Source organism: Capsella rubella, unplaced genomic scaffold, assembly GCF_000375325.1.
Source record: "Capsella rubella cultivar Monte Gargano unplaced genomic scaffold, Caprub1_0 scaffold_5, whole genome shotgun sequence".
Classification (NCBI taxonomy): domain Eukaryota; kingdom Viridiplantae; phylum Streptophyta; class Magnoliopsida; order Brassicales; family Brassicaceae; genus Capsella; species Capsella rubella.
Window position 1 is genome coordinate 1,691,739 of NW_006238919.1, and position 133,821 is coordinate 1,825,559.

At 34.3% G+C, this 133,821-nt stretch overlaps 32 protein-coding genes, 1 long non-coding RNA gene and 2 pseudogenes across 41 annotated transcripts; 15 read left to right on the forward strand and 20 right to left on the reverse strand.

Moving 5' to 3' along the window:
• Window positions 1-3,500: 3,500 nt before the first annotated feature.
• On the reverse strand, window positions 3,501-5,245 carry LOC17886934 (cytochrome P450 71B37). Its single transcript, XM_006290891.2, has 3 exons — window positions 4,936-5,245; window positions 4,268-4,848; window positions 3,501-4,196 (listed from the first exon to the last, which is right to left on the reverse strand). Exons 1-3 carry the CDS (start codon window positions 5,243-5,245, stop codon window positions 3,582-3,584), a joined length of 1,506 nt encoding a protein of 501 aa, XP_006290953.1. The 3' UTR covers window positions 3,501-3,581.
• A 2,637-nt stretch (window positions 5,246-7,882) lies between these two features.
• LOC17887079 (UDP-glycosyltransferase 91A1) lies at window positions 7,883-9,643 on the reverse strand. The gene has a single exon (XM_006292786.2). It carries the CDS (start codon window positions 9,566-9,568, stop codon window positions 8,150-8,152), a length of 1,419 nt encoding a protein of 472 aa, XP_006292848.1. The 5' UTR covers window positions 9,569-9,643; the 3' UTR covers window positions 7,883-8,149.
• Window positions 9,644-11,667: 2,024 nt separating this feature from the next.
• Window positions 11,668-13,442, reverse strand: LOC17886855 (cytochrome P450 71B9). Its single transcript, XM_006292213.2, has 3 exons — window positions 13,139-13,442; window positions 12,454-13,034; window positions 11,668-12,355 (listed from the first exon to the last, which is right to left on the reverse strand). Exons 1-3 carry the CDS (start codon window positions 13,440-13,442, stop codon window positions 11,741-11,743), a joined length of 1,500 nt encoding a protein of 499 aa, XP_006292275.1. The 3' UTR covers window positions 11,668-11,740.
• Window positions 13,443-15,669: 2,227 nt separating this feature from the next.
• On the reverse strand, window positions 15,670-18,198 carry LOC17885505 (proteasome subunit beta type-5-B). The gene is made up of 8 exons (XM_006291608.2): window positions 18,090-18,198; window positions 17,743-17,872; window positions 17,510-17,639; window positions 17,142-17,248; window positions 16,617-16,751; window positions 16,404-16,507; window positions 16,196-16,296; window positions 15,670-16,109 (listed from the first exon to the last, which is right to left on the reverse strand). Exons 2-8 carry the CDS (start codon window positions 17,860-17,862, stop codon window positions 15,988-15,990), a joined length of 819 nt encoding a protein of 272 aa, XP_006291670.1. The 5' UTR covers window positions 17,863-17,872; window positions 18,090-18,198; the 3' UTR covers window positions 15,670-15,987.
• Window positions 18,199-18,437: 239 nt separating this feature from the next.
• Window positions 18,438-21,504, reverse strand: LOC17887360. Its single transcript, XM_006292548.2, has 3 exons — window positions 21,407-21,504; window positions 20,090-21,316; window positions 18,438-19,694 (listed from the first exon to the last, which is right to left on the reverse strand). Exon 3 carries the CDS (start codon window positions 19,679-19,681, stop codon window positions 18,569-18,571), a length of 1,113 nt encoding a protein of 370 aa, XP_006292610.1. The 5' UTR covers window positions 19,682-19,694; window positions 20,090-21,316; window positions 21,407-21,504; the 3' UTR covers window positions 18,438-18,568.
• Window positions 21,403-21,914, reverse strand: LOC17887041. The gene is made up of 2 exons (XM_023782344.1): window positions 21,804-21,914; window positions 21,403-21,716 (listed from the first exon to the last, which is right to left on the reverse strand). Exon 2 carries the CDS (start codon window positions 21,700-21,702, stop codon window positions 21,403-21,405), a length of 300 nt encoding a protein of 99 aa, XP_023638112.1. The 5' UTR covers window positions 21,703-21,716; window positions 21,804-21,914.
• A 998-nt stretch (window positions 21,915-22,912) lies between these two features.
• Window positions 22,913-26,088, forward strand: LOC17885661 (protein PECTIC ARABINOGALACTAN SYNTHESIS-RELATED). Its single transcript, XM_006290776.2, has 11 exons — window positions 22,913-23,410; window positions 23,570-23,620; window positions 23,698-23,788; window positions 23,913-23,989; window positions 24,126-24,214; window positions 24,307-24,426; window positions 24,585-24,701; window positions 24,801-24,944; window positions 25,032-25,155; window positions 25,246-25,437; window positions 25,526-26,088. The coding sequence occupies exons 1-11, from the start codon at window positions 23,102-23,104 to the stop codon at window positions 25,883-25,885; spliced, it is 1,674 nt and encodes a 557-aa protein (XP_006290838.1). The 5' UTR covers window positions 22,913-23,101; the 3' UTR covers window positions 25,886-26,088.
• Window positions 26,089-26,222: 134 nt separating this feature from the next.
• On the forward strand, window positions 26,223-29,742 carry LOC17886425 (probable alpha-galactosidase B). Its single transcript, XM_006290663.2, has 13 exons — window positions 26,223-26,417; window positions 26,527-26,683; window positions 27,006-27,263; window positions 27,344-27,518; window positions 27,608-27,669; window positions 27,750-27,913; window positions 27,993-28,090; window positions 28,169-28,227; window positions 28,324-28,458; window positions 28,549-28,787; window positions 28,878-29,037; window positions 29,133-29,208; window positions 29,304-29,742. Exons 1-13 carry the CDS (start codon window positions 26,344-26,346, stop codon window positions 29,582-29,584), a joined length of 1,938 nt encoding a protein of 645 aa, XP_006290725.1. The 5' UTR covers window positions 26,223-26,343; the 3' UTR covers window positions 29,585-29,742.
• Window positions 29,743-29,833: 91 nt separating this feature from the next.
• LOC17885439 lies at window positions 29,834-30,394 on the reverse strand. The gene has a single exon (XM_006292506.2). It carries the CDS (start codon window positions 30,392-30,394, stop codon window positions 29,834-29,836), a length of 561 nt encoding a protein of 186 aa, XP_006292568.2.
• A 415-nt stretch (window positions 30,395-30,809) lies between these two features.
• Window positions 30,810-34,655, forward strand: LOC17885228 (putative F-box protein At2g16220). Its single transcript, XM_006293172.2, has 2 exons — window positions 30,810-31,008; window positions 33,615-34,655. Exons 1-2 carry the CDS (start codon window positions 30,810-30,812, stop codon window positions 34,646-34,648), a joined length of 1,233 nt encoding a protein of 410 aa, XP_006293234.2. The 3' UTR covers window positions 34,649-34,655.
• Window positions 34,656-35,517: 862 nt separating this feature from the next.
• LOC111830746 lies at window positions 35,518-36,515 on the forward strand (annotated as a pseudogene).
• On the reverse strand, window positions 36,511-38,404 carry LOC17887517 (indole glucosinolate O-methyltransferase 1). The gene is made up of 4 exons (XM_006291224.2): window positions 37,870-38,404; window positions 37,410-37,720; window positions 37,220-37,284; window positions 36,511-37,116 (listed from the first exon to the last, which is right to left on the reverse strand). Exons 1-4 carry the CDS (start codon window positions 38,322-38,324, stop codon window positions 36,790-36,792), a joined length of 1,158 nt encoding a protein of 385 aa, XP_006291286.1. The 5' UTR covers window positions 38,325-38,404; the 3' UTR covers window positions 36,511-36,789.
• A 6,109-nt stretch (window positions 38,405-44,513) lies between these two features.
• Window positions 44,514-46,498, forward strand: LOC17885427. Of its 2 annotated transcripts, none has more exons than XR_002834075.1 (3): window positions 44,514-44,593; window positions 44,699-46,027; window positions 46,131-46,498. It is a non-coding gene; the product is annotated as an uncharacterized LOC17885427 (long non-coding RNA). The 2 variants fall into 2 exon arrangements; XR_002834074.1 differs by having other exon boundaries at window positions 44,699-45,561; window positions 45,756-46,498.
• Window positions 46,499-49,006: 2,508 nt separating this feature from the next.
• Window positions 49,007-50,630, forward strand: LOC17887211 (UDP-glycosyltransferase 71B7). The gene has a single exon (XM_023782609.1). The coding sequence runs from the start codon at window positions 49,083-49,085 to the stop codon at window positions 50,550-50,552; it is 1,470 nt and encodes a 489-aa protein (XP_023638377.1). The 5' UTR covers window positions 49,007-49,082; the 3' UTR covers window positions 50,553-50,630.
• A 654-nt stretch (window positions 50,631-51,284) lies between these two features.
• LOC111830440 (F-box protein At2g16450-like) lies at window positions 51,285-52,451 on the forward strand. Its single transcript, XM_023782284.1, has one exon. It carries the CDS (start codon window positions 51,285-51,287, stop codon window positions 52,449-52,451), a length of 1,167 nt encoding a protein of 388 aa, XP_023638052.1.
• A 1,923-nt stretch (window positions 52,452-54,374) lies between these two features.
• LOC17886366 (eukaryotic translation initiation factor 4B1) lies at window positions 54,375-57,189 on the forward strand. The gene is made up of 3 exons (XM_006290780.2): window positions 54,375-55,768; window positions 56,296-56,721; window positions 56,873-57,189. Exons 1-3 carry the CDS (start codon window positions 54,552-54,554, stop codon window positions 56,895-56,897), a joined length of 1,668 nt encoding a protein of 555 aa, XP_006290842.1. The 5' UTR covers window positions 54,375-54,551; the 3' UTR covers window positions 56,898-57,189.
• Window positions 57,179-59,200, reverse strand: LOC17886537 (tRNA (guanine(10)-N2)-methyltransferase homolog). The gene is made up of 5 exons (XM_006290956.2): window positions 58,723-59,200; window positions 58,284-58,601; window positions 58,127-58,201; window positions 57,969-58,043; window positions 57,179-57,874 (listed from the first exon to the last, which is right to left on the reverse strand). Exons 1-5 carry the CDS (start codon window positions 59,134-59,136, stop codon window positions 57,323-57,325), a joined length of 1,434 nt encoding a protein of 477 aa, XP_006291018.1. The 5' UTR covers window positions 59,137-59,200; the 3' UTR covers window positions 57,179-57,322.
• Window positions 59,201-59,354: 154 nt separating this feature from the next.
• On the forward strand, window positions 59,355-61,207 carry LOC17886429 (glycine-rich RNA-binding protein RZ1A). Of its 2 annotated transcripts, none has more exons than XM_023782268.1 (4): window positions 59,355-59,449; window positions 59,791-59,904; window positions 60,183-60,813; window positions 60,915-61,207. In XM_023782268.1, the coding sequence occupies exons 2-3, from the start codon at window positions 59,794-59,796 to the stop codon at window positions 60,795-60,797; spliced, it is 726 nt and encodes a 241-aa protein (XP_023638036.1). In that variant the 5' UTR covers window positions 59,355-59,449; window positions 59,791-59,793; the 3' UTR covers window positions 60,798-60,813; window positions 60,915-61,207. The 2 variants fall into 2 exon arrangements, with proteins under 2 accessions (XP_023638036.1, XP_023638037.1); XM_023782269.1 differs by having other exon boundaries at window positions 59,363-59,449; window positions 59,794-59,904.
• Window positions 61,208-61,842: 635 nt separating this feature from the next.
• LOC17885127 (GDSL esterase/lipase At3g26430) lies at window positions 61,843-64,002 on the forward strand. The gene is made up of 5 exons (XM_006291172.2): window positions 61,843-62,443; window positions 62,551-62,760; window positions 62,963-63,132; window positions 63,223-63,493; window positions 63,607-64,002. The coding sequence occupies exons 1-5, from the start codon at window positions 62,206-62,208 to the stop codon at window positions 63,861-63,863; spliced, it is 1,146 nt and encodes a 381-aa protein (XP_006291234.2). The 5' UTR covers window positions 61,843-62,205; the 3' UTR covers window positions 63,864-64,002.
• A 548-nt stretch (window positions 64,003-64,550) lies between these two features.
• On the forward strand, window positions 64,551-67,985 carry LOC17886531. 3 transcript variants are annotated; one of them, XM_006291078.2, is made up of 14 exons: window positions 64,551-64,856; window positions 65,441-65,537; window positions 65,625-65,736; window positions 65,808-65,933; window positions 66,011-66,115; window positions 66,207-66,293; window positions 66,394-66,509; window positions 66,594-66,695; window positions 66,771-66,884; window positions 66,978-67,034; window positions 67,124-67,244; window positions 67,350-67,424; window positions 67,531-67,566; window positions 67,687-67,985. In XM_006291078.2, exons 2-14 carry the CDS (start codon window positions 65,506-65,508, stop codon window positions 67,798-67,800), a joined length of 1,197 nt encoding a protein of 398 aa, XP_006291140.2. In that variant the 5' UTR covers window positions 64,551-64,856; window positions 65,441-65,505; the 3' UTR covers window positions 67,801-67,985. The 3 variants fall into 3 exon arrangements, with proteins under 3 accessions (XP_006291140.2, XP_023638419.1, XP_023638420.1); XM_023782651.1 differs by lacking the exon at window positions 64,551-64,856 and adding an exon at window positions 64,913-65,139; XM_023782652.1 differs by lacking the exon at window positions 64,551-64,856 and adding an exon at window positions 65,244-65,261.
• A 2,695-nt stretch (window positions 67,986-70,680) lies between these two features.
• LOC111830441 lies at window positions 70,681-72,482 on the reverse strand (annotated as a pseudogene).
• A 452-nt stretch (window positions 72,483-72,934) lies between these two features.
• On the reverse strand, window positions 72,935-73,702 carry LOC111828538 (MLP-like protein 328). The gene is made up of 2 exons (XM_006291935.2): window positions 73,475-73,702; window positions 72,935-73,372 (listed from the first exon to the last, which is right to left on the reverse strand). The coding sequence occupies exons 1-2, from the start codon at window positions 73,659-73,661 to the stop codon at window positions 73,104-73,106; spliced, it is 456 nt and encodes a 151-aa protein (XP_006291997.1). The 5' UTR covers window positions 73,662-73,702; the 3' UTR covers window positions 72,935-73,103.
• Window positions 73,703-74,754: 1,052 nt separating this feature from the next.
• Window positions 74,755-75,626, reverse strand: LOC17885334 (MLP-like protein 328). Its single transcript, XM_006291937.2, has 2 exons — window positions 75,386-75,626; window positions 74,755-75,204 (listed from the first exon to the last, which is right to left on the reverse strand). The coding sequence occupies exons 1-2, from the start codon at window positions 75,570-75,572 to the stop codon at window positions 74,936-74,938; spliced, it is 456 nt and encodes a 151-aa protein (XP_006291999.1). The 5' UTR covers window positions 75,573-75,626; the 3' UTR covers window positions 74,755-74,935.
• A 5,634-nt stretch (window positions 75,627-81,260) lies between these two features.
• Window positions 81,261-82,082, reverse strand: LOC17885839 (MLP-like protein 328). Its single transcript, XM_023782910.1, has 2 exons — window positions 81,841-82,082; window positions 81,261-81,677 (listed from the first exon to the last, which is right to left on the reverse strand). The coding sequence occupies exons 1-2, from the start codon at window positions 82,025-82,027 to the stop codon at window positions 81,409-81,411; spliced, it is 456 nt and encodes a 151-aa protein (XP_023638678.1). The 5' UTR covers window positions 82,028-82,082; the 3' UTR covers window positions 81,261-81,408.
• A 1,753-nt stretch (window positions 82,083-83,835) lies between these two features.
• LOC111830677 (MLP-like protein 328) lies at window positions 83,836-84,629 on the reverse strand. The gene is made up of 2 exons (XM_023783222.1): window positions 84,416-84,629; window positions 83,836-84,232 (listed from the first exon to the last, which is right to left on the reverse strand). Exons 1-2 carry the CDS (start codon window positions 84,600-84,602, stop codon window positions 83,964-83,966), a joined length of 456 nt encoding a protein of 151 aa, XP_023638990.1. The 5' UTR covers window positions 84,603-84,629; the 3' UTR covers window positions 83,836-83,963.
• A 6,338-nt stretch (window positions 84,630-90,967) lies between these two features.
• Window positions 90,968-93,379, forward strand: LOC17885836 (BTB/POZ domain-containing protein At3g26490). 2 transcript variants are annotated; one of them, XM_006290738.2, is made up of 4 exons: window positions 90,968-91,305; window positions 91,394-91,463; window positions 91,549-92,793; window positions 92,872-93,379. In XM_006290738.2, exons 1-4 carry the CDS (start codon window positions 91,247-91,249, stop codon window positions 93,268-93,270), a joined length of 1,773 nt encoding a protein of 590 aa, XP_006290800.1. In that variant the 5' UTR covers window positions 90,968-91,246; the 3' UTR covers window positions 93,271-93,379. The 2 variants fall into 2 exon arrangements, with proteins under 2 accessions (XP_006290800.1, XP_023638544.1); XM_023782776.1 differs by lacking the exon at window positions 91,394-91,463.
• A 1,077-nt stretch (window positions 93,380-94,456) lies between these two features.
• On the forward strand, window positions 94,457-95,670 carry LOC17887439 (cytosolic sulfotransferase 18). Of its 2 annotated transcripts, XM_023782911.1 has the most exons (2): window positions 94,457-94,759; window positions 94,901-95,670. In XM_023782911.1, exons 1-2 carry the CDS (start codon window positions 94,501-94,503, stop codon window positions 95,539-95,541), a joined length of 900 nt encoding a protein of 299 aa, XP_023638679.1. In that variant the 5' UTR covers window positions 94,457-94,500; the 3' UTR covers window positions 95,542-95,670. The 2 variants fall into 2 exon arrangements, with proteins under 2 accessions (XP_023638679.1, XP_006291424.1); XM_006291362.2 differs by having other exon boundaries at window positions 94,457-95,670.
• Window positions 95,671-95,861: 191 nt separating this feature from the next.
• On the reverse strand, window positions 95,862-98,343 carry LOC17885998 (plant intracellular Ras-group-related LRR protein 2). Its single transcript, XM_006292725.2, has 3 exons — window positions 97,211-98,343; window positions 96,788-96,954; window positions 95,862-96,701 (listed from the first exon to the last, which is right to left on the reverse strand). Exons 1-3 carry the CDS (start codon window positions 97,874-97,876, stop codon window positions 96,041-96,043), a joined length of 1,494 nt encoding a protein of 497 aa, XP_006292787.2. The 5' UTR covers window positions 97,877-98,343; the 3' UTR covers window positions 95,862-96,040.
• Window positions 98,344-98,443: 100 nt separating this feature from the next.
• LOC17885835 lies at window positions 98,444-100,131 on the reverse strand. Its single transcript, XM_006292689.2, has 4 exons — window positions 99,844-100,131; window positions 99,043-99,712; window positions 98,729-98,792; window positions 98,444-98,640 (listed from the first exon to the last, which is right to left on the reverse strand). Exons 1-2 carry the CDS (start codon window positions 100,091-100,093, stop codon window positions 99,261-99,263), a joined length of 702 nt encoding a protein of 233 aa, XP_006292751.2. The 5' UTR covers window positions 100,094-100,131; the 3' UTR covers window positions 98,444-98,640; window positions 98,729-98,792; window positions 99,043-99,260.
• A 13,834-nt stretch (window positions 100,132-113,965) lies between these two features.
• On the reverse strand, window positions 113,966-115,311 carry LOC17886135 (aquaporin TIP1-2). Its single transcript, XM_006291515.2, has 2 exons — window positions 114,847-115,311; window positions 113,966-114,501 (listed from the first exon to the last, which is right to left on the reverse strand). Exons 1-2 carry the CDS (start codon window positions 115,231-115,233, stop codon window positions 114,127-114,129), a joined length of 762 nt encoding a protein of 253 aa, XP_006291577.2. The 5' UTR covers window positions 115,234-115,311; the 3' UTR covers window positions 113,966-114,126.
• Window positions 115,312-118,084: 2,773 nt separating this feature from the next.
• LOC17886261 (pentatricopeptide repeat-containing protein At3g26540) lies at window positions 118,085-121,735 on the reverse strand. 2 transcript variants are annotated; one of them, XM_023782773.1, is made up of 5 exons: window positions 121,673-121,735; window positions 119,156-121,458; window positions 118,513-118,602; window positions 118,346-118,411; window positions 118,085-118,225 (listed from the first exon to the last, which is right to left on the reverse strand). In XM_023782773.1, exon 2 carries the CDS (start codon window positions 121,445-121,447, stop codon window positions 119,366-119,368), a length of 2,082 nt encoding a protein of 693 aa, XP_023638541.1. In that variant the 5' UTR covers window positions 121,448-121,458; window positions 121,673-121,735; the 3' UTR covers window positions 118,085-118,225; window positions 118,346-118,411; window positions 118,513-118,602; window positions 119,156-119,365. The 2 variants fall into 2 exon arrangements, with proteins under 2 accessions (XP_023638541.1, XP_006290673.1); XM_006290611.2 differs by having other exon boundaries at window positions 118,144-118,411.
• A 258-nt stretch (window positions 121,736-121,993) lies between these two features.
• On the reverse strand, window positions 121,994-124,115 carry LOC17885145. Its single transcript, XM_006292381.2, has one exon. The coding sequence runs from the start codon at window positions 124,109-124,111 to the stop codon at window positions 122,006-122,008; it is 2,106 nt and encodes a 701-aa protein (XP_006292443.2). The 5' UTR covers window positions 124,112-124,115; the 3' UTR covers window positions 121,994-122,005.
• A 335-nt stretch (window positions 124,116-124,450) lies between these two features.
• Window positions 124,451-128,433, reverse strand: LOC17887139 (probable pre-mRNA-splicing factor ATP-dependent RNA helicase DEAH5). The gene is made up of 2 exons (XM_006290192.2): window positions 125,194-128,433; window positions 124,451-125,098 (listed from the first exon to the last, which is right to left on the reverse strand). The coding sequence occupies exons 1-2, from the start codon at window positions 128,322-128,324 to the stop codon at window positions 124,705-124,707; spliced, it is 3,525 nt and encodes a 1,174-aa protein (XP_006290254.1). The 5' UTR covers window positions 128,325-128,433; the 3' UTR covers window positions 124,451-124,704.
• A 519-nt stretch (window positions 128,434-128,952) lies between these two features.
• Window positions 128,953-131,510, forward strand: LOC17887400 (inorganic phosphate transporter 2-1, chloroplastic). Of its 2 annotated transcripts, XM_023782457.1 has the most exons (4): window positions 128,953-129,293; window positions 129,376-130,127; window positions 130,263-130,454; window positions 130,534-131,510. In XM_023782457.1, exons 1-4 carry the CDS (start codon window positions 129,218-129,220, stop codon window positions 131,350-131,352), a joined length of 1,839 nt encoding a protein of 612 aa, XP_023638225.1. In that variant the 5' UTR covers window positions 128,953-129,217; the 3' UTR covers window positions 131,353-131,510. The 2 variants fall into 2 exon arrangements, with proteins under 2 accessions (XP_023638225.1, XP_006290778.1); XM_006290716.2 differs by having other exon boundaries at window positions 128,954-130,127.
• A 393-nt stretch (window positions 131,511-131,903) lies between these two features.
• LOC17886533 (MAP7 domain-containing protein 2) lies at window positions 131,904-133,596 on the forward strand. Its single transcript, XM_006291354.2, has 4 exons — window positions 131,904-132,420; window positions 132,615-132,767; window positions 132,856-133,061; window positions 133,178-133,596. Exons 1-4 carry the CDS (start codon window positions 131,938-131,940, stop codon window positions 133,383-133,385), a joined length of 1,050 nt encoding a protein of 349 aa, XP_006291416.1. The 5' UTR covers window positions 131,904-131,937; the 3' UTR covers window positions 133,386-133,596.
• The last annotated feature ends 225 nt before the right edge of the window (window positions 133,597-133,821 follow it).

Sequence of the window (133,821 nt, forward strand, 5' to 3'; positions counted from 1 at the left end):
TTTGTCCCTCGTCGTGTTTCAAGAGGGTTCACGACATCACGTTGTTCACGTTGTTTTGATTTATGAGAGAGAGCCCAACACAGACCTACACTCTCTCAAGAGTTATAGAGTAATTATATAGGCTGGTAGAGCTGTCAATTAGGGCTAAAGACCACGGGGTAGAGTCCAATCCGTGTTAGAATATAGCAGTCTAGAGTTTTAGTTTTGGTGTTCGCGGTTAAGCGGGCTGAGTCCGCTGCGATCTAAAATCATTGGCGGACTAATTGTTACGGTCAGCAGGCTAAACCGCAGGCTAAGTAAAACCTAATTGTCTATTTAAGTTTTTAACATCATTTTTTTAAAGACGGTTCTACATACCTATGACTCCATGTCTCTACTAAGTTTATTTGTGTTTTATCGAGACATTAGAGGATCTTTAAAAAGTTGGCTTTGATCTAGAAGATATACAAAAGAATTTCTCTAAATGCTTATTAATTTTATTATTATGCTTATTTTCTGTATATGGTAGAATTATGATTTGTGTCATATACTATATATTAGGCTTGATATTTTTTTCTTTGTCATGAAATGTTGAATGGGTCCGTAGTGTGGTAATTTACAATTAGTGACACTTGTGACTAGTAACTTGTTTAATTATTAATATAAGTTTTATAACCCTAATAATCAACCTAAAAAAATCTTTTAAACGCAATAACAATAACAACTAATTAGAAAAAGTATATTTTACTACTTATAGATTTAACTAAACTAATTTTAAATTGTTTTGTTTTTATTAAATAAAAGACTGCAGGCTGAACCGCATATCCACATATATGAAGCGGTTGGACTAGGATTTTGAATTTTATGACCGCGGATCAAAGCGCCAAAACCCGCATTAAAAAAAGTCTGCCGCGGTTAGGACTGAAAATCCGCGGTGTAGCCTTAATTGACAGCTCTACCGGCCGGGTAGAGATCCAACGGAGGTTATTAGAGAGAGTTTATAAGTATTAAGAAAAATAAAATTTATAATATACCAAGAAAAGAACAAAGAACGTGGTTTTTTAAAATAACATACTTCTGAAACTCTTCTTATTACATGTAATAGGGCTGTCAACCCGTGCGTTGCCGCACGGGGAAATGAAAACTTAAAGTAATTAACATTGTTAAATAACGGTTTTGAGTGGAAGATTGATTATAATCTTCTAATTGTATATTTTTTTAATTTAATTTACGAATTTATTTTCTTTACTTTTTCTATATTATATTATGATATATTAGATTTGTGAGACTGAGAAAGCTTTCTTACTATTTTATCTTTATCCTTCAAATGATATTTTTCTGTTGGTATCGCTGCATTTTAATACTGATGATCCTAGAGAGTCAAAAGAGTTCAACATTTATGAACGGCCATTTTTTCTCTTAATGTGCCCCTTCTTTTGCTTTATTTAAAAAAACAAAGATGTCAACGCAATTATGAAATGAACTTATAACTACTGCCCTTAAAAGAGTATTAAAGATTCATGACTTTTCCTTTCACAAAATCTAAGAAGCTTTTTGGATACAAAGTTCAACTATTTCTATCATAATACATGTTTCAAACACCAACGAATCATTAGTCCCATAAAACTAATGAGACAACTCTACAGATTCAACTAAATTTAACATAACATTATAGGAACATAAACAATGCCTAAAGAAACATCAATGAGAAAGAATATGCTTGAACATGAGTCAGTCAACGCCGATTAGTAAATAGAAAAATAATACTTAGATTTTTTTAAACTCAGAGGTGTGTAACAATACTCAGAAAAACAAAAACTCTTTTCAAGTTCCATAGAAATCTATATATATAAACAAAGAGGTGTGAAAACAAAAAGATGTGAAAAATATCAGGTGTGAACATTTAAAGCTAGGGGTACGACGAATAAACACAATTGTTAGATATAAAACCTGAGGGTACGACGAATAAACACAATTGTTGGATATAAAACCTTGCAACTTTTGACATCATTAACAAATATAAATCGTTAGATGAGATAACAAAAACAATCTCATACGTTAGATTAAAACGATGACATCAGCAATCATAAAAAGTGAAATATGCTTGAACATGAGTCGGTCAACGCCGATTAGTAAATAGAAAAATAATACTTAGAGTTTTTTAAACTCAGAGGTGTGCAACAATACTCAGAAAAACAAAAACTCTTTTTAAGGTCCACATAAATCTATATATATATATATATAAACAAAGAGGTGTAAAAACAAAAAGATGTGAAAAATAACAGGTGTGAACATTTAAAGCTAGAGATACGACGAATAAACACAATTGTTATATATAAAACCTGGGGGTACGACGAATAAACACAATTGTTGGATATAAAACCTTCCAACTTTTGACATCATTAACAAATACAAATCGTTAGATGAGATAATCAAAACAATCTCATCCGTTAGATTAAAACGATGATATCAGCAATCATAAAAAGTGGGTTTGCTATTATATATAGATTAGTAAGAATCTTTCCTTACATGTGTTTTACTTTTATTGGTCAACTTTATTTTTATATTAAAATATTAATTTTTTAAATTTAAAGAAGAGGTTCACCACTTCAAAAATTATATATTTGGTATAGAAGACAATCATCACTTCTTCGAGAAACTAGTTTTCTAAGGGCATATTTAATGCAAGGATCTTGTATCATACCCAAAGATTTGGAAAGGAGTATCTTATATAAGATTGATAACTCGATTTTTTAAACTTTTCATTGTTAAATAAGTATAATCACACATATATATATATATATATATAAAGAATTTGCTAATCAAGTTATGAATTTGGATGAATACAATAGAAATAATGTTGACAGTCTCAAAGCAAGATAGTTATGCTCTTAAAGAGCTAATTATAATATTAAAACAAGACATGACGAGAAGTAGCTCATTGAGGAGCTTTATTTTTTATTTTTTGCATGAATGTGAAAAAATATTTTTCTTGAAAGTCCTTTTTACAATAAATGCATCCTTGAAATTTTTTTTTTCTTTTTTGAATACCAAATGCATCCTTGAACCAAACCTTAATTGAAAAGAGCAACAAAAAATTAGAAAATTTAGAAGGGGATTAGCTAAACCTGTAGACATTTTTGAGATCTCTGATGGGTAATTAAGAAATGTTGATAATTAAGAAATGTTGTCTGTTAGGTAAGATGAGTGTGGTTGTAAATGGATATATTAATATATATTGGTCCCTTGTCGTCTTTGAAGAGGATCTCTCGTTCGTACGGATCTACACTCTCGGAGCTACGTACGGAGTAGGGAAAAAAATAGATTTTTGATTATATGAAGTAGCTCATTGATGAGCTCAAGAGGTTACATTAATCAATGTCGTACGTACACAGTTACACAACATATGCGTGCGTATATGACAAAACCTAATAACATGGGCTTAGATGGCTTTTATAATAATATTCTCTTGGACTTTGTCTTTGTGGACTCTAATAAATACTTCTACGGTTTCTCCAAACTTGAAATAACAAGCGAGACTGAACCAGAAACACACAATTTAGTTTTATTAACTACAACCAAGAAAAGCTTATTTTACTTGATCAGTGATTTAAAAACTTTACAGGTTGAAGTGAAAGCTCGTTTTTCTTGCTCGCATTGAGTCCAGGGGATTCGTCCATGTCGATATCTTCGACCACCATGCCTTCTGGTAGTTGCCAGTCAAACTGATACAACATATTTGCAAGACCAAACTCCACCATTGTTGTCCCCATGTACATGGCAGGACACATTCTCCTACCACTTCCAAATGGTAACAGCTCAAAGTTCTGTCCCTTTGCATCAATGTTACTATTAATAAACCTCTCTGGAAGAAACTCCTCTGGATCTTTCCAAGTATCTGGATCACGCCCGATAGCCCAAACATTCACATAAAGTCGTGTCTTGGCTGGAATCGTGTAACCGTTGATCTCAAAGTCAGACATTACTTCTCTTGGAACCAGAAGAGGTGCTGGAGGATGTAGCCTCCATGTTTCATTGATCACCATTTTCATGTAATGGAGCTGATCTATGTCTTCCAAGCTGATCATTGACTTGTTCCCAATTTGATTTCTGATTTCGGATTGCACTTTCTTCATTACTCGCGGGTTTCTCATCAGTTCTGTCATTGCCCATGTCATTGTTATTGCAGAAGTGCCGATGCCTCCAAGAAGAACATTCTGTAATAAGACCATCAACATTTTATAATCACTAAGTATTATAATCATACAACTGAATTGTGTATAATTACCATTAAGACTGCTTTGATATGGTTTCTTGTGAGCTTGCCACATCCAAGAACTGTCTCTTCTTTTTCCAACTTCAAGAGTAAATCCACAAAGTCTTCAACTCCTTCTTTGTTCCCCTGTTTATGTAGATCAAACATTTGTTCATAGAATGCGTCAAGACCTCTCACGCTTCTCTCTCTCTGCCTTTGTAAACCCGTGAGCCAGTCCACGATCCAGCCGCCACTTGGAAAATAATCGGAGGCAGAGAAGCTCCCCAAAAACAGAAACGCATCATGGATTAACTTGTCGAAATTGTCACTGTTAAGCACAGTTCCTTGGAAGCTCACACCAAAAGCTGCCTTGCATATCACGCCTACAGTTAAAGAAGCTAGCTTCTCGCTCAAGTTAATCGGAGTTTTCTGAGCAGCTGATTCCGAGAACGAATCCATCAGTTTCTTGACTTCCTCGTCTTTGATGGGTTGAATCAAGTGAACTCTGTTAACACTGAAGAGTTCTTGAACACAAATCCTCCTTAACTCTTTCCAATAATCATTAAAAGGAGAGAAAACTATGTCCAGGTAGTTGTATGAGAGCGCTCTTGATCCTAAAGAATATTGTGTTTTGCTCAATCCTATGAACACAAAAGCAAAGACTAAAACTTAAGTATGTATTGAGTGAGAACTAACAGTACCTGCTAAGCTAGGACGGCTACAACAATGGAGGTCATGTATTTTCAAAGCTTGCTTTGCTGTTTCAGAGGAAGAAACTACGACCGTTGGGATACTTCCAAACTTCAAAAGCATCACAGGACCATACTCTTTAGAGAGTCTCCATAGAGATTGATGTGGTAACTCTCCGAGCTGATGCAAGTTTCCGATGATCGGAAAGCCAGGAGGAGACGGTGGTTTCCGTTGATGTTGCCGCCGCTTCTTGAGTTTAGAAGCGGCGAGAAGAAGAATACAAGAGAGAAAGAGAAGAGAGAGTAACCAAATTGTAGCCATTTGTTTGATTTGATGGCTGATCAAGGAAAAGACATATGTATAGTAGCAACATTGGTGCTGTCTTCAATTATTTTCTGACATACTCATCATATTAACTTTTAAAAGAAATAATATTTAACTCGATTTGCATGTATAAACTATTATTTAAAAATGTACATATAACTCGATTTGCATGTATAAACTATTATTTAAAAATGTACATATATATGGGTCATGGTCTTTTGGTTATTTGTATATATATATATTTTTTTAAGTATTGATTTATTATTTATTGAAAATTATGAGAACGGTTAACCACACATTTTTCTTGACGAACGGTTCTAATTGTGTATTGTTGTAGATTTTTCTGTAAACTTGTCTCTTTAATTTGCAGATTGATAAATCGCATTATCTCGGCGCCCTAGACCTCTTGGTGTAGAAGATTTAAACAATCATTGCCCAACCACGAGACCAAACGAGTTTCCATAGTTGTATTTTTTTTAAGAAATATTAATTTTCTGTAATTATTTATTTATATTCTTTCTAAGAAATATTAATTTTCTGTAATTATTTATGTATAAATTTTATAAGTTTAATTTTGGTTACAAAAAAATTCAGGTGAAAGAAATGTGAACTGAGGAAGAAAAAAATATGATCTTTCAAACTACCCTAGTTTTCATTTTTATACGTCCTTGATTAAAATCTTCTACCAACAATTCTAAATCATTTTAATTAATTTATATATTTGATAATAAAGAATAAAAATTTTAATCGTTAAAGTATATTAGAAGAAAAAAAAAGAAAAAGAAAAGGATGAATAATTGGTTTGGTTAGGTCCAAAGATATTCCGACAATAACAGAAATCACATGAATCACAAGAATTTGTTTTGTTGCCATATTTTATTTCATCTGCCACCCAAATTTTTATTATATTATATACATAAAAATAATAATAACTTATAATTGAAAATTACGTCATTTTATTGTTTTCTAGTTTTGCTTTTTAATGCTCCAGAGTACTTATTATGCATTTTATAATATATATAATAATCTAACAAAAAAACACTCATTTCTAATTCTCTGTTGTGTGTTTTCTTAACTTCCACACGTTAAGAAAATACATACGTGTGTATCTTATGTCAATAACTGGCCCCGTTAAGTCTTGATTTTGTCAAACCCAACAACATCAAATCAAATTACTAAGATTAATAACTAAAGTCTAATTAGTTCACTAATCATTGTAGCATAATTAACAACCACTAGAGTTAGGAAACGGAACGGTATTTTAAGTTGTATTTTCTGTTGGTAATTAAAATTATATTACTATATTTAACCGGTAGAATAATGCATGAAATTTTGTCTTTATATATAATCATAATTTAATCAACTTAATTAATTAACTATAATATTTAAAATAATAAAGATGTTGGCTTAACATCTTTCGTTTAAATATTCTATTCAGAATAATATATTTTTGAGTTTTACTAAAGTAGACAACCTGTAAAACTATATAATCATATTTATGTAAATTCTAACACGGTCCATCACAGAACCCGTGGTACACTATTATCAAAAATACTTTAGTTTTAATTTTCTATAGAGTTAAAATATTAATAACACTTAAACTTTTGATAGAGTTTAAATTTTTATAATATTTTAAACTTTTTAGAGTTAAAATACTAATAATACGTAAATTTTTTATACAGAGTATTTGGAATATTTTAAACATTCGATAAAGGTTAAATAAATATTTATAATATTTGAACCTTAAAACATTCAATATTTATAATATTTAAACTTTTAGTTTAAAAATTATGATATTTTAATTTTTAAACTTTATATAAGCTCAAATAGAGAACTGGAAAAAACAAATAATATTTTTAGATTTGGACACCTAAGAAATCAAGTTTTATACTCATTCATAGTTGGAAGTATATTAGTTTTATTTATAGTGATTCTGAACCATTGTAAAAAATTTTCTAGCCAATGTGGGACATCGTAACATATATATATTTTGTATCGATTAAGTAATGTACCGTCCGTTTAAAAAAATTCAAACTGCAATATATGCGGAAATTTTTTATTATATATATTTTTATGTAATAAAAGTAATTAAAAAAAGATCATTTATAGATATTGGACATATTGTTTTATGAAGTTTTGATATAAAGATAACATGTATATGTTTTATACCAAATCCGTAGAGATAATTTATGAAACTAATTGGTTGTTTGATTTTTTAAGTATATTTTGATTTTCTGTATTGAATTTATTGATTTTTTGTGGAATTTTTGAGGGATTAAATTTGTAAATAACTTTTTCAATAAGCATAACTTGAAGGGTAGAACACCAAATGTACATCAAAATTAATAATATAGATTGGTTAAAAAGGAAAAACTTATCAAAGGTTTCATCAAAACATTTATTCGAGATGAGAAATGTTCAAGTCCTAAAGTTGAGTGATAATCGTTTTATTCTATACCGGGTGTTATTGGTTTTGTATTTTTTTTAAAGTAAATAAAAAACTTTTAATTTTTTCTTTTTTGATTTTTTTCTTGTAAAATTAATTAAAAATCAATTCTATTAAAATCATTTGTTATTTAATGACGCAAAGTCAGGGATCATAAAAACGGATTGATACGTTACGAAAAGTAAAGCCAAATTGAAAAGATGATGGAAACAAAAGAACATTTTTGGATACGCTTTTATTAAGATAGAATCGATGCTACATTTTATTTTGAAATCTCATGAAAGTACTTTTAGTTTAAGCGATCAATGATCAAGAAGTTCAATTTTTGAAAAGAAAAAAAAAAAAAAAGATTAAGCTGCAAGCAACAACAGAAACAAACACGTTTGATCAGAGACTCTTCCATGTCAATATCTTCCAGTCGAATTGATCGGTCCATTTAAAGGATCAAAGACAGCTCAATGCTTACGATGAGCAACGAGATAGTCCAAGAAAGAATCGACATAACGATCTTGTTGTTCCATATCTCCAAACACTTTCTTCATGTCCTTGACGTTTTCTCTATAAACCTTACCTTCTTCTTCATCCATTACCAATCTTAGCGATTTCGTAACATCTTCTTTGGTAAAAGAACCTGTTGTGTCGTCCCTAAGGATCATACGCCCAATTTTTTTTTCCTCGACTACTCTCAGATTAAACCCTTGGTCGTACACAAAAGACAACATCACCATCGGTTTAGCAAACCGTACAGCTTCAATTATTGTACTCCAACCGGAATGACTCAGAACCAAACCGATCGAATCGTGGCTCAGTGTTCTCAACTGTTCAACCCAACCTCTCCACACCATCCCTCTATCAGCTGTACGCTCTTCAAATCCTTCCGGAAGCTCAAGCGGCTCGGTGTCCCACGGACCGCGCTGAGTCCTCAACACCCAAAAAAATGGTAAACCGGAAAGCTCTAAACCAAGAGCGATCGCATTTAACTCGGTTTGACTCGGTTTAGCTTCTGTACCGAAACTTACGTAAACCACAGAGTTGGTTTCCCGGGAGTCTAACCACTTTTTAGTAGCCAACCATGTGTCGGTATCTTTAAACTTTTCTTCCGGTTTAGGAGGCAAAACTCCCACCGGTATAACCGGTTTACCATAAAGTTGTTGTACAAGTGTAAACCACTCTGCTTCGTACTCGTTAGAGCTCCGTACGACGAAGATATCACAGCCGTTGAGTACGCCGGCGATACGGTCCACGTCGGCGATATCCCCTTCGGAGGATTCAAGCATAAATCCATTGAAAATGAACTTGCTTTCGAATTGCTGGCAAAAAGCCGGGGTTTCGAATGGAACCCATTTAGGGCTTGTCAGAAAATCCTCCGGCGATGTACGGTACTCCTCGAACCCCGGCGGTTTATGAATTGCGAAACAGGCACAGTTGTAAGCACTGAAATACGCGTTTTTTATTCCGAGGCGGCTAGCTATTGGAGGAAGCCAGTAAGGTGCGAAATCTTGGAGAAGCCAATCAGGTTTAGAAGATTCAAGAAACTCCGTCAATGGAACCTGTAAGCCGTCGAAAGCGATTTTCAAATATGAACCGAGATGCAAAGGTACGTCGATGGTGGCTTCGGCGTCCTCCGGGAGCTTGTTGTGGCCGGGAAATGGGAGCTTGACGAAATTAATGGCAGAGGAGACATCTTCAGGCAAACGTGGCAGGAGGCGGTCGATGTTACGAGGAGTGGAGATGAATGATACGGTGTGACCCTTTTGAACCATGAGCTTTGAGAGTTCCAAGTATGGAACAAAATGGCCAAAGGCTAACCATGGAAACATTGCTACGTGGATCTTGGTTCCATCTTCTCCATTCTTTTCTTTAGTGTTTGCCATTTTGTTATGTTTTAGTTTTGGACTATAGATACGACTCTCTTCTCTACTTACTTTTATAGAGGAAGAGAAAAATAGCATAAAGATATTTTCAAGTGTACAAGGGTTTTTTCATTTATGGTATTGTCTCTCTTAGGTAGAATGTGTGGTTGTAAATGAAAAAAAATAAATTAATATTAGATTGGCCCATATCTTCGTTCTTGAAGATCCCCATTGAGACGACACTCTCTCTGAAGAGAATACACATGGTTCGTTAGGTAAGACGTGTGGTTGTAAATGGAAATACTAGATTGATCCATTGTAACGGTGGCCCCGGATCTACGTGGAAACATTGCTCCATGGAGATTGGTTCCATCTTCAATATTCTCTAATGTTTCCTATTAACACTTTAGTGATGTTAACTGATTTTCTCTTTAGGTTGTAAATGTGACTGGTACCAAAGTAATATATACAAGTATAGTAAAGTGGAATAAACAAAAGGTAACTTAATCCTACTCAACGAAGTATATACTAACTTACTAACTATAAGCATGAATAACTTTTGATTTTTTTTTATATACTAAACTAATCTACCAATGTCGTTAAAATATTGTCTAAACGATCTAAACGAAGTAGATGGAGGAGGAGCTTGTTGGTTTTTGTTGTTCATCATTCCGCCTCAAAATATCCACGAACATTTGAATGTAGGGTATTCAAGTCACAAAATAAAATTTCGTTTTCTTCCTTCTTCTCTTTCAAAGCATAATTTTTTTACTTTGAATCTACAATTGCTGTTGTCTTTGTTCACAATTGCCATCTTCAGTTAATAGAGATAAAAAAAATAGTGTGAAGATATTTTGAGATCTCTAACGAGCCAAGAGTTATACATTTGATTGTGAAACACAACACATGTTGTCCGTTAGGTAAGATGTGTGATTGTAAAATGGAAATATTAATATCGGCCATCGGCTCAAGACCTCACGTTTTTTTAATTTATGAGAGAGAGCCCAACACAGACCTACACTCTCTGAAGAGTTACAGAGGGTAATTAATTAATAAACCCGGCTGGTAGCATAGAGAACACACATGGTTCGTTAGGTAAGATGTGTGGTTGTAAATAGAAACTTAATACTAGATTGATCCATCGCAGCGATGGCACCGGATCATTTTAGGAACACAGTTATAAGAATACATAAAACAAGCTAGTTTAAGTCCTAGAGTTGACGATGGAAAATGTCTATAAAAACTAATATTAGAATGACTTATGTAACATAATAAGAAATGTTTTAGTCATATAGTTGAGTGATAAGTGTTTTCTGCTTTAGTGAGTGTTATTGATTTTGAGTTATACGTTTCAAAAGTTTATTGTTAGTAAACTAGATTTTAAACCGGGGTATTCCGCATTACTATATTATTATTTTTAAATTATAATTTATTTGTGTAGTAGATTAACTCTATATATTACATAATGTTTTGTGTGTGTTTTTTTTTAATATAATACTTTTTATATCTTTCTTAGCGTATACAACACTAATTTTTGGTTGTGGTTGGAAAACCATTGTGGTTGGAACATAATTTTTGGTTTTTATTATAGGTAAATGTTTGAATCGATATTATCTTGTTAATTTGATTAAAAAACAATAAATGTCAGTAGCATTGGTTTTTAAATATGTTCCAACCACAATGGTTTTCTAAATCTGCTGTTAAAACTGTGAAATTTTGTTTTGGGATTTATTGGATTATTTAATTGATGAAGATATCATTCAAAAGCGACAATGTTGGGTAGGTGTTGCACAATCGGGCTTAGCGAACTGGGCCATAACCTTTTTTTTGGTAGGGCTTCGTATAATCGTAAAAAAAAAAAATAGAACAATTAGTGCCAGTGTCATAAGAATGTAAATAAGTATGCAATATAGATTTTTAATATATATTTTAAATTATAAAGACTCTACTAAAATAAAATAATGTGTTATTTGATCACAACCTAAAACGGCTATAATTACTAGAAACAAAACTAATAATCATCATTTTTGTTTTTTAAAAAAGATCACTACATTTGGAAATGGAAAACTATGCCAAATTTAACTATGAAAGAACAAAGGAAAAAGGAAATAATGATTTAGTATTATTTAGGTAGAATCGGATGGCTACACAATTTATTTTGTAACCTCATGAAGTACTTAGTTTAAGTGATGATCAATGATCAAAATATTTCACAGGAACAAGTAGAAGATCATTTTTCTTTCCCACAGCCAGTCCAGGAGACTCTTCCATGTCAATATCTTCAACCACCATGCTTTCTTGTAATTGCCAGTCGAATTGGTACAACATATTAGCCAAACCAAACTCCACCATTGTTGTCCCCATGTACATTCCAGGACAGATTCTCCTGCCACTTCCAAAGGGTAACAACTCAAAGTTCTGTCCTTTAGCATCAATGTTGTTATCCATAAACCTTTCTGGGAGAAACGTCTCTGCATCTTTCCAAGTATCGGGGTCACGCCCGATAGCCCAAACATTCACATAAAGCAATGTCTTGGGTTGTATCTTGTAGCCGTTGATCTCAAATTCAGACATAACTTCTCTTGGAACCAGAAGAGGTGCTGGAGGATGTAGCCTCCATGTTTCTTTGATGACCATGTTCAAGTAAGGTAGATGATCTATATCATCTAAGGTTATCACTGACTTGTTTCTCATTTGGTTTCTGATTTCGGATTGTACTTTCTTCATCACTCGCGGGTTTCTTATAAGTTCTGTCATGGCCCATGTCATTGTTATTGCAGAAGTATTGATGGCACCAAGAAGAACGTTCTGTGATAAGATCATGAAACATAATGTTAGAAACATTTAGGTATTATTGTTTGACTATATCTTACAATTAGATCGGGAATCTTTGTATAACTAATTACCATCAAGATTGCTTTGATATGGTTTCTTGTGAGTTTGCCATATCCAAGAACAGTTTCATCCTTCTCTAACCTCAAGAGCAAGTCCACGAAATCTTCAACTCCTTTTTTGTTTTCCTGTTTATGCAAATCAAACATTTGTTCATAGAAAGCATCAAGATCACTCACGCTTTTCTCTCTCCGTCCTTGTAGACCCGAGAGCCAGTCGATGATCCAGCCACCAGTTGGGAAAAAATCCGAGGCAGAGAAGCTACCCAAAAACAAAAACGCCTCGCGTATTAACTTGTCGAATCCGTCATTGTTGAGAATTGTACCATGGAAGCTCAGACCAAATGCTGCCTTGCATATCACGCTTACAGTTAAATCAAGAAACTTCTCGCTCAAGTTAACCTCTGTTTTCTGAGAAGCTGATTCCGAGACTGAATTGATCAGTTTCTTGACTTCCTCTTCCTTGATGGGTTGAATCAAGTGAACTCGTTTAGCACTGAAGAGTTCTTGCATACACATCCTCCTTAATTCTTTCCAGTAATCATTAAAAGGAGAGAAAGCAATGTCCAGATAATTGTAAGAGAGCTCTCTTGGCCCTAACGCAATGATAAAAAAGCATGGGTTAAGTTTTTCAAGTTCTATGAGCAAAGGAACATATATAAAAACAAAAATTGTATGTCTTGCGTAAGAATTACGGTACCTGCTAAGCTAGGACGGCTACAACAATGGAGATCATGGATTTTGAGAGCCTGTTGTGCTGTATCAGAAGAAGAAACTACAACCGTTGGGACACTTCCAAGCTTCAAAAGCATGACAGGACCATACTTCTTTGAGAGACTCCATAGAGACTGATGTGGTAATTCTCCGAGCTGATGTAAGTTTCCGATGATCGGAAAGCCAGGAGGAGACGGTGGTTGCTGATTTTTCTGCCTCTTCTTGTGTTTGAAGACGGCTAGGAGAATACAGCAGAGAAAGAGAAGTGAAAGAAACGAAAACGCAACCATTTTATGTATACCGTACGTCTCAAGTTTCTTTGTTGATAATGAAGCAAGTTCATGCTTTTATATATATAAACTTTTCTTATATCTTTGTTAATTGTCACTTCCCTTTCAATATTTCCTTAAGAAAATGCTAAACAGAGTCAAGAAGGAGTCTAGTTGAAGAAGACAACGCCAAAGATATCGTGTTGGCTCTCTTATTATATACATATTTATCTTTCCAATAACGAACAAACTTTAATTTTACAGCCAAATTAAAAAAGGATACTAGATAATAATATTATAGACTTTTTTGTGATTTTTTTTTTTTTTTTGGGGTCATCTAATAGAACCCACAAATAGTTTGAAGCAAAATTACAACAAGTAGAAGAAAATAACAGTAAAAAATAATGAATTAGTGCCTTAGTGGGAAGAAATAATATATCCACCACTTGGTATTAGAGTATTTCAACTAAGCAAGCCAATTAAGTCGTGTCCTTTAACTCATTATCACATAAATAGTATTCTAAAGCTTCATTAGAGAAATCCAATTTAAGGCCTAATTGGTTACGTAGTTTTGGATTTTTGGCTGTAAATTTTGAACTGTATAATTTTTGGTTATGGCTGTAAATTTTATTATTGTAGTATTTTTGCTGTAGAAAATAAAATTTTAGAAAACTTAAAATTATTGACTTTAGGAAAATGAGAATTAAGAAAATATTTTGGCTATGAGAAAAAAAAAAAGAAATCCAAAGCATCCAAAGCTTGATTTGATCCATTGTATATCTTTAAAAATTATTTTGCTTTGTAAAGCACTTGCCAATCAAAACCTAAATGGTTAATTAGTATACGGCAAATCCATATCGATCTTTTAAAAAATGCAATAACTAAACGACGTGCGACAAACACAACCGATCTAATAAGTCTAACAACAAAAACAATTATTTTCTTGTTACTACTAGATTTGGCTACTTCATAAGCAAATTCGTTTCAATAATTACATAATAGTGTACTAGGCGAATATATATATTTGCGATATGCCTTAAACTTAATATTATGGATAGATTTGGGGATGTTTGAGTTAGACTTTTTACAAATGTAGCAGTCAATGATCACTCTAGCTGCCTGATGGCCAATTATGGAAAGGTGGAGTTGAGTAACTTGAATTGGAACCACTTCCCCGAATGTGAGAAATTGATGGAAACACTTCCGCGATCCAAAAATGTTTTTTTTTTTTTTTTTTTTTTTTTTTTTTTTTAAACACTAATAAAAGTAACATAAATAAAATTTGCAAATAGTTCCATATCTCAATTCTTTTTAAAATACTATTAGTTTAATTTATTTTTCGTTTTTTCACAAATTTATAAACTATATTCACCTTTCATTTTCCACATATTATATATTTTCGTAATACTTTGTTCTAACTAAACTATATAAATGTTAAAAAAAGAGTAAGTGGGTTAATAATTCTCATTTATGTTACCTTTTTACCAAATTTAGAATCGAGCCCGGTTTCTTTCAAATAAAAACGTATAATTTATAATGATGTAAAAAAAAATATAAATGTTAAGACTTTATTCTATTTAAAAATTATATCCACCAAGAAATAAAGAGATTTGTATATATGCTCATAATACATGACTCTTACTCGGATTAGCAACACCATAGATAGGTTCAAATTTTTATGTTTCTTTATAGTTGGGTTACTTTTTTGTTTTTGTTTTAATAAAGTCTTAACCATGGTTACTTACTGATGATTGTTCAAGTAATCATATTTTAAGATAATAAGTTCAGCCAAAAACGGCACGTAATATATAACTAAATTTTCCAAAAAAAACTCTCCAACTCTCTACATATCTTAATGAACTTTTCAATATATAAAAAAAAGAGATTGACAAAGAAAAAACCTAAATACAAAACCAACATAATGCATTACTAAACTTTTTTTTTTGTCGCAAGCTTAAATAATTGAATCAAGTGCATTTTTACAATTAAAGTCAATCTAGTGATTTAACGCTAGCGTAATGATTTCACAATGAATTAATTTCTTATCTCATGGTCATACTTTAAACGCTAGTTGGCTATCGTTAGGTCTTATATAAAATTAGCCTACTCAGTGATATAATAGAGAGACCCAATCATATAATATTAGCTTACTCATTTTCCTTAAGCTGAACATACAAACCAAAGATAACCAAGTTTTCAATCTTATTTTGTTTGCTAAAATCAATAACATATTCTTGTTTAGCTGAAATAGAGACACAAATTATTCCATACAACTTTTATTACACAAATTTTCTAGATACTCAAGCATTAAGGAACAGAGTTTGGATACTTGGATCAACAACATAGTAGAACAAACACCAATTATACCAAACAGCATTTGTCCGCATGCAATCGCCCATATAAATAGGGTCATGGAAAAATGTGGCAACACTAAAGTCTACATCATTCGCATTTCGCAATACGAAAGAAACATGAATCTATGGTTCTGTTCTTAGCATAAAACAAAGAAAACTAGTAGATGTGATGTTATAAAACTCTTAGCAAGATAAGAGAATCACGGTATTTACTAGGTGGCTTCTGCCATCTCATGTTCCGCGGTGGTTGGAGCCACAGGGTAATAATGGTAATGTAGCTCGCCAACGTCATCTCCAGAGAGTTTCTTCCATCCTTGAGGCCCAACGTGGTACACTGATCATAGAGATTAGGGAACGTTTTAATATGAAGTTAGAATTACAAGAATGATCTATTGGCAGAAGAAAGGACTTTTCTTTTACCGCTAGCAACTCCCCCACTAGCTCCATCACGGAATGTAGCATGGTAGATGGATCTCCTTGCTAACTCCGAGGCTTCTTCAACTGACATATCGAATCTGTATCTGTTGACCAAAATGTACCATAAGGTTGAGCGGTTATGATAACAGTAGATAAAAATCAGGTTTGGGATTGGACTAAAAGAGAAGTAGGGTTGAAAATAGAGAAATACCCGCTGTCGAGAACACCATAAGCGTATGGTGAACCGGAACCGACAGAGAATCTGTCTCCCTTAAGCCGTCCTCCTTCGTTGTCCACATAGTACAATCCAGGGCCCTATTCCAAGAAAGATTACAATTTCAGCATCTCAACATTTCGCTTTGCTGAGTGAAACTATAGACCGCGAAGGAAATAGCGGTTGGGATATTAAGTTTGGGGTACTGACTGTTTCATCCCATCCAGCAATCATTGTGCCAACAGAAAGTCCCATTCCACGGTATGAATAGAGCATGTTAGCAAGAAGCTTTGAAGCTCCCGAAACAGAGATTCTCCTTTTGTTTGCCAGCTCATGTAGACGGCACTACGATGAACAAATAAACCACACTCTCTATTAGAGAAATAGGAGTCCAGATTAGTTATACAAGTTAAAAACAAAATATTAAGATAAACTGGGACAAGATTTTAGATACAAGAAATCAAAGAAACCATATGTATGGAAGCCTTGCATACATCAACTCCATGACAAAAAGATTCATGCACAAAATGCTGTAGAAATGTTTAGTTCACAGTACATAGGAGCTAAAGCCACCATACCAAACAGAAAGTTTCCAACAAATGACCCAACAGCTTTCAGATATCAATTCATTAGCTATATGAACAATGGACAGGTAAGACGTAACACATCAAGGAAGACAACTGATAGACACAATCATCAATTCAGGAAGCTAACAAAAAAACTATCGTTTGGTACCTTAATTCCCAGATTTCTATGCCAGAATTGGCAATCAGCAGCTCCACCAGCCATCGTACCAAGCATATAAGGATTAATTTCAATAATCTTCTTCACAGACTGCGACGCTGGATTGGAAAAAGTAAAACACACAAAGAAAACATCAGCAATCACACAAATGCCTAAGTTCTATTGTACAATATCACTGGCAAACATAATAAAGATAAGAATTTCTTTTGACAATCCAACACGATTTAAAGCCGACTAAAATCTAATTCGAACGCCATTTTCAGGATCCTCATGCTCATTTGTGAAGATTATCTTTAGAGAATAAATCTGAAATCTGAACTTTACTGGGAACATAAAAACATATCGAAAGAGAAACATACAGATATATCCTCCCATGCTTGCTCGAGAATCAGCAGCTACCATAACACCTTCTTTAAAGATAAACGCAAGTGTGGTTGTACCCTTTGCAGGCTTCACCATCTCTACAGATTTCTTCTGAAACCCATCAAACTAAAAAAACCAACACAAACAAAAGCAAAATCCAAAATCAAACAAAACCAAAATCAAAAGCATTAGAATCCGAAAGAAACTGAATTCCGAAACCAAAACTCACATCAGTCGTACGAGGAAGATCAAACGAAGGCACAGACGAAAACCCATCAAGCATCTCGCTGCTTGATCCAAAGCCAATCACAGGCATAGTTGTCTCAAATCCACTAGTGTCAAGCTTCATTGTCAAATTCCTACAGAATCGTCGAATAACCAAACCATTATGCAAAAGCATGAAGCTTTAGAGATACCCAAATTAGGGCATTAACAAAAGAGCTTCCTTTCATAGTTTAAATCGGATCTAGCACGAGATTACTTTCGTATGTGTGTATGATAAAACCATAAACCCTAATACCTCATCGTAAAGCCAAATTGACGACGGTAGATCACAATTAGGGGACTGAGACGTACCTGAAGAGCGAATTCGAGTAGCAAAATCAACGAACCGTGTGAGAGAAACTGGAGAATGGAGAAGAAAATTATGGAGGGATGTTTCTTGAGCTCCGGGCAAACTGAACGGGAACAGATATGGGCGATCGGGTCGGGTTTAGTCATCTCGGGTCATACCGCCTAAGTTTAACGACAATGTTCACTAAGTTGGGTTTCATGGGCCATTACTGGGCCTATTTTGCCTTGAGTATTATTCTTTTCTTTTCGTGTAACAACATTTTTAAAAGTGAAAATAAATTTTAAAGAAGACTTAAAACAGCCTCTTAAGTTTAGGACATTCTTCTTTACAAAAACTAATGACGCGATTAATTTCAAACAATTAAGAATTAACGATTCTTGTAGTACCAATGAATACAGAGTAATTGAGTAATAATTTTATTTCTAAAGGTGGCAAAAAAAAAAAGAAAAAAAAAAGAAAGAGCAAACGCAATCGCAAAAAGCTAGCGTCTGGTAGTGCATCTTCTAGCTCGCATAGCTCCTGAAGGAGGACTATTAAACGAAACGCTGCAATGCGTATGCAACCAATAAGAGTACCTAAACAATGGTCCTAAGTAAGAACGTGCTCGAAACGTTCCTCTCAGGTTCAACAAAACCGGACCGGTTTCAATCTGACGCTGTAGCTCCCGGCTCTGTGTTGGTTGAAGCTGAACCTGACTGCTCACAAGATGAACATTCGCAAATATCGACATTTTCTTAGGAACCTTGAACGGTTCAATGTATTGAGTAGCTATGAGTTTGTTGTAATAGTAAAGGTCGAACGTGACAGAGCTAAATTCCACACTGCTTTTCTTGCTTGGGTTTGTGACGTTTGCTAAAATGGTTAGATCACCGTTTAGAAGGAAACCCATGTCGAGATAAGCAGCGTTTAGGTTAGCTGCTGAGATGTCGATGTATGGAGAGCGAGGACGGTACACGAGGTAGATGATTAGGACGATTAGACCACCGAGAATTAGAAGGACCCAGAATATTGCACAGCAAAATGCAGCTGACCATGTCATTGTGCTTGTTTCTCTTGAAGGAGGCGGTAACCGTGGTCCACCACGGCGATGCGGTGATGGTGTTGGAGCAGTTCTCCATGGACTTGGTTTTGGTATTGGAGGTAATGTTGATCCATAACCGCCTCCACTGCGTTGTGGTGGTTGTGATGGCGGAGGTCGTTGTTGTTGTTGATTTTGACGATGATGATCTTCTGGGCTTAATAGCAATGGTCTTTTTGCAGAGTTTGGAGTTTTTCGTGGTGGCAGTTTCTCTTCTGGGCTTAGTGGTAAAGGTATAATAGAATGTGCCGGTTCTTGGACTGGATTATCACGGTGGCGATCACGAGACTTGATTAGGATTCCCGGTGGAGCGACTGGGTGAGGTTTAGAGGTTTTCTGTTGAGGGGTTTTGTGTTTTGGGGTCTTGTGTTGAGGGGTTTTGTGGTGCGGAATAGGCGGGATGAGCGGTTGATGCGGAGATGTTTGTGAGGTAGAAGCACCATCTCTGAGATGTGGATTCTGCTGCGGAATTCGCGCGAAATGAGGGTTTGTTTCATAGTGATGATGATGAGACATTTAGAGGACGAAGCTAAAAAAACATCAAAGGAAATTGAGTTAAGACTTGAGATGAAAGAATGAGAAGGAAGAGAGATTTGAACTGTTTCAAATTTCTATATGAGATAGAGAGAGAGAGAGAGAATAACTTGGTGACAAGTTCAAGTAAGGATTCTTGCTGTTGAAAACAAAATAAAGAAGGAAAGTGATAGAACGAAGCAAGTAATCTTTTTGTAGATTCTTTGCACTAATTCAAAATCAGTCTTTAATCTCTAAAGATAAACCAAAAAGAAAGCAAAACTATAAAACCATTCTCTCTTTCTTTTCTCATTCAAAAGTCTATTAAGAAAAATTGTAGTTACTCAGTCCAATTTCTCTAAAATCCCAATAAAGATCTCGATTCTAGGAGAGGCAGGGTTAAGAACTTACAGTAACAGATCACTGGAGTATATGTAAATCAGTCTCTCTTTTGCTCATTCTGGAGGAAAGATGTTGATTCTCAGATCACTTGGGCTTTTCTGACGAATATATCTGAGAACATGAGCTGAACTTTTAACAAACAATGGTAGCATTTTAGAAAAAAATAAACCTAAATGCAATACAAGCAAACTCAAATGCTGCCAATGTCTTCACAATCAGCAGCTCAGAAGCCTCAATCCTTAATTTCTAAAATGATACAGAGAAGGAGTTAGGCCTTCTCTTGAAATGGTTTGATTAGTACTCTTTGCTTTGAAGAAGCTAAACCCTTTGCAATATTATTCTTCTAGTAGGTGAGAAAGGTTAACCTATTTATCCTCTTCAAGAATAGAAAAGACGGAAAAGGATGAGTCTTTGATGCAAGGTGATACATCATTAAGCTACGAACATGTTCAGATATGTCTTCTATCAAACATGGTTAGTGCAAATCTGATGCGAAACACTTTCCTTCTCCAGATAGATATTTAGTTCTCTGATCGATTTCTGCAGCATCAGACATGAAACCTAAGACTCTGCAATGCCAGTTACTGCAAAGTTTGACAAAGATACCTGCCAAGCCTAACCAAACAAATACCAGTTAAAAGCTGGAGGCAAACAAGCAACTAAACCAAAAGGTACTTTCCACCAATATTCCGTGCAATCACAAATCCGTATTTGCTCTTACTTCATCTCTCATCCCCTATTGTCATGACAAGGAACACAGTAACACTAACACGTACTTGCAGAAAATAGAACCACAAACGCCTGGAAAGAATTAACCTAAGCTTTAAAAGCGACAAAAGCAGAAACATCTCAGGGTAATAAACTAATAATGGCTGGAACAGGAAAGACAATTCAACCATAGAAGCAGCGCTCTCAGCTCTGTATCCTGTCATGAACTATCTAAGAACCCAGAAACAACTTTGAGTACATGTCCTTCCCTAACAATTATGGTAAACGTAGGAAAAGAGACGCCTTTCTTATTCATTGAGCAATCAACTAAATAGTAATCCAAGATTATACCAATTCCACATTTGATTCCATTCATCAAAAGCTTAAAGTGAACAAAAAAAACTGAAACCAGAACTGTGTAATGTTATGACACACACATACTAACACTGATCAACATTAATTCCCAGAAAATAAGATGATGAATGGTAATAGCAGCACTGTTGCTTCAAGCTCAGCTCTCATAAACCTCTGCAAAGAAGAAAAACAAGATCTTTACTAACAAAACAACACCATTGAAACCTCTAAAATGTGAAGATTTTGGGGGAATCTGAAAATTACCTGACTTTCTTGATGAGGATTGATTGTAGTTTACGAGCAAAGTCAATGGATTTGATTCTGCGTTCGAGATTCTTCCTAGCAAGAACCTTCTTCTCCGAATTCTTAATGTGATGAGTCTGAGTTGCTTTGATAAGCCTCTCCATACCACTTGATTGCATCTTCTTCTGCAAAATCGTCAGCGCCTTGTCCAGATTACCGGAGAAAACCTTCACTCGTATCCCTCGCTCTTGCTGCAACTGGTGGTTATGACTCGTCCGAGTCACGAACCCCGTAACTCGCTTCGCCATCGTGTTCATCTTTTACTTGGTTTCTGCAAGCAAATTCAGGTTACGAAATGATGGAAGAGAAAGTAGATAGAAATGGGGAGATAGAGTAACCGGATCTGAATTCGACTTACAAGTCGGAATCTCGCCGGAGAGTATCAAAGAGCCGATTTGACTGGTGAAGGAGAACGTCTAGGTTAAAAACGAGGCAATGGAGGAAATGAGATTACATCAGAGAATTTAGGGGTGATTATATAATTTTGATAAAATATAGGGATGCGTTTGTAAACTCCTGATATCTTAATCCTCTTATTAATTAGAGAGTCACCATGTTTAGAGTAGTTTTTCACCAATTAATTTGCCACTGACATTTAACAAGTTTCAATGTGCATAACTCATGGAATAGCCCATTTTGGAAGGATGTAACAATTATAATTCGTAGACAGACATGACCGTAATCCGCATACCAAATAGATCGAGTCCGCGTAACCTGGATTTTTAGGCTCTGAAATCAAGACATATATCAGTCCCATTATGCTATTTATTGGGCTATATCCGCAGACTAAAAACTTTATTGACATCTCTAGATGTAACTTTGATCATTAGTTGAAATTGTCGATATTGATCATTAGTTGAAATTTTCGATATTGATCATTTCCAAATTACTAGCGAACCTTGTAAAATCAGTGTGATTTTTGTTTCTCGTTGGAAACACACAACCAGAGGCGGAGGCAATGATCAAGCACATGGGTCACTCATGAAATTCCAAAATTAGTTGATTTTTGCTTAGCAAATTGGCTCCTGCTAAATTATTAAATTGACCCCTATAAATTTTATATTTTACATTTTGACTCCATAAGTGTATATTCTAGTTTGCATTCGAACTTTAATATGTACAAAGTAAGATTACCCGACCCAAAAGTATTATCAATGAGAGACTTTGATATGGGTTATTTGTATCTATATAAACAAGTACGTATTACAAATACTTCTCTCACTCTCATGGCTCAAAAACTTGAAACCCCAAGGTCCCCAACCCAAGCGTGAGATAGCAAGCTTGTATTTTTTGGTCCCAAACTGTCACACACCAATACACTTTTAGAAAGGAGCAATTTTGCAAGATTACGAATTTATAGGTAGGCGTGTGTAAATCTCCTTAAATCAAATCCTCTGTTTGATATAGAGAGTATTGACTTTGAAAATTCAACTCTTTCAAAAAGCGAAAAAAATTATTTTATTTCTCTCTCTCTCTCTGTTTGAGTGTTCGAATCTCCAAGCTCCTCTCACATGGCAGCGTCCGCATAGTACACAGCTGAAGAACTGTTTTGCTATCCACATAGAACCTAGAGAAGAGGAAGAAGAAGAAGAAGAAGACAAGGGAAAGAGACAATAGAGATATATAAAGCTGGCGACTTTTAGTCCGAGGCGAGCAATGGCTGAGTTACGGCACTCGAGCTCTCTCGGGAGCCGATCTTCTTCTTCTCCGTTACGTGCCGGCGGAGATGAGGACTCGTCATCGCCTCACGTACACGATCACTCACCTAACGGCGGAGACGACGAAGATGGTCGCCCACGTCATCCTTCTAGGGATCGAGACCGTCCGATCTGGTTTCACTCTTTGTTTCCTTTCTTCGGTGACGATCCTAGGGTTTCTCCTCAGAAGAATAAAATCTCGCTTCTATTGATTTTGATTCTCGCTATTGCAAGCTTGATCTCAGTTTATGGGATTGTTAATCACTTGGTAAAGTCTCTTCTTTCGATCTGAAAAATTTGAGATCTTTCTGGCTCTATGTTCATATTGTTGAATCGATTTGGGAAAGTGTTAGCTTTTTCTTATTAATTGGATTGACATTGTCCTCAAACTAAGATTGGTTCAATCTATTATCTTTGTTTTCTACAGAACGCACCATATTTATGTAAAAAAGATGGGATTGTACTGAACTGTCCACACGTAAGTGTTTTAAACTTTGGTTTGTATAAGCTTTGAATTCTATCTAAATTGAATTGTGTATTGGTTTGCATTTGTAGGTAAAAGAGTCACCTTCTCCATGGGAGAATCCTTTGTCTGCTACAACTTCTTGGAAGCCTTGCGCTGAGCGGCGGATTGGTGGAGTCTCAGGTACTAAGGGAAAGAGTATTGTCATTGTCATTGTCATGTGCTCTTGATCTGTCTTTCTTTGAAAGTTTATTTTTCCTTGATTGGTCAGCTTATTAGAGATCATCAACTGTTTTTTTTCCTTCAGATCTACCTCCTGAGAACGAAACAACTGGCTATGTTTTCATTCATGCTGAGGGTGGTTTGAATCAGCAGCGAATTGCTGTATGTATCTTCCATGCTATTATCTCCTTTTCTTCTTGCTATTCTCCGATCCTTGAATAAATGTCCAAATGGCTACTGTTTTCTTTTTTAGGATTTTGAAAGATTGAGTTATGCTCTTTATGGTTTTTGTTTCCAGATCTGTAATGCAGTAGCTGTTGCTAAGATTATGAATGCAACTTTGATTCTACCGGTACTGAAGCAGGACCAAATTTGGAAAGACACAACGTAATGTCTTATTAAAAAATTGATCATTTTCTCTTGAGTTACTCTCTCGATGTTCTTTAAATTTTACTGATTCTGATAACTTTCTTGTGCAGAAAATTTGAAGATATTTTTGATGTAGATCATTTCATTGATTACTTGAAGGATGATGTCCGAATTGTGCGAGACATACCTGACTGGTTCACTGACAAAGCAGAGCTATTCTCTAGTATAAGGTGTGCTTATCAAAGTCTTTCTATATTTGTTGATGATGTACTTGTTTGAAGATTTCAATAGTTAGCTTGTGGGTTTATGGTTATCTGATTTAAAAATTGATCAATAATTTTTTTAATCAGATATGATGTTGACCGAGTTATTTATTTATCTTTTGCAGAAGAACAGTCAAAAACATTCCCAAATATGCATCAGCCCAGTTTTATATAGACAATGTTTTACCACGGATAAAGGAGAAGAAGATTATGGCCTTGAAGCCTTTTGTTGATCGACTTGGGTATGCTCTATATATTATAGTTTATGGCTCAGGCTTTCAGAATTTTTTTTCTTGATGAATGATGGATGATATATCCTTGTGGTTCTTGAAAATTTGCAGGTACGACAATGTACCTCAAGAAATCAATAGATTACGATGCCGTGTAAATTATCATGCTCTCAAATTTCTCCCAGAGATAGAGCAGATGGCTGATTCACTTGTTTCTAGAATGAGAAATCGCACTGGCAATCCGAATCCGTATATGTATGTAGATATCAAACATTGAGAACTTTGTTTTAACTTGGGATCTTATGCATTCTTTCGACTCAAATCTATATCTGTCTTGTATAGGGCGCTTCATCTTAGATTCGAAAAAGGAATGGTTGGTCTGTCGTTCTGTGATTTCGTTGGGACAAGAGAAGAGAAAGTTAAAATGGCAGAATACAGACAAAAGGAATGGCCTCGGCGTTTCAAGGTGACATTTATAAGTAGTTGATAACTTCTATTTGGCGGCTAAACAACCTCGACCGCTGCCTTAATGAATTTTGTTTGACATGTATTGCAGAATGGTTCCCATCTTTGGCAGCTCGCCTTGCAGAAACGCAAAGAAGGCCGATGCCCTCTTGAGCCAGGAGAAGTTGCTGTGATCTTACGGGCAATGGGTTATCCAAAAGAAACACAAATTTATGTAGCATCTGGTCAAGTCTATGGCGGCCAAAACCGTATGGCTCCACTAAGAAACATGTTCCCAAATTTGGTAAGCACAACAGTGAGCTCTCTCTCATCAAATTTTATGATCAGTCAACATGCTTGTCTCTCACAAACAACGTTCCTTTTTAAACCAGGTAACCAAGGAGGATTTAGCAGGCAAAGAGGAACTAACAACCTTTAGAAAGCACGTAACAAGCCTCGCAGCTCTAGATTTCTTGGTCTGCTTGAAATCAGATGTATTTGTTATGACACACGGTGGAAACTTTGCAAAACTGATCATCGGAGCACGGAGATATATGGGTCATCGCCAGAAATCAATCAAACCAGACAAAGGGTTGATGTCGAAATCATTTGGGGATCCTTACATGGGGTGGGCAACTTTTGTGGAAGATGTAGTTGTAACACATCAAACACGAACCGGTTTGCCAGAAGAAACTTTCCCTAACTATGATCTTTGGGAAAATCCTCTCACTCCATGCATGTGTAAAGCTTGATGATGCTTTTGTTTGATTTGAAAATGAGATGAGTTTGGTCTGGATTTTGTCTGATGAGGAGGAGCAAACTATAGGAATCGGTAGTTTCTTTCTTTCTATTTTTTTTTCTTTTAACCTTTCAAATCTTTGAAGTCTTCACTTATGTAATCATTTTGATATTATGTAAAGTTCCAGGTGATGAAAAAAAAAAAGTTGCAAAGATACTCTTTTTACCAAAATTGATTGTTGCTTAAACAAAATACTAATCACAATTAGGCTCAACGGTTACTAATCTAACTCTACGTAATCCTCGTCGCACACTCTTTATAGTTAATATAGTACCCGCCACTAAACACAACAACAATTGCGTGTTGTCTTCTCTCTCCCATCCCAATCTCAGGTTCTCTCAAGAACATAAGAGGAAACAAAATCGAGAAAGAAAGAAAGATAAAGAATCATCGTAATCAGGTGTCATCACTATGACCGGACCGTCCGTAGAGATAACTGGATCGAACCGGTTCATTGTCTTCTTCATCGTCGTCCTCAATCTTTGGTACTACACATTTTTCTCCTCCCTTCACTGTAACTTGAAAATTGGTTTTGATTGTGAAGAGGGTGTTATTTGTGTGATCGATCAATCGCAAAAATTTCGTCTTTTTCAGTTTATCGATTGAAGCAAGGTCGAGCGAACAGCAACATGCTAGCTTTCCTCCAAGAGGATGGAACTCGTATGATTCCTTTTGTTGGACTATCTCTGAAGCTGAGTTCTTGCAGAGCGCTGAAATTATATCTAAGCGTCTTCTTCCTCATGGTTATCAGGTATATTGCATAGTGTCCACAGTTGATTTTGTTGTTTCTGGAGTATAATTTGATGGTATGTAAAGGAAATTAGCCATTTATGGACATGTAATTGAAATTCTTCTACATTTGGATTGTGAAAGTTTGAGTCTTTAGTCTCTGGACTTGAAATTGAGTTTTCTTCATCATTTGGAATGTGAAAGTTTGGGTTTAAATTTCCCGTTAGGCTGTTACACGTTTCTGGACTTAAAATTGAGTTTTCTTATTCACTTGGAATGTGAAAGTTTGAGTTTTTAATTGCCTGTGTTTATGTTTGTGTGTGTGTGTGGATTTGGATATGCAGTATGTTGTGGTGGATTACCTTTGGTATAGAAAGAAAGTTGAAGGAGCTTATGTGGATTCTCTTGGGTTTGATGTGATTGATAAATGGGGAAGGATGCATCCTGATCCAGCTCGATGGCCATCTTCTAAAGGCGGTAAAGGTTTCACGGAAGTCGCAGAGAAAGTTCATAGAATGGGTTTGAAGTTTGGGATTCATGTTATGGGAGGAATAAGCACACAAGCATATAACGCTAATACCCTCGTTTTGGATAGTGCTAAGGTATTTGATTTTTGATATATTTTCGTAATGTTTTTATGGAAATGGAAGTGACGATTGACTTTACCTCTTTTTGGTTAAAGGGAGGTGCTTATGAAGAATCAGGTAGACAGTGGCGATCGAAAGATATTGGCATCAAGGAGAAGGCTTGTGTATGGATGCCACATGGGTTCATGAGTGTGAATACCAAGCTAGGTGCAGGAAAAGCTTTCTTAAGGTCTCTTTATCGACAATATGCAGAATGGGGCGTTGATTTCAGTAAGAGAATCAGCTTTATATCCATAACGGTCTTTATCTCAATTCAATATATGGATATCTCAATCTTGTCTCACTTTCTTGGCCTTTAGTAAAACATGATTGCGTATTTGGCACTGACTTCAATATAGAGGAGATAACTTATGTGTCAGAGGTACATATATGTAGTAACAAGCAATCTTGTGGTTAAAGTCAGAGGTACATGGAGATGAAATATTGTTCTTATTTGTGCAGGTTCTAAAGGAGCTTGATCGGCCTGTTTTGTACTCCATATCTCCAGGGACGAGTGTGACACCTAGACTGGCTAAAGAAGTTAGCCAATTAGTTAACATGTACAGAATAACAGGTGATGATTGGGACACATGGAAAGATGTGGCGGCACATTTTGATATCTCGAGGTCAAGTTTCAAGCTGAAAAACAATCTTGACAAGTTTCTACCTGTCTTTAATGTCATATAACTTTCTATTCTTTTCCAGAGATTTATCTGCTTCTAGTATGATCGGTGCACAAGGGTTACAAGGGAAATCATGGCCCGACCTAGATATGTTACCTCTTGGATGGCTTACCGACCCAGGTTTGACTCGAAAACTTATAATCCGAAACTCTGTAGATTGTTCCAACTAATGTTCTCTTGTCTTAATGTTTGGTAAAGGTTCGAATTTTGGACCTCATCGAGCGTGTAATCTTAATCTTGAAGAGCAAAAGACACAGGTGTAGCTCTAGCTTCAAAACTCATAGTTTATTAGAAACCATATAATTGTCTAAACCACAAGTTTCAGATTTCTTAGGTTTGTTTTACTTATTCAGATGACGTTGTGGTCGATGGCGAAGTCCCCTCTCATGTTTGGAGGTGATGTGAGAAAGCTCGATGATGCTACTTATAATCTGATCACAAATCCTACACTACTGGAAATAAATTCTTATAGCTCTAATAATAAAGAGGTCTGTAGAATCATAACTTCAAATTCTCATCTCTCTGTTTCCAAATTACAAACTTCTGTCATCAAACTCTGTCTGTTTCATTATTTACAGTTTCCTTACCTCATCGCGAGAAGAGTATCTAGGAATAAGCACAAAGGCCATCCTCATCATTCAACGGGCAAGAACATTTCAACTAAGCATGCTTTTGGTCTCACTAGCTGCAGAGAAGCAAAAGCCAACACTTGGTCCATCGTAAACAAGAACAGTGGGCAAATCTGTTGGAACCAGTACTCTAGTGAAAAACTAGAGAAGCCCTTTTGCTTATACAATAGAAAAGCTCTTCTATCTTCGTATGATTTTGTTATATTAACTGTTTCTTTCACTCACTTTACATTTCACAAACCACCCGTAGCCTATTAATATGCTACATTTTGGTGCAGCGATGAGGAGTTAAAACGCAACCAGTTTTACCAAGGTAAGCTTCATTTGCAAACAAAAGATAAAGAAGAGTCTTGTTTAGGAGCTTCCTCGCAGCAAAAGCTCACTTCGAAAGATTATAGTCGAGGTGCTTTATCACCTTGCAAACTAGATGCAAACCAGGTATCATGAGTGATCTTCGATCTCTCTTGCTTATAACCTTAGTAAGTTAGCTTGGATTTCATACTTTTACTGAATTTTACACGCTCTATCTTTAGATGTGGGAGCTCCACGGTAATGGAACACTAGAAAACAGTTATTCTGGTCTTTGTGCCGTGTTAAATCCAGTGAAAGGTTTGTTCCTTTCAGATCACTAAAAGTATTCTCTCTCGTTTCTTTGAGATATCTTTTTTCGAATTCTTTTGACATTATCACCCATCCTGCTGCAGCTGAAGCCAGCTCCAGCGGCACTCGTTCTTGGATTGCCACGGGAAGAAAAGGAGAAGTATACATTGCATTTTTCAACTTAAACCAGGTGAAGACAACGATATCAGCCAAGATATCAGACATTGCCAAAGCTCTTCCGAACAAGAGGAATCTTGAAGGAGCTTCGTGTAAGAGCCATGAGCTATGGAGCGGCAAAGATTTCGGACCAACAAAAGATTCAGTGTCGATTCAAGTCGAACCCCATGGTCCTGCTCTGTTCGTTCTTCATTGTAGCCATGCCTGACTATATCAGATCAACAGGCATCTCATTTACCTTCTCCATACAACGTCCTTTTCAATCGTAGTAATGTTTCATCTTTAGTCTATAAAAACAGTCTTGTGTAAATCAATAAATACAAAACATCAAAGTATGAAATAAATAAATAAAACGCAAGATCAAAACTTAGATTTATTAAAATAAATGTCTTAACTTTCAACTAATAAAATAATATAAAAACCCGACTCATGAGTCATGTCCTAAGATTAAGAATTTTCATGGCCTAACAACGTATCTATCGAGTTTCATTGAAACTTTTAGGGTTCCCTTTTCCTCAACACATCGATCACTGGTCAAAGCAACGATGCTGGCTTTATGTTTGATCGCCTTACAGCTAGCCGGCAACTTAATCTTTGCCCGACCCATCACAAAAGTTCCACTGGAGGTTCCAGGATCGTTCTGCGGCGAAACCCTAAGCAACTCCATGTAAAGGTAACGTGCAGGAGAATCTAAAGGAACACTTAGTTCTTTATTAAACTCCAACTTCTCTCCTTCGAAAACCTTTACCACTCTTGTTACGTATGGATCTCCTTGGTCTGTATGGACCACAACTTGGTAGCTATGAAAGCCATAGTAAGGTTTCAAAGGAGCTTTGTCTTCTCTTGTTGTGACGAATGCTCCGAGCTTCACGATCAAATCTGTGTTCACTTCATCATCATCATCTATGATTTTGCTTTTTCCCTTACGAATCATCATTCTCTGTTTCTCTTTCTCTCCTTGATCCACTCTTCTCCGTTTCTTTTTCTTATTATGCTTCACCAAGTTCATCATCATCATCATCGACAGAAAAAAGAAGAAGGTGATTTTAAGATTTGGTATCCCTAGCTAGGGTTCAAATTTTACACATATATATATAGTGGGAATATTTCCCTTTTTTAATGGAAAATTATAAAAAGAAAATTTCCATATATAGGAACGATTTGGAGAAATAAAGAAGTTTTTTTCTTTTGTTCCTTTTTTTTTTTTTGCAAAGGAGTGAGTATATGACAATGAAAACAGAACTGATATTAGTTAGTACATGTGTGATTTGGTTTTTGTTATTGAATAAACCTCGAACCAAACCGGGTTGGAGCTCAATTTATTATTAAATCGATGTTGAGTTTTGTAAAAACATAAACCCTTTAAAGACAAACAAGCAAAGCACATATTGATTTTTTTTCTCATATCTCTTTCTTCGTTTGATTCTTAAAGCATGAATTCATCATCTCCGATATTGATTAATGATCTCATCATGGAGATCTTATCTAGAGTGCCTTCGAAGTCAGTCGCTAGGTTTCGTTGCGTGTCGAAGTTATGGACATCAATGCTTAGTAGTCCATATTTCAAGAAGTTGTTTTTGATCAGATCATCGGCTAAGCCGCGCCTCTTGTTCGCCATACTAGACGAAGACGGTGTTTGGAGCTTCTTCTGGTTGCCTCAGCTTGAGAATCCGCATGAGCAGTCGACTCTTGTAGTAGCGTCCGAATTTCATGTGAAGCTCTATCATCAAGACAACATAAGATATGCTTCATGTGGCTACGCCTCTGGCTTGTTCTATATTCATGGTTGTCAATACAAAAATTACCAGGCTAGAACTCTGATATGTAACCCCATCACAGGACGGTATGCGATCACACCTTCTTTGTCTGCTCACAGTAGGACATATAGCTTTCTAGGGTTTGACCCGAGTGACAAGAAATACAAAGTATTTTCCATGGCTTATTGGAGGAAAACGCCATTACAGAGTTGCATCTGTGGGTTCTAGATGATGTTGAGAAACAGGATTGGTCCAAATATGCCTACACTTGGACCGATTTTGATCAAATATTATACGTTGCTGGAGTGACCATTTCGGGTGAAATTGTGTTTACAAAGCACATATATATACCTAAACAACCATTTTATGTTGTCTATTTCAATCCCATAAGGAACACCCTCCAACGTGTTGAAGTCAAAGGTTTTGGTGACGCGGCTAAGTCTAAGTGTACTATTCGTACCTTTGTAAACCACGTAGAGGATCTTGATGTTAATGATTTAAAACTACTCAATTCAGTCCATCATCCTCCATTGGTGGAGCCAGAATATGTAGCAGAATGAGATTCAGAATCATACTTAAAAGGAACAAGGAGAAGAAGATATGAATGATGATTGGGCATGTTATATTGTGCTCTCTGTCTCTTATCTATGTTTTTTTTTTTTTTTGCTTTCTGTCAACTATAGTTACTATCTATTCGTTTAACCCTTCTGATATGTACCCTTTTCATTTTTGATTAAGTTTTTTTTTCTTTTTCAAATCAGTTCGTCATTGAAACCAATGCTTGGAGATCCAATCTAATGTTTGGGGATTGGTTTACCTCCTTGCTAATGTTTGAATCAAAACTACCATGTCAAAAGAACAACACTAGAACGTGAGATGGCTCTTAAAAGATATTTGAGCTAACCATAATAGCCAAAAACAATAAAGCAAAAGTAGCCGTACCTTCTTCAGCCGAGGCGGATGGTTCTCAGTCTCATTACACAAAGGTGAAAGCTGTACTTGGTGTTCGTCTTTCACTAACGTACTAAACACGTCAGGATGGGCTGTCACTTTAATCACGATGAGATTCAACCTGGTATATGGTAATTAATCTTTCGATAACTCGAGTATCCACTTCACAAACAGACACAAATTGGGGATATTCACCTATTCCCCTTGACATCTCGTACAGATCATACTTGACATTGCAGCAAGGCGACCTATGATGTTGAGTATAAAATTTAACCTAATAATAATAGAAATATTTTGTTATTCATTGTGGAGATGAAACATGATGTCGAATTTCATTTAATTGTATATATCAAATAGGCCCGTTATTATATTTCTTAACCGACTAAATTCGGGGATAATAAATAGGGTGAGTTGGAGAAGTAGTACATTTTTCAAACATAATTATAAAAGTAGTACAATTACTATTTACAATTAGGAAACTAATACATTTTCACTATTTGCTACTATTTCAATAACATTTAAGTCCTTAGATAAACAAAATATTTACGAGTATGCCACTGAATACGTATCTGTACAGTTTACTAAGTGTACGGTTATACAAAAATATTTTTTTGTACAATAATAAAAATACCACTTAATATCATCCGTACAGCGTATTACTGTACAAATATACGTAAATATGCAAATTTTGGTATACTATAATAGCTGTACGAATAAAAATGTGTAATTTTTTATACAACCGTACACTTAGTAAACTGTACGGATACATCTGTACATCCAATTAAATGTACAAATACGTCTGTACATATACTAAATTGTACAAAATACGTTTGTACACATACTAAACTGTACGAATAAATATATTCATATGAAATAAATTTAAAATTTATTAAGCAAAATTCATATTAAATTGTAGAGAAAAAAACATAGATTTTTGTGTATCATAAAAGTTTTACAAAAATAATAGTACAAAACTGAATATGTAAGTTATTAGATTCATGGGGTAAACTTATTCAAATAAATAAAATAAATAAAAAACCAAAAAACAAAAAAAAAACCAAACCAATAAAAATTGCCCTCCTTTGTCATTTTTTTTTCCCTTTCATTTTCTATCTCACACTTTCTCTATTTCACACTGTAGGGACCACCGTTTATTTTCCTAATAATAAATAGTAAATGTACTAGTTTACATATTACTTTTCAAAAACGTACTAATTTTCCAATTAATCCTAATAAATAAATGGTAGCTAGGTCTCTTCTTTATATAGTCGTGTATAACAAGGTTTATCTAGCTAGGTTACTTCATATATAAGTTTATTTATATATTTTGATCGTAATTAAGCATGAACTCATCATCTCCCATATTGATCAATGATATCATCATTGAGATCTTATCAAGAGTGCCTTCGAAGTCAGTCGCTAGGTATCGTTGCTTGTCGAAGCTATGAACATCAATGCTTAGTAGTCCATATTTCAAGAAGTTGTTCCTGACTAGATCATCGGCTAAGCCGCGCCTCTTATTCGCCATAGAAGAAGGCGGTGTTTGGAGAATTTTCACGTTGCCACAGCTTGAGAATCCATATGAGGAATCAACTTCTGTAGCGGCCGCCGAGTTTCATGTGAAGTTCTCTCCAAACTATATAGATATCTATCATGATCATGATCATGATGCCATGAGAAGAAATTTTTCATGTGGCTACGCTGCTGGCTTGTTCTATATACATGGTACGCTTCCATATCAGGGTAGACCTATGATTTGTAACCCCATCACAGGACGGTATGCGATCTTACCTTATCTGTATTATTACAGCATGACGCCTATCTTTTTCGGGTTTGACCCAATTGAAAAGCAATACAAAGCATTGGCCACAAATCCTTTTAGGCCTGCTCGTCATAAATTTCAGACAATTGGAGCTGGAGATATGACGTGGAGAGAGGTAAAGTGTTCCTTGCCACATGATACTCATCATAGTAAAGAGATATGTATCGATGGGGTTTTATATTACTTAGGTGACAGGATAAATTTTATTGATGACCATGTTGTAACGTCAGAATTTATGATAGTTTGCTTTGATCTTAGGTCTGAGAGATTCACTTTTATTGGCGTAGAATGGGTTGGTGAATTGATAAACTACAAGGGAAAATTAGCTATGATTTGTTTGGGGGATGAATATCATGCCATGGATGAGTTGCACATGTGGGTTCTAGATGATGTTGAGAAACATGAATGGTCCAAATATGTCTACACTTTCACAGATGATCTATTATTTCGTGGTTACTTTTGCGTCGTTGGAGCGACCACTTCGGGTGAAGTTGTGTTTTCATCAATTCTTAATTATAAACCTAAACAAGAACCGTTTTATGTTTTCTACTTCAATCCCGAAAGGAACACTCTACGGCGCGTTGAGATCAAAGGTTTAGGTGAAGCAGTTGAGAATAGTTGTACAGTTTTTACCTTTGTAAACCATGTAGAGGATCTTGATGTTAATGAGTTGCTCAAGTCAGTCCATCCTCCATTGACGAAGCCAGAATATGTAGAAGAATCAGGTTCAGAATCTGACTGAGACGAAGATAGGGATGATGATTGTTGTCAGAATTAGAAAGCAATATACGTTTTTTTTTTTGTCAACCTTAATTATCTATCTTCACTTAATGCTGTTTTGATATGTATGTACTCTTTTAATAAAGTTAAGTTGTATGAAATCTATGCTTTATGGAGATTCAAAGTTTTATGAACTTGTTTGATCTTGATATTTACGGTGTTTATGTTATTTTTTCTTTCTATAAATTTATTAATTTGCTTTTTCATAATTTCTCAAATTCTTACAAACAATCTCTTGATATACTTTTTATAATTCTATTTTGTGAAAATAAATGTATAAAGTAATGAACCAATAACATAATTATTTAATTCATTAAAAATTAATGATTCTTTTTAATTAAATAACACCAAAAATTATTGACTGTATAAATTTTTTAACGATTTATGAAGATTTTAGAGGAATTTTTTACAAATCAAATATTAATAATACAAAATTTAAATGATTTAAATAAAATCTTGATTGAATAACAATATTCTACATAATATTTAAAGTCATTAAAACATTATTTAAATCACAAACCAATAGCACTCCCTTAATTAAATTGGTTATTTCTAACAAATCCTCTAATTAAAAATATACCGATTTTCTTTCCTTTAATCAGTGTTACTTTCATATTTAATTTTGATTTACTTTAAATACATATTACATGGCATATATCTCTATTTTCATTAGCTAAACTAATATAGATGAACGCAAAGTATTTATTCGGTATAAAATGGTACTAGCTAGGTAATAAGGTTTCTCTAGGTCTTTGATTTTATTTATCATTTGCTTGATATTGTATATAAGTTTTTTATAATCATCTCTCTTGCTTCGTTTGATCATAAAAAATGAATTCATCATCCCCCATATTGATTAATGATCTCATCATGGAGATCTTATTGAGATTTCCTTCGAAGTCAATCGCAAGGTTTCGTGGTGTGTCGAAGCTATGAGCATCAAATTTTGGTAGTCCATATTTCAAGGAGTTGTTTTTGACCATATCCTTTTTGCTTTAGAAGAAGACGGTGTTTGGAGATTCTTTTCGTTGCCTCAGCTGGAGAATCCATATGAAGAATCGGCTCTTGTAGCAACCGCCAAATTTCATGTGAAGTTCTCTTTAGACGATATAGATATATATTATCATAGTGAAGTAAGACATTTTTCATGTGGATATGCTTCTGGCTTGTTATATGTCTATGGTTGTCGATACCAGGCTACCCCTTGATATGTAACCTCGTCACATGACGGTATGCAATGTTTATCCGAAAGGAATATAACCTTTTCGGGTTTGAGCCTATTGACAAGCAATACAAGGCATTGTCCATGGCTTATCCATTTGGTCCTAGTGATCATAAAACTCTTACATTTAAAGATGGAGATATGAAGTGGAGAAAGGTAAAATCTTGTTGGCGACATGATATTAAGAGTGGTGGGGTATGCATCAATGGGTTTTTGTATCAATTCATAAACCATTTAAGTCTAAATGTGATCCAAACCCAAACCAACTCATTAACTCATTTAACCCATTAATCCGTTAATACCCAAAATTCCAACTCATTAGGTTCATGGATTGGATTGGTTTGAGTTAAGCCATTAAATTCAACCCATTTTGACACCCCTAACGATATCCAAACAAATTGATCTAGAGAAAGAAAACAGGAGTAGGGTGTTACAAAAACTGAAAAAAACATAGGAAGGTGAGATACGATGTAAAATAGTAGTTTCTTTTGATGAAACAAGGTATATATTGACGACTTTACAGACACATAAAGGATACAATCATGTAAGAGCTTTAACATGATCAAGATATAGAAGACTAATATATAGAAAGTGTTTAAGTGTTTTTCAAAACAAAACAAAATTTTTATTATTAAAAAACACTCAAAAGATTACAAACACCTTTTAGAATTTTAGACACTCAAGCTTCCGATGATATCTCCTCGCCAAGCTTGGTGTATAATACATGTCTCAAATAATATTACATAGCATATTATTTTTAACTTATTTTACACATATTTTATTCTTACTTCCCACATCATACATCATACGCTACTGCAATCAGACATCGTACTTTATCAGACATCACTCCATTTACTTCACCTCATGCTTTATGATGAATCTTACTTCTCGTTGGAGAAATCTGGAACCTCTTTGTGTAATTCGAGAACACAATATGAATAGGAATGACAAATGATTTTACAACGAATAAAACCCGAATCTAAGGCAAGAGTCTCGACCTGTGGAAATGACCTCTCCTTACCATTTGAGCATTGTGTTAACATGAATATGTCCATACCAAATGCAATGTTAGAAGGAGTATCGTTCATCTTTGGTTCCACCGGCATAATAAGCTCGACTAGTATCACTTTTCCTTTGTTCGGAAGACTTCTCCAGCAATTTCTTAGAATCTTTACACAATCTTCGTCGCTCCAATCATGTAGTATCGACTGTCATTAATTTACGTAGTTAATATATTGTGGTTGACCAATACGAAATTTTATATATCTTTAATGTTTCCATTAAAAATTGATTATATATATATGAACATACTTTCAGGAAGATGGCATCTCCTTTTGGAATTTCTTTGAACATATCTCCTGAAACATGCTCCACTCCTACATATATAATGCAATTTACGAAAGATAAAATATAATATTCATTATAAAATTTTGAAGGATTACCAAAATTAGCAATTTCAAGAACAACTTGTTGACTTAATCAGTTATACTGTATAGTGTACCTGGATAAAGAGGAGCATTGGTTATGACCTTGGCTAGGTCGAAGTTGATGCCCTTAATATGAGGATACTTGGAAGTCACTAAACCTATGACTTGTCCATATCCTCCTCCCACATCCACTAAAGTGTTTACATCTTCGAATCCCTTGTATACTTGTAGAATTCTATTCATGGTCATGGTAGAAACTTCTAACATTGACCGGTTAAACATCTCACCGAACCGTTTGTTTGAACCAATGTATTCAAAAAGTTTCATGCCATGCGAAGCGGTGAATGCATCCGTTCCTTCTAATATCATATCTTTGAGATGCGGCCTAGAGGAAAAAAAATAAATAATCAGTTATTTTCTTTGCAAACTGGTTTTATTATAAGGTTTGGGTTAAAACGGGGATAATGAATGTTAATGTAATTCATAATCTAAGTATATAAGTTATTTGGCTTGTATAAGTATTGTAGTACGTACCAAGTCTTGAGAAAGTCTTCGCTTAGGCCAACCATCAACATAGTCGCAAGAGAACCGGAGCCGCCGCCACGGTTCAAGAAAAACATGCAAACCGGTTCAGCTGCATAAACTCTCTCGGATTTTCTGGTTTGACCGTTGTTTCCCGTTTCAACCGTACGGCACTTTAAGACTGAGTGAGTAACAAGTAATGAGAGCATCCGGTCCAACATAGTCGCTGCGTGCGGGTTCTTGGGTTTGGTTGGGAGACGAAGTGTAATCTCATAAGACGAGAGCCACACGCCTTCGTCTACAGCAGCAAGTGTGTCGATGACGCCAAGTTCCAAGGCCGTTTTGAAAACCATAGGGAAGCCAGTAGTGTACAAGATCTTCTCCGCTTGCAAGCTCACTGTTTCTTCGTCGAAATGTTGCTCTTCCTTGGGGGAAGTGGTTAAGGGATCTTGGAGATGGTTTGCCATTGTTGTTGCTTGTTACCAAATACGATGATATAGATACCAAATATATAGAGATGGTAAGACTAAGTGGGAGCTGATGAACTTTGTAGTCCACATTTGCTGCCACTTTATAGGGCGAAGCCTCGGAAGCCGTGTTCACAACCTAAATATTTCCCGGATTAACGAAAGCATCACCCAAATTAAACTAATGTCTAGGTTTTGTTTGCATTTTATCCCAATAATTATGTTTGAAACATAAGAATAATGTCCGAAACATTTTACAAAACCAAAAAAAGAAAAAAAAAAAAAATATCTACCTCAACAAGTTTTCGCATTGTGGTGGAGCCAACGTACATTGACACCCGTGATTTTTCAAAAAGTAGCTTAGGTTTTAATATTTCTTTAAAAAAATTGACCCTCTTCTTAATATATTTTTACCCCCATCAAATATTTATCCAAATATAACCCAATAAAAATTAAATTATATAAAATTGTATGTTATTCGATCGGTTTGGTTGTCGATCAACTTTTTCGGTTTTACGATATAATAGATTTAACCAAACCAAACCAACAATCGAAAACGTAATAAAAAAAATAGCAACCAAATGGGTATTTAAATTAAGAGAATTTTTGAGAAATACCCTTGTGGTTTACCTTTTTTTTAAAATACCCTTCTTTTCTATTCATTTTCAAAAATACCCATTTTCAAATATGAAAAATTATAAACTTTTATATGGTTAATAAAGTATATCGAGATCATCATTACTACTGGGAGACTAAATTCAAATATTTATAAGGTTTTAAAAGATTTTAAACGGTATTTATAATGTTTTTATAAGGTTTTTAAACGGTTTACACAGTTTTTATAATGTTTTTAAATGATTTTTAAAAGATATTTATACGGTATTTATGAAACATATATATAAATTTACACACATATAAAGATAATTTGTGTCTATAAATATAAGTTTATACATACGTTTTTGATAAATTTCAAATTATATAGTTACTTTTTGATAAATTTAGAAAGTGTGGTATTTTTAAAAAGTGGTATTGGAAAAGAGGTATTTTTAAAATTCCCCCTTAAATTAACCACAAAATAAATTTATTTATTATTTTGATTCGGTTTAGTTTTTCGGGTTGTATTTTTTTGGTCCACTATTTTTTTCTTTTATCTTGTTTTTATGATATTACTAGCAGTTGACCCGCGCTCCGCGCGGGAGGTTTATAGTTTTGTTTCGTTGATTTTTTATTCATATTGTGATATTTTATTATTATTTTAATTGATTTTCAAAAAATATTATAATTATTTTCTCTTTAATTATTATTTTTCAATACTCAAATTTGGATTAAAAGCACTTGATTCAATTTATGAAATATCATTTTTTTCTTTTTGATCATGTTATAAACTAATATTTCACTTTCATTTTTTCCTCTTTATAATTTTATATATACAATTACATAAATTTTGTTTTAGTCTACCATAAATTTAAATTTTACTTCCATTCTAAAAATCAGTAACATATTTAAAATATTAAATTATGATCAATTTAAAGTGAAAGTTGAATTATATTATTACCATTAATAAAAAATTAAAGTATTGTTTTTCTTATTTTAACATTTCATTTTTTACATAATTTATTTTTATTTATATAAACTTTCTATTAATTAAATAAGTAACATAAATATGTATTAAATGAATGTTTTTAATTTATTTTAATGTTTAAACAAAAATGTGGCTTATGTGAATGCTTAGGTGGCATCATGAGAAGAGAGAAAAAACTAACTTTATATATATAGATAATTGATTTTTTTGTATTTTTTTGTATTTTTCTTACAAATAATTTATGACATCTATTACAAAATTTTCTGGCTCTGCCAGTGATTCAGTCATCTATCTCTTTTTTTTTTTTTTTTTTTCTGGAACCAGACATAAATTTGGTCGACCCAGTCATTTATGTCTCTGCGAGAAGTTGGCGTTCCATTCGATCTAATATGGTCCTCACAAATATTTATCACGTGGATAGAATTATACAAAGCGTTTTGTTATCTTTACCGACAAAAAATCATACTATTTCGAATACGAAATCTAAACTTAGGCTGCTATATATTTTTGGAATTTTCATCCAAATGCATGGCAGGATATATATGTATACTATTCCGTATTCGTGAAACTTGTTCAGAACATCAAACACTAGATTGACCCATACACTTTTGCAAGACCCATTAGAAACGATTTTGTTAATTATGACCATTATTTATGAAAGATTTGTGATCTCAGCATGACAGCATGCATCGATCTGGTAACAACATTATGTAATACAAATCTACTTGGAAAGTTTATCGTTTTGGTGGATATGAATTCCTTTACTCCTGGGTATAAAACTGAGTTAATATACTCTTTAAGTTGTTTGTGGTATACGGTTTAATTAATGAGATACCGTATATAATCATATCCCATATGTTTAGGGAAATCATATTGTATATACTAATTCATGACAAATATCTTTGTATTTATGTCTTATGATTCTCTATAAGCTTATATAAGCTATGTTTATGTAATTTTGTGTCATGAATTAGTATATACGATATGATTGCCCTAAACATATAGGATATGATTATATAAAGGTATCTCATTAGGGTTCCTAGGAAGTTGATGGTCGAGTCAAATTTTCTAATGCATATTTTCTTGAGGTGACAAGCACTCTCAGGCAAAAGTACGTGTGTGAGACAGTGAGAGTATATATCGACGGTTAAGCAGATTAATGTCCTAAACGAGGAGAAAATAACGAGACCATTAACCATAGACCATAGTAAAGTAAAACCTCTATAAATTAATACTCGATAAATTAATAATCTCTATAAATTAATAAATTTCTCCGGTCACAAGTTGGTACCAGTGTAATTTTAGACATATTTCGATAAAATAATAAGATAATAATTTTTTTGAAAATCCTTTGTAAATATATGGTCCCAATAATATTATAAATTAATAATTAGGTAAAATTTTCAAAATATATGTATATATAGACACATTAGTTTTTGTTAGAGTTTATTTCTAATATTTTACTATATCAAAAATTGTTAGCATTCTCTTTCAAGACATAATAATTATTATTTTCTTTGTGATTGATTAAATAAAATACTAATTATCATGATTAAATCTCATTTTTAAATATTTTTCTGAAAAAACTTTCAAATTAGGAAAATCTCTCTATAAATTAATAATTATTAATTTATCGATAAATTAATACCTCTATAAATTAATAGATTTTCATGGTCCCAACATTATTAATTTATAGAGGTTTTACTGTATATATGTGCTTTTGACAGCTGGTTTTCAAATGCTATCCCTTCGATGCTATACTAGTAAAAAAAATCTCTACGGCCACTTGACTATTCGTGGCTGTGCCTTAAAATTCATGGTTGTTCCTTAAAATTCGTGGCTATAGCATCGTAGCTTAAAAAATTCGTGGCTGTTTTTAAAAAAATTACCTTATAACCACGAATTTTCGCGGCTGCCAAGTGGCTATATGTATTTTTTTTACTAGTATATATGTTTCTTTCTCAGAAATTTATCAGAAAACTATGGATTATATATAAATTTTTGGAAAATCAATTTGATTGGATTAAAAAAATTTAATGTATAGTAACTCACAAATTAAAGAATTTTATTCACATGTTTATGTGGATAATCTTATAAATCTAAAATGCCATAAGCGAATGCGAAACTGTTTAATATAATTTCGTATCTTGTTTTAGTAGCTAGCCATAAAAGTGAGGCTTTGTTTACAACGAATGATTCTAGGTAAGGGTCAAACCCTCAAAGGCTTTCCATTAAAATTAGGTTCTGTGCTATATAACATGTTTTAGTAAGATGTTAAAATTTACATTACTACATACATGCGTAATCTTCGCGGCCTAATCTAATTTTGGAGAAAGCTTGAGAAGCTCAAACCATACATTAATATATTAAAGCTTTTGTACAAAATCTAAAAATATATAATATTAATTATTACTCTCAAGGCAATTAAAAAAACTACATAATAACAAAGAATGTCATTTTGACACATTTCACAAAAATTAATAAAGCGTTCAAATATGCATATATGCCCCTATTTAATAAGTGATTTATGGGTTTACATTTAAACCCTTAAAATGCTTCAGGGTCGGTAATCTTGGAATTAAAAAAATTACAAAGATTTTAAAGAGTGTTTTTACAGAATTTACAAGGATTTTTAAAAAAAGATTTACAAAGGTTTTTAAATGGTTTTCAAGAGATTTGTAATGGTTTTTTAAAACTTTTAATGGTTTTCAAAGGGTTTAAAAGGATTTACGATGGCTTTATTAAAGGGTTTACAAGGGTTTTTTAAAGATTTTCAAAGGGTTTTTAAAAATTTACTAAAATTTTTAAAGAGTTTTAAAAGACATTTACAAGGGTTAAAAAGGAACTTACAAGGGTTTTCAAATATTTTTTAAAGAATTTACTAGGGTTTTAGAAGTTTATAGGATTTATAAAGAATTACAAGAGTTTTTAACGTATTTACAAGAGTTTTAATAAATTACAAAGAGTTTGGATTTACAAGAATTAAAAGGACTTACAAAGGTTATAAAAGTTTTGAAATGATTTACCACGATCATAAATTTTTTAAGGGTTATAAAAAGATTTACAACAATTTTACAATAATTTTACAAGGTTTACTAGGGTTTTAAAATGTTTTGAATTACTTTAAAAGTATTTAGAAGATATTTTAAAGGATTTTATAAGAGTTTTTAAAATATTTACAAGGTTTCAAGAAATCGCGGAAAATTTTCTGGTAGGAAAAATAATTTTGGCGAGAAGTTTTTAGATTGATATTATTTTATTTATCATTAATTCTACTAAAAGAGAGTAAACTAGTCATTTTGTACTTAGAAGTGGATATTTTTTTAAGAAGATAACAAATAGAGGTATTAATGGTTATTTTTTACAAATGTGGAAGAAAATCTTAGGGGGTGTTATTGGTTTGTGAGTTATATGGAGTTTTAATGACTTTATATGTTAGGTAGAATCTGTCGTTATTCAATCAAGATTTTACAAAACTCTTTTAAAGTTTGGTGTTATTAGTTATTGATTTGTAAAGAGTCATTCGAAATCTTCATAAATATGGGGTTATTGGATACAGAGTTTTACAAAGTCATTAAAAGTTCTGTGTTATTCAATTAAAACAAAAGAATCTCTGATTGTTAATGAATTAAAATTTTATGTTATTGGTTTATGATTTTAAACACTCTTCTTTACAAAGTAAAGTCATGAAAAGTATCTTAGAAATACAGAGATTGTTTGAGATACTTTACAAGACTTTAAAAAAACTAATCAACAAGATTATATAAAACTCTTAAAAAATCTTTTAAAATCATACAATATATGATTTTAGCAGAGTCATCTAAATTCTTTATAAGTTAGAATCCAATAACACCCCCTTAGTTGTTGATTAGTTATTTTAAAGTCTTGTAAAGTCTCTCAAACAATCTCTATATTTATAAGATACTTTTCATGACTTTATTTTGTAAAGAAGAGTGTTTAAAATCATAAACCAATAACATAAAATTTTAATTCATTAACAATCAGAGATTCTTTTGTTTTAATTGAATAACACAGAACTTTTAATGACTTTGTAAAACTCTGTATCCAATAACTCTATATTTATTAAGATTTTGAATGACTCTTTACAAATCAATAACTAATAACACCAAATTTGTAAAGAGTTTTGTAAAATCTTGATTAAATAACAACAGATTCTACCTAACATATAAAGTCATTAAAACTCCATATAACTCACAAACTAATAATAGCCCCTAATTTTGAATTTATTCCTCACGACATTTTTATAGAGTTAGAAGCCCATGACCACTCATATGGTATCAAGAGCCATGGAGGGTTTTCTTGAGTCTTATCCGCCGGCGGCTTACTCAAGCAGGGGCGGACCCACATATCATATGGTGGGGGCAGCTGCCACCAGCAAAAAAAAAAAAAAATTAACATTAAAAAATATTAAAAATTGAAAAAAAAAAATCTGACCCCACTAAAATTGTTTTTCCTTCTTTTTTTGTTCCCACCGAACAAAAGCCCAATATCAAATTATCAACCCATATAGCAAACAAAAATATTAATATATAAACCTAAAATAACTAACTTAATAAATTAAAGATCTAAACCTAGTTTGTTGTTATTTTTTCTCCTATTCTTTTCTCCTCTGGTTTTTTTTGCTGTACACGACGATTAACAAGTGCAAGTCAACAAATATCAATTGGTGAGTCTTTTTCCTGCTTTTTGATAGAAATTATTATAGTGTGATGTGACATTATTACTGTAGGTTTTCTAAATTTTTAACTAATAACATGTTTTTGTTTTATAGCTAAATCACCAATATGAAAAAATTTTACAAACCAATTCCTAAACCAACGCCACACTCCAATATCGATGATCAACCACGGGATCCAGCTAACACCAATGTTGATGATCAACCACTGGATCCAGCTAACACCAATGTCGATGATCAACCATTGGATCCAGATAACACCAATGTCGATGATCTGCCTTGGGATCCAGCTAAGAGAAAAGAGATAGTGAGTTATCATCCGAATCAAAGAGACGAGGTAAGACGCAAATATCTTGTTAGAGGTCCATGTCAACCTTCTGGTCATTCTTTTAAAAGAACAAAGATGAGTAATGCAACAAGACGATTTAATCCAGCTTGGTTTGAAAAATACGGTACTTGGCTAGAGTATAGTGTATCAACAGACAGAGCTTTTTGTTTGTGTTGCTACTTATTTAAAGGTGACGGACGGAACCAAGGTGAGAGTGATGCATTTGTGAAAGAAGGGTTTTGTCTCTGGAATAAGCCTGAAAGGTTAGAAACTCACATAGGCGGAAACTCAATATGAAAGGTGAATTTAATGGCTTGAGAGCATTGGTTGTTAGAGAAAACAATGCAGCATATTATGTTCATTGTTTTGCTCATCAACTTCAGTTGGTGGTGGTGGCAATCGCAAAAAAACACTTTGAGGTTGGTGATTTTTTTGATATGATTTCTACATTGGTGAATGTGGTTGGAGCTTCTTGTAAAAGACAAGACATGATTCGAGAAACTTATCGAAAAAAGGTGCAGGAAGGAATTAGTAGTGGTGAGATTAACACGGGTACTGGATTAAATCAAGAAATTTCGCTACAAAGACCTGGAAATACTCGTTGGGGTTCTCATCAGAGAACATTGCAAAGGTTAGTTGAGTTGTTTTCTTCTATCATTGAAGTTCTTGAGTATATCCAAAATGAAGGCGTCGAAGACTCTAAAAAACGTCAAGCATATGGTCTTCTCAAGTACTTTCACACTTTTGATTGTGTGTTCTATATGCAACTTATGCTACTTATTTTGGGATTAACTGAGAATTTGTCAATGGCTTTGCAAAGGAAAGACCAAGATATTTTGAATGCCATGTCATTGGTGGAATCTACTAAGAGAGAATTACAGAAGCTTAGAGATGATGGATGGGATTCACTTATGAATAAAGTTTCATCTTTTTGTGAGAAACATAATGCTGAACTGCTTGTCATGTAAGACGTTTTTGTAGATCCAAGGAAACCAAGAAGAAAAACCAATATAACCAACCTACATCATTATAAGGTTAACTGCTTCTACACTATTATAGATTTACAGCTTCAGGAGTTCAATGATCGTTTTACGGAGGTAAACACTGATCTACTTATTTGTATGGCTTCTTTAAGTCCTCTTGATTCATTCCAAGAATTTAACAGAGAAAAATTGGTGAGGTTGGCTAAGTTTTATCCAGATGACTTCAGCTATGGGGAGGTTTTGTCTCTTGAGCAGCATCTTGATATCTACATTGACAATGTGAGCAGAGATGAACGATTTAAGAGTCTGAAAAGTCTTGGAGAGCTTTCCCGTTTGATGGTGAAAACCCAAAAACATCTTGCACATCCCTTGGTTTATAGGCTTTTGAAATTAGTTCTAACTTTACCAGTTGCTACAGCAAGTGTTGAGAGATGTTTTTCTGCAATGAAATTGGTGAATACAGCTGCACGGAATAGAATTGGAGACCAATTTCTAAGTGATTGTCTTGTTTGCTATATTGAAAAAGAATTATTTGAAGCGGTCACAAATGAAAATGTGATAAAAAGGTTTCAATTGTTAAATGAGCGTCGGGTAGTTTTGTAAGATGTTTTAAAAGTTTTATATGACAATTTTATGTTTTTCAATAATTTAGTATTTGATGGTTTTTACTATTTTTTTTCCCCCGTTGAATAAATTTTCTAGATCCGCCCCTGTACTCAAGTACCCCCTGAACCACGCGAAATAGTGTCTAATTGAATCAGAGTCCGCAAGATAAACATCCGAACGAGCAGAGCAATATAAGAATATATATATGTATATACCACTATAAATATTACGCAAAATATGATTTGGATATAATTGACACTTTAATGTTATTTGTTTTTTTGTTTCTCCTACCTACTCTAGTACTCTACAACTGTCACAAATTCATAGATTATATTCAATTACAAAATTTAGATAATAAAAGTTTGAGGTCAAAGTTTGATGGTGGGAAGTAGGTTTGATATGTGGTTATTCCTACACCAAATTAATAGTTCAGAAACATAAATAAAACATCTACTTATTCGTACACCATGAGCCACACCCATCATTTCTATGGACCACTCACATGTGGTTTTGCTTGAGGCAACATTTATGTGTGGTTAAAAAAAACATTTATGTGTGGTAGTTTATTTTCATTAGCAATAAATATTTCAACAAATAAATAGCTGTTTTATTTATCCTTTTTATTTTAACTAGATAAATGATTTTGATAAGCAACTAACTAATGTTTTCATAATTCTTTAGTTTATAGTATTTAGGTGAAAGATGTTTTACTTTTGTATGTTATAGAGCGAGAAATTTGTTCAAATATCTATTTGCTCACTTTTGTTTTTAATAAAATACTTAACTTACATTTAATTAAATTTGATTATAAAATTCATTTGATATATAGTTATTAAACATATTTATTATCAAAAATATACAGTTTAATCTCTAGGGTGAGTTAAGTTTGTGACAGCAGAAGACTTAAATTAATGTATATAAGATTTTTTTAAAAGAAAACATGAATATGCCTTCAAAGCTATAGAATATATGATGTTATTGGATATTTGACTTTTATAAAGTCTAATTCTAATTAACCCAAATAAAGTGTTATTAATTATTTATATTTGTAAAATCTTCATTTGAAGAGTTCAAAATCAAGTGTTATTGGTTCTCATATAGATAAAATCTTTATTAAAAAAAGTTTTAAATCAAACGTTATTGGTTCTCATACTTATAATTAATTATTAACTAAAATCTTATGTTATCCAAGTTTGGTGAACTTTGACAAACAATTTTATTTGAAAATATTTGAATGAATCAGAAAATGATTTCATGAATAAACTATATCAATCCAAAAACCAAACTTCTAACATGAGATTTCATTATCAAATAAACAAAATTTCACCCTACCACCCACGTAAATACACGTACGTTATTTAGTAAATCATTCACCCAACACATTTTATGTTTCTTCCTCAAAAACCAGATATCAAAGCTGCTTCTCAGACAATGTGCACAAAAGAATCTCCGGTTAATATTTGGGTGTGTTCTTTTGTTAGTCGCACGATTAGCTTCAGCGGCAGAAAATATACACAGCAAAGAAACTTCAGTTTTAACAGTTACGATGGAGAAGAAAGCATTTAGACCTTTAATTTTTGTTGTCGCAGACTCTGATCGTGCGACTAATAAAAGAACACAAGGAGTAGTTTTGTACCATCCGGTTTACAATCCCTACTACATCTATCCGTCTTCAAAATCTAAAGATAAACGGGCAAGTAAATATATTATTTTTAAAAATATGTTTCAAATTGTAATATTTTGTATATAAACTCAAAAATATTAAACTAAAAATAAAATAAAAATAGCAAAGTGGAATGCGCTCGTGACCAAGCACATGTGGTCTGTGTGAGGGCAGCGGAGTCCCAGGCAGTGTCCCACACCATTTTTATCTAAAAATAAATTTGAAAAAAACAATAAGTAACGTTTCTAATATTGCGATGTCCTTTACTTTTTATTTTCATTATTCGTGTGCCCCACTGACACGTAACGGTACGCGATTAGTTACGTTTTTCTTTTTTTTTTTTAATCTAAAAAATATTTCCTGGAACAATTTTTGTCCCTACCGCTGCCTATTATCTGAGCCAACATTTATGTCTCGTAGTTATTACCCAAAAGAACTAATATAGTTACAAATTTAGAAAATAGTCACGAGTCTAGAAGATCGAATCCGTTATGGTTCCAAATCCCAAAAGATTTTTCAAACTTTGAGAATCCCTTTGGAAAATTCATGGAATTCCTATCTATGTTTTTCTTGTTTTATTTTAGTTCCATGTTGTATTAACTTACTTCTTTTGAGGCTTTAGAATGAATGAAAGTTCTGACCAAAAAAAAAAAAAAAAAGTCACGAATCTAGAAGTTAGGTAGTATTTTCTTTTATTTTCAAGTTTCTTTTTTTATTTAATGTGAGTTTTAATATTCTATAATATTTTCTTTTATTGGTTGAGTTATTTTTACGTAAATATAGATAGAGGATGCTCTTAAACTTAATGCACAAAAAAAAAACCAAGTATTGCGTTATAAAGTGGAACGGAGGGATTGTAACAGCACCGACAAGAAAAAGAGAGAAGAAGAAGGACAAAACATGAAATTTGAGCTTGTCTTCATCCCTTCTCCTGGAGTCGGTCATCTCCGATCAATGGTGGAGATGGCGAAGCTACTAGTGAGCCGTGAAACCAGCCTTTCTATCTCCGTCATCATCGTTCCTTTCATTTCCGGAGGGCAAGCCGGTGCTTCAGATTACGTTGCATCGCTCTCCGCTGCATCCAACAGCCGCCTACGCTACAAAGTGATCATCTCCGCCGAAGACGAACCAATATCGGAGCTGACAACTTTCGAAAACCATATCGAGAACCAGGTGCCCAAGGCTAAAAGCGCCGTCGCGAAACTCGTCGAAGACTACACGGCGGTACCGGACTCGCCGAGGATTGTTGGGATCGTCCTAGACATATTCTCCACGTCGATGATGGATGTGGCGAAAGAGTTTGGTGTTCCGAGTTATGTATTTTGTGCGACAAATGCAGGAATGTTCCCACTTACATATCATATTCAGATGCAGTTCGATGAGAACAAGTACGATGTTAGTGAAAGTGATCACGTAGACTCGGAAGCTGTGTTGAACGTTCCAGGTTTGAGTCGTCCTTATCCGGTGAAGTGTCTTCCTGACATTTTCGCATCTAAAGTGACGCTCCCAATGTTTGTAAATCAAGCGAGAAAATTTAGAGAAATGAAGGGTATTTTGATAAATACTGTTGCTGAGCTTGAACCTTATGTGTTGAAGTTTCTTTCAAGTGGTGATTGTGATACTCCTCCTGTTTATCCTGTTGGACCATTGTTGAAACTCGAGAGCCAAGTTGGTGGTTCCAAGGACGAGAAACCATCTGATATTTTACGGTGGTTAGACGAGCAACCACCCAGTTCGGTTGTGTTCCTCTGCTTTGGGAGCTTGGGAGGCTTCAGTGAGGAACAAGCAAGAGAAATCGCCCTAGCGCTGGAACGAAGTGGCCACCGGTTTATCTGGTCTCTCCGTCGTGCATCCCCTAATATATTTAGGGAACCTCCTAAAGAGTTTACGAACCTAGAAGAAGTTCTTCCTGAAGGATTTTTGGATCGGACCAAAGATATAGGAAGAGTGATCGGATGGGCTCCGCAGACGGCCGTGCTTGCGAATCCGGCTATTGGAGGATTCGTCACTCATTGCGGGTGGAACTCAATGCTAGAGAGCCTTTGGTTCGGTGTCCCCATGGCTGCATGGCCGTTATACGCAGAGCAGAAGTTTAACGCCTTTATGATGGTGGAGGAGCTTGGATTGGCGGTGGAGATAAAGAAATACTGGCGAGAGAATCATTTAACGGGAACGTCGACGGTCATCGTGACAGCAGAGGAGATAGAGACATCATTCAAGTGTCTCATGGACAAGGATAGTGACGTGAGGAAAAAAGTTAAGGAAATGAGCAAGAAATGTCACGTTGCCCTAACGGACGGTGGGTCGTCGAGGATTGCGTTGGATAAGTTTTTTGAAGACGTTACCAAGAATTATCGTTTCAAAGATTAAAGAATATGAGTGTGTACCCAAATAAGGCATAATTGAGTTTAAACTATCATATATATTAGTCAATGCCATCTTTAACTCGTTTTATCTATAACATAAATTTTTTTTAAAAAAGTTTTATGTTATAAATTGTACATAATCAAAAGGAGATCAAGAGGACGGAGTGAAAAGCAAACACAACACAACGTACATGTTTTCACAACGAGTACGTACATCAGTACATGATGAGGAAAGTGAAAGGAATAAAAACCAAGCTCGATACTTTTTACGTACCCATGATTCTATGAATGAGATTGTGAATATTTTATTGTTTCCATTGAAAATGCAGCTAATTCTATGAGAAGTTATGATAATGATCACGACTTTTGGTGAGATTCATAATGTCAATCCAAACGAAAAAGATTTCATAAAGGTCCTCAAGATCAAGTTATACAACAATGTTTTTCATCAAGGTCGTCAAGATCAAGTTATACAATGTCATTCTCTTGAAAAACTTGTTTTTTAAACAGTCTAAAACGTGTTCAGACTTCAGACATAGAATGTCTTACCCTTAATGGCGGCCCATTTTGACGTTAAAGAAGCCCATTATTATTTTCTTAACCGACTAAACAAATTCGGGAATATAAATAAGTTGGTAGCAAGGTTTTTCTAGCTAGGTCTTTTTTACAATTTACTTCACATCTATATAAGTTTTTTTTTTTTCTCATCTCTTTTTCTTCGTTTGATTCGTAAAACATGAATTCATCATCTCCGATATTGATTAATGATCTGATTATGGAGATCTTATCAAGACTGCCTTCGAAGTCAGTCGCGAGGTTTCGTTGCGTGTCGAAGCCATGGGCATCAATGCTTAGTAGTCCATATTTCAAGAACTTGTTTTCTATCAGATCATCGGCTAAGCCGCGCCTCTTGTTCGCCATAGAAAATAACGGTTGGAACTTTTTCTCATTGGCAATGCTTGAGAATCCATATGATCAGGAGTCGAATCTTGTAGCAGCTGCCGAATTTCATGTGAATATCTCTCCAGATATCGAACCTTGTGATTTCATAAGACATTGTTCATGTGCCTATGCTTCTGGCTTGTTCTATATCCATTATTGTGGATTCCAGGGTAGACCTTTGATTTTTAACCCTGTCACTGGACGGTATGCGATCTTACCTTACATTTGCAGAGAGGCTGATAGCTTTTTCGGGTTTGACCCGGTTGATAAGCAATACAAGGCATTGTTCATGGATTTTTCATTTTCTCCTAGTACTAATAAATCTCTTACATTTGGAGACGGAGATATCAAGTACAGTAAGGTAACTTCTTCCTTGCGACATGATATTGCGAGTGGAGGGATATGCATCAACGGGGTTGTGTATTATTTTGGTGACACGACGGATTGTATTAATGATGATCATGTTGTAACACCTGAGTTAGTGATAGTTTGTTTTGATGTTAGGTCTGAGAAAATCACGTTTATTGAATTTGAAAAGATTGGTGAATTGATAGACTACAAGGGGAAATTAGCTCTGATTTATTGGGGGGATGATTATGCCATTAAAGAGTTGCATATGTGGGTTCTAGATGATGTTGAGAAAAAGGAATGGTCCAAATATGCCTACACTTTGACGACTGATGATAAATGTTTCTGTCGTTACGTCGTTGGAGCGACCGCTTCGGGTGACATTGTGTTTTCAACGAAGTGGTGTGGACCTAAAGAACTGTTTTATGTTTACTATTTTAGTCCCGAAAGGAATAGACTCCAGCGTGTTGAAATCAAAGGTTTTGGTGAAGCGGCGAGTGATAATGGTTTTACCGTTCGTACTTTTGTAAACCATGTAGAGGATCTTGATGTTAATGATTTAAAACTACTCAAGTCATTCCATTCTCCAGTGCCAAAGCTAAAATATGCATAGCAGAATCAGAAACTGAGAGAGGAGAAGGAGAAAGAAGATAGTGCTTATGATATCTATGCGTTTACTAAAGTAATTGAAATCGATGCTTGGAGACTCCAAATTTGTTTCGTTTCAATTTGGTGTGAGGATTCATTCGTTTATATCCTTGCTAAATCAAAGATCATGTACATTTTTTTCTGAAGTCTTACGTTAATTGTTTGATCTCGATAGTAACAGTTTTTTTGTCAATTGTTCGAAGAAATTTTTTTTTTGGTTATATAGATGTTAGCTTCTCCGAGTTTTTGAAAACATGTGTTCTCTAAAAGCTTTGCCTCGAGTTGTATTAAAACTTTGCCAAGACACGCAAATAAAATACTAAAACATGTGTTCTCTAAAGCTTAGAGCATCTCCAAAGGGAGATGCTTAATTTGGGGTGTTAAACAAATTTTTATTAAATTTAAAAATTTTTACACATTATGATTTATTTTTAATCCCTTTAATAAGCACAAATTCTAAACTTTTATGTTAAGCCTCCCCCTTTGGAGATGGTCTTATCATCGAGTTTGTTTGTATTTTTGGAACTTGATCAGTCTCTAAAAGATATGTTTCTCCTGGTTCGTATATCTCAGAAACGTATCCAAACTTTGTAATTACTTAGTTTATAATTAAAAAAAAGCAATTACTCTCTTCGTTTTTAATTAGTTGTCGTTTAAGATATGTATACCCAAATTAAGAAGATAATTAAAGTTTCTATGTTATTATTTTTAATATATTTTCTAATTTTATAATTGGTCATAACATTAAACAACATAGAATGAATTTAAATTTTTTACCAAACATTTGCATTAGAAATCTAAAACGAACACTATTTTAAAATATAATTTTAACTCAGAAACGACAATTAATTAAAAACGGAAGAAGTACTAGTCTACTAGATAGAGAATAGTCGTATATATACACTATATGAAAGATAGATATGTATATATATATATATATAGTTTTTACTATTTCCATTTATTTTGTTGCATTTTTAACTTTGTAGCATGTAATACAATAACTATGTCATATTTGACTAGTTATCGCTAAAATATTCGAAACAAAACAAATTAAAGAAAAGAAACCGAACCAAACCGAGATCAACACAATAACCGAATGGATCATAAACGTTATAACCAGAACTAACCAATACCGATTACCAAAAAAAAAAAAGAACTAACCAATACCAAACCGAGAACCAAATTGAGTATCCGACATATCCAAAATATATTTATATTATATAATTTATATATCTGAAGTCTTAGTTTTATTTAGATTTGATATAACTTAATTACCAAAATTATGGTAAATATTATATAATTTTCGATAAAGTGACCAAAAATATTGAAATTAATCAAAATATGGGATGTTTTAGACAGAGATTTATTCAAATTTAATCAAAAATTAACTATTTTAAAAGTATTTATACTATTTCAAGTACCTAAAAACATACCAAAAACAACCGAAACAAACTCAAACCAAAATTCCAATATCTAAATGAATCCTAAACCTCACTATCAAAAATATTTGAAATCGTATAATATATCATCCGAAATCAAACCAAATACTCGAACACATGCTATTAAATAATAATAATTTCACAAAAAAAATTTAAAGATCAGTGAAAGGATTTAATTAAGAGTACAATTACGTATTTAATTTGTTGACAACAAACAGTTTAAATGATAGATTTATGACCGTTCATTTCATTAAGTCAACAGTCACTTTCCTACACATCGCGTGTGCTAACTAACACATTCAAAGTCCTCTCAGCTCTCTCTACTCACTGGTTCGTGTATCTCACGCGCAATTATAACACGTGGTGACTCGATTTCTCCACCCATCTCTCCTTCGTTGAGAAGCATGCAACACAAATTAAAGAAAAAAAAAAACAGCTTCAAAGAGAGAATAAATCCCAATTTTTTTTATATTTCAATCTTCACGCAAAAGGAATAAAATTACTCTGACGGTTTCAAGCTCTCATCGGAACCCTAGATCTGTTTATCTTTTTCCGATTTTGAATTTCGCTGTTCTCCGTTTCAGATCTGAGTGTGAATTTGATCAGATTCTGATTTCTTGAATTTGATGTCGAAACCTTGGGGTGGGATTGGAATTGGGGCTTGGGCTGATGAAGCAGAGCGTGCCGATGAAGAACAAGCGGCGGAAGCTGCTTCTGCGACGGCGGATACACAGAGTTTTCCTAGCCTGAGAGAAGCTGCGATTAATGCTAAGTCTAGGAAGATGAAGAAGATGAGTTTATCTGAGTTTAACACAGGTGGTTACACAGCACCTGGAGGTAGGAACTCTGTTGGATTGACTCCGCAAGAGATTCTTCAGTTACCCACTGGTCCAAGGCAACGCTCTGAGGATGAAATGCAGCCTGGTCGTTTAGGTGGTGGGTTCTCTTCTTATGGTGGTCGTTCTTCTGGTGGAGGTCCTGGAAGAATGGGGAGAGATCGTGATGATTCTGATGGTTCTTGGGGTGGTGGTGGTGGAAGGAGACCTTACGGTGGTGGATTTGATGATGATAGGAGGGGGAATCAGTCTAGGGTTTCGGATTTTCCTCAACCTTCTAGGGCTGACGAGGTTGATGATTGGGGGAAAGCGAAGAAACCACTTCCTTCTTTTGATCAAGGACGACAAGGTCGTTATGGTGGCGGCGGCGGTGGTTTTGGAGGCGACAGAGGTAGTTACGGAGGGGACAGAGGAGGCGACCGAGGTGGTTTCGGAGGCGCTGGTGGAGGTGGTGGGTTATCTAGAGCTGATGATGTTGATAATTGGGGTGCAGGGAAAAAGCAAGCACCGGTTAGATCATCTACGTTTGGGTCGGGTTTTGGTGATTCAGGCCGTGAATCTGACCGATGGGCCAGAGGAGAAGTAGTTGGGGGTGGTGTTCAGGAGGAACGTCGACGTTTGGTTCTGGAACCACGAAAGGTTGTTGAGTCAGGAACTAGTGAGACTCCACCTGTTATTGAGAAGACGAGTAAGCCTAACCCGTTTGGGGCAGCTAGACCGAGGGAAGAGGTTTTGGCGGAGAAAGGTTTGGACTGGAAGAAGATTGACTCAGAGATTGAGGCTAAGAAAGGAAGTTCCCAAACGAGTAGGCCTACGAGCGCCCATTCAAGCAGGCCTTCTAGTGCCCAATCTAACAGGTCTGAGAGTTCAGGATTGAATAATGTGGTGAAACCGAGACCAAAGGTGAATCCTTTTGGTGATGCGAAGCCTCGAGAAGTGTTGTTGGAGGAACAAGGGAAGGATTGGCGTAAAATGGATATGGAACTCGAACATCGCAGAGTTGACAGGTCCTTATTCATTTGGATTCTTTTAATTTTTACCAAGGATTGTGGATCTGTTTCAACTCTATGTTGCTGTAGTTATCTGAGTATTGAATTTTATAATGATCTCATTTTGCTGCATGTTGATTTTCTATTTGACCAATGCTTCAAACAGAAAGTTAAGAATTTTGAAGTAATATTTAACTGCTTGATCATTATCCCCCAATAATCAATATTTATGTAGTTGGATGAATCTTGGAGATTAAAATGTTTGAAACTGTTAACCAAAAATAGTTTGCCATGTATGCTTTAGATTTCATATCCCTAATGGCTGTTATTTGATTGGATTCTTTGTATTTAGTTGTAGAGTCTTCTTGGTTATTCCCATCAGTGCATTTTCATTTGAGTTTCAGAGCCTGTTAGATAGCTGCTGCTTGTTTCTCTTGGGTATTTTCTTTGCTTTGTGCATGATCTAGTCTCCATCTAGATTTTGCTATGCATCTTGTGTGATTCTTTGTGTTGATCTCTGTGTTGTGAAAAAACAACTTTTCCAGGCCTGAAACAGAAGAGGAGAAGATGTTGAAGGAAGAGATTGAAGAGCTAAGGAAAAAACTCGAGAAAGAATCCATTGCTCCAGAGATCAAGGAATCTGAACAAGAACCCGGCAGTAATAATAATCACAATGATTTACCAGAAATATTACGCGGGAAAGAGAAAAATCTGGAAATTCTAACTCGTGAGTTGGATGACAAAGTCAGGTTCAGGCAGAAACCAATTGAGAGGCCCGGGTCTGGTGCAGGCAGAACAGGTACATATTCAGAAAGAACACATTCCCGGGGTGGATCAGTCGATGAAACCAGGAGTTTTGAGTCCACAGAGAGACCCAGATCACGTGGTGCAGTCGATGCCTGGGTTAGACCTGTCGATGATCAGCGAAGAAACTTCCAAGGAAGCAAAGAGCGTGGATTCTTCAACAACAGGTTAGTTAGTCTATTACTATCTAACTCTCATTTTCCCTTGAAGTCAAGAGACTATACACTTTATACAATTTGGATGCATTTAGGCTCATATCTCTTAAGTTTAACCAGAAACAGTATCTGTCATATTAATTTCTGAACTCGGTTTCGACAGGTCTTCCTCTAGGGAAGGATGGTAAGAAGGAAATGAAGAACAACCAAATGTGGGATATGTTTAACTACTACACAAGTCCCAGATTTTGAAGAAGACTTAGAGAAGTGTTAATTTCATTAATAAATATTCATAAAAACCCTAATCTTTGTTCTTTTTTGTTGTTGGTTCATCTTCGGAATCGGAGCCTCCTTGTTTTGTTTTGGTCTTCTACTCAGCGAAGGCGTGTGTGTCAAGAGAATGTGTCTCTTTTGTTATGTTTTAAGGACTTTTTCGAATCTTGATTGTTATATTTTTTGTAGTTAATCCTGGTTTCTTTATCTCCTTTCTTTGTAATTTGTTAACACATTTGTTTGCCAATAACTCTATTTGTATTAGAACAACAAGAAAGACAACGTTCAGGATAAAAAAGAATCCAACAGAATACAACAGAATTAACACAAACTCAATGGGTTACACATACTTCCCTCTATACTTAGGTTTTGGATCTTTGAAGGTTTTGGGATCAGTGTGAATCTGAGAAGAATCAATGGGTTTAAACACAGAGGAATGAATATTACCATCTTCTAACCACCTAAGATGATTCTCTCTAAACTCTAAATGCATTAAACGAGCAGCTTCTTCAATCTCTTCACTATAAGGCTCTACTTTCACCATAGTTAGTAGGACCCTACTATATCGCGAGCTCAGGATCTGTTCAGAGACCGCAACTAACTTGAAACACGGGTGCTCAGGGAACTTAACCTCCCCGCCAGTCTCATCTCTCAAAACCGGGAAGAAAAAGACAAGCCTGCCTTTCATTACCAGCATTCTTGCAGCAAGGTGAAGCAGATCATGAACACACTCAACTAGACTATAGGCACCAGTGGATGGAATGTGATCTGCTCTTTTATCATCAGGGACAGTGTAAGGGTCCACTGTTCCTCTTAGGATTTTCCTGCCACCAGATTTACGTCCACCAGCTCGAACTCCGTAAGGTGGATCACAGATAATTGCATCAAAGATCTGGATTGATTGATACATATAACATAAACTCAGTGATCACGACTCAATATGCCAAGGATAATAATAAAAGAACCAGAGAGAGAGAGTGCATTACCTCTTTTAGCCCAGAACGCCAAGGAGGAAGATTATTATCCATTCTAAGTAGAGCAACTGGCGTAGGTAATCCATACTGCATAAGGGATAACATATGTAAGAACCCGAGATATCGAAATGATAGAAAGAAACATAACAAGAAGAAGTTACACCACTAACCTGCTTGAAATTACTCCAAACATTACAATCTGGACCACGTCCATCACGAACTACTCTGATATCAATATCTGCACCCTAATACAACAACTCTTTTGTAAGCTTGAGATCCAGAAACCACAAAAACGGATCAAGAAACTGAGGTGAATAGTTTGCAAACCATAGTCATTGCGCCAAACTGCGCAGCAGAGACAAGAATACTCCCAGTACCAACGAAAGGATCATACACTAGTTTCCCCAAAGTAGCTTTGGCTTGGTTAGCCATTAAGAAAGCCATTTCAGCATCCATAGCAGTTGGGCCAAGGTAAGTACGAGATTTTAACTGAAATGTAGGTAAAAGCTTCCTATCAGCAAAACCAACCTCCCTCCCAAAAAAGATCCTTCTCTGTAGAATAGGTTGAAGTCCATTGTTCTCTTCAGATTCAATCATCTCCATCAGAAAAAAGTTGTGATCTGGGTTCTTCAAGTTAACTCGACCCTACACCAATCAAAATCACCAAAAAAATCATATACACATAAAGATACACACTTTTTTGAACAAAAAAATAAAATAAAGATACACACTTTAAAGAGACTGAAACCAGAAAGGGAGATTATACCTCAAATGGGATATAAGTAAGTGACTGGATTCGATCCTTCTGCTCTTCAAAAGTTAAAGCCTTTCCGAAAGTTTCAACAGAGATCCTAAAGGTTGAACCAGAAGTGAGAAAAGGAAGCTTCCGAGAATCAGGGTAACTTTGAATCGAGTCTTGAAGCTCTTCATAACAAGTCCCTTCACCCCAAAGCTCATACATTCCTTTCACCAATATGCTTCTCTTAGCAATATTACGAGCGATTTCTTCAGATGAAAGCTGAACGAAGTGGAATGGAGTATCGTTATGGTGATTTTCAGGTAGACGCCATTGAAGAGACTCATTCTCTGCAATCTCTTCTCCGAAGAGTTCAGCTAAAGCTTCAACTTCTGGCTTTCTGAAGTCTAATAGTCTGTGATAGAAGACACAAAGAAACCACATCTTCTTCCCCCAAAATCCAAAACCCTAATTTGACAACAGAACTCAGAAGACGGAGACGGAAGAAACGAAGACGACGGCGACTAAAACTCTAAAACCCCTTCTTCAAAACCCTTATACATGGGCCTATAATAAAGCCCATTAATTTAGGCCCTTTCAATAGAATTACGAAAATACCCCGTTAGCTGTCGAAAAATATACATATATCATCGCGTCGTTGGCTTTGTTTCCTTCACTTGTGTGTTCCGTCTGCTTCTCTTCTTTTTTCAGAAACTAGGGTTCCGTCGCAAATCACGATCAGATCTCGTAGTCTCTGGTATGGTTACTCGTTTCTTCTACTTTGTTTCTATTGAAGTAGCGATTGGCTTATATGTTTTTCTAGGGTTTACTATCGCACAATTACGATTTCTTAGTAGATATGAATTTGAAATTAGCTTCGTTGATGCATCTCGTAAGTGCGAACCATGTTTAGTTATCCTGATGTTTAGAGAACGATTAAAGATTTGAGTTAAGCACTTTATGTGAATTACTATTGTCTTGTAGCTGTATATATCTTCTGGATCTGCAGTGTTTAAGTTTCTTATTTAGCTCTCTGTTAGGGTAATTATGATGTTGCGAGTCAGTAATATTTACTACATTAAGTTTGGCTTGTTGTAGAAGATGTCAGAAGATCCGGAGTTTCGTTGCTTCATTGGTGGGCTTGCCTGGTCAACATCTGATCGTGGTCTCAGAGATGCCTTTGAGAAGTATGGTCACCTCCTTGAGGCCAAGGTATATATATTTATCTCTCTTTTACATGCTAGTTGCTGTGACATTGAAGATCTTTGCAAATCTGTTAATGGCGTTTCTGTTTAGTAATTTGAATCTGTTATCTACTTTTTTCGTTGCTGAGACGTTGAAAAGCTTTGATTGTTTTGTAATTTATTCACTTCACTTTCCCTCTGAAAATCTGCTATGGTGTTTTCTGTTTTGTAATATAAACTTTACCATGTCTGATTCTCATTACCATAATTCGTATGAGAGATAAACCTTATCTATTGATGCTTCAGGTGGTTCTTGACAAGTTTTCTGGTCGCTCCCGTGGTTTTGGGTTCATTACTTTTGATGAGAAAAAGGCTATGGATGAAGCTATTGCTGCAATGAATGGAATGGATTTGGATGGGCGAAAAATAACTGTTGATAAAGCCCAGCCACATCAGGGTGGGGGAGGCAGAGATCATGATGGAGACCGCAGTCGTGATCGTGGATATGACCGAGATCGTAGCCGTCCCTCTGGTGGGCGTGGTGGTGGAGATTGCTTTAAGTGTGGCAAGCCTGGACATTTTGCCAGGGAGTGTCCTTCTGAAAGTAGTAGAGATGGTGGGGGAAGATACAGCTCAAGGGATGATAGGTATGGTGCGAAGGACGATAGATATGGTGCAAAGGAGGATAGGTACAGCTCAAAGGATGATAGGTACATTTCAAAGGATGATAGGTACAGTGCAAAGGATGATAGGTATGGTAGTAGGGATGGTAGCAGGGATGGTGGAGGTAGTCGCTATGGACCTGATCGCAGTGGAGAACGTTCTGGAGGACGTAGCAGGGATGGTGGCAGCCGTGGAGGTCCAGGAGGTGAGAGGCACAGCCGTGCTCCATATGACCGCCCTAGAGCTGGTGGCTACTAGAATTCTACGCCAAAGGGTAAGTATGCGTTGTGTTATTCCACTTTTTTCTATCATATCTCTGCAAAGCTGAGTGCTGGTAAGACTTATGTTGAAGTCTCTTCATATCTTCTTTTGCAGGTAAAATGGAGTTGAAGGTTTCTGCTTTCGGCTCTCTTGTCAAGTGCGAAGTCAAAGTTACGCTGGATGGTCTGTTTTCTTTAATGTATTTGGATAGCTCGAGAAAGAAGATGTGTCTCTATTTTGGCCCTAAAGTCAAGAGTCGACTAATGTTCCTAAAGTGCTCTCTCTCCTTTTGATATGTTGATCCCAATGGAAACCTTGTGCTTGGTTGGTTTGAGTTGAGACACAATTTGAGATGTGCTACTTTATGCTTATCGTAATGAATGCGTGGGTTATCCCCCAACACCAAATTTGGAAAAAGCCTCAGGTACGCGATTGATTGATTTTGATTGATCTTTACGGAATATCATATCCAGGCTCAACATTTGGTAAAGAATGCAAATGTTGTTATATTTTGGGGATATGCCGTTTTATTGATTCTGCTAAACAATGATGCAGGATCATCTGATACTTAGCCGTGATAATAACCACCAGTCTATAAAACTTGTGATGGGATTGGGAATTATACATTGATGATGACTTGATACTTGGCTTCTGGAACTCAAACGTCTCTTCACGAGTTGATTTTTCAGGAAAAAAAGAAAGAAAGAAAAGGTTCTTGGGAAATTTTAGTGTCATTATTCCAAGTCAAATCCAATATTTTCCTCAACTAGAGAAATTCCGAATGGATGGCTCGTCTAGTATGTGCTCTTTGGGTTGTTCTTGGTTTAGTCTTTTTGCGTTCTCATTTGCTCTTGTTCGTGACCTGCCTTTGATGCTCTCAAGTCCTAGCATTGACGAATTGACACATTACATTGGTACTTGATTAGTTAAGGCTTACTATATGCTTCGGTTCCACTTGTTGCCATGATTTGTATTCCATAACTTAAGGCTTAATTTGTATTCCCACTTATTTTCATAATTAACATTAGTTAAATAATTTTTTAGATCACATGTACGTTGCCGGATAAACATTGACTTAACCATCTTATATAGAAAATGTACATAGTGTTAATATAGATGCTTTAATACCATTTTCTTTCGTAATCCATATTGCATGCATCACTTAGATGCTCTTATGAGTAGTCTATATATTAACATAAATAAAGACTTTGTAAATTTGTTGGTCACATAAAAAAATATAAAGTGTTATCATTCAACATGGCAAGTGACAAAAGTTGTGTATTACCGTAAAGGTTGACTTTTAATGTTACATAGAAAGTGAACAGTATATAATTCTCCCCCTCTCTTCTCGTACCTCAAACCATACCCAAATTACAGTTTTTTTGGCCGAATAAAGATTACAAAAATGGAAACTAAACTCTTGTTGATAAATTTAGTGTTACTAGTAGCATCATCTCTCATACATCCAGGAGTGTGCTCTCTTTCTTGCGGTTTTCCAGCGATTTTCAACTTCGGCGACTCAAATTCCGACACAGGCGGTCTCTCCGCCGCCTTCGGACAAGCCCCTTACCCAAATGGCCGAACTTTCTTCCACACCCCTTCTGGTCGTTTCTCTGATGGTCGGCTCATCATTGACTTCATAGGTTCTTACTTCTTCTTAGTACATACATTTATAAAATTTGTAGATGATAAAGTTCGATTCTTTTACTGATTTTTCTTTCTTTCTCTTCTTCTATTGTTGAAAAATCAGCGGAGGAGTTAGGGTTACCATACCTTAATGCTTTCTTGGACTCCATTGGTTCAAACTTCAGCCATGGTGCTAATTTCGCCACCGCTGGATCCACCGTCCGGCCACCGAACACCACCATTTCTCAGGGAGGTGCCAGTCCCATCTCTCTCGACGTTCAGTTGGTTCAATTCTCTGATTTCCTCACACGATCACAACTCTTTCGCAGTCGAGGTACTTTAAAGTTTCAACCTTTTTGATCCTACTCATATTTATAAGAACAGTGTTTGCCAAAAGTTTCAACCTTTTTGATCCTAATCATAGATACAAGAACTATGTTTGCCAAAAGTTTCAACATTTTGATCCTAATCATATACAAGAACAGTGTTTGCAAAAGTATCAGAACGTTATGTAATCTGATTTGGTTTACTAATAGGTGGAGTGTTTAAGCAACTACTTCCAAGAAAAGAGTACTTCTCTGAAGCTTTGTACACATTTGACATTGGTCAGAACGATCTCACTGCTGGATTAAAAGTCAACATGACTACAGATCAAATCAAGGCTTATATACCAGAAGTTCTTGATCAGTTATCCAATGCCATTCGTGTAAGCAAAGATAAAAGTATCTTTATTCACTTAGACACATTACTGTGGTTAACTGAAATAAAGAACCAACCGTGTTTGTAATTTCTGTAGAAGGTGTATAGTAAAGGAGGAAGAAGATTCTGGATACACAACACAGCTCCTCTTGGTTGTTTACCTTATGTTTTAGACCGCTTTCCAGTACCCGATTCTCAAATCGATAAGCACGGTTGTGCGATTCCGCGTAATGAGATTGCTCGGTTTTATAACTCTGAACTCAAAAAGAGAGTGATTGGGTTAAGAAAAGAGCTTTCTAAAGCTTCATTTACTTATGTTGATATCTACTCTATCAAGCTTACTCTCATCACTCAAGCCAAGAAACTCGGTATTTCGAACTATAACCTTTTCTTGATGTTTATACAAAAACAATTGGTGTGATTCGGGATAGGTTTTGGACCGGTGCTAATGGTTTGTTCTATGTTGAATTTGTTGATGCAGGTTTTAAATATCCTTTCATAGCTTGTTGTGGATATGGTGGGAAGTACAATTTCACCAATCTTATAAGATGTGGAGCTAAAGTTATGGTGAAAGGGAAAGAGGTTGTGCTTGCTAAGTCTTGCAACGACGTGTCGTTCAGAGTTAGCTGGGACGGCGTACATTTCACCGAAACGGCAAACAATTGGATCTTTAAGCAAATAAACAGCGGGGCGTTTTCGGATCCTCCTCTTCCCGTTAAGTTAGCCTGCACCAAGTAGAGAATACAGGGGAATCATATGACCGAAGTGCCCTTCAAGATGGGGACTAATAAAAGCTATTTATATTTGGAATATTTGTTTTTTTCTTTGGGGTCAAATTCTAGAAGAAAATTCGAATGAAAATGAAATTGCAACAACCTATCATATTTTATTTCCTAAAACAAAAAATCGTCTATAATCCTATAAATTCATCTATCTATGTCGACGGATATAAACATTTTTACAAATTCGAAATAATCTATCAAAAATACGATCTCATCTCTTAGATTACTTTAACACATATATATTTTTTTTAATGCTTTTAACTTTGAGTAAAGATATGAAAGATTTCTAAGAATATTATTATTGCTTCCCAATCCAATATACTAGAAAACAAAAATCAACCTAACTCAAGAAATTGTGTGACTCCTTTTGTTCTGAACCCATTTTTCTCTCTGTTACCAAATAAGTATTAACCATAATGCTAAAACACTAATTACACAAATAGACTTTAACTTACCAGTCTCCACAATAAACACACTTTTTTTCCAGTTTTTGTATCAACGACATATGCTTTCGTCGTCTCCACTTCACCTAAGACCCATATATATATATATATATATATTTTCATAAAGGGTAATCATGTCATTTCACTAAACCACGAATCACTCATTAATCAGAACGTGGAAGAAATCAAGAAGCGTGGACTACATACACCGTCGTCTACTCTGGCTGCTCCTTCCACGAGCCCTCTCATATGATAAGTCAACTCTTTCTTAGTACCGTGTCTCGCGTCACACCTGATTACACCTTCTCAACTATGTTTCCATCTTCTTTGAGGAAATATTTCGTTTTTTTTTCTCTTTTATTATTAAAATCGAAGAACCTATATATATATATAACATCATATCTCAGACCAATATATAAGTTTAAGGAAAAAATAAAAACTCTCAGACAAAGTTCATCGAATTTTTCGAAGACGACGACGACGAATTTTTTATATTCTCTTCTTTGGTAAATTTTTATTCTTTAATTTACATAAAACGTTTATCGTTTTGTTTTCCCTGAATCAAAGTCTTTGTTGCTTGATCATATTATTTTAAGTCTTTAATTCTCGTTTTAACGTGTGTCTTTCTGTTTTATATTTGGTAAGTGTTAACCTTTTCTTATATCTGATTCTAGAAATTATTGTCTTCTTTATATAAGTTTTCGTTTCCCAGAGATAAAGTTCATAACTTGGAGGTGATTACAAAGAAGAGTTCATAACTTGTAAATTTTTCTTTGTGTTTGATTACGGGTACGTAATTTATTACAATGAAAGCTCAAAGTTTTTTATATATATTGTTAATCTTTCTTGATCAAGACTTCAATTAGGTTCTTGAGGTTTTTTCTTATTTTTCGATTTCAAGAACCGAACTAGTATGTCTAAAAGTTTCATGTTTTATGTTTTTCTTTACTGTTCAAGCAAAATCACTAGTTGTTCTTAACTTTGTATCTTCATGAACTTTTGAAGTCAATATGAGAATTTGATCTGAATCCTTAAAACCTTTCTTTGATTATCTTTACATGATCATAAATATATTTTGAACATGATGCAGAGATATTGAAGTCTCGGAGAGTGTGTGATATTGTTTCTGGTCAACTTAACCAGTTATTTCAGAACATGGCTAACAGAGCAGACAACTCAATACGTTGGTTTGTGGCTTTAAACCAGATTATTTGAATCTTTGAGTTCATAGTTCATTAGCAAAAATTCATATTATCCTTTTCCTTTTTTTGCAGTTCAAATAGTAAGAAACCGAATGACGGTATGATGCTCATTATAGCGATTTTCGCAGGAATAGTTATCGGATTTTTATTAGGAATATCTTTCCCTACCTTGTCACTAACTAAGGTAAGCTTTTGCTTTTAGTTTCTTTCAAAAATGTGATTAGTAAAGATGTTTATTAGTCCCTCTTTTGGCAGATGAATTTTCCATCAAGCATACTTCCTTCTGTTGCTACTGTTTATATAGAAGATGAGAAACCGGAGAAGTCACCTATGAGGAGTCCAAAAAATGAGTATAATTCAAGTGGTGCAGCACATCATAAGGTATGTTTTTGTTTCTCTCTTGTGAACATGACTCATCTTGTGGATTAGTTTACAAGACTTGTTTTGATATTCTGCAGATTTGGGTTCCATCGAATCCTCGAGGTGCAGAGATGTTGCCACCAAGTTTTGTTGCAGCCGAATCAGATCTTTACTTACGAAGACTATGGGGATTGCCTAAAGATGTATAACACATCTCCTGGTTTTTGTTAAAGATCTTTCAAACATCTTAATCTTTTTGACTTGTCTCTGAATCTTGTTTGTTTTTTGGTTTAGGATTTACCAGTTGTGAAGCCTAAGTATCTTGTTGCTTTTACTGTTTCTTATGAACAGAGAAAAAACATTGATGCTTGCATCAAAAAAGTATGTCTCTCTCTCTCTCTTTTTTGTTCTGTTTCATCTTTCTTCTAATCTTTCAGCAAGACTATAAAAGCTAAGTAAGATTTTTTTACTATCTCAATAGTTCTCAGATAACTTCACTATTGTTCTGTTTCATTACGATGGCAAAACATCGGAATATGACGAATTTGAATGGTCTAAACGCGCCATACATGTGAGCGTACCTAAGCAAACCAAGTGGTAACAAACACTTCTCTTACCTACTTCTCCATTACCATTGATCTTGAGCTTTGAATAAACCTTTTGAATATGTTTTCAATGAAGGTGGTATGCTAAAAGGTTTCTGCATCCTGATATCATAGCTCCGTATGAATATATATTCATTTGGGATGAAGATCTTGGTGTTGAAAATTTTGACGCAGAAGAGTATGTACTCTGCTTCTTTTTATCTATCTCCAAGAATTTAAAATGTTAAGAATTTGTTTATTTACATCTTTGCAGATACATCAAGGTAGTAAAGAAACATGGTCTAGAAATATCGCAACCCGCTGTGGAATCAAGAAAACCAATTACATGGAAGATAACAAAGAGAATACCCGGAATTGAAGTTCATAAGTATAAACAATGAACTCTTAACTAAACTGTTATTACTAAGGTTTAAATTAAACATGAAGATAAATTACTTTTCCCCCCCAATTCTTTCATCAGAGAAGTGGAAGAGAAACCAGGCCGCTGCAAGAATCCTCACCTACCTCCTTGTGCAGGGTATGATCCTCATTTGTTAAAACCAATAGTTCATACCTAAAATAATCTAACTTTCTTGATCTCATAGGTTTCACACTGTTTGTTAATAGGTTTATAGAGATCATGGCTCCAGTTTTCTCAAGAGATTCATGGCGCTGCGTGTGGCACATGTTACAGAATGACTTGGTTCACGGTTGGGGTCTTGACTTCGCGCTAAGAAAATGTGTCGAGGTAAAAATACAAATACAATTTATCAGTCTGCATATACAAAATTTCACAAGACATTTAGTAAAAACTAAGAAAACAAAACATTGATTTCTTGATACAATAAAACAGCCTGCACATGAGAAGATTGGTGTTGTGGATTCTCAATGGATCATTCATCAAAAGATTCCTTCTTTAACCGGCCAGGTTATAAACTGATCAAACTTGATCCCTCTATACTCAAACTATATCAATTACTAGCTTCTTGGTTCATAATTTTGACTATGAGATGATCTCTTAATACATTGATCAGGGAATTGCACAAGAGGGGAAAACCGCGTTCCAAGGGGTAATATAATTCAAACCGCGACTATTTTCTTGCGTTCTCTAACTTGATAAAGATCTCGATTAATCGGGGTTTACACCAAGTCTGTTGTTAATTTCTAAATTATATACATGTTTTGGTCAGGTAAGAGAGAGATGTAAAAGGGAATGGACAATGTTTCAGAAACGATTGACACGGTCAGAGCAGAAGTATCTGAAAGAAATTGCATCTGCATCTTCAAACGCTACACTTACTTAAATCAAAAGAGTGGAGGAACTAATCAGATTAGAATGTTGATATGATGATTATGATTTTGATGAACACAAATCCAAATGTGTATACACACACACACACAATACATATTCGTTGCAAAGAACTACTTAGCTCTGTTCTAGAAACACTTTATAAGTCTTGAAACTGTTAATGAAGTTCTTTTCAAACTTTTCGTTTCTGTTAATAAATTTCAAACTTTTTAAAAACAGAGTGTTGATGCAAATCATAATAATTTCATATTAACCGAGTGTTACATCTACACCGTCGATTTCTTTACACATAAACAATTAATAGTCGTAGGATCTCTCCGGACCTCTATATATACCAAGAAGTGATCGATCATTATAGTTCATCGCTTTCTTCTCTTTGATTTATCTTTTCTAAATCTTCTTAAGTTTTCTAATCTTCTTATCATCATTCTTAGGGTTTTGCATCGATAATTATTGTTCGTCGCTTCTTCTCTTTGTAATCTTTTTATCATCTTTTTAGGGTTCTGCATCGATCATTATTGTTCACCGCTTCTTCTCTTTGTAATCTTTTTTATCATCTTTTTAGGGTTTTGCATGGATTTGCGATTGATCGGAGTGTTCGTCGAGGTAAGTTGTTACCATATATAAGATTTTGTTAGACTTTTTCCTTACATATCTTGTAGAATCGGATTAACTCTGTTTGTGTGTTTGGTCCGTATGAAGTCTAACTCTGTTTTTGTGTTCTTTGAGAGATCAATTCTCGTTGATCCAATCATCGACCCTCGTCGATACTAATTATCAACCCTAGTTGATACAATCATCGACCCTCGTCGATACTAATTATCAACCCTAGTTGATACATCGACCCTCGTCGATACTAATTATCAACCCTAGTTGATACATCGACCCTCGTCGATACTAATTATCAACCCTCGTCGATACTAATTATCAACCCTCGTTGATATTAATCATCAACTCTCGTTGATATGTATATATGTAATCAACCCTTGTTGATGTACATCAGAAGTCTTGAGAAGGAAGGATCTTGGTCAGATTGTTTTCATGTAAGTTTGGTTTTGAGATTGTTTTGTTTCTGTTTTGATAATCCTTTTGAATCTCCTTATCTAATTGATGATCTTTCTAGGGTTTGGCTTGTCTTGTGCTGCATCTGGCATGACCTTGATCCTGTCGAACGAGGTATATTGTTTTTGGCATCCACTCAGTCTTGCTTACATATCATGTTAGATTGTATAACAAGTCTGTGCTAACTCAATCTCTTTTAGGTATGTCGTAGGGACAGAACAACATCTGATCAATTCTCTTTGATCTTATTATCATCAACTCTCGTGTTGATCCTTATCATCTCTCGATGATCCCTTCACTCAACTCTCGTTGATTATATCATCTCTTGATGATCCCTTCAATCATCTCTTGATGATCCCTTCAATCAACTCTCGTTGATCATATCATCTCTTGATGATCCCTTCAATCAACTCTCGTTGATCATATCATCTATCGATGATTCCTTCAATCAACTCTTGTTGATCATATCATCTCTCGATGATTCCTTCAATCAACTCTTGATGATCCCTTCAATCATCTCTTGATGATCCCTTCAATCAACTCTCGTTGATCATATCATCTCTTGATGATCCCTTCAATCAACTCTCGTTGATCATATCATCTCTTGATGATCCCTTCAATCAACTCTCGTTGATCATATCATCTATCGATGATCCCTTCACTCAACTCTCGTTGATTATATCATCTCTCGATGATCCCTTCAATCATCTCTTGATGATCCCTTCAATCAACTCTCGTTGATCATATCAACTCTCGATGATTCCTTCAATCAACTCTTGTTGATCATATCATCTCTCGATGATGCTGCAATCAACTCTGGTTGATTTATCATATCATCTCTCGATGATTCTTCCAATCAAATCTGGTTGGTGTTATCATATCATCTATCGATGATCCTTCCAATCAACTCTGGTTGATGTCACATATCATCTCTCGATGACTCTCCAATCAACAACTCTGGTTGATGAAGAATGGAATGGTCTTTAGAAGCTGTCGTACAAAAGAGAGTAAGGAGGGGATATGTATATGACCTTTGCCATGACAGGTGCGCTTGCTTGGCAGGTCAAAAACTCCAGTATGCTTCCTGTATACAACAAACATGATCACTCATGGTTTTGTTTCAGAGTTTTTAACGAGTGTGTCTGTGTTTGTTTCGCTTGTACCATTATGAGTGTGTGTAATATATTGTGACAATATCTTAGTAAAATATCTCTCTCTTGTTCAGGTCTCTGTGTCTTTTCAAGTTATTAACAAAACCAATTCATTCTCGTTACTACCTTTTACTTCTTCTCGTTTCAGTTTTCTTTAGCATAAAGAGATCTCATCTTTATGCTTTGAACAGGTAGAAGATTTCTCAACAACTATGACTCACATTCCTTAAATCTTTGTTTATATTGTAAAGCATACAAGTGGAAGCTACTCATTATGCTAGGGATGAGTTGGCTTGTTTGCTTCAGATCTGTGCACCAAGGACCTTAGGTAGACGTGTGTTCTGCAGAAGTCACTTTTTTGGTTCTTGCTTTTGTAAATGTAATTTATATGTTGGTTCTTTAGTTAGACATACGTGGGTAACAGTGATCTAAAAAAATGTGACGTAAGGAGAAAACAGTGATTACGTTTTGTAATGTTCAATACAAACACAAAAATGGTTCGCTCGTTTGGATGGTTAGGGAAAAAGGGTGTCGTTTCATTAACTGCTCTTTGCCGTTTTGTGTTTGTTTTGTTCCTCAAGTCTGGCTTTTTCTTGGAAGGTTTCAATGGTATCAAGTTTCCCCAGAGAATGTTAGAGACGGACAAGAACTAAGACAACTTATCAGCTTTCTCTTAGACAATTACCGGCCAAAAGAAACCTGTACTTATCAGCATTGTCTAAAAGATACAATGGAAGATGAACAGCTGAGGTTATCTCTTTGAATGTTTACTCTTCAGGAAGCATATCAAAAAGATCCCCACCTTTGCAAATAACTCTCTGAATTCTCTTAGGATTCAAGAAATGACCAAACCTCACTCTATCATAATGACTATAAGCTTTCATCGCGAATGTAAAACTCGCTGATAAGTCTGAAACAAAAGCTGCAATGCCATCCTGAATTCGCCAAGATATCATCACATTGTTGGTAATGAGCATACCGTGTTTTACCCGTTTGATACACATATGCATAAAAGACAGTTCTTGTAGCTGTAGATGAAGGATTTGCGGAATCTCATCGCACCATCTCAAAAGATTCACAATGTGTCTCCTCGAAATCTCATCGACATGAGACATTATCAACAAATCATCATCACTCATCAGTAAGCTATCTTTGATAAGCTTCTTCGCAAAATGGGTTCTCTCCATTCTTAAACCTCCCACCAACCGAACCATAGCTCAACCTCGACTCAACGAATCCAGACTCACTTCTATGCTGCAAACACAAAAGGTTTTGACAAACCGGTAAAAGTCGAGTTTGATTCCATAATCACAAACTGAATATTGTAAGATACTCAACTATGTTTCCATCTCCAACGTATCTCAAGAAGGTCAAGCTCGTCACTAAACAACACCACGTCATAACCTGTCTAGGATACTCACAAACACCACATCCATGAAGCTTACACACAGTCTCCATCGAAGCATTCTCATGATTATAATGAGGAAGATCATCAAACGGCTTTGAGGGTGATTCTCATAGTGGTTGGAGAAAGTAAGAAATTTTCTGACCGTGAACATAACCAGCAAGCAACTAAGAAGAACACAAATGTCTTCATAACCACACCACAAAGACCACAACAAAGCCTAGAGATATACTGAAAAATCGGCCAGAGATCCAGCCAAAACCAAGATCATCATTAAGACATTAAGACGCTAAACTAAAAAACAACAAAGCACTAGGATAGTAACTTTGAACTTGTTTTTAACTCGAAATCTAACTTAGCATATCAAACTTTGAGTGAAAAAATGAAGCTTTCATATGAAGAATAAGCATCATTAGACCCTAAAACCCTAAACCAAATCACTGTGACAGAACATAAACTACGAATTTTTTCTTGAATCGAGCTTAGCACATCAAATTCGAGTGAAAAATTGAAGCTTTAATGAAGGGAAAACAAAGTTGAAGCAAAAGCAGATCGGAGATTCAAACGCCGCCGCAAATATCATCAGACTTTTTCCATCATCCACCAGATTTTGAAGTAAACCGATGGTTTAGCTCCAACTATAACCGGTAAATTTCAAGCTTTGAATCTCCGGTTATGTCGTAAACCGGTGCGTAACTCTATAAATCCTACGCAGATCGCCGTCAAAAGCCATTAAACGGATCCTACCACGAGTTTTACAAATGGAGCTGTTTTATTTTCTGACACGTGGTGACATTAACCATCTCCTTTAACTTATGGGCTATTTTCTAAAGTTGGGCTCGACCTACGAAAGGCCCATTTATACATTGCAGCTAGGGTATAAATATGGGAGTGGATATATTTTTTTTTTTTTTTTTTGAATGAATGTAAAAATATATTCAGTCCAAAAAAAGTCCTTTTTACATCAGATATGCATCCTTATTTTGAAAGGAATTAAACAACAACTAGCAATAAAAGGTTAAGGACGAGTGCTAAACCAAACTTGAAGGCCATCGACATATTTGTGAGAGTGTTGTTGCAAAGAAGAGAGTTTATTCCGGATGAGACGGTCGAGAAAAGTGATGAGCTGAGCAGATGAGCTAGGATGCTCACTATGCCTGCGACGATTCCGTTCGATCCATATCGTGTGAACAGTCGCTTGAAGAGCAAGCCGCAGAATGAAACAAACTGTTCCTTTAAAGGTTGAGTTGGACAGAACGAGCAGGATTTGCGGAAGCCTGGTTGTATAGTGTCGTTGTAGAAGCTTATCTGTTAGGGCTCGCCAGATGTGCGAAGAATAACTGCAAGCAAAAAACAAATGCTCAATTGTCTCCAATGGTGCCGCACAGAAGACACAAGCTGGATTAACTCCCCCTCTCCAAGTTAGCATGCGATATATTTCGACTTTTATTCAACTGTTACAACTTACAAATACATAAATCTATCTTTATAAAGGAATTATGGTGATGCTATTCAGAAATGAAACAATCCACGAGATCACATTTATTATATATTGACTTAAAAAAACCAAACATTACTGTATTTATTGAAATGAAACACTGTTTATCATACATTATTGAAAACAACATAATTAATATATAGGGACAATAATGGTGATTTGTGATGATGATGATTGATTGATTAAGCTTTGAGGATGTGGTCTTCCAAGTCAACAACCATGCTCTTGACGAACTTCATGTAGCTGCTTGGTTCGGGGGATTCATCGTTGTGCTTCTCCCATATCATAGTGATCTTGCAAACGCAATCATCTTCAGACTTGGGTATGAACTTGTAGTCGAATTCACACACCTTGAACTGCTCCATTATGTGACCTTCCAGTCCTATAACCTTCGTTGTCTTATTCTCATCATCCATCTCTCTCCTCTCCTTGAACACCTCTTCCTTTCCATCTTTATCACATATAATTCTATGTGAGTTAATGTTCTGTTTAAATAGTTTGTATGCGTTTGATTATTATATAGTATATAGTTTTGGGGTTCTTTCCAACAAACCTAATGTGTAGTTCCAAATCTTGATGCTTCCGTGAGAGTCCCATTCGCCGTCGTGGACAGTAACACCTTGGATGTGGTGGCCGACAACGTCAGGGAAGAGATGGTTCTCGTTCCTCCATATCTTGTAGTGTTTCTCCGCCGTTCCTTTTAATGGCACCTCCGTCACGTATGTTCCTGACGTCGCCATATCTCTCTCTCTCTCTCTTGTTGTTTGAAAGCTTACATTTGTTGTTGCATGCCTTGGTTTATATAGAGAATGTGACAGTAAAAACTTGGGTTACTATATATACATTTCTTCTTCATTTTTTAACCTACATTAGAGTGAGCATTAAATGATACATGTATCTTCTTTATTAGTGGTCTGAGCTGTGATGTTGTGTCATCACTTTAGCACTTATCGCCATAAGTAATATTGTTTGAAAAAAAAAAATTATTCGAATAGTGATTCACATTAATACGACCCGCGTGATGTTATAATAGTTGGAAACTTTAGCAGGATTATTGGATCATTGATTTTGATGGATTTGAAAATCTAAACAAAAATTATATGTTATTCAATCATTGATTTTAAAATAACTATCAAAATCATGTGTATTGGTTGTATGATTTATAAATACTAGTTAAAATCATATATATATTATTCGTTTAGTTATTTGTTTTTAAATTTTAAAATTTGTAGTATGTTTTAAATGGATTTGATAGTGTAAAATAGAAAGATTCAAATCCAAGGATAAAACATATTATTTCCAAAACCATGTATTTTGATTTCATAAATAATAAGGATTCACAGATTTTGTGTGGATTTATATATCAATAAACCAATAACATTAGAATCCAAATTCAAGTTCAATCCAAATTAATATTTTTAATAATTCAAAGATTGAGCTTGTTTAAAGAAATCTAGTAATCTAACTTTTATAGTTTTATAATTTGACCGTCATAATATATAATATAAAGTAATCAAATGCTAATACAAATGTATTGTAAGGATTGGTGCAGTGGTGCTAATACAACTGTCATGTTATAATCCATATTCAAATTTGACAGCGTACGAGTTACATGAAAAATGAATCCTAAAACCTATAAAATAAATCCTAAACCCAAAATACTAAATCTAAACCAAAAAACTTTAAATTATAAACTATTAAAATTTATGTTAAACTTTTATTGTATATTTAGACTACAAGATTTGTGATAGTATTTTTCTTCTTCTTTTTTTTTTTAAATGATGGTACGCGTAGTATATTGGTATTGCTCTATTTAAAAATGACTTTGACATCTACACCTGTTAATATAATTGTCATTCAATAACTTATATAATATATATTAACTAGTACCAATATCTAGAAATGAAACAGTACTACATTTATCATACATTATTGAAAACAACATAATTAATATATATAGGGATGATATATGGGTGATCGTGATGATGATGACGACGACGATTAAGATCACTGATTAAGCTTTGAGGACGTGTTCTTCCATGTCAACAAGTATACTCTTGAGGACTTTCATGTAGCCACTTGGTTCAGGGGATTCATCGTTGAGTTTCTCCCACCTCATAGTGATCTTGCAGACGCAATCATCTTCAGACTTGGGTATAAACTGGAAGTCGAATTCATACAACTTGAGCTGCTCCATTATGTGACCTTCCAATCCTATAAACTTCAATGTCTTATTCTCATCATCTATCTCTCTCCTCTCCTTGACTAACTCTTCCTTTCCATCTTTACATACATGTGTGATGTGTATGTGTTCATCAGTTTAAGTTAAATTCGGATCATATTCATGTGTAATGATATAACTGAATGTGCAACATGCCACTAGCTAGTAAAACTTCTCACAAGGATATGCATGTTATGACGTTTTAAATAGTCACATAGAGTAATAAAAACAAACGAGGCATACCTAAAGTGTAGTTCCAAATCTTGATGCTTCCGTGAGAGTCCCATTCGCCTTCGTGAACAGTAACACCTTGGATGTGGTGGCCGACAACGTCAGGGAAGAGATGGTTATCGTTCCTCCACATCTTGTAGTGTTTCTCCGCCGTTCCTTTTAACGGCACCTCCGTCACATATGTTCCCGACGTCGCCATCTCTCTCTTTGTTTAATTAATAGCTTCCACTTGTGTTTTGTTTTGGTTGATGAAATAACACTCGCTTCACTTATATAGAGAACGTGACTGTACAAAACACATGGTTTCTACTTTCTACGCTTCTTTCAATCATTTGATAGTACATACTAGAAGTCTTATCTTCTTTATTTTTCAACCTATACCATTTAGTAATCATTAATATTGGGGGTCATGCATACCAAATAGAACCTTGTGCAGTTCGTTTACCCCTTCATAATTAACGCTTGGGGACAAGTGTTTTGTTCCAAAACAGTGCCTCTCTCTTTCTCCTCCACAAAATCATGACGTTGTTGTCACATTACTGCATTAAAACATGGGGCTCATAGAAGAAACTAATCCCGGACCACGTTACTAAAGTTGGTAGTTGGCCCTTTGATGCAGCGCATGCATCGATACAGGGGCGGACCCAGAAAAAAAATTAAATGGGTGCAAAAAGTAGCAGATGAAACTTGAACTCATGACCTCAAACACTACATGGGGGCACTTTAACCAGACACTCATAACTTTAATTTTAATATAAAGTTTTTAGTTTTTAACAGGTTGGTGGGTGCAACTGCCCCCACTTTCTTCTATGTGGGTCCGCCCCTGCATCGATACACAACTCGACCACTGTTTTTAGTCTAAACGCATGCATGGGCTCTGTTTTTAATTTTAGGGTTTTATTTATTTACTTGGTCTTTAAGCTTCTTGTTTTGGTTTTCCATTTCTCTTATTTCTTAGGGTTAATATTTACTCTTTTGTTATTTATCACTTGAGCTTCTCATCTCTCTTTGACTATCGGTTATTCAAGGAACTCAATGAACAAAAGGTTTATCTTGTGCATTGTTAGGTTTTGCCATCCTTTATCCTTTAAATTATGCCCACAATACTAGCTACACCAATTTATCTTCTAAAGAATAAATGAAGGCACAGCCTAACCACAAGTGATATGAAATGTCCAACGTTTATGGCCGAAAGAAAAATTAGCTACACAAATCTGAATCTTCCTCGGAAAATCAATGGTGTCAAGTTGCTTCAAGATAATGTGTTGAGATGGTCAAGAATGTTATACTCATCAGCCTATCTACATTCTCCAAATTCAAACTTGATAGCATACAAACTGTACACAAGTGATATGATAAAATGTGTGTTTTCAAATGAGTATTTTAAATAATTTAAAGATTGAGCTTGTTTGAAGAAATTTTAATTTATTATTACATATCCATTGATATACACTACTGTTATTACATATCCATTGATATACACTACTATTATTACATATCCATTGATATACACTACTATTATTACATATCCATTGATATCATATACACTATGATATCACATTGATATGATATACACTATCATAAAATTTGGAGCATAGTTAACGTTTCTCTGAAATCTATATATCTTGTAATTTTTTTCATTTTTAAAAAATCTTAATATAGAAAATTATTTTATTTCTAAAAAAATGATGAATTTCTAATCTCAATTATAGTTTCATATTTTCTACTCTATGTGAGTTATTAATATTAAAATTACAAATTTTGAAACAACATCAATTAGTAAACTGGATATTTTGCTCAAAGTTGGAATACAAACAAATTTAGTGAGACTAATAATGATGGATATTTTCTTATAAAAAATTATTTAAACTTCATAGATTTTAGAAATGTACAACCTTACAAATTTTATTATTAAATGTTTCATATCTTTTCCTTTATACAAAAATCTTAGAATACAAAAAACTATTTCCCATAATAAATTTTGAAAAATGTTCTTTGAATTCTGAATATCCTGTTTTTTACTTTTTATCTTAATGTAGAAAATTATTATAATTATAAAAATTTTAAATAATAAAATCTCTAAGCGCGATTGGTTGTTTAAAATCAAACATATGCTACACATTTTAAAATATTTCCGTTGATGAATTTAATTAGATTTGAAAAAAAAATATTTTGATTATGTTTGTATCAAATATTTTAATAACAAAATTTTATATTTAAAATAGTTCCTATATTTTAAAATATTTGTTTTATTTTCCATATATCATGGTTTATTTTCCTTTTTACATAATTTTAGATATGGAAAATAATTGTTATTTAAAATTTGTTAAAAATAATGAGATGTCTAATCCCGATTGGTCGTTTGAAATCCTATGTGGACGCTCTCAAAAGTTTATAGGCTCAACTTTTATAAAGTACTAGTTTAGTACCCGTCCGATGGACGGATTATCTTTATTTAAAATTAAAATTTATTATAATTTATAAAAATAATTTATAATATTGCTAAAAAAATTTAAAAAATCTTAATTTAGCAATTATCCTCTAAAACATAATTATACCATTTTTAAAAAATTGTTCTTTCTTAACTTTCAATTTAAAAAAAAATCATTCTTGGACTATGAAAATTAATTAATTATTTTTTAATATGATGGTAAAGTTCTTTCAAATTAACATCAATCTAAAATAAGATGTTAAATACAAATATAGTCATTTGTAAACAAGTTCATATAAACAACGCAAATAAACATAAAGATTCTAAAATAAATTATAGCATCGTTGAGGAAAACATTAAAAATCTTTCAAATACGAATTTTAAAAAACTAAATATTTTTTTTAAAAATATTTTAAAATTATTATATTACGAATAATATTGAACTTTTGTTATCTTTAATTAAAGCTAAAAATGTTATTTTCGAAAATCTTTTATTCACCCCTATGTTTTAGACAATGAAATTGCTCAATGGCATAATACATTCATACATAAATTAAAAATTAAACAAATATAACATATTATAAAATAAAAATCATAAATAAAAATATTTATTTAGTTAAACTCAAAATCTATTTTATTTGTAAAATGTAGATCCTAATTCTCCTTGATGAACCCAAAATGATAAATACTTTGTTTAATTGTAAAACCTAAACTTCACTCCTCTTTATAAACCCAAACCAATAAATAATCTCGTTTAACTATAAAATCTAAACTATAATGTGCATTTATAAACTCAAACAGCCATATAACCCTTATAACTGTAAAACCTACAACTGGCAAAACAAAAAATTAGGTTAATAACTGAAAGAGATTTTTTGAGAAATACCCTTTTAGGTGTACCCCTTTTTAAAAATAGACCAAGTTTCTATCCATTTTTGAAAATATCCTTTTTGGTGTACCTCTTTTTAAAAATACACCAAGTTTCTATCATTTATAAAAAAATACCCCTTTTCAAATATGAAAAAATTGTAAACTTTTATATAGTTTATAAGGTACATCTAGATCACTACTGGGAGACTCAATACAAATATTTATAAAATTTTAAAATGTTCTAAACGGAATTTATAAGACTTTTATAAGGTTTTTATAAGGTTTACAAAGTTTTTATATGGTTTTTAAATAATTTTTGAATAGTTTTTAAAAGGTATTTATACGGTATTTATGAAATATAGATATAAATTTACACACATATAAAGATAATTTGTGTCTATATATATAAGCTTACACATATTTTTGTTTACAAATATCATTTTTTTTTACTTTTTAATTTATCAAAAATACCCCTTTTCCAATACCACTTTTTAAAAAATACCCATATTTCAAAATTTATCAAAAACCACTAAAAATATTGAAATTTATCCAAATATGTGTGTAAACTTATAAATATACACACAAATTACCTTTATATATGTATAAATTTCATATAATTTTCATAAATAGCATAAAATAACTTGTAAATACCTTTTAAATTTTTTTTAAAAACCTTATAAACCCTTTTAAAAACCATTTATAAACCTTATAAAACTTGTAAAAACGATTTAAAACCTTTTAGAACATTATAAAATATTTGTATCCAATTTCCTAGTAGTAGTTATTATATAAAAGTATCTTATAAACCATATAAAACTTTATAATTTTTCATATTTAAACAGAAATATTTTTGAAAGTGGATAGATAAATGGGGTATTTTTGAAAAGGGGTACACCAAAAGGGGTATTTCTCAAAAAAATCTCTTTCTTTTTATAATTATTTTATATATTTTGATTTTTAATGTTGTTTAGAAATTCTAATTTACAAAGTAAACCATGATTCTCATTTATCATTTATATGCCCAAACCAACAAATAACCTGTTTTAATTGTAAAATTAAAGTTTAAACCTTAATCCTCTTATGTAAACAAAAACCGACATATATTCTTGTTAACTATAAATTTTAAATCTCTATCTTATTAATACACCAAATTGAAATAACAGGTATTTATACGGTAATTATGAAATATAGATATAAATTTACACACATATAAAGATAATTTGTGTCTATATATATAAGCTTACACATATTTTTATTTACAAATATCATTTTTTTTACTTTTTAATTTATCAAAAATACCATTTTTCCAATACCACTTTTTAAAAAATACCCATATTTCAAAATTTATCAAAAAATCACTAAAAATATTGAAATTTATCCAAATATGTGTGTAAACTTATAAATATACACACAAATTACCTTTATATATGTATAAATTTTCATATAATTTTCATAAATAGCATAAAATAACTTGTAAATACCTTTAAAAAAAATTAAAAACCTTATAAACCCTTTTAAAAACCATTTATAAACCTTATAAAACTTGTAAAAACGATTTAAAACCTTTTAGAACATTATAAAATATTTGTATCCAATTTCCTAGTAGTAGTTATTATATAAAAGTATCTTATAAACCATATAAAACTTTATAATCTTTTATATTTAAACAGAAATATTTTTGAAAATGGATAGATAAATGGGGTATTTTTGAAAAGGGGTACACAAAAAGGGGTATTTCTCAAAAAAATCTCTTTCTTTTTATAATTATTTCATATATTTTGATTTTTAATGTTGTTTAGAAATTCTAATTTACAAAGATAAACCATGATTCTCATTTTTCATTTATATACCCAAACCAACAAATAACCTGTTTTAATTGTAAAATTAAAGTTTAAACCTTAATCCTCTTATGTAAACAAAAACCGACATATATTCTTGTTAATTATAAATTTTAAATCTCTATCTTATTAATACACCAAATTGACATAACTGAAATTAGGTTATTTGTTGAATTTTATTAATATATTTTTAATATATAATTTTTTATATATTTTCTTTTTCGATAGGGTTAATAATTTTTTATTTTATCTAAATATTAACAATATTAGAATCGACACGTGTCAACATCTTATCGTTTATAATTGATACATGTCACGATCTTGTTAATGGATGACTTTGAAAACCAAGGTTTATATAATAAGATAGATGATTTGACCGTCATAATATATAATATAAAGTAATCAAATGGTAATACAAATGTATTGTAAGGATTGATGCTATAATATAAAAAGATTGATGCTAATACAACTGTCATGTTATAATTAATCCATATTCAAATTTGACAGCGTACGAGTTACATGATAAATGAATCCTAAAACCTAGAAAATAAATCTTAAACCAAAAATACTAAATCTAAACCAAAAAGTTCAAATTATAAACTATTAAAATTTTTGTTAAACTTTTATTGTATATTTAGACTACAAGATTTGTAGTAATATTTTTCTTCTTCTTTTTTTTTTTTTAATGATGGTACGCGTAGTATATTGGTATTTGTCTATTTAAAAATGACTTTGACATCTACACCTGTTTATATAATTGTTAATATATATTGAAGTGAAAGCCAAACAGTACTACATTTATCATACATTATTGAAAACAACATAATTAATATATATAGGGATGGTATATGGGTGATTGTGATGATGATGATGATGACGACGATTATGATCACTGATTAAGCTTTGAGGACGTGTTCTTCCATGTCAACAGCTATGCTCTTGAGGAGTTTCATGTAGCCACTTGGTTCAGGGGATTCATCGTTGTGCTTCTCCCACCTCATAGTGATCTTGCAGACGCAATCATCTTCAGACTTGGGTATGAACTGGAAGTCGAATTCATACAGTTTTAACTGCTCCATTATGTGACCTTCCAATCCTATAAACTTCAATGTCTTATTCTCATCATCTATCTCTCTCCTCTCCTTGAACAACTCTTCCTTTCCATCTTTTATTACATACATGTGTATGTGTTCATCAGTTAAGTTGAATTTGGGTCATATTCATGTAATATAATTTGCAACATGCCACTAGTAAAACTTCTCACAAGGATATGCATGTTATGACGTTTTAAATAGTCACATAGAGTAATAAAAACAAATGAGGTATACCTAAAGTGTAGTTCCAAATCTTGATGCTTCCGTGAGAGTCCCATTCGCCTTCGTGGACAGTAACACCTTGGATGTGGTGGCCGACAACGTCAGGGAAGAGATGGTTCTCGTTCCTCCACATCTTGTAGTGTTTCTCCGCCGTTTCTTTTAACGGCACCTCCGTTACGTATGTTCCCGACGTCGCCATATCTCTCTTTGTTTAATAGCTTCCACTTGTGTTTTGTTTTGGTTGATGAAATAACACTCGCTTCACCTTGGGTTATATAGAGAACGTGACTGTACAAAACACATATGGTTTCTACTTTCTACGCTTCTTTCAATCATTTGTTTGATAGTACATACTAGAAGTCTTATCTTCTTTATTTTTCAACCTATACCATTTAGTGAGCATTAATATTGGGGGTCATACCAAATAGAACCATGTGCAGTACGTTTAGCCCTTAATAGTTAACGCTTGGGGACAAGTGTTTTGTACCAAAACAGAGCCTCTCTCTTTTCCTCCACAAAATCATGACGTTATTGTCACATTGCTGCATTAAAAGATGGGGCTCATAGAAGTGAATTTTACTTTATTTGGTAAAACTTCACAATCAATAAGATTTGTCTAAGAGCTCATGCATTAAGGATGGTCTAATCCCGGACCACGTTATTAAAATTGGTAGTTGGCCCTTTGATGCAGCGCATGCGTCGATACACAACTCGACCACTGTTTTTAGTCTAAACGCATGCATGGGCTCTGTTTTTAATTTTAGGGTTTTATTTATTTACTTGGGATTTAAGCTTCTTGTTTTGGTTTTCCATTTCTCTTATTTCTTAGGGTTAATATTTACTCTTTTGTTATTTATCACTTGAGCTTCTCATCTCTCTTTGACTATCGGTTATTCAAGGAACTCAATGAACAAAAGGTTTATCTTGTGCATTGTTAGGTTTTGCCATCCTTTATATTATGCCCACAATACTAGCTACACCAATTTATCTTCTAAAAGAATAAAGGAAGGCATATGAAATGTCCAACGTTTCTGGCCGAAAAATAAATTAGCTACACAAATCTGAATCTTCCTCGGAAAGAAATCAATGGTGTCAAGTTGCTTCAAGATAATGTGTTGAGATGGTCAGGAATGTTATAAAACAACTCATCTGCCTATCTACATTCTCCAAATTCAAACTTGATAGCATACAACTGTACACAAGTGACATGAAAAATGTGTTTTTTTTTTTTAATAATCAAAGAGGTTATGGGCCAAATCCCATACATCCTCTCAGACCCGAAACTAAAACATGTTATATGGTTTAGTCCCAAGCGCTAAAAAGTTATCCGGAATTAAAATTCGGGGGATAAAAAAAATTAATTTGTATTTTCAAATGAGTATTTTAAATAATTTAAAGATTGAGCTTGTTTGAAGAAATTTTAATTTATTATTACATATCCATAGTCACTTATATTAAATATTTTTCTAAAAAGAGAAAAATAAAAGATAATTAATATGATTGGTCGTGATCTAATTCCTAGCATGGCCATGCATTAACTGTATTACAATGGGAGTAAATTCTAGTGTAACAAATACCATAGATATATTTATGGTTCATAATATTTCAGCTTTCTTTAATTGTTAACCTTTCAAACATCTTGAAACCCTAAAAAAATTCTTGAAGTACTGTATCATATTCAGAAGGTCAATTCTCAAAAATACAACTATATTATATAATGAGATTTTACCTTTTTCAAAATTATCATCATTAGTTTTTTTCCTCAAAAATACTACTGAAAATATATATTTTTTCTGGAAATACCACAAAACTAAATCTAAACACTAAACCTTCAAAACTATATCATAAAACCTAGAAAATAAACACCGAACCCAAAATACTAAATTTAAATAAACTATCATATTTTATTTTTACTAAAACGTTTGTAGTAGTAATTTTTTTTTTTTTTAACGATGGTATGTTTGGAAGGAAAACATAGTATATTGGTATTTTTATGGTATTTCACGATGAAAACCAAACAATACTGTATTCAGAAATTAAGCATCACATTTATCATACATTATTGAAAACAACATTATTAATATATTGGGATGATGAATTGATGATGATGACGACAATGCAATGATGATGCTTGATTAAGCTTTGAGAACGTGGTCTTCCATGTCAACAACCATGCTCTTGAGGAATTTCATGTAGCCACTTGGTTCAGGGGATTCATCGTTGTGCTTCTCCCACCTCATAGAGATCTTGCAGACGCAATCATCTTCAGACTTGGGTATAAACTGGATGTCGAATTCATACACCTTGAACTGCTCCATTAGGTGACCTTCCAGTCCTATAACCTTCATTGTCTTATTCTCATCATCCATCTCTCTCCTCTCCTTCAATACCTCTTCCTTTCCATCTTTAACATATGTTTTCATCAGTTAAATTAAACTAGGTTCATATTCATGTGTAATGATGTAATGAAGTTTCGAACATGCCACTAGTCAAACTTCTTACATGGATGAAAATATATGTATATTATGTTATTACGGTATAAAAAGTCTGTATTATCATCATATAGTAATAAGAAAAACAGGTATACCTAAGGTGTAGTTCCAAATCTTGATGCTTCCGTGAGAGTCCCATTCGCCGTCGTGAACAGTAACACCTTGGACGTGGTGGCCGATAGCGTCAGGGAAGAGATGGTTCTCGTTCCTATACTTCTTGTAGTGTTTCTCCGCCGTTCCTTTCAATGGTATCTCTGTCACGTATGTTCCCGACGTCGCCATCTCTATCTCTCTCTCTCTTTGTTTGAAAGCTTCCACTTGTGTTTTGTTTTGGTTGATGATGAAATAACACTTGTTGCGCCTTGGTTTATATAGAGAACGTGACTTTTAAACACATGGTTTCTAACGTTTCTTTCAATCATTTATTTGATAGTGCATGCTAGAAGCCTTCTCTTCTTCATTTTTCAACCTCTACACGTTGTGAACATTAATATTGGGGGTCATACGTTTATCCCTTAACGCTTCGGGGACAAGTGTTCGACTCGTATTTGGTACCAAAACAGTGCACCTCTCTCTGTCTATTTCTCCTCCACAAAAACATGATGTGACAATGTAAGTGAATTTTCTTTATTTGGTAAACTAATCCCGGGCCATCTTATTAAAGTGGGTAATTGGTAAAAAATAATTTTTTTTTTTTGTTTTAGGCTTTCTTTATTACTTGCGCTTTTAAGCTTCGGTTCACATTTATTCTTTTGTTATTGAAGGCGTCTCTTACCAGTCTTATGCTTGTGAGAAACGTTCACCTAGAGCTAAGATTCGTATCTCTTTTTCATTATTATCGGTTATTCGAATCTACGATTCTCAAGCTTGGTTTTGTTCCGTCATTCAAGTGAATCAACGAGCTAAAAACATCCTTCTTGTTCGGCTAATTAAGGAACTCAATGAACAAATGGTTTATCTTGTGGTCTGTGCCATCATTTGTGGTCTGTGCCATCATTTATCTTTTAGAAGATAAATTCTCCCCTAAACACTAACTACTACAATTTATCTTATAACGGATAAAGGATGGCAATTTGAAAGGTCTTGCCTATATCTCCTTTCCAAATTTGCAATTGATCCCAAGATTCTTGTAAACTTTTGAATATGCATCCTAAGTTTATATATGGGCTTATTCCTAGAATTAGGTTTGAATTAAATAAGGCCCATTAATAGAATTATTATATTGTTGTACTTGTCATGTGCTTTGGTAACTAATATAACTAAGGAGACTGGTTTTGTTGTAAAGAGGACCAATAACTTTACTGGTTTGTTGTACTTGTCATGTGCTTTGGTAACTAATATAATTAAGGAGACTGGTTTTGTTGTAAAGAGGACCAATCAACTTAAATGGTAAGATCTAAGGATTTAGATTTGATTGCTTAAATAAAAGTTTACAAGATGTTGTCTATTAGAGTATTAGTCCTATTAAAAGAAATTATAATCCTAAATTCGAACCTTCTTGTCGTTACTAACCTTACTTATATTACTTATAACATTTATAGAAGATGATGTCAAGACCCATAGAATATATATAGTTACATGTATTATCAAGGACCCTTTTCGTTTCTATATATATACTATGGTTGATGATTCAGAACGTTTATGTGGCAAGAGTATGCAACATTGACTATTACAATGGTCGACAATGAATTAGATTTTTAGGTCGTCCAATAAATTCAAAAAAATTAATGGATATGAAGGTCGTCCAATAATTACTAAAATATCTTGTTGAAATATGTGATATTCATCATTATTTCAATCAATGTGAAAAGATCATATCTAGATTTTAGAACAATTCGTAATTGGGGTCAGGATGATGCATCGAGTTACACATCAAATACATGAGCTATTGGCATGGACGCATGAGCTGGCATGGCAAATCTATTAGTGGATGATGATATTAATAGACATTCCGACTTGGCAAGGAAATACATAAAAGGTAAAGAGTTTAGTTGCATGTAAAGATCAAGAAATATCTCGCAAGAGTAAGAATTTTCGAATTAATATAAATACTGTAGGTTTGCTTACAAGCCGCACAACCACTCTAGAATATTGGTTTAAAGTTGTATACCGCGTAACTAAGGTAATTTACACTTTAAATATAATATTATCGATATTTTGTCTGTAGCCGATCAAGATTTTAAAGAAGTTTTTATAAACTACTGTAAAAATTATTCACAAATCCTAAAAGCTTTTCGAAAATCTTGAGAAAAAGACTCTCAAACCCTATCCGGATATTCTAAAAATCAACGGATATCTATTCCTATCCCTAGAAACTTCCGCTTCAACAATATGGATTAAAAGTTCAGCAAATACCCAGAATTTATTTTTAAAAAATGGCGGCATGATCACTAACGTCTGAAAGGTATATATAGCAAGAAACAATTACAACTCATCCCAAAATCTAGCACAAAAAAAAAAAAAAAAATTGAAGCGTAAGAAATATTGACATATATATGGCTCACTGAAAACAAAAATAATGAAATATTTATTACTTTGTATACATAGATACAACCATCATGAACGATAAGTACAAATGGGAGACAAAGTGGGACTTTTTGTAAACCTACGTTAAATGAATATGAATGTTGAAAAACAAAATTCAGATTTTTATAGATATGAATTGTTGCTTTCAATGTCCCCTTAACCAACTCATCCTGTATACATTTTTCTTGTACATTTTTTTTTAACTACGGATTTTGCACAACCCTACTTCATATCACCGATGATGTATTGTACCAACAGTCTCGAAAATTATTAATGGGTTCAAAATGTAAGATATGAGTGTATGGGGCCTTATATATACTGTACATTCGAGACACATATTGAGGAGAACGACTGATTCGAGAGGACCAATTAAAGTTGTATAATCTGTACGTTGCCAACAACTTGTTAACATGGAAACATGAGAATCACATATTTCAATCGGATACGTTATTGTAAATTTATGAAATAGATATGTTAAGAAGTATTGTGTCTATATATGTGTAAGAAATAAAAAATTATATCCCAACTAAAAATTTATACAGTTTGCAACTTGAGAAAGGGGAAAATGATAGAAAGTGAAATAAGAGTATACAAAAAAATAGAAAATTGGGACCAAAATTAATTGAAACGAAGACAAAGTGTGTTTTGTGGTGTGTGATGGTATATGGTCCCATTGGGATGGATGATACCTCTATTGTAGACATACCTTAGACAAAAACCATTATGGTAATTTATCCTCATTTATCAATAAGACCAAACATAAATCTTGTTTCTTCCAAAACCCTAACTGTGGAGACAATGAACGCTATTTTTCAACTATATGTTGTATTTTAGTTGCACATACGTACAACAGACGTTACAGATTTTATATTCAAAGATTGATGATTTAGAAACACTACTTGTTCCATTTAAAACTTCCCCCACATCACACATAAGAATCTAATCAAATTTTACTATTTGTTACTATAATGATTTGACTGCAGATGATCTTTTATTGTTTTTATGTGGTTTAAACCCTATAACCCAAGAGTTGTGTAGCCAAATTGTGTGTTAAATCAATTTTGTGATCAATATTGTTGCAAAACGCTTGGATATAATTGGTTATAGTACTATAGTCTTGAATTGAAGATAAGACAATGAATAAGAACGAAATGACAAAAACAGAATCCTAAGGTCATTACGGCTCTGGGGAGCATGAAAGGGAAACCATATTGAAAAATCCCAACCAATTAGCTTTCTTAAACCAAAAGTAAACACACTTGAGAGTGACTTATACCTGACTATTATCATTCTTTTTTTTCTTTAGATTGTTGTTTTCATTTATTTTAGTTGTCTATAGCAAATTCATAAAGTTCGAATGGCTGAGGCGGAAAAAATCTACATGTAAATTGTACTGATTTTATTTTGATTATTCATAAATTATAGTTAGTATTAGTGCGAACAAAAAGAATAAAACATATACAGTATTGTGGACCAACAATAAACCGTTTTACATGTAAATAAATTTTGTTCAGGAAAATTGTTGTGCGTCTTAAAAATAGAGTTCACTAAACCGCTGATAAATCGAAATTAGTCTATTTTACTCACCATATCCATTTAAAACCATAAATCTTTTCATTTTATCAGAAGTTCATGAACAAAACATTCAAATTGTTTTTAATCTCTGTCTTAAAATGGATATTGCGGATAAAGTGGACTAAATTGTTAACAGATTTATTTGTCTGTATAAACGTTTTATAGTTGGTCTGAAGCAAAATTTGTCTATTTTATTTGGTATGCATTTCATACTATAATTTATGAGCTATTTAATCCACAAACATATTTGTCGATTCCAACCACCACAGCCATTTTTATCTGCTATTGTGTGTGGATTTGTTTTGGTATATAACATGTACACTATATAATATTAATATTAGCTTTGAGTTTACTAGTTTCAGCTCACACCACTTTTGTATATTATTCTTCATCATTCCAATCTTGTTTTATTAAAGTAGTATCATCTCTTATCTCAAAATTTTAAGATAAATTAATACTTGATATAGTAATAATTTGGACGTTGGAGTACAAAAGTGTTTGGATTTTTATATTAATAAACCCAAAAAAAAAAAATCAAGCGGCGTCGAATTTGCAATGATCAGAAGACGATGGACAATTCACATGGGCGTTTTTACCTTTTGTAGTCACGAAAATACAATCTATATAAGATTTGTTCCAATTATTGGTTTTATTGTCTCTCTTTTTTATTTTTTCTTCTTTAGATTGAAAATGCAAGAAGGAATAATTTGACTCAAAAACAGTGCTTAAAATGTAGGTTGATCTTGATAACCCATTATTTGTCTAACTTTCGTAGAATTATAAATGCACTTGAATTTATTGTCTTTTGACTAGGATATCTAAATGAGTGATAATACTATGTAATCGTTACTGTGATGCCACATGTGTTCAAAAGATTATAATTCATATCGTCGACGAAAAAATGTTTGTTAGGTAGCACGCACTATTTTTTTGTATTTAAGTATTATATAATGTTTTACATAATTCATCAATTATATTTGAGGTTTTCTGCATTAAATCTTGTAAATCGTTATTTTTTACAATTATTCTTTATGCAAATTAATCTTGCAAAATTCAACGAAATCACAATACAATTAATATGAATTCATTATCTTCAGGTTAGCAAAATTTTGATGACTATATATCAAATCAAAGTTCTCTCGATGATTTGTTAAAATTTATCTTTTTAAATGAATATATGCAACCGTAAAAATAGTTAGAAAATACGTAAAAAGATCAAATTGTGTATTATTTTTGACTTAATTTAAGTAATTTTTATAGCATACTATTTTTATTTAATATAATTTATTTATTTATTTTGGAAATGGATAATAGAGTTATAAAAATTGGTGACTTATAAAAGTTATTTGCATTAAAAAATCCTTGTATTTAAAGATTTAAATTCGAAGATATGCTATATATGTAAGAGTTATTGATTAACATAATATACTTCACTTTTACAGTAGTCTTTTTACAAAAGAGAAGTTTTCTAAATTGAATTTCCAGGAATAGGTGTTATCTATATATACCACATGTAATGCTTTGACATCCAATACAAATGATAAAGGGCTTTTTAGTTTGCACAAGAAAAAAAGTTTGATTAAATAACATATCATACTTTTCAATGTATTCATCATTTGAGGAACAATCATCAGCTTTAAGCTTATTAATATCCCGAGTTCGTACGAATGCCTATGACGACGAGAAAAGAGAGTTATAGTATTAAGAAAAAAAAATTGGTTTTATTAGATGGGGTCTCCTATACATAACTTTTTAATATTAGATTCTATAAAAAGAGAAATTCAAAACCTATAAGATTCATAATATTAGTAGAAAATAACAAATAATTCCATGATATTAAAGGAAAAAGTTTGAGGTAATCATGCTAAATGCTGATTTATACAGATGGTAAAGGAATGGGTGGCAAATAGATTATAGAAGTAGTAAAATGATGAAATAATTAAAGAAGGTGTCTTTCAAAACTTTAAAAGAATAATTAAGGCAGATTTTTTTGCTATCTGTAGTGTTTTGGTGTCGTCGGATGTGATTAGGTTTTTGTTTCTCTCTTCGATTTTTCGACATTTTATGCTAATAATGTATCTTTATTTTTTCTCTTAAAATTTTCAAAAATCATAGAATAAGTGTATTTTATTTACAAAATTACAAAAGAAAATTACTAAAATACTGAAAACTAGATTATGGATGGTTAGGTACTGATTTGGTTTCCAAACCCAACTAAACTTGAAAAATGCTCTTCATAAATCTAAGTACATGTCTAAATAAATCATACAACTTATGAAATTATTTTATTATTAATCAACCCTTATTTAACTTTTTCTTTATGCTGTAATTTAAAAATATATACACTTTTTTGTGCTTTCTGCTAAATTTGATTATACGAAAGTTCTCAGGTGGTGTGACAAAGAGAAAAAGCTAATGATTTCTCAAGGCTTTAAAGTTTAAACCTTAAAAATATTTACATCTGACCAAAGAAAATAAAACTGTTTATATTACAACAACCACTAAATCCTCATATATAGTATAACAGATCCTTCTACACACTGTCCAAAACTGAAACTTTCAGACCAAGAAGTGTTTTTTTTCTTTTCCAGTCCAACTCTGTTCTCGCAAATCATCACATCTATCCTAGTGGAACCAATCTCTCTACCGGCGCCGGCGACCCACCAGTCTATTTCCGGCGAACTTGACGGAAGTTGAAACCAGGCGGTACCAGTCTCTGGCCGTAATTTTGCCGGAGACCCTCTGTTACGAGTTTTATCACTTCCCGATTTCTACTAACCGGAGACCCTCGGCGAACGGGATCTGATTTTTCCGGCTAACCGGAGATGAAGTTTATGGAATTAGGGTTTCGACCTGACACATTTTACACTGTGGAAGCTGTAAGGTAAAAAGAAAGAACCAATCATCTCTCTTAAATTTTTCGAATCCTCTGTTTTAACCAATTCAGATCTTTGGACTGCTCTGTTCCACAGGTCTGTGTCTTGTGATTTGATAAATGATCTTGTAATCCAAGTCAAATCCACAAAATATCTTCTTCACAAGGTTTAAAAAGTTCAAACTTTATTTTGTTTCTCCACAAGCTCTGTTTCTAACTTTGGTTTGTGTTTGTTGGCAATGCAATTTACAGTTTCCGATGTTGTCCAAATGCTTGCGTTTGAAGAACTTAGTCTCTTCGCAATCTTTAGAAACAGAAGAAACCTCGAAAGAACAGCAAGTGATTCAACTTGTTGATTTCCCCGGCGAAACAGAAGCTTTTGAGCTCTGTGCTAAGTTCTGTTACGGCATCACAATCACTCTTTGTGCTCACAATGTTGTTGCGGTACGTTGTGCAGCTGAGTATCTAGGGATGACGGAAGAAGTGGAGCTCGGCGAGACTGAGAATCTTGTTCAAAGGCTTGATCTTTTCTTGACTTCTTGTGTCTTCAGGAGTTGGAGAGACTCTTTTGTTACTCTTCAGACCACAAAGGTGTTACCTTTATGGTCTGAAGATCTTGGGATCACAGACCGATGCATTGAGGCGATTGCTAACGGTGTAACTGTCTCCCCCGGTGTGGAATTTTCGACACAATTGGAGACTGGTCTGTTGAGAAACCGGTCAAGGAGAAGAAGAGATGAAAGCATGTGTAATGGTGGAGTGAGTAAGGCGGCAGAGAATTTGCGGTGGTGGGGTGAAGATTTAGCTGATTTGGGTTTAGATCTTTACCGCAGAACAATGGTTGCGATAAAATCATCAAACCGGAGAATATCTCCTCGATTAATCGGAAATGCTCTTAGGATCTATGCATCTAAATGGCTACCGAGCATCGAAGAAACCTCTGCGGATTCAAATCTTGTTTTGGAATTGGTTATTTCCCTTCTGCCATCAGAAAAATCTGCTGTTCCTTGCAGTTTCTTGCTTCGGCTACTGAAAATGGCGAATGCTATGAATGTTTCGCCTTCTTCGAAGATGGAACTCGCGATAAAAGCCGGGAATCAACTGGATAAGGCAACCGTTAGCGAGCTGTTGATACCCTTACGGGATAAGTCAGGTATGTTATATGATGTAGATGTTGTGAGGATGATGGTGAAACAGTTTCTGTCTCAAATCAGTCCTGAGATAAGGCCAACAAGAACAAGAACTGAACATAGAAGGTCTCATTCTGAAGAAAGCATTAATTTGGAAGAGATACAAGAGATTAGGAGATCTATGTCTACTTCTTCTTCTCCTCCATTGTTGAGTAAACTAGCAAAGCTTGTTGATTCATATCTTCAAGAAATCGCTAGAGATGTGAACTTAACAGTTTCCAAGTTTGTTGAATTGGCTGAATCGATACCTGATGTTTCAAGGATTTGTCATGACGATTTATACAAAGCGATTGATACCTTTCTTCAGGTAAATAGCAATCAAGAAAGTATTTTACATGAACATATACACTGAGAAAGCATCTCACACTATCTCTCTGTATTGCAGGTTCATCAAAAGATTGAGAAGAGTGAGAGAAAGAAGTTATGCAGTATCTTGAACTGCAAGAAACTATCAGTAGAGGCAAGCAAGAAAGCTGCACAGAACGACCTGCTTCCATTGAGAGTGATCGTGCAAATCCTCTTTGTCGAGCAAGCACGAGCCACAATAGCTACAACTGCAAACAATATCACTGCGAATGAAACAGCGGTTTTAAGGAGAAGCTTTACAACGAGAAGAGAAGAAAGAGGAGAAGAAGAAGTAGAAGAAAGAGATGAAATCAAACCAATCGGAGGGTTTCAAAACACACCTTCGAGATTTATGGCGTTTTGTGCTATCCCAAGACAACCTAAGAAGATGTTATGCAAGTTGTTGTCGATCAGTAGGAGTTTAAGTCAACGAATTTAAGAAGAATTGAGGGTATTGAGTTTTTTTTTTTTTGAATACTGGTTTCTTGTTGCTCAAGTCAAGTTGTCTTCGTCATACGCCCCTATGAATTTGTGATTTTCATTTGTCACATGACATTGTATATCCCAATAATCTTTATTTGATATTTTTTAAAAGAAAGTATGGTGGTTGAAAATTAATTGATTCTTTGTAACTTCTTGTTTTGTTGATTTTGTCATGTTTTGATATTATGTTCCTTGATTAGTCCACTTCAAGTCTTCAAATAGAATATATTAGTATAACACTGCTTTGGTACTTATTTTACATTCCTCAAAATTGACTCATCTAAGTCGATCAATCAAAGTACTCAAATCCATCATTCTTTTACATATGTTTTACATCCATATAAGGAAATTGTACGTAGGTTAACCATTTTTTCTCTCGTTTTGGACGACTTCTTCACTTGATCCTCTCTCAAGGACTCAGCGGTCTTACAGCGCTAGAGTTTCGTGGTTGGGTACTTGGTTCTCCCTTTGATCTGCTATTTCAAAACTCTTTTGGTTTGAGTGGTTTCTCTTTCCTGTACAAGTTCGCTCTCTCTCGAATCTGTTGGAGATAGAAGTTTTTTTCGTCTAGTTTGGGCTTGTGACTTGATTGGGCGTTTAACCTTGTAAATATTGTAATGGTTGGGCCTTTGGCCGTCCTGGGCGTTTTGCCTTGTAAGTATAGTTTAAGTTTGGGCATGCGGCCTTGTTGGGTGTCTAGCTTTCTATTTAACGGTGTTCGTCTTTGTCGAAGAAATTCTTTTAAAAAAGAAATCTCCATTACATGGCTATTAACTAAAATAAACCAGAGATTAGATCTCTAGCAAGTAGACCAGTACTACCCCTCACAAGATTTCCTTCTTTGGACTTTTATATGTTTTCGTCATTGTAGACCATTCATCTCCAAAATCCAAATATGGAAAGATATGTGGGGATGCATGGTTTAGTTATATGACATTTTTAAAACGTGGTCACTGGTTCATACGTAGCCTCTGAGTTTTCTACACTTATCTATATAGTTGGAGGCATGCGTCTAACACCACATGTGACTTACCTACAGCCTACAGGAGTTACGTTGTTTATTTACACTTTCCCTTTATAATATTTTTACATAAGATGGACACTGAAATTAATTTAGAATTTTAACTCATTTTGTTATTTTAGAAAACGAAAAGATTATTTCATATATCCTCTATCTCTATCTCCAATGGATTCAGAGACGACCATACCGAGCCAGAACCAAGAAGAGACCAAGATGGAGTCAACAGAGTTCGAGAAGAATCAGAAGCGGTACCAAGACTTGATCGCCACATTTCCTCACGTGAAAAGTTCGTTTTCCCAAGCTCCGTTGATCGAGTATGGTGGTCACTGGTTCTTACAGCCACTCCTAGAAGGTTGCCTTCACGCGCAAGACTTCTTCCAAGCACGACCCACTGACATCCTCGTTTGTACTTACCCAAAGTCAGGTACCACTTGGCTCAAAGCTCTAACTTTCATCATCGCTAATCGATCTCGCTTCGAAGACGATTCCTCCAACCCTCTCCTAAGAAGCAACCCTCAGGATCTTGTTCCTTTTATTGAGCTAGATCTCCCTTTGTTCCCTAAAGGTGATGGCATCAGAGACAAAGAAAACAATCTGTTTGCGACTCATTTGCCTCACGATTTGTTACCCGCATCGATTGCAAAATCAGGTTGTAAAATGGTTTACATCTGGAGAGACCCAAAGGACGCGTTCATCTCCTTGTGGGCTTTCATTGAACAGCAAAAGTCATACTTTGGCTCTCTCAATAGTCTTGAGGAGTCTTTTGATATGTTCTGTCGAGGTAATTCTGTGTACGGTCCTTGTCTAGATCATGTCTTTGAGTATTGGAAAGCTTACCAAGAGAATCCAGATGAGGTTTTGTTTCTCAAGTACGAGACAATGAGGGCTGATCCTTTACCCCACGTGAGAAGATTGGCTCAGTTTATGGGTTATGGATTCACAGTTGAGGAAGAAGAAATAGGTGTCGCTGAGAAAGTTGTGAACCTTTGCAGTTTTGAGACGCTGAAGAATCTTGAGGTCAACCAAGGGGAGAGAAACAGAGAGGTCATTCCTGCGGTGTATTATCCGAACAGCGCGTATTTCAGGAAAGGAAAGGTTGGAGATTGGCACAACTACCTGACTCAAGAGATGGCTGCTCGAATCGATGGACTGATGCAAGAAAAATTCAAGGGGACTGGTCTGCTTGAACATGGTAATACTACATGACGGGTTAAATCTTGTTTAATACAACGAATCATCCTTATCTGCTTTAATTACAGCACACGTTGTATTAAAGTTATTGGAAGAATCAAATCTTGTTTTTTACTTTTGTCCAAATGTACACATTTTGATTTATGTGTTCAAAATCTTGATCCTCCTCTGCAACTTTTATGTTTTCAATCTCTTGTGATTATTAAAAAATTTCGGATATACTGTTTGATTCAAGCAATTAGCATCTTAAATCAAATATTTGTGTTTTTTTCTCATTATAGATAACGAGAACAAAACAGAGCATCCTCTGTTTCTTACCAAATATTCATAATGAATGAAGAAAAAACACAACTATTTTGATTTGCTAGCTAACTTGTTACCAAATAACAATCTTCTGTTTTTAGAAAGCAAATACATATAATTCTTATTTTACAAACTTATACAAAACGGTAAAATGAGGAATGATAAGTTCATAAGAAAGTAACCCCAAAATCGTTTTAAAACTGAGCAAAAGTTAGAGTTGGTGATAATAGTGAGAGTCTCCAAGTTTCTTATCTCCACCATCACCAGATCCTCCTCCAAATCCAATGGTCTGAGTCACTCCAGAAACAAGATTAGTAACCATGGAGGTTCCCCAATAGACCCATCCGGTTTCATCTCCATGTCTCTCAGCCTCAACACCAATCCTCTGTTGCTGCTCTGCCATAATCCTATCCCATCTTTTTCTCATAAACTCTCTAACCGCTTCAGCTCCTTGGTTAGCCACTTCTTGAGATGGGATCTCGAGCGGGTTCTGGTCTAAGTTCAGTTTCTCCAGCTTCCTCAGCAAGTAAAACGAGTCTGGTATAGTTTGGATTTGGTTGTTGCTTAGATCAAGCTCTCTTAGGTTAGTTAGGTCAGTGATTGTGTCAGGGACACTCATCAAGTTGTTGAAATTGCTGCTCAAGTTTAGAACCTCGAGTTTCGTTAATCTCCCGACAGAATTTGGAATGCCGTGGATCTCGTTCATGTGTGCATCAAGGTACTTTAGGTTATACATTTCGCTTATCGAACCTGGAAAGTATCGGAGTTTGTTCAGCTGGATCGATAATCTCTCGAGGTTCTGTAATCCATATCCAATGTTTGTAGGTAATGAGGTCAAGTTGTTGTAGCTTCCATCTAACTCAACCAGTGACCTAAATCATAACAAAAAAAACAATTGAAACCTCAGGACAAAAGTATAGGAATCATAACATTTAAAAGAAAAGACAAGACCACAAACCTGCAATGCGCGATACTTTCAGGGAGTGCGGTTAGATTGTTCGCATTGACATTAAGGATCCTAAGGTTAAGCAACATTCCTATAGAATCTGGAAGAGATTCAAGAGAATTCGAAGAAACATTGAGCTCTTCTAGATTCTTGAGTTTTGAGATTGCATCAGGTATAAACTGTAATATATGTTTCAGAAATTGTAAGGAAAGCATATAAAAAAAACCAATGATAGTTTCTTGCAGTTCAAGACTCTAAAAAAAAAACAGTTTCAGACATTTGCAAGAAGCACCAATGATATTTCTTGCATTTCAAGATTCTGCATAAGCAGTTTCTAACATTGATCAAATCTTTCAGTTTTTTCTTTTTCAATATATATATTTGAAGCTATTTTTTCAATCATGTGAGATGATTCGAAGTTTAGTACTTAATTACCGTTAAGTCGTTGCTTGAGAGATTCAAGTAAACTAAGCCAACGATTTTGCCAAAAGCTTCAGGAATAAGCTTAAGTTCTTGACCGGAAAGATCGATCCTCTCAATGATCCCGCCTGATTCCGCCGCCTTGAGCACCGCAACAACCTCCTCATTCACTTCTTGGCTACTCTTCAACATCGATTCCACCTCAGTAACATAAACCCTAGAAAGATCTTCCTCCAAATCCTTCAACTTCTTCTCGTAACTATCGTGCACTTCATCCAACCGCACAACCCCGGCGTAAATCTCGGTCTCCTTCGCCGCTTCCTCGGGTGAGAGAGAATCCATAATCTGAGCGATCTTGGACCGAGCAGAGGAAACTGCCGACTGGTTAGGTCTTGAGCCAAGAGAGTTGAAAACGAAAAGCGTCTGCGTGATGGTTTTAGGGATGGATTGAGTCAAGGAAGACATGATTTGTGGATCGGAGAGAAGAGGAAAAGAAGGAAGGAGGGTTTGTTGCGCAGCCATAGACGGCGGCGCGTGGAGATTGGAGTCGAGTTGATGAAGAACGTAAGAGAGCAAAGGGAACCTGTCGAGATCCATAGTTTTGTGATTATTAGTCAAAGCTAATTGAAGATTAATAGAGGTTTTAAGTAAAGGTACCATATCGATAGTTGAACAAGTCATTTAGAATATTGAAGTTGATGTTGCCATGTTTAGTGATCACAAAGTCTAGTGGATTGAAAAAAAGTGTCCAAGTTGACCAAAGAACTTATGAATAATAAAGATTCCAATGGATGAACAAGTCAATCAGCCATCTTTTTAGAATATAATCGAATCAAGTTCAAAACCAATCCGGTCCAGGATATGCAATTGGGATATAGAACGAGTCCTATACGTTAGAAATTTATCCGCATATTCAATTCAACCCACGTACATACCCCAAGAATCAAACTCATGTTTACTTGTATGATCATCTTAGCTTTTTTGGATCATTAACATAAACATCGACATGGCCTAAAAATGCCTAATTTCGTGTTAGACCGCCTAATTGTGATAGTAGTCCTTATACAAATATAATCCCACCAACCTAATTTATTTAGCTTGAAATATCTGAAAATCCAAAACGCACGTCTATTTTTAGGTCATTTAGCTTACACCCAAAGTATTCCTTTCTCACAGTTCCAAGACTTCAATTTTGTTTTTAGGATAATAAATAGTAATTTGGTGTCTTCTCCTCCCCCACCCAAAAAATACTAAAATTTCATTTTTCGTATTCATTCATATATATCATTCCCAGCTGTATTTCCAGGACCCCATTTCGATTTAAAATCGAATCTTATCATCATCACTTTCATATTTATTAATTCCCAACATTCTTAATCTTTTCTTCTTAAATTTTTGTCTTTCTCTCACAATTTCTCCAAAGCTTATCCCGTTTCGAATTTCGCCTACCAAAAAAAAAACATCATAATATTAGCACATACCAATACTTTGATATTAAACCAAAACTGGACCACATTATCACAAGTCACATACCGTAAACCAGAAAAATCGATCACGCCTTTGCTCCCGGTTATACAAAGGATTTAGATACTTTACCCTGCAAACGACAAAAAGTGATTCTCAATTTTGTTAGTTCAACCAAAAAAAAAAATGTTGAACGGGAAATACAACGACGTCCGTTAAACGGAGACGACGGAAAAGAAAACAGAACAATCTAACGGACGAGTAGATAAGGTAGCGGTGACACGTGGGGGCATGGTTAGAAGATAACGGGAAACATGCAACGGCAATAGACGGAGTGATGATAACGGAAAGAAATTCAAAAAAAAAAAAAAAAACTAACTCACCCAATTCATCATCACCAAGAAAAACGAAAAAAGCTTTGGGATGATTTCATTAATGGCGACGGTGGGATTCACGTACACGTACACCCTTCTATTTTTTTTATATCTCTCTCGCTCTTTTACAATTTTTTTTTTCAAACGAAGAAGATATATATTTCCAACCTTACTTTTTTTTTTTTAAATTGTATATTCAGAGATGATTCTTCAATTTCTCGATGATGTTATTGCCAGTGATTGCCGTTGTGAACAAGGTAGAGATTTCTCGAATTACGGTGGACGTAGCAACCGTAGCATGGATTCTTCACCGTCGTCAACCTCGGTGGCGACGGATGAAGCGGTGGTTTAGACATCGACGGAGATCTAGGACTTGATGAAGAAGATGAAGTAGTAGAAGATGATGACGTGTTAGTGGTGGATGACGGTAACGCTAACGGAGTAGGATAAGTAGAGATCGTTGATTTTTTAGATCCGGCGGCGGATTTTGGTGGATTTAAGAAGACTCTGATCTTCATCGGGGAAGATGATGAAACGAGATCGTACTCTTCGATTAGATTCGCTAGATCTTCATCGGAAGTAATCGAAACGAGCGCGTCGAGATCTTCCGTTGGGAGTTGACACCGGATCGTAACCGTTGTAGATCCACCGCACATCTCCGCCATCTTCGATGCTAGCTCTGTTAACACGCACCACACGCGCGGCCTCAAAATCCGATTTCGTATTGTTTTTTTTTTTTTGGGAATTTTGAAATTCGAAATCAAAATTGACAAACCGGAGAAAAGAGATCGAGAGTGGTAAGGAACTAACCGGAAAATGAGATGGAGCGAGGAACGGCGAGGACGCGAGTGTGACCGCCGTTGTAACGGAGCTTGCCGTCGGGGTAACGAGGTAAAATCTTACCGCCGTAGCTACAGAGGAATTTGATTGTTGAGTTTGTCATAACTGTATAGAGAGAGAAGAGAGAGTTGAAGAAGGAAGAAGAAGAATCTAGAAGGTTGGATTGTTGTGAGCAAGCCAAGTGAAGAGTAACGTTAAGAGCGTATTTATAGCGATTCATGGAATTGAGTAAACAAAGAGGAGATAGTGAAAGGGTAGGATCGTCATTTGGTGGACCTGTTATGTTACGTAAGCAAAAGTCTACTTCTTCTTTACTTATTTCTTTAATGAAAAAAACTCGTAACAGATAACAAGATTTATGATAAGTTTTGTTTTTTTGTTTTTTAACTTTTTTAAAGAGTATACTATGAATGAATACTATACAATAGGCTAATTTCTATTTAAATTAGCCTTTATTTTAAACTTTTGAAGTGTACATATCGTATCGTATTTTTATTGAAAATAACACACAAAAAAGTTAGCAAAAAATACAAACGTTGCACAAAAAATGTTTGATCAGAGACTAGAAAAGTTTAATCTAGGCTCTATTTGAAGTCTAGTTGATACATAAAATATGGTGCAAAATAAAATATAGACATGATCATATATACACAGATTAAAAAAAAAAAGTTGACACATGAAAGAAAGAAAAAATAGGTGAACAAAATAACTATTACATTTACAGTAATAAAGCCAATAAAGTTACTCTATTATCATTTTCGATTTTGTGTTTCATTTTTAACTTCTCATTTTTAACGCATTTTTAATAATGTATTTTTAATATTATTTTTAACTCATTACTAAAATATTTTCCATGTTAAATATATAAAATAAATTTGGTTTAAGTATATTTGACATTATATATGAACCTTGTAAATGTGATTAATAACAAGTTAATAAAAATATTAGTGGCTTGTCCAAAATATATATATATATATATATCAACTATCTTACCATGTTCACACATAAATTATTTGGATATATAATATATTACCGTATTATTATTTTATATAACATGTTATTATGTTATCTTTAAACGTTACAAGTATTTGTAGTGCATCATTATTGTTATCATGAGTATTATATATAGTTGTTTATGACATTTTTGTTTATGTTATTTAACCATGAAAAATATTTTAAAACTAAAATTTTCAATTTTTATAAGATATATTAACTCGTGTAACACAATAACTAAGAATTTAGCACATAATATATGAACTTATCATGATACTACACTATTTAAATGGTAAATAAATAATGATCTACAAATAGAATTTACATCAATCTCATATAAACATCGAATATGATATTAATTATAATGACGAATAGTATTATCGATAGATGAATGAACAGTATCACCTGGAGGTCTACAGACAGTATCGCTAACATATAGTAAACAGTTATCTTAAAAATGTTTTTAAATGTAAATAATCCAAATAAAAAAGATTTTTGTGGTAGAAACTAATTTTTCTTTGTTACTTTCTTCATTTTAAAATTATCAATGATAGAAACCTAATAAAATGGTCAATTGTGTATATACTTCAACATAGCCCAAAACATAGATATATAATATTTCTTAGTTAACATATGTATTTAAACGATATAAATTTCAGTTAAAAATATATAATATCTTATGAAAAACTACTTCAGATTAACATATGTATACAAAATAATAAATTTAAATTAAAAATTTATACTTTCTTGTGAAAAACTACTTCAGATGAAAAACTTAAAACAAAATTAGCTACTAACTATATATACAAGAACTTGATTTTAAGGGAAATGCTGTTCAAAATCTAAGGAAATCGAGTTGTTTTAAAGTTAAAACAAGTTAAAACCTATGGAAGACTAATCTCAACAAGGGCAAGTTCTTATAACTGATTTCAAGCCAAAAATGCTAATCTTATTTTTAAGCTAATCTCAACATGTTCTACTTTAACTATACAAGCACTTAATTTAATTTTATTGGTTTTAAGTATACAAGATTATCTGCTAATCTCTTTTGTAATTAATAATAACATATATATATATATAGTAATGATAGTTAGGACAAAAATGGTGAAAAGCTTTCTTCACTGAAAAATCGCCGCCGTAGTCATTTATACAACTAAAATTTGTTATCTTAAAACCTATTACAAAATTATAATACTCAATCTATATACTTTTATTATCAGATATTATCAATATAAAAACGTGATAAACACAAAATAATTATACAAATTTCTTATTAATAAATAATAACTTTGATAAAGGAAAAATCTAAAATAATTACAAAAAAATATTTATAAACATATACAAATATATAATAATTGTAATTGATTTTGAAAGTAAACATATTAATAGTAACAACATACAATATGCTCATACATATATATAAGTATGATAGTACACCAACAATATTAGTACAAACCATTGAACTACATATTTTAATAAATAGGTAATGATTTTAGAAAATGTAAATCAATTATTTTGACTAGAATGTTAAGTATTCAGCTTATCTCCGAGTCGATAGTGTTTGAGAAGATTTAGAAGCAAAACATGTTTTTGTTTGGTCTAGGATGTTATGTTCCTTTATTCATATGATATATACATAAATTTTGAGAGACAACTTGACTTAACAAATCATTTACATTCACATAAAATCATATATCAAATTAATGTAATAAAGAGTAGCTAGATATTTTAGAAACTTAATTTAGCTTAGGTTTATTATGGTTTTAGTTTGGTCTTTAATGACAAAAGTGACTAAATCAATTTTAAAAAATGTTGTTGGCATATACCACCATATTCTCTAAAGCTAGAATGTTACATCATAATCCATATTTAGCTGCTTTCTAACAAAATAATTTTAATATAATTAGCTGTGAACTGTAATTTAGTTTCGTGTGGCTCGGCTAATGCCACTTCTAGCTTCTAACTAGTGGACATTGTTCCCAACTGTTGTGAACAAATTTGACAAAGATAGACAAAATAATAAAGAGAACAAATTTGACAAAGATAGACAAAAATAAAGAGAATTACCGGGACCCATATCACGTGGGCCACACATGGACATGGTCCATAGAAGTTGCATGGCCATAATGCAAAAACCCATTCAACCATTTATACATAATTTTTGTTTTGAAATGCTTTAAAGTGTTTTATTAAGAACATTGTTAATTTTTTTTGTAAATTCCCTGTAGCTAATTTTACTAACAAAAATTCAAGATATATATAATGAAAAAGTGTTTAGTTTTATTGATTGATATATAGTGCTGTTTCTGCAACTAGCTATAGATATAATTTATATAAAGACAATAATATTAAAAAGGTGGATAACAAAAGAAAAGAGATAAACATTAAAGTGAAAAAACAAAATTCTAAGGTTACATCAACATTATCCAATGATGTCATGTAATGTATACACAGACTGCATCAAATAAATATGAAAAAAATTCAAAATCGAATATTCTTTTGGAAATATGCTTTTGTTTTTCATATTATTCATATATATACATATTATATATATATATATGTATATATATCTATGTGTATGAAATTTTTTGGAAATGATAATGATTATCTTGTTTATACGTGTGTATCAGTATCGCCCGATCTCTATGTCCAATTATTTTTTATGGTCCTACTCATTTTTTTGCAAGGAGATTAAACATTTATATAACAATATCTTTTAGGTTTTAATAATACCAATATAGAAAAAAAAATAAGAGTATCATAAACGTATCGTGTGGTAGTGTATAATTATAAAGATACCATGAAATATCACCAAAATTAACGAGCTGATATGTTAAAAGCACACCATGCAAATATCATCAAATGCATGATCCTATCACGTAAAATTTTGGTTCATACCACGTAAAATTGTTATATATATTTTATATATCGTGAATAATTTTTAACCGTCATAAGAAAATAGAGTTTTAATAAATGCATGTTTTTATTTATATTATAAAATAAAAATAGAGTTTTTATTTATATTATAAAATAAAAATAAGAGTATCATAAATGCATGTCTCGCGGGACGGCGTATTCGTATTATCCCAATTCCCACACACTATGTGTGTGCATAGATGTAATAAGAATGTTATATATTTTATAATTTGTTTCAATGAACATCTTACGCAAAATGTTCAATTCACACTAACATTCATGATATCATTCTTACTCAAATACTTACCAAAATAAACTATAAATCATTATAAGAATTAATTAATTTAGCCTAACAATTTGTTTTTCGATTTTTTTGATTTTTCATCAATCATGTGTACTTATTTCTTCTTGCCTCCGATTGGTAACCTATTTAGAAATAAAAAAAAACGAAAAAGGAACAAAAATAAAAAAGAAAAAACAGAAAAAGAATTCTCATAAAAAATAGGAATAAATGCTGAGGAAAAATAGAACAAATGTTCCAGTAAATGGTAACCAAAAAACTGAACAAGTAAACTTAAATAATATAAATAATTTATACAAAAAATTATTTAATAAATTTAAGTTTAAAAAGAAATTTAGTTTAGAACTTTCATTTAAATTATAATACTTAATATAATAATTTAATTTATTTTTTATATTTTAAAACATTAATAAATGTTTTAAGTTAAAACCTATTTTAAATTTCTTTAAATATTTTTCTAATATAATATATAAATTCAAAACATTAATAGAAAGTGAAAATTATGATGAAATAATATTTTATTTAAAATATATAATAATTTTTTAAGTATTTATATATAGAAATGTCAAAATTATCAATATAAATATTTTTAAAATATTGAATTATAAAAAAACGAAAATAATATTTGTTCCTCATTGTTCCTCTACAATTTTGAGTAGGAACATTTTTGAACTGTTGTTCCTTTTTATTTGAGAAATGAATAGGAATAATATAGATCCCACATATCTGAAAATTGAAAAAACATTATGCATAAATGGTAGCAAAAATTGAGGACCAATGAGGAACACCACATTGCTCTTCATTCTATTCCTAAAAAGTGGTCACCAATTGGAGCCCTTGGTTTTGGTAGGAGAGAACCTCCATTTACCCTTTATTTAAATAAACAATAATTACAATCAAACTAACTAAACATGGATACGCATGCTCAGTAATTAACATCTTTTAATTATTACAGATTCATGGAATACAGTCTCGTTCTAATTAAATGAAATTTTAATAGTAAAGTAAATGCATAGCTCGCTAATCGATTTGCGATACGAATCGAATACCTCTAAAAATATGATAGATGGTTTTCTGAAAAACACGTTTGAAACAAAAATTACAGTATGTTTGACTTATAGTGTATATACTATCCAATAATTTTAACTGCTCTATATACACCGACCATATAATATATACATATATGTTTTTTAGACACAAAAAAAAAAAAACTTAAAAGATGGAAATAATGTATTTATTTTAGACTTTTCTTTTTTATTTTTTGATAAAGTTTTTAAATACTTTGGTTTTACTTTGTTTTTCCGATTTCCTCATAATTAAAAGTGTCTTTCCTCACATCCTTGTCATGTGTTTGACATCACCCATATCTTGATCATGCTAGTGATAAACATTAAAATATAATAACATTTGCTTTTTTTCATGCAACGAATCCGAATAAATAAATCTGCTATATTTCAAATTCACAAGCTCGCGTGACAACGCTTCGAAGCAAGTATGGATTATGAAAAATACGTGGGAGAACATACTATTTTATTGACATAGTTTTTTTGATACATTATTAACCTGATAAATACATCATGTAAGCCCGATCGATCAATAGAAAATGTTTTCTTGTATGTTATTATTAAACCTCTTAGATCAAGTATATATACAATCATACAAGACTTAGAGCCCAAGTTCCTTTAGCTAATAATAAGAAAACTATACAATATACACAAATCTGGAATATACGATATTTAAGATATATGTAAATACTAAAGTATTCTATTAAAACCGTCCAAAATGATAATCATATACACTACAAATAAAGTTTAAAAAAATCTTGATTTCTTTCTTATCTCTAGTTAAATGTGAAAGCCTAAATGTTACACTACAAATAAGGTTTGAATCATAATGATCTTAGTAAATAAGAGACAAGAAAGAAAACAAGATTGTTTTAGTTAACATATGTTTATGTGTTTTACAATCTTGTGTAGTTGTGTAATGTTAAATTAACACTTAAACCAACTGATATGGTTGTCTTGTATTTTTCCTCATACTCTAGCTATAAGGTCTATGTTTTGATTTGAATGCAAACAAACCATTGGAATTAACCATATCGGTGTTCTAAGTGACGTGAACCATTTTTTCCGTGATGCATGTTATTTCATTTCCCATCAATCGATCGTTTCAACAACTTCTTAAACAAAAATAAAATTATGCAAGAACAAATGTCATATCATTTTTATTATACCAAAAAAATTGTATCATTGTCTGGTTTCATTTTAATTAGTTTGTTAAATTTGGAAAAATAAAAATAAAACCAGTTGATTTTTTAAAAAAAATTCCATTATATATTTCACAAAATAATATCAGGTATTCATTTTTAAAGATTAAAAAAAAAAATCGAAAATATTAGAAAAAGACAAAGTCGACACGTATGGTATGGAAGAAGAGAGAAATGGACGAGTTGTTAATTCTGCGGCAGACACGCAAAGTGCCATTGCTGCCTTCTTCTCCCATTGAAGAGGATAACCCCATCTCCCATCATATATATATATATTAATTGGACGTATTTGTTTTTTATATACTCGAGTCGTTCCCATATTATATGACCAAAACTAATATCCATTACAAATACCAAAACATATATGAGTCCATGCATCATATAGCATAGTTACATACTTATCCCTATGAGGCAATACAAGATATGTGTATATATATCAGAATAACTAAAAACTTGTTGTAGTGTGTTTTATGCATAATCTAATTATATGTGGGGGATATTGCAATTTTATTATATCCTACAAAGAGTATATTTCTGTATTTCTTTTAGTCTACAACAACAAATTCAGTGTAATAATATAAGCATATAACAACATCATGAATTATCACAAATAAAAAAATTTATGTAATATCGATAGCAATACCAAACGTTAATATCAAAAAAGTCAAATAAGAGCATTGCCACATGTAGAACCTTTACGAAGTGAAGCTTTATTATTGGACGCAAAAAAAAAAAATATTTAACTTTTTTTTATGAATATAAAATTATAATCATAAAAAATATTTTTTTTTTATGAATGTAAAATTATAATCATAAAAAATTATAAAATAAATACAACATAAAACTGAAAGTTTGTTAAATAAAAAAATGGAAGAATTTCAAAAATACCACTTTTTAAATACTAATTTTCCAAAATATTTTAAAATTCAAATAAGACAAAGTTTAAAATCCACCATTAAGTTAAAATCAACTTAAAGTGCTGGAGTTTCTAAATTTGTAAAGCTCTAGATTAAAACTAGCTTTTTAATCATCATTACCAATATATATCATAAATGTTAAGCATCATATGCCTAGTCATAAAAATATTGGTGGATTGTGAACCTCTAAGGTAAAAGATGCTTGTTGTTTTACATATCAATAATTGTGATGATAGAAAGACAGATTAAAAAATTAGAGCAGTTGCCAAATGAGGTTAAAAAAAATACAAATTATGAAACTTTGATTGAAGATTAAAAGGAAAAAACCTAGTAGATTTGACAAACAAACAATTCCAATTAACCAAGCAAGTTGTTGGAAAAACAAAGAGAGACGTTGCAAGTTAGCAAGCGTCGCGGGAAAATGAGAATACATGTCATTTAAAGTTGCCCAAAGACCTTTGAGTTAAAGCCCTGCAAAGAAGACTTGCAAAAACTGTGTCGTCATCGATCTCTCGAACGATTACGATGCTATACTCATAAGTGTTCATATTTTATGGCTCATAGTTCTTTGTATAATTTTCATTGAAGAAAATCTGTGCAGAAAAACTCTAAAAGATTACACATATTTCTTCAATGACTCATATGTTTGTATATTTACTCATCCATTGTTTGTTATTTTCTGTACAACCATGATGCCGTAAAGAATTAATTACTGTAACTCACAAATCAAAATTTGTATTTGATATTTACAGGAACACTACATTTAAATATGAACACTACATTTATATTGAAAATACTTTATCCATATAGTTAAGCCACGAGATGATGTTTTGAAGGACTTTTTACTTGCAACGGGTTGAGTACTTAAATTTTATATCACAATTATTATAAAAAAGTTTGCATACTTTATGCATTGGATATTGCAGTTTTTATATCTATTAATAAATGTCTACATCCACAAATTCACCGTAATAATATAAGCAAATAACAAAGAGATTATCACAAGCAAAACAGTTGGTGTAATATCGATAGCAATACCGAACGCTAATTTCAAGTCAAATAAAAGCATTGCCACATATGGAACCTTTACGAAGTAAAATTTTCCTCTTTGAAAAAAAAAACTATTCTTATAATAAATTTACTTAGATGAATGAAAAGTTGTATTTGTTATAAAAATATTTGTATAATAAAACATCTTAGAGTTAAAAAAATTTAGATAAAATAGCGCCAAGAATTAACAATTGTGGGTATGTAAACAGAGAAGAAAAAATACCTATCAATTATAGAGTTTTACAATATTTAAATGTACTTAAAACGAAGATATTAGTATTTGTCTTATAGACATTACAAAAAAAAATAGTGGATGTCTGTCTAAACTATTAAATTATCATTAATTAATTCTCCTCTAGATATAGAGGTATAGAGGGGATGACAATAATCATCTCTATATATCCACCAATAGAGGTGATCTAACATTCTTTATCAACAATGATTGCGAGTTAGATCAATAGAATAGTAGATTTATCATGATGACTATTCATTGAGCTCTTGTTGAAACCATCTATATTTCAAAAACTAAAGATGGATCTGCACATAATTTGGTGAGCGTTACGGCTAGCCTAATCTTAAGCTGGTGAGCATCATATATATATGCCTAGTCACACAAATATTGGTGGATATTGTGAACCTCTAATGTGGGGGATGGATGCATAGGGACCCAAAAATTAAGGTGACTAGGATAAAGAGAGAGTTGCCTTGAGTTGAGCAAGTTGGATCAACTTTTGCAAAATACAAGGCAAGTGTCGATTTGGCATGGCATTGAGTGATACGTGTATCCAACGAGGCATTCCCAAATTTAGGTGTTTTTTGTTGGTCCATACTATTTTGGTAAATTGTAATTCTTTACTTCTTTTGTATTTACGGTTCTTGACGCGTTGGACTCTTTGGGATCAAGATTTTTAGATAAAGTTCATATTTATTGTCCTTTTTGCCGATTCGTGATTTTAGAGTAATTACCTAATATATATGATTAGAGAAAGTGGTCTCGTTTTGTGGTAGTGAATAAAGCATATAAAAGTAGAAATGAAACGTTTTAGGCTAAGATCAAAATATGAGTAAGAAGGTGACATGTGATCGCGAGTATGTGACAACTACGCTGATGTGTGTAACAGAAGATAACGAACGAACGAACACTCGGGATGAAGATAAGGTCATGCTACATCGGTTGAAAGTTACAAAACTTATCGGTTGATACATTATTAAATAAATGTTGGAATGTAGCAAAGAAAAAGCAATAATATAATGTTAAATATGAAATCATGCTACTACGTACATTAAAGGCAATTTGTATCGAATGAGAAACATTCAACGTTTCCACTACCGACCCGATGCATTGCAAAGGATTGAGCCCATATTTTGTTTTGTGTGGGTATAGTCCCATCAAACCAAATGAGTCCAATTCGTGGATAATAATGAAAAAAAATGATGAACAATATCAGAATAGTTAATAAGGTAATAAATAGGATACTAAAATGAAGATAACATTGTTACTATCGTTTTTGTTATTGATAATTGTTATAGTGGTATCTCCCATATCAAAGCGACATATGGATTTACCAATCAAACCTAATATCTTTTTAGTAAATTTGTTACAAATTACAGTTAGACGAAAAATTATAACGTTTACTACAGTGTTGCAGTAAAAGTTTATTTTAAAATTTGGTGAGTAAATTTTTCGAACATATATTACATTGCATAAACTTTGGAGAATGAATGCATATAGAGTTAGTTAACTCACAAGAGACATAAATTGTTTTTTGTGGGTCTTCTTAATAAGCAGGTTCATTAGGGGAACAACGATTTATAAATTTTCTGGACCATTGCCCCATTCGAGCTGGGTCAGGCCTCGTATAAGAACAACGGCTCTTTCAGAGAATCTCATATTAACATAATAGATGGGCTTACAAAATTTTCAACTTGCCAAATTTATTTTTTGAGTTCATCCACAACGACGACAAAAATATTTGACTATTTCAAGTAGGGTGAGCTTGAGCATGTACAATTTCGTAGCATACAAATATTCTCAAATCTCAATTATACAAAGTACAAACTTTTATTTTGGACGAAATATACAAACAGTAGACAACAATTTTCTAATTTTCTTTACCAAATTTTTATCGAAAAAATAGACAAATTTATTTTTAATTACATAAAAACTGGAAGTGGTCATATCTAGCTACTAAGTACTAACACAAAATATGGAAAAAAAAACTCATATTTCATATTTTTTAAATTAAAAAAAAAAAACACTAATTTACTGTTAACATATTTATCACACACATATATATAATATTAACTCTTTTTTTTTACTTATATATATAGTATAAGTGTATAACTATTGGTCCTTTTTCTAAATCGGCACGTTATGGTGTTGTAGGACCTAACTTTCCTAAGAAAATAAATGTATATAAAAATCCTGAAAAAATGATTACGTTTATTGGGTAGTAGAGACAGAGAGACGTGGACGTAGTTGGTCGGAGAATGACGGGAGAACGTGAACGTACCGACCAAAACTTGAATATGTGATCTCTATGCATTAGAATTTCTGAACTTTTTACTTGCTCCAATCCAAACCGACCAACGCCATGCCAACTTTTGAAATTTTCATAAAAGACTAAAATATTGTGTCCTCCAAAAAATGATCCTAAACAAAAATGGGAAAATGCTGACCAACCAAAAACGCAAAAGCAAATGGGAGAGACATTATATTATAATCTGTCTGCAATTGAAAAAAAAAAACACTAAGAAATTATATTGGAGAGTGTATATGTTACTATGTGATTCATGTGCACCTTCTAAATCGCGTCTTCAAGGAGAATTTGGAACTATGATTATAGTGAGTCTATTACTCAAAAAATGTATGTTGGCTATAACTACGATATACAATACCTAACATAAAAGATTTCAGAATTAATTTGAATTTTAGTTGGGAATTGCTTCTTTTTGTGTTAGAATTTATTTTTTATATTCTTAAACAGGACAGGTCCAATCCAACATATCTCCAGTTCAATGTTTGAACACTGTTATTACATTGTCTGAAACAGAAATTGAAGTATTAAGACAAAACAAAACTGGCTGGGATATGATGCAACCCCAAAAACAAAACCTCAGCCATGTGCCTTACTGGTGTACTTCTTATTTCAGAATAGCTCACAGTCAATTAGTGTATTCCACATACTTTTACCAAACCAAATGTAAAATTTATTATATGTTTACTCATAAATGTAAAAAAAAATGTGTTCATCATCAAGAAAACCAAAAGAATCTAAGTTTAGGAGATAAAACTGATATCAAGGTTTCATTTAGATGTTAGCGAGGTTTTGCATGTGTTATATATCCCTTTGAATTTTCTAAGAAATGATCGACGTCAATCTCTCCCTCACTCTTTTTCTTTAAATGCCGTAAATGGGAAGACATACGGATTAGTGTGTGTCAGAAAATGGAATAGATTTATATGGAAAGAACAAAAAGGAAGGTAGGAACCATTAAGTAATGGTGCGTCGTGTACGAATGGTCCAACGATGCACATGGTAATTGCATATGGTACATATAAAATGCATCTGCATGTGTATATATAATTTATTGTCTTCAATTCTTCTCTTCGTGGGTTGGTAAGCCTAGAGTTAGCTGGTTAGTTCTAGTCTATCTTCGCAAATCTTTTTTTTTTTTTTTTTTTTTTTTTTTTTTACGTCCACATTATCAAAAATCAAGCTGATTCATTAGAAAGAACAGTAAAAAATGGATCAATGTATTAGATTACCGTCCACATGCATGTTTTGGTTTGGTTTCATCGGTCTTATCTCTGTGTCTTTTGAACGATTAGTGTTTTTGGATATTTTGGTTATGGCATAGTAATAAATTAGGAAGAGTGGCACTTTGAACTTTTTGTTTTTTAGCATGCAGAACTATTATTAAGTCATGTTGTGGCTGGCCCTGGTGGTAGGGTAGGTTCTCTTAAGAGGTAGATGGTTCTTGTGTTCGTCCAATCGTTTCACGAACTTTATTATCCATTGAACCCTACCAAGATTTTAGCGAATCTATTCCCATCCTTCTATTGCTATTCACGTTTCGAAACCAAACAAAATTGACATTCCAATGACCAAAATGTCCCCTTCGCCGAAATGTTGGAAGAAGAAATAACAAAGTAGAAAAAAAATAGTAATAGTGTGATTGGACGACATGGAGCGATCAAACATGTTGTTGCTTATAAGGCGATATTGATAATTTTTCTTCCGCTCAAATAAAACGCCTTATTGATCAGAACTCATGACTTGTCTTTGTGGAGTTATTGTATAAATTGAAAGATGAACCGATTCGTAATTACATAAGGGCACACTCATATATTATGCATGAGAGCTAACGGGATTTAATATACAAGAAAATGAAATGTATGTTTTTTATATATATATATATATATATATATATTAGTATGAAATATAAAAACCATTTTTGAAGACACACACATATATATATATATATATATATTCTTAAAACTTTTAGGCCAAAATGGTAGTAATTATCACTATGCATGTAAAATTAATAATAATCGAGTGAGTTTTAAATAATTTATGTGAGTATGTGCTAAAGTGTTTCCAAAACCTTTTTTTGGCTAAATATTAAATGTAATTATCTATATATATAAAGTTAGCTTTTTCTCTCTTCTCATGATGCCACCTAAGCCACATTTTTGTTTAAACATTAAAATAAATTCAAAACATTCATTTAGTGCATATTTATGTTACTTATTTAATTAATCAAAAGTTTATATAAATAAAAATAAATTATGTAAAAAATGAAATGTTAAAATAAGAAAAACAATACTTTAATTTTTTTATTAGTGATAATAATATATTTCAACTTTCATTTTAAATTGATCATAATTTAATATTTTAAATATGTTACTGAGTTTTAGAATGGAAGTAAAATTTAAATTTATGGTAGACTAAAACAACATTTATGTAATTGTATATATAAAATTATAAAGAGGAAAAATAAAATGAAAGTGAAATATTAGTTTATAACATGATCAAAAAGAAAAAAATGATATTTCATAAATTGAATCAAATGCTTTTAATCCAAATTTGAGTATTGAAAGATAATAATTAAAGAGAAAATAATTATAATATTTTTGAAAATCAATTAAAAATAATAATAAAATATCACAATATGAATAAAAAATCAACGAAACAAAATTATAAATCTCCCGCGCAGAGCGCGGGTCAACTGCTAGTATTTTATAAAGATGGTATTTTAAGATATATATCGTTAAGTTTAGCCACATTTGGTTTAAGTGAGAAAGAGAAATATTAAAATGCATAATTCACTTATGTAAACAACACCCCACGGTCTTGGCTTAATTGTTTGAACTCTTTGTTATTAAAAAAAATGCATAATTTGCTTAAACTAAACTGCATCTTGCGTTGATCCACCTAATATAAGTTACACATTCCACTCTACGTCTAGATCACACTTTTGTCCGAACATAATTTTTTTTTGATTTTTTTTTAAGACACAATCACAATCATAATTTATAAAAAGAAACAAAAATTCAATACTCTGTTCTTTTTTTTTAATCTAATTAGCTACGGTTCTTTAACTCACGTTCCCTGGTTTGTTTTCTCAGTTATAGACTTATAGTAATTAACAAGAACATTTCAAGAAAATTAGAACTCCAATAACAAATCCAAATACACATAGACAAAGATTCATCTTAAAAGATCCAACGGCCAGAAACCCATTACAATGCCAAATATATTAAAAAAACAAATCACGAAAAATTCATGAAACTTTTAGCAACATTTTCAGTAATCGGTGGTTGGCAATTGCTCGTGTTCGTTTTCGTTGATGAAGACGAAATCGTAGATGATTCCGGCGAGTCCACCACCGACGAGAGGACCAGCCCAGTAAACCCAGTGGTTAGTCCATGTCCAGCTCACAACGGCTGGTCCGAAAGCAACTGCTGGGTTCATTGAGGCTCCGCTGAAAGCTCCACCGGCTAGGATGTTAGCTCCAACGATGAAACCTATGGCGATTGGTGCGATTGTTCCGAGACTACCGTTCTTTGGGTCAACGGCTGTGGCGTATACGGTGTAGACTAGTCCAAAGGTCATCACGATCTCGAAGACGAAAGCGTTTAGGGATCCGACTCCGGCAGAGAGCCCGAACGCTGGAATTGGCTGGAAAAAAAATTGAAAATTAGGTTTTATTTACTTGCCGGAGAAGTTAGGTCAAACGGGTGTTTTTTAAGTTGGAATACTCATAAATCATAATCGATTATAAACCAACGAACAAATCAGTTATAAAGTCAAAACGAATATAATTTCGAACCAAACCACAAAAACAGAGAAAACAAAACACATGGTCGGAATTAGAACAAAATTAACATTAACACGGTTTTATAATTACAAAACTAATAACGCATTTTTGCTCGACATAAACCAAAGCTAAACCCCAATAAGATCTGTTTTTGTACTAGATTCGATTATAGCTTAATTAGTGAGGTATGAAGTAAGTGAAGTTACCTCGCCACCAGTGGCAAAGCTAAGGAGGAAACAAGCGGCGACGGAGCCAAGAAGCTGAGCAATCCAGTAAAGAATACCACGGAGGAGAGTGATGTTACCACCGATGAAAACACCGAAGGTAACAGCGGGGTTAACATGACCACCGGAGATGTTAGCACCGACTGCAACAGCAACGAAAAGACCGAAAGCATGAGCTAAGGCAGCGGAGACAAGGCCGGAAGGAGTGGTGGCTCCATTGTCAGTGAGCTTGTTGAAAGCGATTCCAGAGCCTGAGCCGGCGAAGACGAAGATCAAAGTCGAGATGAACTCAGCGAGTGCCGCTCTAAGTGCGCTAGGGTGAGTGATCTCTTGTTGGACTCCACCAATGGCTATGTTTCGGGTCGGCATGATCGGAGAAGGGCTTAGGGTTAAAGCTTTGTGTGGTAGAGAGTGATGGGTTTTGTGAAATGATTGGTTTGGTTTTTCTTTAGTGTAGTAGGTATTTATATAGCTAGCCAAGTCCCAAGTGTGATCAAATCCATTTCTTGTCAAATAAACGATTTATTTTATTTTATTTTACAGGGTGTTAAAACTAGAGTACGTATGTGGAATTTAATTGTGATAAAAAGGTATTTTATCCATAATTTATCGCTTTTTTTTCTTGGCGTTTTAACTTGAAAAAAGAAAACTAATATTAATTACATTATACAGAGTTTAAATTATAGTATATGTGAGCCAGTCAAGTATTTATATAGAATACAATCTTTTTTTTGAAAAATCCTAAACATATACTATATTGAATTTGTCTAAGATAGGCATGTATTACCAATTAGATTCGATTCTGAAATAGTCAAATATACATACACCTATCTGCATAATATACATTACCAAATTAGAAAAATGGTATTTACAGTATTTTATAATTAATAAATAAATTATCTGATAGATGTTGAAAATGAAATGGGAGTGGTTTAATAAAATGCCAAATTGATGTAAAAAAAAATAAAAATTAAAGAGCTAATTAGATTGAGGGGTTTAGCAAGAACTTGCGGTCGAACCAGACAAAATAAAAACCGGTTAGTAACGAACCGAGACGGTTAGGGATAAAAAGACGTCACATGGGTGGGGTTAGTTTGATCACGTGTCGGTCGGGATAAGGTTTAGAGAGTGAGTGAATGGATTACAGCTGGATTTGTCAATGACCAATCACAAGTGCCAGCCTGTCCTTACCCTCTTCCACTTTTATGACCTTTCTTTCTTTTTTTTTTTTTTGCTCCCATAATTTATTTTTTTCATTTCTTCTAAATTTTCTGGCCTAAAATTTTTCATTATAACTTTTTTCGATTTTTGTCTTAAACAGGAGATTCCTAAGTTTCTAATTTATGGTTTCAAAAACTCCACATAAATCATATATTTCTTGCGGTTTAATTTAGTTTTGTGATTCGTAATGTTTGATTAAAAAAACAACAGGTGGAAGTGTAAATAATTAAAATCAATATAGAATAACAGAAGGAAATTTATATATAAAATATAAGAAAAATTATTACATATCCTAGTTTTATAGGGGTTATTGTTGATTTGAGCATTTGTTGGGACAAAACTTTCATTCAAGGATTTTTATCCATGCTTATAGAATTAGGCATTTTAAACTATAGGAAGAAATATCGATCTTGTAATTAACTTTAGTTTTATATTGTCTTTTGATTAGTTAAAACTTTAGACAACGATCGAATTTAACATCAAGAGTACTATTTTCTTGAAAACAAAACATGATAATTCACTGTTGTCAAATCAAGCTAATTATTATACAAGAACAGAATAATGTGGACAGGTCCGTGAATCTTTTTTTCTCCATTATCGCCGGCCTGACACCATGGCCGGTGGGGATATTGGACCTATCAAGTTCTCATGATCATACATTAACATTATAAATAATTGAATAAGATTTATATGCTGAATTTTGGTAACAAAAAAAAGAAAAAGAAACATAGGATTAGATGGTTGTTGTGGTTAAGGGGGAGAAGTTCGTATTGTATTTACTATTCACGAATCATATATGTAGTGGTACAAATTATAACTATTATGATAGAAAACCTAAAATATTAATAGAATCATTTTGTAATTTATTCGATTACAAAAACAATCTATGTCCAATAAAAATTTAACTCGCTCAAGTAAAACCCTAAACACCATGCACCAAAAATATGTATATTTTCATAATTCTATATCACTATTACACTATATGCTCTATTAATAGTTACAAGGCTCCATAAAATAGTAGAATTTGTCTTGATGCAACGATTGACCAAAATAATACTACCATTTCGTTACAGAACCGAGAAGAAGAATATGCTTTTAGGATATGGCTTAGCCAAACTTATTCTTTCGTTAATTATGCATAACAAACAGATTAGTTCAAACAATATAAAAACTATATGAGAGCATCTAATCATTTGATGAAACTTTTTTAATACGTCCGTAAGCTAATAAACACAAGAGAAATAATAAAAAAAATGTCACGGTCGCGACTACGTGCACCACGTGTAAGTGTACATATTTTGGATTCTTTAAAGTTTTAGATAGGGCTACTTTAGAAAAACTATTGAGTTTTATAGACACGAGAAATGGCGTAGAAGTGCTCTTTGTCTTTTGGTCGACTAGAAACATTGTTTGGAGTTTTTAAAAATGGTTTATAAATAGTACTATATGATTTTCTTATCAATCATTGATACACGAAATTTCAACGTTCATATGTATAGTACATGTTGAGTTGAGTCTACTTTTATAAGATGGTGAACATAATAATGCAATGCAATATGCGACAACACAAATTGTTTTCTTCCGCAACAAAAGTTACTTTCTTAAACTATCTTTTACCATCGTCGACGTTATGTATTATGGTATGGTTTAACAAATCTAGTTTAGAAGAAACAAAAGCAAGGCGAAACAATAATACTACTAATGTCCAAAGAGATAAGGTTTACGTGTATTTCATATGTATACGTAATTAAGATTAGAATACTAAGAATGACTTGGTTATTGCGATCCATAATAGTAGGACCATATATGTATTATAAACAGCATTAGTCCAAAAGAAATGGTTAGTATGTTTTTGTCACTTCTCAATTTTAATTTATATGTAGACTTATTTAGTAGACTTAATTATTCCTTAATCTTTCATATGCTATAATGTTATTTCATTGCAAAATAATAAGTAGGTTATACAATATGCTCAATGAAAATTGTATAGCAGAAAAAATTGAATATTGTATAGCCGAATAAATTAAAACTAAATACATATACATCAAGAAACATGTAAGTGGGAAACTAATATGAAGCTCTAAACGTTCTAACTTTACAGCTGCTTTGTATACACATCTGAAATCTTTAAATTTCAAGACTGTGAAAGTGAAAAACAAAGATTAAACAAAACAAAACAATGGTGTTAAATTGGTCGCAGAAATGCGAAAAGTCAGAGATCAAGCTATAATTTATACATGAGAATGAATAACAACACTACCTTATGGTTGTGGAAGCTAAAACGTAAGCTTTGCTGTTTTAGCTTTTGCTTGGACATATCTGATCACTGATCACAAAAAGTTTAATATCTCAAACATCAAACTTCCATCTAACTTTTAAACACACAAAAAGCAGCTTCAGTACCATATCAGAGACTTGAAAGCTTACCATATCAGAGGGTCTACCACATTCCAAGCGAAAAGACTCAAAAGCTCTATTGCTCTGGCCTTTTTTGGGGTCAAGACATATCTTTTATACCTGATTTCAATTTGAACAGTTTAATGAATTTTGAGAAGCAAAAAATGACCAGATCGAAAACACTTCTGCTCATTCATCAACAGGTATCTTAATACCACTTACTTCAAATCAAGACACAAACATTCAAGCACGAGTTCAAATGCAGAAAGCCTTGTCACAATATAATATGCAAACTGATACTCGAGAAAAATCAGGTTCAAGAGAGTATAAAAGTCTAGTTTCACCTACACGGAAATAAAGTTCATCCTATTATAAGACACAATATTACGCAACGTATACTTCAATCATCAGTTCTATCACTGACTGGAACAACTACATAACGAAAGATGTTAAAAAAGGAAATTAGTGTTCACATAGTCGCCACCAATCGAGCACAAAGCACTACCTAGAAGTAGAACATAGAGTTACCAATGAATCAAACATCAAATAAGAGGAGAAACGAAATAATATGTGATCAATGAATACAAATGGAGAGAACTGCAGGTGCACACACACTCACATAGAAGTCCAAGAAATGCAATTGAAAAAAGAAGAGTTGAGAATTTTTGATTACCTTCTGAAGAAACATATGATTTATAGAGTCAGGTTAGACTAATGTTGTCTCTCTTATCAGTTCACTTCCTGTTTCAACTGCTTCGTTCCCGTTGCTCTTCCTGGTCTTCAAAAGCCCACAGATTTCAATCCTTCTATATGCATATGCTCCGATATGACTGCAGGAAACGGTTTCCTTGTTTCAGTTATACATTGTGGCTGAAGGTGATGATCAATCATGAAGCCGTTTAGCAGCCCATGCTCCTAACTTTTTCCAGCCGTATCTTTGGCAAGCATCATATATCCTTGTTAACATTTGCTTGGGTGGATCAAAAGGCATCAAGAGGAGAAATTCTTCAAGGTGATGCAAGCATCCATACTTGCAGTAGAGTTCAACCATACAATCATAATGCTCAACCTGTGGTAATATAAGATATTTGGAGCTCATAGAACTGAAATACTGAAAGCCGAGTTCGACATGGCCTTCACGTATGCAAGCTTGTAAGATTCCCAGAAAGGTGACATGATCAGGCTTGATTCCTTCATCTTTCAAAAGCATGAACAACTCAAAGACCTCCTTGCTTCTTCCATTACGACAACATCCACGGATAATAGAGTTCCATAGAATCAAGTCCCGTGTAGCTGCCTCTTTGAATACTTCAATAGCATAGTCGAAACATCGGCATTTTGAATACATGTCCACCATAGCCCCCCTTATAACAACATCAATATTATAGCCATTTCTGATCAGGAACCCGTGGATTGCTTTGCCTAAATTTAAAGCAGGAATGTTTGCACAACCAGCTAAGAGCGTTGCGAGTGTGTATTTGCTAGGTTTGGCCTCCACTTGCATCCCTTCAAAGAAAGATAAAGCTTGTTCACTCCTGCCAACTCGAGCTACACCAGTCAATAAAGCATTCCATGAAACGTCATCCCTCAGTTCACTCATTTGGCGGAACCAAATATTGGCACTCTGCAAAGTACCACATTTTCCGTACATATCAAGAAGTGCATTGGCTACAATTACATTTGTATCATATCCATGTCGGTAAATAAAACCATGAGCTTGCTTCCCCATTTGAACATCTGATGTACCTGAGCAGACATTTAGGATCCAGACAAGAGTGACATTATCAATATCTTCGATCTCCTTGCGCATCAAAGTGAGAAAATCCAGTGCCTCATTCCATTCATGAGCACGTACATATCCACCCAACATTGCGTTCCATGAGACTATATTTCGTTCAGGCATCAGATCAAACAGCTCCCTTGCCTCTCTAGTTATACCACTCATTGCATATCCCGACATCGCTGAAGTCCAAGATTTTAAATCTTTTGATTTGGTTTGGTCAAATACTCTGCGAGCACTCTCCAATCTGTCACATTTTACATACATATCAAAGATGGAAGTAGAAACAACTGTATCTTCCACAACACTAATTTTGACAGCAATGGCGTGGATTACCTTTCCCACCTCAAGGGCCAAGGATCTTGAACAAGCTAACATAACACTAGAAACCGTGTGATTCAAAGGTCGAACATTCAACTCTAGCATCTTGAAGAACATTACCACTGCCTCATCATTAAAACCCATCTCAAGATACCGCCGCACAATCACATTCCATGAAACATCACTAGGGTTTTCAATCTCATCAAACACTCTTCTCGCATCACTCATAACCCGACACTTACCGTAAACATCAACAATCGACGTCTCCAAATCTACATTTCTCGAAAACCCATACTTGACCACAGCACAATGCAGCTGCCTCAATAATCTCAGGTCCAAGATTAACCCGCATGACTTAAAAACACCAGCAAAAGAAGTCTCCGTAGCTCTTACCCCATCCCTACTCATCCTACGAAACATACGAAACACCTCATCCGAGACACCGTTCTGCGCACAAGCAGTAATCACAGCGTTCCAAGACCCACCATCTCGTTCACGCATTTGCTCAAACAGTTCTTGTGCATCATCAACACACCCACATTTCCCATAAGCCTCAATAGCTCTGTTCCATAGAAAAATCGGAGGCAACGGAGAGAAAGTTACTAAATGGGATTGGACCTTACGGGCTTGCACAACAAGTGATTTCGAGGAACAACATCGGAAAAGACGCTCGTATAGCCAGTACGCAACTGGCTCTGGAGAAGCAAAGAGAACAGAGACAGCTTTCGATACACTGCCTCCTTCGAGGTGCTCAACAATTTGACGGGTCACTGTAAAATTGGGCCGTGTAGCGATAACACGCTTGTGGGTTTGATCTTGTTTGAAAAGACGGCCAACGGCAGAAGAAACTCCGGTCACTGCCATGGTTCATGATCCTGAAAGATTGAGACTTTAACGGATCATTGCAAGCTCTATGAATCATATATAACTTCTTTAAATTGAATAAAGTCGGAGACTTTCTGAATCCGAAGCAATCCAGAATTGAAGAACATATAACATCAATCTAGAATTGTAACAAAAGTTATGGACATTGAATCAAAATAAGAGAAAGAGACTGCTGCAACTATATCAGAAATTAAAATTATGTACCTTCATGTGTTACGTACATTGAAGAAGGAACAGACTCTAAACCCTGCAACCTAAAACCCCGAGACAACGAAGATTTAAACAGGGGACGAAAAGGAGTAAACGAAGAGGAGAGCGAAACAACGAAACGATGTCGTTTACTATATATGTATAAGGTTTTTTGGGCCTTAGACGGGCCGGGCTTGAGGATATTTTCTCACACTATATCATTGTGCCTAGTTCATGCAATGCCATGGTTCATGAATCTGACCACAAAGATCATCGTAACCAAAGATTTTATTAAACGGTAAAATAACAGAGGTTGTATAAAAAAAATACCTGAAACTATAACTCTGCTTAACTTGTTCGATGCTCAGCCACCATGTCGTTATATCCAATACAATCCCAAGAACAAAATATTGAATCGTAGCCTTTGAAAACTATTGGGAACTTACATCGTCGCATACATGCAGTGCATATTGGTCGAGAGAGTGAACTGTTGAGAAGAATCCTAACATCTGTCCATGTCGTACCTTCACTTCCTAGTGAGTGCTTAGAAAAAGAAACGTAATCTTTTACACTATGACCAGGCTTCATGTACATGTCTCTCCCAAGTAAGCATTCAACGTGAAGACTCGTTTGGCAGTAGTCATTGCATTTATAAAACCGTGTTTCTTTTCTTTCGTCCCACGGAGACTCTCTTTCTTTTACTTCTTCTATTTTGCCTTCACAAATCTCACACCAGTCTGGTTCATCACTTGCCTTTTTCCCATCACATATTCTAAGAAAATGACTGTCATGCTTGTACCTTACCTTGTATGGGAAGGTAACGCAACGAAAACATATAATGTAATCGCATTCCATGCAGTTTAGTTTTGAATAGCTTTTTCCTTTGCATATTTGACATCGTACCTTTCTCTCTAGCTCAGAAGCTAGGAACAAGGGATGTTTATGGCATTGATATTCAAAGGGTTCGGTAATTGAGGCGCACCTTAAGTCTAGCCGGAATCTTCTTTCTCCTATATGATGGTCATAGAAGAAGCCAGTACCGTTACGACCACAAACACAACAATGGTACATGCCTTCGTTGTTATTACCAAGCTCCTTTGTAGTAACATTTAGTGTAAGTGGATGTGGATGTAAGGGATGTCGTTTCATGCGTGGAGCATTTGCACAACTTTCATGGAGGATGAACTCACATTCCATGCATGAATAGAATTGACCTTCGTAGATTGGAAGAGCACACCCTCGACAATACTTGTTTTCATCGTAAACTCGGCTGGTCTCAAGTCGTAGATAGTGATTATGATACGGATGAAGTATTATTCCATCAGCTATCCTCAAAAATGGCTCACCATCATCTATTATATCTTCTTCTTCTGATACTCCTTTGAGTTCTTTTCCATCCCAAACATTTCTATGAAATGCGCATTTTGAATGAACAAAACAAGAATCACATTTCTTGCAAGAGTATGCTCCATAATTGTTGTCAACCTCTTGACGACACACTCCACAAGACAAGTTTCCATACGGTAGAGAAGAGGTAAAGGAGATACGGTGTTGGTGTCGAGATATTCTTATGACATGTGGGTAACCGATACAATCTTTATGAATGACGAAGACACATTGAATACATATGTATGTAGGATCAAGCTTCTTAACAAGAGAACAAATATTGCAAACTAAAGAAGCTTGTGTAGGGAAAAAAGTGAGAGGGTGAGGATGGCTTTTTGGATGGTCTAAAACGAAGGGTATCGGTTCCATTGCGCAAATCGGATCCATACTCAAATCACATGTCACACAATGATAAAACATGTTGGACACAAGTCTTCCACAACTAATGCACACCATATGCGTTGGATGGCTGTAAAGCCGAAGAGAATGAAAAGGATGGGAAGGGTGTTTAATCTCAAGAGGAGACTCTACACATTCTTTGTGAAACTTTTCTTCACATTCAAGACATGTGTAATACTTTACACTAAGCGTTTCCATTTGGCATGCACCACACTTAAACTCATGGCAATCAGGGTTTTTATTGTTGCACCAAAACAGAGGAAGTACAGGGAGCTTACAGGTAATACCATGGTGATGGTCGTAGTCAAGCAAAGATTCGCCTTGCTGATCACCGCTTCTTGTGTTTGGGAAGTTAGGGTAAGAATTGAATGGATGAAACTTGAAGAAATCAACACCATCAAAGTTCTTCTCTACTTTGAGCTTATGAGATCTTATACGAGCATTAGGACAGAAAAAATGAGGTAGGTGAGGGAGGTCTTCACCATTAGAATCCACAGCTAGAGCTTCAGTGGAGGAGGTTGGATGGTCTGTGTATATTAAATATGACTTTTCATCCATTTCCACTTTCCGGAATACACCCATGGAACTCATGGCTGCTACTACAATGAGAATTTGGATATTTTGTGATATTTTCCTTCTCACTCTCGCCTCAGTTGATCTTGAATACATAAAACTTGGGAATACAGCTAAGCTTGGTCTTTTTATATTCTTTGTTATAGAAAAGTTGTCAATAATTGAGTTCGAGTAGTTCCAAATTAATGAATTTTTAATACAGATTTTCGAATCAAAGTATAATTTTATTATTTATTGTCTTGGTAACCTGATAAGATCCCAAATTTGTTTTTTAGCGATCAGGGAAAGAGAAATTTTCTTAAAGTGAATAAAACTGATTCGTTATTTGTACGAAGACAAGGCATAGACCATCCAACTGCTCTACTACCATAGTTCTGAGCATCTGATTGACAAATCAAATAACTAGTCGCAGAAATGCCTAAACTCACATCATACTTCATCTATATCTCTCTAAAAGAGTGAATAATAAAACATACCTGCATGTTCTACACAGATTAACACAATCAACTTCAAGGAAAGATGAATTTTCCATACATGTCAAGAAAAAAACGATGGCTGCAGCTATATAATCTATGGCTCATCCATCACTTCTGTTAGCTTTCAATACATAAACAGAGTACATTTGAAGATGGCAAGCAAAAACAAGCGCAAGGATGAAGAATAGGTTTACCAAAAAAAGGAAAAATCTCTCAAGCACGTCTTTTGCTGAGACGCCATGAGTTAGGCTCGTGGTAACGGTCATACAAAGGCTCAATCCGTTCTTGGCGCTTGCGCTTGCTCATTTTCGTTGGGTCAGAGACTTTGAAGAATCTTGGAGCTAACTCAACAAGCCACTTTGGGTCAATCACTGTTACTTCCCTCATGTACTCTTTGGTCGTCATCACAAGATCGTGATATATAACCCAGTCTGGTTGTCTCTGGAACAGCGCGCTGCTCGGGTGAATATACACCGGTTGATTCTCCACCAGTGTCCTGTAACCTTCTTGTGGATCTTTTCTTGCTCCATGGAAGAAGAAGCCTGCCGTTATTGCTTTCCTTATCTTCGTGAAATTCTTCCCCGCACTTACCACATCTAGTTTATATCTGCAAACATACAAATCACGAGTTAAGAAATTGGACTTGGATTGTCACACATTATCAAAACAAGCTGAGCTCAATATTAGTTTAGTTATACTTACTTGTCCATAATGCTGAGAAGTTGTTTCCTTACGTCTTGAGCACGTCGTAACGATCTTGACTGTATGAAGTTTTCAAAACACCATGGACCTGAAAAGTTTTTTGCCTTCCAAGCCTCATATACAGCCAGCAATGTCAAGTGATCACCTTCAGGCTGGAAAAACTTTGCCCGTTTTTGGTCTGCTTGAGCTTGCTTCTCCCTTGGTCTATAGAATATGTTGCCTGTCTGGATCATAGCAATCATTGTTAAAATCTCATCGCTGCACCCGAGATCCACACTTGCTAGCAACATTTTAGAGAGCGGCGGTTCAAGAGGAAACTCCGCCATTTTTCTACCAAGCTTCGTCAACAAACCTTCCTCATCCAAAGCTCCCAGGCTGTACAACTGTTCCATTGCAGAGATCAATGCTTGTGGTTGAGGTGGATCCATGAAGTCAAATGATAACAGGTCGTTAATGCCCATGGCTTTCATGGTTAAAGTTGTCATTCCAAGATTGATTCTTTGAATTTCAGGGATTGATGTAGGAGGCATCTCATTACGATATGCACTCTCTGTGTAGAGACGGTAACATTTCCCGGGCCCAGTACGACCAGCACGTCCAGCTCTTTGCTTTGCCGATGCCTGTGAAATTGGAGTAATGACTAGCGATTCCAGCCCTTGCTTTGGATTATACACATTCTGCTTTGCAAACCCAGGATCAACAACATAGTATATACCATCTATTGTTAACGAAGCTTCTGCAATATTTGTAGCTACAACCACTTTCCGTTTACCAGGAGGGGGAGGATCAAAAATTCTAGACTGCATCTCACTAGGAAGGGCACTGTAAACTGGAAGTATGATAAGTTCAGGAACATTTTTACCTAGACCTTTCATTCTCTCGTACAGAGATTGACATGCAGAATCAATTTCTTCCTGTCCTGTCAAAAAGACGAGAATGTCACCCTCAGGTTCAGTCAAGTGAATCTGCAGAACTGTGATCAGGGCTGCATCCAAGTAATCTGTTTCTGGCTGTTTGGTATACAAAATCTCAACAGGAAAGGTTCTTCCAGGAATGGTAAAAATGTTGCAGTTGAAGAAATACCCAGAGAACTTTTCTGCATCCAACGTGGCAGACGTGACAATCAGACGAAGATCAAGACGACGTTTCATCAGCTTCTTTAGAAGACCAAACAGCACATCAGTGTGGATTGTCCGCTCATGAGCTTCATCAAGCATGATTACAGAATATTGAGAAAGGTTTTCATCTATCAAAATCTCCCTAAGAAGCATACCATCAGTCATGTACTTGATCACTGTGTCTGGTCCAGTACAATCCTCAAACCGAATCGCATACCCTACCTCCTCTCCTAAACGACAACCAAATTCCTCAGCTACTCTCTTAGCAACAGACATAGCAGCAACCCTACGAGGCTGAGTACACCCAATCTTTCCCTTTGTTGTGTAACCTGCTTCAGCAAGATATTGAGTTACCTGTGTTGTCTTTCCAGACCCAGTCTCACCAATGACCACCAAAACTTGATTATCATGCACAGCCTGTATAAGCTCTTTTTTTAACTTGTAAATCGGAAGGCTCTCCCTTTGTTCCTGAATAGAAAGCTTTGATCTCTGTCCAAAAGTTGGAGTTTTTCCAAAGGCATCCTTCTTCCACTCAGGCATGTCATAAGCTGATAACCCAACACCCCTAAGCTCTTGAGCCAGATGCCTTTCACCAGTTTCAGGCATAGGGTCTTCCCATGGACGATTCAGATCCTTGGGGATAGAGTCAAGCATTGTTCTTTGCTGCTGTTCTCTCATTTCTCTCCTCTCCTTGGTGAGGGCGGACTGAAGTGCAGCTGCGCGACTCAACGAACCCTCAGGATTTTTGAAGATCTTAACAGGAGACATGTCAACAGAGTACCTAGTTTGCCCTTGTAAGAAAGCAGGTTCGTCTTCATTCATCTCAATCTCAAGTTCTTCTTCAGCACCTTCCTCTTGATAAAGCATCCCATCTCCATCCTCATCATACATCGGAAACTCATCAACTTTCAAGACACCAGAAGCAATCAACTGCTTCGCTTCCCATCTCTCAGGAGAGCTCATCTTCTTCAACGGCCTGCGTGAAGGCGCAACATCATTCTCCTCCACAATCCGGATTCCAGAAATCCCAGTCTTCGTTACTTGTCCATCCTTTGTTCTATATGAAGGATTACTCCTGGATGAATCATCTTCATCTGAAGGCTTCCTCAGAGGAATCAAATCTTTTCCCGAATTCTGATCAACATCTCTCATAGAAAGACTATACTTATCATTCGTAATAGATATCACTTTCACATAAACCTCCATATCCCGTTTGACAAAATCCTTAGCCTTATCAACCCTTCTAGTAGCCATCTGAGAAACATGAACAAGACCTTCTTTTCCTCTAAACTTATCAAACTGAACAAAACATCCCGCATCCATAACCCTAGTAACCCTCCCTTTATATACCTGATACAACTCAGGCTCATTCGCAATCGCACCACCTCTATCTTCCTCCACATACTCATCCTTAGCACGTCTATCTCTACGCCTATCTTCCCCTTCATCATCACCACGACCTCTTTCTCTATGCCTCCTATCACTTCTTCTGTCATCTTCACCTTCCTCATCTCCACGGTATCTCTCTCTATCCCTATGTCGATCCCTTCTATCATCACGATTCCTATCTCTATCTCTATCCCTATCTCTACCAGAATCCCTCCGATCCCGTCCCCTCTCTCTATCCCTATTCCGATCCTCCTCTCTCCGACGCTCCTCAGCTTCTCTTTCAATCTCCTTCTCAAGCTCCTTAACTTTATCCTTAGTATCCTTAATCGCTAAACCTTTGAATTTAACATCCTCACCTTCATCTTTCTTCTTCTCAGACTTGGGCTTCGGAGGATAAATCGCGTGGATTACAGTTAACAACGACCGGACGAAGTAATCCGGCATCTCCGCACCTTCATCCTTAAGCTTCTTATCGAATTCATCTACAGTCTCAGAGTGACGACCGAGATCGATGATGAACTCTGCCAAAACTTTCTCCGCAGATCCTAGATGGGTTTCTAACTCGTTACAGACATTGGAGACGAGAGAGAGATGATTCAATTTGTTAAGCTCTTCTTTCTCCATACCCGAAATCGAAGCAACCACAAAAAGAGAATCGAAGAAGACGAACTAATCGATTTCTAGGGTTTGATTATTTTTTCGGGTCTGATAGAAGCAGAGAGTTCTGCTTTTACCGAAATAGTCTTAAAAGGATACGTTTTGGTTTTTAACATGCCTGTTATTATTTTTTTCTCCTCAAGTTTTTGTATTTGGGCCGATCCAAAACAACTTTTAAATCTAATGGGCATACAGTTGTCTTTCAAGCAGTTTACTATCGGGCATACAGTTGTCTTTCAAGCAAAATCTATTTCGGATTACCCAAAAATTTTACCCAAATTTTGTTAGAATTCAACTTTAATAGATTTCATGTATCATATAATGTTTTTTTCATTCGTGATGATTATCGTTTTTGTTGTAATTGATTTTAAGGAAATAAATCTTATTTTTGATGTATATATATTTTTTAAAAAATTCAAATTAGAAAAATCTCTTTATTAATTAATAATTATTAAAATATTTTTCCAGTCCCGACCTTATTAGTTTATAGAGGTTTATTGTAGATGTTATGGGATAGTGAGACTTGAGAATACACAAGTTAGCTGATTTTAAAATCTAATTCACGTGAATAATAGACATGATATAAAAAAGAATTGCATCTAATTCTCTCTTTTTTTTACTCCACATCCAAAGAACAAAATTCGCAAATCATTTCTTTTTCTCGTCTTTTACAAGTGGGCATTATTAGTGAGGATGTGAGGCCCAACCAAATAACATTCCACAAGAACCACACAAGTTCAAAAGTCTCACTCTTTAACACAAGAAACATCCAAACTCAATCCTCTCACCTCCACCTCACATTCCCCGGTGCCACCAACACTTACCCTTTCTCGTCTCTCCTGAAATCAAAAATTCCCATTATGCAAATCCTTTTTCATCATCATCAATATCATCACCATCTTCTTTCTCATCATCCATGGCCCATATCCCATCTATGTAGATTCTCATCTCTCTACCTTCTCCTCATTCTCACCTCTTGATTCCACATAACAATCTAATTCCTCTTCCTACTTTTCAGTCATGACTCTTCCTTATCGTTTCTCTTCGGTTAGAAACCACTCGCTGCTACTTAAGACTTCTCATCTCTGCACACCAAGATCAGCTCTTGGTTGTTTCTCTCCCAAGGAATCTCCTTTATTCAAGAAGAACACTGCTCTGTTCCTTTCTTCTCAGAAACACACTTCTCTTCCCCTGAAACTCGTCTGCCCTTTAGCTAGTTTCTCTTCTTATGCAGACTCTGAGGGAGAGGAGCAACACCATGCTGATCAACCAATACAGAATTCTCACGAATCTTCTGCCGATTCAAGCGGATCCGATGGGAAAGGTAATGCAGAAGCAACTGGAGACTTCTCTGGGATGGCTCAAGCCTTTCACATTTCGTCCACCACAGCTAGGGCAATCTCCATAGTCATTGCCTTTTCTGCTCTTTGTCTTCCACTCTTTATGAAGTCCCTGGGACAAGGACTGGCTCTCAAGACTAAGCTTCTCTCTTACGCAACACTGCTCTTTGGTTTCTACATGGCCTGGAACATCGGAGCTAATGATGTCGCCAATGCTATGGGAACTTCTGTTGGATCCGGAGCCCTCACAATACGACAAGCTGTGATGACGGCTGCAGTTCTTGAATTCTCAGGTGCTCTTTTGATGGGAACTCACGTGACTAGCACGATGCAGAAAGGGATTATCATGGCTAATGTGTTCCAAGGCAAAGATATGTTGCTCTTTGCTGGTCTCCTCTCTTCTTTGGCTGCAGCTGGGACTTGGTTACAGGTTCCAACTTATCTTTTGCTTATTCCTCACTAGCATCAAGAAAGGATTTAGTAAAGTTAGAACCTTTTTTTAGGATGGAATTTCCAAATGATAGAAACTAATAGAAAAACAATTGTGTGACTGTGAATTTAATAGGTGGCTTCTTACTATGGATGGCCAGTGTCAACAACTCACTGTATCGTCGGATCAATGGTTGGATTTGGGCTTGTCTATGGAGGAGCTGGTGCTGTTTTCTGGAGTTCTCTAGCTAAAGTTGCTTCATCTTGGGTTATCTCTCCTCTGTTAGGAGCTCTTGTGTCCTTCCTTGTTTACAAATGCATCAGGAGAGTAAGTGAAAACAAGAAACTAACTTTCGATTTCTGAAAGATCTCTGAAGTCATACTCAAGCTTCTTTGGTTCTGTGCAGTTTGTTTACAGTGCACCAAACCCCGGACAAGCAGCTGCAGCGGCTGCTCCTGTCGCTGTGTTTGTAGGTGTGGCTAGTATCTCCTCAGTCGCATTGCCTCTAAGTAAGATCTTTCCAATAGCATTATCACAAGCCTTAGCCTGTGGAGTAGCAGGAGCCATTGTCTTTGACAGAATCATCAGGAAACAACTTGGTCACCTCCTAGCTAAAACCAAGTCACCGGAAACATCTCAAAACACCCCCAAAGCTATCGGATTCCTCTCCGATATCGCAGGACCAACAGGTACACAGCTAGAGATAGTCTACGGAATCTTTGGCTATATGCAAGTTCTCTCCGCTTGCTTCATGTCATTCGCTCACGGAGGCAACGACGTTTCCAACGCAATCGGACCATTAGCCGCCGCATTAAGCATCCTCCAAAACGGAGCAGCTGCAGGAGGAGCTGAAATCGTGATCCCTATGGATGTTCTCGCTTGGGGAGGATTTGGAATCGTTGCTGGTCTTACAATGTGGGGATACAGAGTGATTGCAACTATAGGGAAGAAGATCACTGAACTTACACCGACAAGAGGATTCGCGGCGGAATTCGCCGCAGCGTCGGTGGTTCTGTTTGCTTCTAAGTTAGGACTTCCGATATCGGCGACACATACGCTCGTTGGAGCTGTGATGGGTGTTGGATTCGCTAGAGGGCTTAATAGTGTGAGAGCTGAGACTGTGAAAGAGATCGTTGCTTCGTGGCTTGTCACTATTCCCGTTGGTGCTACACTCGCCGTCATCTACACTTGGATCTTCACCAAGATCTTAGCTTTTGTGTTGTGAGTTTCTGCTTTGTCTTTTTTTTTGGTTTTGTGATACGAAGAACATGAAATTGATATTCTTCTATGTTGGATTTACTGATTCGAATTTGATAAACCCTAAAGTTATGATCTTTCGATTTAAATCTGAAGATTTTCACCCATCGGTGAAGTTTATATGTATCATCAAATCTCAAAGCTTCAAGCTTTCTTGTTCAGTGTTCTTTCTTGTCGTCAGAGTAAGCTCGGTGACGTTTTACTCCTATAAAAACGTCTCGATGTTGGTCACCTAATCGGAAAACGTCTCGGTGTTGGTCACTTAATCGTAAAAACGTCAAGACTATTAAAACGACATGGTTTTGTCCCTGTTGGAGTAAACGTGAGACGCGCGCATCTCTTGCTTTTCGTACACGCGTCCTCAAGGAAAGCTTGACATGATTTGCTTCTCGATGACCAAACTACCCTTACACGCATCGTCAGTTTGAGCCAACTCAAATTTGGAAAATGAGGGTATTTGGGTAAAATCAGTAATTTAGAAATATCTCTCTCTCCTTCTAAGCTAATCTGTTTCTCTGGTTCATACTTCTTCCTCGATTGTGGTGGCGCTCTCATGGCGGCGGTTATCGGAAACGTGGCGTTGTTACTCGACATTAACTCTCACCGTACGGTGGTAACTGATCGGAGAATCCGTTTAACGATGGTTGACGTTGTGCTGAATTTACAAAAGAGAGATTCGAACAGTCACGTTTCTCACTACGCGGCTCTCTCTACCAGTAAGCCTCTTGAATCTGACGGCGAGGCTAGGAATCGCCGGTTTTTAGCTCGCGGAAAGTCGAATTCCAGGGCAAACGCCGTCGATTACGACGACGCGGGATCCAGCGACGAGGAAAGCAGCGACGGTGGTGACGGCAATGAGAATGACGAGGAGGAAGCTAACGATAAGAAGAAGGAGATGAAGAGGAAAGCCAAGGAGTATCAGGATATGAAGGAGCTTGAAAGGAAAGCAGAGGAGTTACAGTATAAGATTGATGAAGAAGGAGATGACGATTCAGAGGAGAAGAAGAGGATGAGAGTGAAACGAGAACTCGAAAAGGTGCGTTTGTTTCGATTAAACTGAGACAAAATTTGAAAATTTCACATTCGTATTAGTTCTAAAGGCCTTAGCACCACTCTTAGATTAGTTTAGTTGATCTTAGTGAAGGCTATGTGAGATTTCACATTGGAATAGGCTAAGAAAATGAGTTATTGGTGAAATGATGTGCTTATGGAAGAGATTGGTGGGAGCAGGTAGCTCAGGAGCAAGCAGAGAGGAGAAGAACTGCGGAATTGATGTTTGAATTGGGTCAAAAGGCTTATGGTAAAGGCATGTATGGACGCGCCATCGAGTTTCTTGAAGGAGCTCTTACGATTATCCCAAGGCCAACACTCTTTGGTGGTGAGGTTGGTTGACAACACCAGTTTAGGTACTTGTTTTGGTTTTGAAATTGGTATGATTGCTAATGTTTTTACGGGGGATTGATTTGGCCAGATTCAAATTTGGTTAGCTATGGCATATGAGGCCAATAATCGCCACGCTGATTGCATTGATCTTTATCAGCAATTAGAGAAGAAACACCCGAGTCCTGGTATTCGTCGTCAAGCTTCTGAGCTTCGGTATATCTTGCAAGCTCCTAAGCTCAAGATATCTCAGGAGGAAATGGTTACTATTCCCATGATTGGTTCAAGTTACGACAGGTCATTCACTTAAGCTTACCTTCTTGTTTTGAGTCTTTTGACGATTGAATTCTCAGTTCTCATGGCTAATGCGTATATCGACATTGCCTGAAATAGTATTTGTGTTGTGTGCACAGCTATGCAGTGACATGGACTGACAAGGACAGGGATAAGGAGCGGCGAATGAATGAATCGACCACAAACCAGCTGAACTCGAGCGAAGACTTTCTAGGAAAGCTCTTGGTTTGGCGACCAACCGTTGGTATGGAAAAGAACAGAGTGTTTTGGCTTGCTTTGACACTGTGGTTCGGTTTGGTTGGAGCAGCACTCATCTTACAAAAATAAGTAGAAGACATGAAGAAAACGTTTTTCATCTCTTTCAATTATGGTTTGGTACCGTTTCTTCTACATGTCTTGAAATTATATTTTGATTTCATGTATAAATGTGTAATCAGCCGAAATCATATTTCATTGTATATAATGTATTTGATGGAAATATATAACTGTGTACTTGTGTTATGTGTTATTGATACGAAAGGATCCTCTATATGCTTCACTCAATGACCTATACACTTCGGTCTAAGCTTAAGCTTACTCAATGTGAGCAAATCTAGCTACATCAGTTCACTATAAACTTTGTAGTTCTCTCAGATCATACAACAATGAACAAGAGCCATAACAAGAGCCAATAAATCAAGAAGAAAATACAAGTTTGTCATGGATACAACAATGTGAAGACGGAGATGACGATTTATATCCAATACAAAATGAAATTAGTAAA

Excerpts from the sequence above, each read along its gene's own strand:
- LOC111828538 (XM_006291935.2), bottom strand. The coding sequence starts at position 73,661 with ATGGCGACGTCAGGAACATACGTGACGGAGGTGCCATTAAAAGGAACG. Across the intron at positions 73,373-73,474 it reads GATTTGGAACTACACATTAG|ATGGAAAGGAAGAGGTGTTC; the intron begins GTTTGTTGGAAA and ends TATGTGATAAAG.
- LOC111830677 (XM_023783222.1), bottom strand. The coding sequence starts at position 84,602 with ATGGCGACGTCGGGAACATACGTGACAGAGATACCATTGAAAGGAACG. Across the intron at positions 84,233-84,415 it reads GATTTGGAACTACACCTTAG|ATGGAAAGGAAGAGGTATTG; the intron begins GTATACCTGTTT and ends CATATGTTAAAG.
- LOC17886537 (XM_006290956.2), bottom strand. The coding sequence starts at position 59,136 with ATGTGGTTTCTTTGTGTCTTCTATCACAGACTATTAGACTTCAGAAAG. Across the intron at positions 58,202-58,283 it reads AGTTTGGCGCAATGACTATG|GGTGCAGATATTGATATCAG; the intron begins GTTTGCAAACTA and ends TTGTTGTATTAG. Across the intron at positions 58,044-58,126 it reads TTTGGAGTAATTTCAAGCAG|TATGGATTACCTACGCCAGT; the intron begins GTTAGTGGTGTA and ends TCCCTTATGCAG.
- LOC17885439 (XM_006292506.2), bottom strand. The coding sequence starts at position 30,394 with ATGATGATGATGAACTTGGTGAAGCATAATAAGAAAAAGAAACGGAGA.
- LOC17886425 (XM_006290663.2), top strand. The coding sequence starts at position 26,344 with ATGACCGGACCGTCCGTAGAGATAACTGGATCGAACCGGTTCATTGTC. Across the intron at positions 26,418-26,526 it reads ATCGTCGTCCTCAATCTTTG|TTTATCGATTGAAGCAAGGT; the intron begins GTACTACACATT and ends CGTCTTTTTCAG. Across the intron at positions 28,228-28,323 it reads TTGAAGAGCAAAAGACACAG|ATGACGTTGTGGTCGATGGC; the intron begins GTGTAGCTCTAG and ends TTACTTATTCAG.
- LOC17885127 (XM_006291172.2), top strand. The coding sequence starts at position 62,206 with ATGGAAACTAAACTCTTGTTGATAAATTTAGTGTTACTAGTAGCATCA. Across the intron at positions 62,761-62,962 it reads ACAACTCTTTCGCAGTCGAG|GTGGAGTGTTTAAGCAACTA; the intron begins GTACTTTAAAGT and ends GTTTACTAATAG. Across the intron at positions 63,133-63,222 it reads AGTTATCCAATGCCATTCGT|AAGGTGTATAGTAAAGGAGG; the intron begins GTAAGCAAAGAT and ends TAATTTCTGTAG.
- LOC17886531 (XM_006291078.2), top strand. The coding sequence starts at position 65,506 with ATGGCTAACAGAGCAGACAACTCAATACGTTG. Across the intron at positions 66,294-66,393 it reads TTGATGCTTGCATCAAAAAA|TTCTCAGATAACTTCACTAT; the intron begins GTATGTCTCTCT and ends CTATCTCAATAG. Across the intron at positions 67,567-67,686 it reads GGAAAACCGCGTTCCAAGGG|GTAAGAGAGAGATGTAAAAG; the intron begins GTAATATAATTC and ends TGTTTTGGTCAG.
- LOC17885228 (XM_006293172.2), top strand. The coding sequence starts at position 30,810 with ATGAATTCATCATCTCCGATATTGATTAATGATCTCATCATGGAGATC. Across the intron at positions 31,009-33,614 it reads CGCCATACTAGACGAAGACG|AAGAAGGCGGTGTTTGGAGA; the intron begins GTGTTTGGAGCT and ends TATTCGCCATAG.
- LOC17887360 (XM_006292548.2), bottom strand. The coding sequence starts at position 19,681 with ATGTCTCATCATCATCACTATGAAACAAACCCTCATTTCGCGCGAATT.
- LOC17887439 (XM_006291362.2), top strand. The coding sequence starts at position 94,501 with ATGGATTCAGAGACGACCATACCGAGCCAGAACCAAGAAGAGACCAAG.
- LOC17885661 (XM_006290776.2), top strand. The coding sequence starts at position 23,102 with ATGGCTGAGTTACGGCACTCGAGCTCTCTCGGGAGCCGATCTTCTTCT. Across the intron at positions 23,621-23,697 it reads TTGTACTGAACTGTCCACAC|GTAAAAGAGTCACCTTCTCC; the intron begins GTAAGTGTTTTA and ends TTGCATTTGTAG. Across the intron at positions 25,156-25,245 it reads AATGGCCTCGGCGTTTCAAG|AATGGTTCCCATCTTTGGCA; the intron begins GTGACATTTATA and ends CATGTATTGCAG.
- LOC17885835 (XM_006292689.2), bottom strand. The coding sequence starts at position 100,093 with ATGAATCGCTATAAATACGCTCTTAACGTTACTCTTCACTTGGCTTGC. Across the intron at positions 99,713-99,843 it reads TCGCTCCATCTCATTTTCCG|AGCTAGCATCGAAGATGGCG; the intron begins GTTAGTTCCTTA and ends GCGTGTTAACAG.
- LOC17887517 (XM_006291224.2), bottom strand. The coding sequence starts at position 38,324 with ATGGCAAACCATCTCCAAGATCCCTTAACCACTTCCCCCAAGGAAGAG. Across the intron at positions 37,285-37,409 it reads CAATGCTCCTCTTTATCCAG|GAGTGGAGCATGTTTCAGGA; the intron begins GTACACTATACA and ends TTATATATGTAG. Across the intron at positions 37,117-37,219 it reads GAGATGCCATCTTCCTGAAA|TCGATACTACATGATTGGAG; the intron begins GTATGTTCATAT and ends AATTAATGACAG.
- LOC17886261 (XM_023782773.1), bottom strand. The coding sequence starts at position 121,447 with ATGGCAGTGACCGGAGTTTCTTCTGCCGTTGGCCGTCTTTTCAAACAA.
- LOC17885334 (XM_006291937.2), bottom strand. The coding sequence starts at position 75,572 with ATGGCGACGTCGGGAACATATGTGACGGAGGTGCCGTTAAAAGGAACG. Across the intron at positions 75,205-75,385 it reads GATTTGGAACTACACTTTAG|ATGGAAAGGAAGAGTTAGTC; the intron begins GTATGCCTCGTT and ends ATGTATGTAAAG.
- LOC17886533 (XM_006291354.2), top strand. The coding sequence starts at position 131,938 with ATGGCGGCGGTTATCGGAAACGTGGCGTTGTTACTCGACATTAACTCT. Across the intron at positions 132,421-132,614 it reads TGAAACGAGAACTCGAAAAG|GTAGCTCAGGAGCAAGCAGA; the intron begins GTGCGTTTGTTT and ends TGGTGGGAGCAG. Across the intron at positions 133,062-133,177 it reads ATTGGTTCAAGTTACGACAG|CTATGCAGTGACATGGACTG; the intron begins GTCATTCACTTA and ends TTGTGTGCACAG.
- LOC17886934 (XM_006290891.2), bottom strand. The coding sequence starts at position 5,245 with ATGGCTACAATTTGGTTACTCTCTCTTCTCTTTCTCTCTTGTATTCTT. Across the intron at positions 4,849-4,935 it reads TAGCCGTCCTAGCTTAGCAG|GATCAAGAGCGCTCTCATAC; the intron begins GTACTGTTAGTT and ends AATATTCTTTAG. Across the intron at positions 4,197-4,267 it reads ATATCAAAGCAGTCTTAATG|AATGTTCTTCTTGGAGGCAT; the intron begins GTAATTATACAC and ends GTCTTATTACAG.
- LOC17886855 (XM_006292213.2), bottom strand. The coding sequence starts at position 13,442 with ATGGTTGCGTTTTCGTTTCTTTCACTTCTCTTTCTCTGCTGTATTCTC. Across the intron at positions 13,035-13,138 it reads TAGCCGTCCTAGCTTAGCAG|GGCCAAGAGAGCTCTCTTAC; the intron begins GTACCGTAATTC and ends TCATTGCGTTAG. Across the intron at positions 12,356-12,453 it reads ATATCAAAGCAATCTTGATG|AACGTTCTTCTTGGTGCCAT; the intron begins GTAATTAGTTAT and ends ATCTTATCACAG.
- LOC17885998 (XM_006292725.2), bottom strand. The coding sequence starts at position 97,876 with ATGACTTGTTCAACTATCGATATGGTACCTTTACTTAAAACCTCTATT. Across the intron at positions 96,955-97,210 it reads TCTCAAGCAACGACTTAACG|TTTATACCTGATGCAATCTC; the intron begins GTAATTAAGTAC and ends CATATATTACAG. Across the intron at positions 96,702-96,787 it reads GAAAGTATCGCGCATTGCAG|GTCACTGGTTGAGTTAGATG; the intron begins GTTTGTGGTCTT and ends GTTATGATTTAG.
- LOC17887400 (XM_023782457.1), top strand. The coding sequence starts at position 129,218 with ATGCAAATCCTTTTTCATCATCATCAATATCATCACCATCTTCTTTCT. Across the intron at positions 129,294-129,375 it reads ATGGCCCATATCCCATCTAT|TCATGACTCTTCCTTATCGT; the intron begins GTAGATTCTCAT and ends CCTACTTTTCAG. Across the intron at positions 130,128-130,262 it reads CAGCTGGGACTTGGTTACAG|GTGGCTTCTTACTATGGATG; the intron begins GTTCCAACTTAT and ends TGAATTTAATAG.
- LOC17886366 (XM_006290780.2), top strand. The coding sequence starts at position 54,552 with ATGTCGAAACCTTGGGGTGGGATTGGAATTGGGGCTTGGGCTGATGAA. Across the intron at positions 55,769-56,295 it reads GAACATCGCAGAGTTGACAG|GCCTGAAACAGAAGAGGAGA; the intron begins GTCCTTATTCAT and ends CAACTTTTCCAG. Across the intron at positions 56,722-56,872 it reads CGTGGATTCTTCAACAACAG|GTCTTCCTCTAGGGAAGGAT; the intron begins GTTAGTTAGTCT and ends CGGTTTCGACAG.
- LOC111830440 (XM_023782284.1), top strand. The coding sequence starts at position 51,285 with ATGAATTCATCATCTCCGATATTGATTAATGATCTGATTATGGAGATC.
- LOC17886429 (XM_023782268.1), top strand. The coding sequence starts at position 59,794 with ATGTCAGAAGATCCGGAGTTTCGTTGCTTCATTGGTGGGCTTGCCTGG. Across the intron at positions 59,905-60,182 it reads GTCACCTCCTTGAGGCCAAG|GTGGTTCTTGACAAGTTTTC; the intron begins GTATATATATTT and ends TTGATGCTTCAG.
- LOC17885836 (XM_006290738.2), top strand. The coding sequence starts at position 91,247 with ATGAAGTTTATGGAATTAGGGTTTCGACCTGACACATTTTACACTGTG. Across the intron at positions 91,464-91,548 it reads CAAAATATCTTCTTCACAAG|TTTCCGATGTTGTCCAAATG; the intron begins GTTTAAAAAGTT and ends TGCAATTTACAG. Across the intron at positions 92,794-92,871 it reads CGATTGATACCTTTCTTCAG|GTTCATCAAAAGATTGAGAA; the intron begins GTAAATAGCAAT and ends TCTGTATTGCAG.
- LOC17885839 (XM_023782910.1), bottom strand. The coding sequence starts at position 82,027 with ATGGCGACGTCGGGAACATACGTAACGGAGGTGCCGTTAAAAGAAACG. Across the intron at positions 81,678-81,840 it reads GATTTGGAACTACACTTTAG|ATGGAAAGGAAGAGTTGTTC; the intron begins GTATACCTCATT and ends ATGTAATAAAAG.
- LOC17885145 (XM_006292381.2), bottom strand. The coding sequence starts at position 124,111 with ATGTATTCAAGATCAACTGAGGCGAGAGTGAGAAGGAAAATATCACAA.
- LOC17887041 (XM_023782344.1), bottom strand. The coding sequence starts at position 21,702 with ATGAACACGATGGCGAAGCGAGTTACGGGGTTCGTGACTCGGACGAGT.
- LOC17887139 (XM_006290192.2), bottom strand. The coding sequence starts at position 128,324 with ATGGAGAAAGAAGAGCTTAACAAATTGAATCATCTCTCTCTCGTCTCC. Across the intron at positions 125,099-125,193 it reads CTTCTCAGCATTATGGACAA|ATATAAACTAGATGTGGTAA; the intron begins GTAAGTATAACT and ends GTATGTTTGCAG.
- LOC17887211 (XM_023782609.1), top strand. The coding sequence starts at position 49,083 with ATGAAATTTGAGCTTGTCTTCATCCCTTCTCCTGGAGTCGGTCATCTC.
- LOC17886135 (XM_006291515.2), bottom strand. The coding sequence starts at position 115,233 with ATGCCGACCCGAAACATAGCCATTGGTGGAGTCCAACAAGAGATCACT. Across the intron at positions 114,502-114,846 it reads GCTTTGCCACTGGTGGCGAG|CCAATTCCAGCGTTCGGGCT; the intron begins GTAACTTCACTT and ends TTTTTTTTCCAG.
- LOC17887079 (XM_006292786.2), bottom strand. The coding sequence starts at position 9,568 with ATGGCAAACACTAAAGAAAAGAATGGAGAAGATGGAACCAAGATCCAC.
- LOC17885505 (XM_006291608.2), bottom strand. The coding sequence starts at position 17,862 with ATGAAGCTTGACACTAGTGGATTTGAGACAACTATGCCTGTGATTGGC. Across the intron at positions 16,752-17,141 it reads ATAGAAATCTGGGAATTAAG|TGCCGTCTACATGAGCTGGC; the intron begins GTACCAAACGAT and ends TGTTCATCGTAG. Across the intron at positions 16,110-16,195 it reads TAGTGGGGGAGTTGCTAGCG|TGTACCACGTTGGGCCTCAA; the intron begins GTAAAAGAAAAG and ends CTCTATGATCAG.